General features: G+C 42.3%; 3 protein-coding genes across 6 annotated transcripts in view; all 3 read right to left on the bottom strand.

Moving 5' to 3' along the window:
- The window catches only part of LOC109895613 (rhotekin-like), a 91686-nt gene extending 67574 nt beyond the window's left edge, over positions 1-24112 (bottom strand). For 2 of the 3 annotated variants that reach the window (XM_031830437.1, XM_020489459.2), the window contains exon 1: positions 22795-23782. In XM_031830437.1, coding sequence (XP_031686297.1) covers positions 22795-22890 — 96 coding nt within the window. In that variant the 5' untranslated portion in view covers positions 22891-23782. Of the gene's footprint in view, positions 1-22794 lie in introns of all 3 variants that reach the window. The other variant, XM_020489458.2, reaches the window with a different exon arrangement.
- Positions 24113-69008: 44896 nt separating this feature from the next.
- Positions 69009-74183, bottom strand: LOC109895614 (survival motor neuron protein 1). Of its 2 annotated transcripts, none has more exons than XM_031830435.1 (9): positions 74048-74183; positions 71514-71585; positions 71145-71264; positions 70873-71064; positions 70530-70697; positions 70223-70297; positions 69939-70046; positions 69449-69526; positions 69009-69246 (listed from the first exon to the last, which is right to left on the bottom strand). In XM_031830435.1, the coding sequence occupies exons 1-8, from the start codon at positions 74093-74095 to the stop codon at positions 69473-69475; spliced, it is 837 nt and encodes a 278-aa protein (XP_031686295.1). In that variant the 5' UTR covers positions 74096-74183; the 3' UTR covers positions 69009-69246; positions 69449-69472. The 2 variants fall into 2 exon arrangements, with proteins under 2 accessions (XP_031686295.1, XP_020345050.1); XM_020489461.2 differs by having other exon boundaries at positions 69009-69161; positions 74048-74182.
- Positions 74184-79453: 5270 nt separating this feature from the next.
- On the bottom strand, positions 79454-143496 carry LOC109895616 (drebrin-like protein). Its single transcript, XM_020489462.2, has 16 exons — positions 143156-143496; positions 96790-96845; positions 95591-95703; positions 94798-94872; positions 86605-86742; positions 86207-86284; positions 84981-85132; positions 84758-84812; positions 84539-84613; positions 84075-84183; positions 83370-83894; positions 82971-83240; positions 82700-82798; positions 82307-82434; positions 82029-82080; positions 79454-81926 (listed from the first exon to the last, which is right to left on the bottom strand). Exons 1-16 carry the CDS (start codon positions 143239-143241, stop codon positions 81790-81792), a joined length of 2148 nt encoding a protein of 715 aa, XP_020345051.1. The 5' UTR covers positions 143242-143496; the 3' UTR covers positions 79454-81789.
- Between the last annotated feature and the right edge of the window lie 683 nt (positions 143497-144179).

Below are 144179 nucleotides of genomic sequence, written 5' to 3'. Positions count from 1 at the left end.
TTAATGATGAGGTGTAGAAAGGATAGGACGGAACAAGAGTGGGTCTGTTTTGGCTTTGCTTCTACACAAATAAACTCACGCATAACCCATCTCCACATCTATTCTGTCAACAGAGCTCTTCACCTCCGGCTAAGGACTGAGGAGGAGGCTGTCCTGTGACGGTTTGTTATGGTAACCTCTTCACTTTGAGTACTATGACGACTCCCACACACAGCTAAGAGCCAGGGGCAGCATGGTCAAACAGCCGTCGACAACGAGTCTACTGTAGCATCATCAACAACACAGAAGGATGCTTTTGGATTGCAAGTAGGATTAAAGACAGTTAACAACACGAGACAGAAGACCGTTTATAAAAAGCTTGAACCCTACCTCCCAGCGGTCTAAGGCTACAGACCCAGGTTCGATCCCGAGCTTTATCACAACCGGGAGTGATCTGGAGTCCCATGGGGGCGGCGCACAATTGGCCCAACATCGTCCGGGTTAGGGGAGGGTTTGGCCGGGGGGGGGCTTAACATGACTCATCGCGCACTAGCGACTTCTTGTGACGGGCCAGGCGCCGGCAGGCTGACCTCGGTCGTCAGTTGAACGGCGTTTCCTCCTCCGACACATTGGTGCGGCTGGCTTCCGGGTTAAGCGGCAAGTGTTAAGAGGCGCTATTTGGAGGGTCATGTTTCAGAGGACGCATATGACTCGACCTTTGCCTCACGTGCCCGTTGGGGAGTTGCAGTGATGAGACAAGATCGAAATGGGGAGAAAAAGAAAACAAACATTGTTACTCTGTGTGTGCGCACGCGTAGATAGGCCAGGACAACTGAGTTAGAGCAGTAAATATCTTGCAGTTAATAGGATTAGAGTTCCAGGAAGCAGTGGGCACGTGGCCAGAGAGGACAACCTATCAAGCGTTCCCTGCCTCACTTCCCTTTACCCTCGGAGCACTGAGGTACTGGAAAGCAGACTACACTGCCATACACACTAAATAACAACAACCAGACAAACCATGTATGGTCACACACACACACACACACGAAACCGATACATAAAACAAATAACTGCACACTGACAGCATACAGTAAGTGATAAAATGGAGAGTCTAACCAAAAGGACCACGAATGAGTTGTGGTCCTCAAATGACACCATACTACGTCAATACTGAATAAATGGTTACGCTTGATGTGCTCAAATCCCAACAACAGAGGACCTAAGTTGCACACCAAATGGAACCCTATACAGGGCACTACATTTGATCAGGGCCCTATGGAGCCCTAGTGCACTATAAAAGAAATAGGGTGCCATTTGGGACGCAAATCATAGTCTGATGCCTTGCATTCCACTGCGGGCAATTCCATTGGTCTGCCTAAACTCTGTGTCCCACTGAGACCTCTTCCTTCCTATTTACTCTCTCACTGGCAAAAATGCTTTCCAAACAAACAACCATCTCTCTTCCTATCTAAGCAGTTAGTCCCTAGAGTTCCCTTCCTTCCTTCCTCGTCATACACATCAAGAGCCAAGTCTCTGTCTTAGCTCTCTCCGTCCTGCTTTCTGTCCATCCATCCATCCATCGTTCTCCAACGCTCTGTGCTTGTGCAACTTTTGATGGATTTAGTCTTTGATAGTCAATTTTATTAATGAGACATGACGTGGCCTATTTCCTTCCTAGTGGCAAGGGCACATTTCAGTCAGGAAAAGTAAAAAAATAAAAATAAACACTCATTGTGAGTGTACGAACAGTAAACCGCTTGGACTGGAAGAAGTGAATGACATTTTACATAATAACACACTGTATCTCATATTATTCAACTATTGTAGTACATGGAATCCTAAATGGCTCCTTCTAGATTCTCTCAGCAACAGGCATTAGACAGCAGTGGTCAACAACTGTGGATTCAAGGGGGCTTAAATTCAGACTAAGTGTCCCTGACACATTATCTAAGGAACACGACCGGTGACCTGACACACTGACCAATGACACTTTGAGAGGGTCTTGGCTGAGCAGGGGTTAACAAGGGGTCTTTGTGACAGACAAGTGTCCTGCTCAGCCAATGGGGACTGAGCTGTGTGCTTCCCAGAGCCAATGAAAAAGGCCTGCTGCGCTCCTTCCTCTGCCCCGCTGCTTCTTTCCTCCAGCACTACAGTAAACGGGCTTAACCTTTGTCTCTCAGTGACGAAGAGATTAGACGCCCATACGGTTCCCCTGCTGGAGGAAGGCTATGGCAATCTGCTTCTTCACACAAGGAAGACTTTTGTGCAGTGCTTTGTGGGGTACTTTTCCTCTCCTCTGCTGTACATTCTGCACATCTCTCACGTCTCCCTCTGACCCACCCTCTCCAATTTCCTATTTTCTCCATCTCCCTCTTCCCCTCCCTCTCCAGCCGAGTGTTAACCGGGCTGTCGTCCATCGGCAGCCCAAAAGCAGCTAATTTAATTTGAAAATGAAAATTGTCCAGGAGCCAAATTGGGGAGATTCCAATCGCTTTTTCACAGCTTTTAGAGGTATGATCCACAAGAGAGAAGGAGAGCGAGAAAGAGAGAAAATGTGCCTGCATGCAGCAGGTGCAGGATAAGAGTTTCACAACACAACAGGCAGACAGGCAGCCTTATGGGAAGCAGTCCCAGAGTCAAAGTCAGCCAACTTAAAAAAGGGCACCGTTTCAACACCCCAGGCCCCCACTCCTTCTGTGACCCTGTGCTAGTGACCCCTAATCACGAGCTGGTGGGTAAGGGGTAGCGTGACATCACCCTGTCTGAGGGTTTGTTCCACTGACATCATCGTCCGGAGGCAGAGGGGAGAACAGGCTGTCCAGGCCTTTCAGTACCTCTCTCAGCAACAGAGGCCCCTTTCAACAGCCAGCCCGGACAACCTCAGTCCAGTCCAGTCCTGCCAGCCCAGAGCCTCTGACAGTCTCAGGTCCCACAGTCTTCTCTGGGGAATTTACACCAATAGGTATTCACACAGCCATCAACAGGAATCAACCAGACCCTCCAGTATAACCTTAATCCTTTACACTTGTGGGAATTGTCCTATATGGATAATGCTACATTTAAAATGTTTCTTACAGAAGAAATATGCAATGCATAAGCATGGTAGCAATTTAAAGGCAACAGTTTGGAGAATATGGGAAAATGAATTAGTCCAAAGTTGATGACAACAGTTCACCTGACACAATACTGAATCCAAACATGTTATGAAAACGTGGGGAAGGTGCAACATAAGACAACAAAAAAATGACAAGGGTTTGTGTGACAACGTCCGATGGCCCATGTCTAGACTTTACAGTTCATGCAGCTTTAGTATTCTGATCAGAGAGTTCTGATCATGCAGCTTTAGTATTCTGATCATAGAGTTCTGATCATGCAGCTTTAGTATTCTGATCAGAGAGTTCTGATCATGCAGCTTTAGTATTCTGATCATAGAGTTCTGAACTCGTCCTGCGTCTACCATTTGTGCTCATTCATATAAATAAATATATAAATAAAAAGTATGCATTCTACAAACTGTGGAATTGGCCAAATATGATCACACAGCAACAACAGTAGCTAACTACTGTAGCTAACAAGCCAGCAAACCTCTGTAGATAGCCAGCAAGCAACACAAAAAATTATTGCAAACAGGTTAGAAAAACTCTAGCCAAACAAAAAAAAAAAAAAAAATGATTATAAATATTACGCTAGGAACGCATTTCCTCCAACATTATAATGAAAAGGTGCCTCTCGGGTTTTCTGGAGACTTGTGGGAGGAGTGCTGATGACGTCGCCCACTGTATGCACTTTTCGGTAGCCTGATTGCGTCCAGATTGAGAAGAGATCCACATACGATGCATCCCTGACCACGTCCCTGAAGTGGTCCGTCTAGACCAGTCTTTTCAATGTGATCTTCGCATGTAAGTATCAAAATGTAGAGACAATCTCCAAAAGTGTGGACTGTTCCCAATTCATTTCAATGCACTTGTATGACTCAAAGAAGAGTTCTCAACTATAAAGGTGCTTTTATTAGCTCTCCTAGGTGAGCCGTTGAGGAACTAGAGCAAGCACACTTGTAGTTTTTTTTGTTTGTTTGGAACCCAACCCTGCATCCATCCCCGCCGTCACACAATGTCTTTACGCAATCCAAAAACGCCCCATTATAGATCGCAATCTGGGTAAGGTGGGCAACATTTGAAAGTTTGTTCTATTGCTAACATGACTAGCTAAATTATAAAATACGATCTTACAGTGTTATGCATTCACAGGGCAATTCAGAGAATCCGAATTATCCGAGTGCATAGAAAGGAGTATTGTGCATTCAGGTACGTGTGCCGCAACGAAAAAAATGTGAATCGCCTTACGTGTACGTGTGTTCGGCTTGCTTGTATGACATCAAAGCGGTATTTATTATAATCCTCAATGTCACATCTTTCAAAATACATAGTCTTCTTAATTTACAGCATTTCCCCTCACTCGGACAGCCACAAATGTGCAAAAGTTGCCCAAGTAGCGGGAGGGAAGAGGCAATGTCGTCACGTGCAGTGCTCAAGTTCAAAACGTCCGTCAGCCAGACCCATACAGCGCTGTGATGCACAGAACCTGAGCTCTGACGTCATTTATAGCATGTTACTGTATAGTCTCTGCGTTCCAATTTAGGCGCTTACCAGTGCTAAAAAATGTAATTTTCAACCCATATATGGGTACAAGTATAAAGGGTTAAGAGAGACTCACCAAGTCTTCTACAACTGCAATAGTCTGAGAACCACAGAGAGCAGTGTACTATTTTTGCTATGACCTAGGGAAATTGTGCTGAGACATGTATACATCTACCAGGTATGTAATTAATTGAACAGTACCAATACAAAAGTTGAAATACATATTTTTTATGCAGCAGCAAGAGGTCAACGTTTGAGTGTGAATTTACTGGCCAGTGAAAAAGGACATGGATGTTAAAAGCCACATACTTCGGCTGGTTGACGCCCAACTGAGAGCCAAAAAGGGAATCAAATTCAAAGCATCTGAAGTTAACACCCACAATGTACACGCCAATGAAATCATTTGGCAAGTTTAGCATCTTCCCGCTTAGCTTACTTATTTTAATCTATCCTCACGACTGAAGACCTGAGCGATGAGCTTCTTTTTTTGTACTATGCCTGTGTAATTTACTACAAACACAAAAGGTTTGGACACACCTACTCATTCAAAAGGTTTTTCTTTATTTTTACTATTTTCTACATTGTAGAATAATAGTGAATACATCAAAATTATGAAATAACACACATGGAATCATGTAGTAACCAAAAGTGTTAAACACAGCAAAATATACACTGCTCAAAAAAATAAAGGGAACACTAAAATAACACATCCTAGATCTGAATGAATGACATATTCTTATTAAATAATTTTCTTTACATAGTTGAATGTGCTGACAACAAAATCACACAAAAATTGTCAATGGAAATCAAATTTATCAACCCATGGAGGTCTGGATTTGGAGTCACACTCAAAATTAAAGTGGAAAACCACACTAAAGGCTGATCCAACTTTGATGTAATGTCCTTAAAACAAGTCAAAATGAGGCTCAGTAGTGTGTGTGGCCTCCACGTGCCTGTATGAACTCCCTACAATGCCTGGGCATGCTCCTGATGAGGTGGCGGATGGTCTCCTGAGGGATCTCCTCCCAGACCTGGACTAAAGCATCCGCCAACTCCTGGACAGTCTGTGGTGCAACGTGGAGTTGGTGGATGGAGCGAGACATGATGTCCCAGATGTGCTCAATTGGATTCAGGTCTGGGGAACGGGCAGGCCAGTCCATAGCATCAATGCCTTCCTCTTACAGGAACTGCTGACACACTCCAGCCACATGAGGTCTAGCATTGTCTTGCATTAGGAGGAACCCAGGGCCAACCGCACCAGCATATGTTCTCACAAGGGGTCTGAGGATCTCATCTCGGTACCTAATGGCAGTCAGGCTACCTCTGGCGAGCACATGGCCCCCCAAAGAAATGCCACCCCACACCATGACTGACCCACCGACAAACAGGTCATGCTGGAGGATGTTGCCGTGGAGAACGTTCTGCTGCCTGCGTCTCCAGACTGTCACATGTGCTCAGTGTGAACCTGCTTTCATCTGTGAAGAGCACAGGGCGCCAGTGGGGAATTTGCCAATCTTGGTGTTCTCTGGCAAATGCCAAACCTCCTGCACGGTGTTGGGCTGTAAGCACAACCCCCACCTGTGGATGTCGGGCCCTTATACCACCCTCATGGAGTCTGCTCAAACGGTCAGAAACAGACACATGCACATTTGTGGCCTGCTGGAGGTCATTTTGCAGGGCTCTGGCAGTGCTCCTCCTGCTCCTCCTTGCACAAAGGCGGAGGTAGCGGTCCTGCTGCTGGGTTGTTGCCCTCCTATGGCCTCCTCCACGTCTCCTGATGTACTGGCCTGTCTCCTGGTAGCGCCTCCATGCTCTGGACACTACGCTGACAGACACAGCAAGCCTTTCCACAGCTCGCATTGATGTTCCATCCTGGATGAGCTGCACTACCCGAGCCAGTTGTGTGGGTTGTAGACTCCGTCTCATGCTACCACTAGAGTGAAAGCACCGCCAGCATTCAAAAGTGACCAAAACATCAGCCAGGAAGCATAGGAACTGAGAATTGGTCTGTGTTCACCACCTGCAGAACCATTCCTTTATTGGGGGTGTCTTGCTAATTGCCTATCATTTCCACCTGTTGTCTATTCCATTTGCACAACAGCATGTGAAATCTATTGTCAATCAGTGTTGCTTCCTAAGTGGACAGTTTGATTTCACAGAAGTGTGATTGACTTGGAGTTACATTGTGTTGTTTAAGTGTTCCCTTAATTTTTTTGAGCAGTGTATTTTCCGGATCGACTGACATTCATGTCTTAAATCCACAGTAAAACGAGACATATAAACGACAACCTGAAAGGCCGCTCAGCAAGGAAGAAGCCACTGCTCCAAAACCGCCATAAAAAAGCCAGACTACGGTTTGCAACTGCACATGGGGACAAAGATCGTACTTTTTGGGAACATGTCCTCTGGTCTGATGAAACAAAAATAGAACTGTTTGGCCATAATGACCATCATTATGTTTGGAGGAAAAAGGGGGAGGCGTGCAAGCCCGAAGAACACCATCACAACCGTGAAGCACGGGGGTGGCAGCATCATGTTGTGGGAGTGCTTTGCTGCAGGAGAGACTGGTGCACTTCACAAAATAGATGGCATCATGAGGTAGGAAAATATATTGTGGATATATTGAAGCAACTTCAAGACATCAGTCAGGAAGATAAAGCTTGTTCGCAAATGGGTCTTCCAAATGGACAATGACCCCATACTTCCAAAGTTATGGCAAGATGGCCTAAGGGCAACAAAGTCAAGATATTGGAGTGGCGATGACTAAGCCCCGACCTCATCCTATAGAAGATTTGTGGGCAGAACTGAAAAAGTGTGCGTGAGCAAGGAAGCCTACAATCCTGACTCAGTTACACCAGCTCTGTCAGGAGGAATGGGCCAAAATTCACCCAACTTATTGTGGGAAGCTTGTGGAAGGCTACCTGAAATGTTTGACCCAAGTTAAACAATTTAAAGGCAATGCTACCACGTGCATGTAAACTTCTGACCCACTGGGAATGTGATGAAAGAAATAAAAGCTGAAATAAATCACTCTACTATTATTCTGACATTTCACATTAAGTGGTGATCCAAACTGACCTAAGACTGGGATTTTTTACGAGACTTAAATGTCAGGAATTGTGGAAAAACTGAGTTTAAATGTACTTGGCTAAGGTGTATGTAAACTTCTGACTTCAACTGTATGTATGTATGTATGTCACAAGCTAAATATTAAAGAGCCCTAGATTTCGGCCACTTGGGGCTCAGTGACTGGTAGGGTTTAGAGTCATTTATGAGCATTGACAGCTTTTCTCTTCTTCCGAGCCTCAGAACTGTAGTGAGCACACACACACCCTGGCCGTGACTCCACTCTCCGAGGGGGTCTCAGCGGGAGTTAGGATTAGGGAGCATCACTGCCTGGTATGGCAACTTCTCGGCCTCGGACCTAAAGGCACTACAGAGGGTAGTGGGTACAGCCCAGAAAATCATTGGGGCCAAGCGTCCCGCCATCCAGGACCTCTATACCAGGCGGTGTCAGAGGAAGGACCTAAAAATTGTCAAAGGCTCCAGCCACCCTAGTCATAGACTGTTCTCTCTGCTACCGCACGGCAAGCGGTACCGGAGCACCACGTTAAGGTCCAAAAGGCTTCTGAACAGCTTCTACCCCCAAGCCATAAGACTCCTGAACAGCTAATCAAAAGGGTTACCCAGACCCCTCTTTTACACTGCTGCTACTCTGTTTATCTATGCATGATCACTTTAACTCTACCTACATTTACATATTACCTCACTTACCTTCACTAACCTGTGCCTCCGCACATTGACTCTGTACCGGTGACTCTGTACCGGTACCCCCTGTATATAGCCTCGCTATTGTTATTTTACTGCTGCTCTTTAATTATTTGTTACGTTTATTTTTTACTTTACACATTTTTCTTCTTAACTTCTTAAAGCATTGTTGGTTGAGGGCTTGTAGTAAGTAAGCATTTCACCTGCTGTATTCGGTACATGTGACAAACACAATTTGATTTGATCATGCAGTCTGATAATGTCTAAAACAATTATAGCCCAACATTTGTATCACAACTAAAGTTACATAAATAACTCAACTAAGCATATAGGACGACAGGTTTCTTTGTTAACCACTCAACACAAAATAGCCGTGTGTACACATGTCACGTCTACTCCCGTTCTCCTTCTCCAGCGCTCGATGTCGCCGGTCTCCTAACCATCGGTCCTGGCAACCCATCTTTACTCACACCTGGCAACCTTCCTAACACACACCTGCGCCTCATCATTAGGCACACCTGGACATCATCACCTCCCTGATTACTTCACCCTTTATCTAGCACTCGGTAGTTATCACCCACCAGGCAGATACCAAATAGGGCTAAAAGACCATATTATGGCAAGAACAGTTCAAATAAGCAAAGAGAAATGACAGTCCATTATTACTTTAAGATATGAAGGTCAGTCAATACGGAACATTTCAATTACTTTGAACGTTTCTTCAAGTGCAGTCGCAAAAACCATCAAACACTATGATGAAACTGGCTCTCATGAGGACCGCCACAGGAAAGGAAGACCCAGAGTTACCTCTGCTGCAGAGGATAAGTTCATTAGAGAGTTACAGGCCTCAGAATTTGCAGACCAAATAAGTGATTCACAGAGTTCAAGAAACAGACAAAATCAATTGTTCAGAGCCAACAAGTGCTCAGCAAATGTGGGGACTCCTTCAAGACTGTTGGAAAAGCATTCCAGGTGAAGCTGGTTGCGAGAATGCCAAGAGTGTACAAAGCTGGCATCAAGGCAAAGGGTGGCTACTTTGAAGAATCTAAAATATATTGTTGAACACTTTTTTTGGTTAAATGTGTTATTTCAGTTTGTCTTCACTATTATTCCACAGTGTAGAAAATAGTAAAAAAAATACAAATTAAAACTAGAATGAGTAGGTGTGTCCAAACCTTTCACTGATACTGTACTTTGCCCACTCCACGATCAGCTGGCGCAACTGGGGACGTCGAAGGATAAGGTCCTTCACGTTCTTCAACGTCTAGATCTTCTCAAGGGGCGTCTCCCCCAACGAGCGGAAAATCCTCTACCATGAGTCGACCTAGCACCCCAGCCCATTCAGCAGTCTGTCCAGGTCAGCGATGCCCATTTGTCCCTTACAGATAAATGACGGAATTCCATCCAGCTCTAGTGGATTAAGGTGCCGCAGGGAATTTTATTGACCAGGCCTTTGCCTCCTCCCTGAAGACGACATCATACCCGTTCTCCTCTCTGTTTCTGGTTCAAGCACTGGATAACCGACAACTGGGATCTGGCACAGTCACACACACCACTATCACCGTTGGACCCCTGCACCAAGAAAGCCTCCCCTTCCTTATCATCCAGGCACCCATAGAAAAATGTTGTCCTCAGCTTCACATGGCTCCAGAGCCATGACCCCAACATCTCCTGGCTGAGGATGGAGATTACAGCCTGGGCACCCGGAAGACCTGCTTTCCCTAACCCTGTTCCACGTCGGTTGAGAGTCCTGTGGTTACCATTCAGGCCAACATCCCAGAGGTTTACCAGGATCTCCGGGAGATTTTCTCCAAGGGTCGTGCCTCCCCTCTCCCTCATCGTCCCTGGCACTGTGCCATCGACCTGCTAAGAGACAATGCGCCTCCGCATCTACCCCGTTGGTGGCTGAAGCCGAGGCGATGGAGGAGTACATTCATCCGCCCATCCACCTCCCCTGTATCGGCAGGTTTCTTCTGTGTGGCCAAGGAGGAGGGGAGGGGGTCTTCATCCGTGTATTGACTCCAGAGGTCTCAATGCCATCCTCACCAAGTGCTGCTACCTGCTTCTCCAAATTAAGCCGTTTTATCCCTCTCTCTGGTCTCCCTACCACTCTCCAGGGTCGCTGAGGTCACCGTTTCAGCAGGTCTTCCGGCACTATGGCCTTCCGGAGGACATGGTCGGAGACTGTGGTCCCCAATTCACGTTGCATGTATGGAGAGCCTTCATGGAGAACCTGGGGGGGGTCACGGTCAGCCTGACATCCGGGGTACCAGCCTCAGTCCAACAGGCAGGTGGAGAGGACCAACCAGGAGCTGGGGAGGTTCCTGAGAAGTTACTGCCAGGACCAGCAGAGGGAGTGGACCCAGTTCCTTCCCTGGGCAGAGCACGCACAGAACTCACTTCATCACTCCTCCACCAGGTTGTCTCCCTTCCAGTGCGTCCTGGGGTACCAGCCGTCCCTGGCCCCGTGGAACCCGAGCCAGCCCGAAGCCCCTGTGGTGGATGAGTGGTCCCGGCACGCAGAGGATGTTTGGGAAGCTGCCCACGTGAGGCTCCAACATGCATTCTGTCACCAGAAGGAGAAGGCTGACTACCACCGCAGTGAGGCACCAGTTTTCCTTCCTGGTGATCGCGTCTGGCTCTCCACCAAGAACCTCCCGCCTGCCCTGTCGGAAGCTGAGCCCCCAGTTTGTGGGACCATTCAAAGTCCTCCGAAGGGGATGAGGTAACTTATTGGGAAGCGGTAACTACCGGCTCTCACCCTCTTTTCACTTCTCTCTCCTCAGGCCGGTGGTTCTTGGTCCCCTGGCTGATGCCTTCCCCAATGTATACATTCCCACACAGAGACACACAGATAGAAATACACAAATAATAACATGGGCATGGATTTCTGTTCTATGCCAAAATTCACTTATATAATCACAAAAGATAAAAACATTCATGTGCATATGTACAAATACTGTAATCAAAGTACACAAACAGAATAACCACATATGTAAATGACATGTACAAATAGAAAAGCAAACATCTAAGAACAAAAAAAAAAGATTTTTTCACACACAAGCAGTACATGTATATACATTCAAAGATCGCCACCATCTGTAAAAACAATATCCACAGCCAGCTGCATCTCCAGAGTAACTTGAGTTTATAGCTTGTGTTTTAAATTTCACCGCTTGGGCAATCCAGTTACTTATGAGGTTGTTGACACTATAAAAGTGTGGTTTTTCAGTTAGCTTTTTTTTGGAGGGATTGAATGTACAACTTTCTACTCAGTGCCAATTTGAATCAGGTTGATTTGATTTGCTCTGGCACTGTATTGATGTATATCTTATCATGCCATAGTGCTAGGTTTGTGTGAGGTGTGCTAGGCTAGGAAGAAAATAGAGAAAGAAGAGTGAAAGCAAGGTCATGGTAGAGATTTTCCAAAGGAGTGTGGATGAGAAGAGGAAATTACACTTGTTAGAGAGTGCATGGGAAGGCCAGAGCAGAACAGAACATTCTTCGAGTGGAAGGAGAGAGTGGGCAGCAGGGCAAAAGAGGGGAGAGAAAGAGGGGTTGGAGAGGCTGGGTCGGGCCCAGCTACTGTTGCTGGGCTGGCGGTCTCCTCCTGCACCCTCCTGGCTAGTGTTGATCAAAGGAAGCTGGCTCAAGCCGAGGCATTTCACCGGTTCCTGCACACAGAGTGCCCATTGAGGAGGCCTGCTCCTAGTCCTAACCAAACCAGGACCCAAGCTGGGGCCAGTGGAGGGCTGGGTGACCATACAATGCCCCCTTTTTCCCCACCACCTCCCCCATGCACACTCCCTCTCCACAACTGCAGGGAATATTGGTGGCACAGTTACAAAGAGACAGATGCAAAGACAGAGTCCCATTTACGATAGAACCCAGAGAGATCAGGATGAGGATACAGATATGTAGTGTCCCTCACCGAAATAACATGATTCTGTAGAAAGGCTTACTGACATAGCTACTACTCTTCAAAAACATACATGGGAGGAGTGGAGTGACCCGTTGTGTAGGAATGTTTTGGCCTCATGCAGGACTGTATATTCAGCTACTCAACAGGCCTATCTGGGTTGGCTTGCACACCTTCTCTGTGGAAGGCAGGTCTGCGATCAGTTAGGCTACTTCAACAACCTTACTGCTGAACCAACAGTGGGAGAGGAGACCCTGGATCTCCCTGCTGACTCAATGAATGGGTGGAAGGACCCTTGCAGTACCTTTGAATGTACACAATTTCTTCTGGTCATCTGTGCCTTAAACAAGTAAATGAACTAAATCAGAATTGACCTAAGTATGTGATGGCAGCCTGTCTGAAGTAGGCAGTAGGTACTCAGGCAGTTTAACTTGTTCCAGTCACCTTTCAAGACCCAGAGCAGGGCAGTGGAACTAAAACTGACTCTGGCCATGGCTAGTTTAGGGTTGTGCGAAAGGTCAAACTAGACCGCCCTGGCAGCATCCAATCATTGACCCTGTGGAGGTCATGGCCGGGGGGTCAGAAGCTCGGTTACCATGGCAAAAAGCGTGCCAGGATCAGCAGCACATTACTCAAGCAGTGATGGCATTCACATCTGCCTTGTTAGTCTACATTACTGTACCAGGTACAATAAGGAGCCTACATTCCTTTCACGACCACACATTCAACCCAAAAATATTATATAAATAAATTGGGTCTTCAATCCCTTTGATGCTTTTGTTGCTCACAACAGTTGTCAGTATCGTCACTGTGGATATAAAATAAGCCATGCCAGTGTTGTTGTTCAGCCTGGGTAGGGCTGGCTGGGTCTTACTGGGGTGTTACTTGTTGGGTTAACTAATCCTGAGCAGATGATCTGTGATCTGTCTAATCACTCGCCAATCAGAGGCAGCAGCGCGCCGGCGGCGTCAGGAGCAACAAGAGGGGAGGGGTTCAGCAGCCCGGTAGCATCCTGCCATGCTCCAGTCTGGACCCCTGCTGAGTGGGGAAGGGCACCCCCGGTGTGAGAGCTGGGTGTAGGATCACGCACACACACACACAGAATATGCGAGTGGAGTCGGAAATCCCGCTCATCGCTCACATCCTTTCCAACCACTCTGCTAAAAAAATGCTTCGTGCTTACAGGCAGAAAAATAAAACTGCCTCCAAATTAGCTCAATTTATTTATTTTTTTAAATCACAATTTAACCAACAACCATCTTTTTTTTAATGACTTACCACTTGGTTTTGAAGTATTGAAACCAAACCATATGATTTGAATTAAAGTATTTTAATAAACATGAAAAAGTATTGTAAGAAGCTCTTATCATTTCAAAAATAGGCCACGTTATCTTAAACATCATATAAACTCTACATACACAAAAGTACATGGACACCCCTTCAAATAGGGGATTCAGCTATTTCAGCCATACGCGTTGCAGACAGGTGTATAAAATTGAGCACACATCCATGCAATCTCCATAGACACACATTGTCAGTAGAATAGTGTATAATGTATAGTGTCAACTATAAAGTCTGATAGAGGATGAATAATGGTCTGTGGCTGTTTTTTCATGGTTTGGGCTAGGTTCCTTAGTTCCAGTGAAGGGAAATCTTAAAGCTATAGCATACAATGACATTCTAGACAATGTTTACAACTTTGTGACAACAGTTTGGGGGAAGACCCTTTCCTGTTTCAGCATGACAATGCCCCTGTGCACAAAGCGAGGTCCATGCAGAAATGGTTTGTCGAAAGCGTGGAAGAACTTGACTGGCCTGCACCAAGCCCTGATCTCAACCCCATCGAACACCTTTGGGATGAATTGAAACGCCAACTGCAAGCCAGCCTAATCGCCCAACATCAGTGCCCGACTCGCTAATGCTCCTGTGGCTGAATGGAAGCAAATCCCTACAGCAATGTTCCAACATCTAGTGGTGTGGGGGCTGTTACAGCAGCAGGGGGGGGGACCAATTGATATTAATGCTCATGATTTTGGAATGAGATGTTTGACGATCAGATGTCCACATACCTTTGGTCATGTAGTGTAGGTCAGGAGCCAGACAGTCTAAAGAAAGCAAAATGATTTATTTAAGCTATAACCTATAAAGATATACATTGTGAAGCATTTGCGAGTGCGACACACAGGGAGTCAGGGACATTAAGCTCTCAACATTTAAACAACGTTTTGTTGTAAATCATTGTTAGTCTATAAATTGTGCATATACGCCGTGACTTAGAATGAAAGACAAATTAAACAGTGCCTTTGAATTTTTTTTTTGAAACGAGTCTGTAGCTTCAGGCTCATGTGATGGTGCCTGGAGAGCGCTTGCCGAGCCACTGGAGATGCTAAACACCCTTTTGGCCACTCTTGCCAGGCTGGTCAGGGATGCAGAGTTGTTTTTCTAAAAGTAGGCCTAAAGGTTTAGGCAAAATAACCCAATCAAAACAGAAAGCTCCTTGAAAGTTGGATAATGCCAGGAATATTGGGCTAAAAACAATTATGGCCTATTGTACACTTGTACACTTCAACTATGACAGACAAAATTAGGGGGGGAAACAAATCCAGAAAATCACATTGTAGGATTTTTAATGAATTTATTAGCAAATTATGGTGGAAAATAAGTAGTTGCTCATCTACAAACAAGCAAGATTTCTGGCTCTCACAGACCTGTAACTTCTTCTTTAAGAGGCTCCAATGTCCTCCACTCGTTACCTGTATTAATGGCACCTGTTTGAACTTGTTATCAGTATAAAAGACACCTGTCCACAACCTCAGTCAGTCACACTCCAAACTCCACTATGGCCAAGACCAAAGAGCTGTCAAAGGACACCAGAAACTAAATTGTAGACCTGCACCAGGCTGGGAAGACTGAATCTGCAATAGGTAAGCAGCTTGGTTTGAAGAAATCAACTGTGGGAGCAATTATTAGGAAATAGAAGACATACAACACCACTGATAATCTCCCTCGATCTGGGGCTCCACACAAGATCTCACCCCGTGGGGTCAAAATTATCACAAGAACGGTGAGCAAAAATCCCAGAACCACACGGGGGGACCTAGTGAATGACCTGCAGAGAGCTGGGACCAAAGTAACAAAGCCTACCATCAGTAACACACTACGTCGCCAGGGACTCAAATCCTGCAGTGCCAGACGTGTCCCCCTGCTTAAGCCAGTACATGTCCAGGCCAGTCTGAAATTTGCTAGAGAGCATTTGGATGATCCAGAAGGAGAATGGGAGAATGTCTTATGGTCAGATGAAACCAAAATATAACTTTTTGGTAAAAACTCAACTTGTCGTGTTTGGAGGACAAAGAATGCTGAGTTGCATCCAAAGAACACCATACCTACTGTGAAGCATGGGGGTGGAAACATCATGCTTTGGGGCTGTTTTTCTGCAAAGGGACCAGGACGACTGATCCGTGTAATAGGAAAGAATGAATGGGGCCATGTATCGTGAGATTTTGAGTGAAAACCTCCTTCCATCAGCAAGGGCATTGAAGATGAAACGTGGCTGGGTCTTTCAGCATGACAATGATCCCAAACACACTGCCCGGGCAACAAAGGAGTGGCTTCGTGAGAAGCATTTCAAGGTCCTGGAGTGGCCTAGCCAGTCTCCAGATCTCAACCCCATAGAAAATCTTTGGAGGGAGTTGAAAGTCCGTGTTGCCCAGCAACAGCCCCAAAACATCACTGCTCTAGAGGAGATCTGCATGGAGGAATGGGCCAAAATACCAGCAAGTGTGTGAAAACCTTGTGAAGACTTACAGAAAATGTTTGACCTCTGCCAACAAAGGGTATATAACAAAGTATTGAGATACATGTTATTGACCAAATACTTATTTTCCACCATAATTTGCAAATAAATTCATTAAAAAAATCCTACAATGTGATTATCTGGATTGTTTTTTCTCATTTTGTCTGTCATAGTTGAAGTGTACCTATGATGAAAATTACAGGCCTCTCATCTTTTTAAGTGGGAGAACTTGCACAATTGGTGGCTGACTAAATACTTTTTTGCCCCACTGTAAGTACTTTGCTACAATGACACACTTAACTACCCACCTCGTTCCTTTCTTTTAGCATAGGCAACTAGTAAGTACACCATCATGCTTTCGGGATACATGTCTTTTCAGATTCCACAATGTTCTTCAGCTGTGGACACTATATCACCGCATTCCCTTGCTTGCTCCTCATCTTTTGCACCGGTGTGTTTTATCTGTTTCTTCATGAAAATATTGTGCCACCTCCATGACAGTAGCAAGGGGCTATAGCAGCACACAAGTAGACAACAAATGCATGCTGGGCCAGGCATGCCCTGAGCTCATTAAGTGAGCGCTACTGAAGCAAAATTGGTAGCGGCCAAGAAGGCCAAGGCTACAGCCTTGGGGAATCTCGCTCCGAGCTCCAGTAAAATTGAGCACGCTCCTCTCCTCACTCCGGTGGTAAGAAACACATTATTGTTACTGTAGCTTCATCAATACATGACCAATGCACATTGGTACACAATCTTAGACCGCCCTCTGGGCCACTCTCCAGAACACACAGCCTCCAGACTAATTATAGCCATGGGAGAGTGTGGCCATCTAGGGCCCTCCCTTCTGCCTGTGACCTCTCAGTAAGCGGACAGGGAGCATGGGACATGTAGGACAGACCCTGGAGAGCACTACTTAGTCACTCAGACATGAGGCATATCTACTATATAGGTCAATAATATACAGTTAAGTGTGTAAGTAGTGTATGTGCGTGTGCTCGTGCATGTGCCCATCCAGGCTGTGCTATGACATTATGCTGACCCTCTATTGGGAACCACGCATTTCACTGGACTGTTTCCTATTCCCATCAGCAGCGTGGGCTCGGAATTCCTGCATTCCAGAGACAAAAGTGTTTCACAGCGCTGTCACTGATGAGGCGTTTTACTGTGGCCCTAATGGGCGTCGTAACGGAGGTGAGCGGCAGCCATGAAATAAAGGGAAACAAGAAACACAGCTCAAAGAGGAGCCAAGAATGTGGTCACGACTATTCAAAAAGGGATGTGTTAAAACCTGAAGAAACGGGAAAGTTAGGAGGAGTAGAAGAAAGTCTTTCTAGATGACTGAAAACAAACCAAGGAGTTAGGGACCAGTGTTTCCGCTAGGATTGTTTTGTTCAGCAGCAGTGACATTTTGTCATGGGGCTGAGAGAAAATGTCTTTGAGACCTAACAATCATCAAAATAAAAATGATTGATTAAAAAGCAAACTATAAATAAATAAAATACACACATATATATATATACACACAAAGTCGTAAGTTTACATAGCCAAATACATTTCTACTCAGTTTCCACAATTCCTGACATTTAAGTCTAGTAAAAATTCCCAGTCTTAGGTCAGTTAGGATCACCACTTAAAATTAAGAATGTAAAATAGAATAATAGTAGAGAAAATTGTTTTTTTCAGCTTTTATTTCTTTCATCACATTCCCAGTGGGTCAGAAGTTTACATGCACTCAATTAGCACGTGGTAGCATTGCCTTTAAATTGTTTAACTTGGGTCGAAAGTTGGGTGAATTTTGTCCCATTCCTCCTGACAGAGCTGGTGTAACTGAGTCAGGTTTGTAGGCCTCCTTGCGCACACACACTAAGTCCTGCCCACAAAACCTTCTATAGGGTTGAGGTCAGGGCTTTGTGCCACTCCAATACCTAGACGTTGTTGTCCTTAGGCCATTTTGCCATAACTTTGAAAGTATGCTTGGGGTCATTGTCCATTTGGAAGACACATCAGCGACCAAGATTTAACTTCCTGACTGACTGAGGTCTTGCTATGTTGCTTCAATATATCCACACAATTTTCTTCCCTCATGATGCCATCTATTTTGTGAAGTTCACCAGTCCCTCCTGCAGCAAAGCACACCCACAACATGATGCTGCCACCCCCGTGCATCACAGTTGTGATGGTGTTCTTCGGCTTGCAAGCATGACCCTTTACCTCCAAACATAACGATGGTCAAACAGTTCTATTTTTGTTTCATCGGACCAGATGACATTTTTCCAAAAAGTACGATCTTTGTCCCCATGTGCAGTTGCAAACCGTAGTCTGGCTTTTTATGGCGATTTTGGAGCAGTGGCTTCTTCCTTGCTGAGTGGCCTTTCAGGTTGTCGATATAGGACTTGTTTTACAGTGGATATAGATACCTTTGTACCCGTTTCCTCCAGCATCTTCACAAGGTCCTCTGCTGTTGTTCTGGGATTGATTTGCACTTTTCGCACCAAGGTACGTTCATCTCTAGGAGACAAAACGCATCTCCTTCCTGAGCGGTATGATGGCTGCGTGATCCCATGGTGTTTATACTTGTGTACTATTGTTTGTACAGATAAACGTGGTACCTTGAGGCATTTGGAAATTGCTCCCAAGGATGAACCAGACTTGTGGAGGTCTACAATTTTTTTTCTGAAGTCTTGGCTGATTTCTTTTGATTTTCCCATGATGTCAAGCAAAAAGGCACTGAGTTTGAAGGTAGGCCTTGAAATACATCCACAGGTACACCTCCAATTGACTCAAATGATGTCAATTAGCCTATCAGAAGCTTCTAAAGCCATGACATCAGTTTCTGTAATTTGCAAGCTGTTTAAAGGCACAGTCAACTTAGTGTATGTACACTTCTGACCCACTGGAATTGTGATACAGTGAATTATAAGTTTAATAATCTGTCTGTAAACAATTGTTGGAAAAATTACTTGTGTCTTGCACAAAGTAGATGTCCTAACCGTCTTGCCAAAACTATAGTTTGTTAACAAGAAATTTGTGGAGTGGTTGAAAAACGAGTTTTAATGACTCCAACCTAAGTGTATGTTAACTTCCGACTTCAACTGTATACTCTACACTACCATTCAAAAGTTTGGGGTCACTTAGAAATGACCTTGTTTTTGAAAGGAAACCAAATGTTTTGTCCAGTAAAATAACATCAAATTGATCAGAAATACAGTGTAGACATTAGTTATTTACAACATTAACACTGTTGCTGGAAACAGTTGATTTTTTATGGAATATCTACATTATTAGCAACCATCACTCCTGTGTTCCAATTGCACATTGTGTTAGCTAATACAAGTTAATCATTTTGAAAGGCTAATTGATCATTAGAAAACCCATTTGCAATTATGTTAGCACAGCTGAAAACTGTTGTCCTGATTAAAGAAGCAATACAACTGGCCTTCATTAGACTAGTTGAGTATCTGGAGCATCAGTATTTGTGGGTTTGATTACAGGCATGAGTGATGGTTGCTGATAATGGGCCTCCGTACACCTATGTAGATAAATCTGCCGTTTCTAGCTACAATAGTCATTTACAACATTAACCTTTCTAGCGCAGGCGTTCCGCTAGCGACCCGCTTTGACAACAGCCAGTGAAATTGGAGAGAGCAAAATTCAAACTACAGGATTAAATATTTATAACTTTCATAAAATCACAAGTGTAGTACATCAAAATAAAGCTTAACTTCTTGTTAATCCAGCCGCTGTGTCAGATTTTTAAAAAGGCTTTATGGCGAAAGCACACCATGCGATTATCTGAGGCAGAGCCCCGCATACAAAAGCATGAAAAACATATTTCAACCAGGCAGTTGCGCCACGAAAGTCAGAAATAGCGATAAAATAAATGCCTTATCTTTGATGATCTTCTGTTGGCACTCCAAAAGGTCCCAGATACATCACAAATGGTCCTCTTGTTCGATAATGTCCTTTATATCCATAAAAACTCAGTTTAGCTAGTACGTAAATAAATTGAAAAATTTAAGATGGAGAATCGTTAGTCTTTACTGGAGAAAAATACCAAAGAACGCGCTCTCATCCACACGCATGGAAACACTACAGTCAAAAATGGGAGCCACCTAGAAAAACTACAATCTCTGGCTCATTATTTTTTTAAACAGCTTGAAACTCTTTCTAAAGACTGTTGACATCTTGTGGAAGCCCTAGGATCTGCAATCTGGGAGGACTTTACCTTATAATAAAAATGTGTGCAAAGCTGCCAAGGCAAAGAGTAGCTGCTTTGAAGAATCAAAAATATATTTTTATTTGTTTAACACTTTTTTGGTTACTATATGATTCCATATGTGTTATTTCATAGTTTTGATGTCTTCACCATTATTCTACAATGGCCCTCACTAAATGAATAGAAGGGAAATACTGAGAGACTATAATTCTGCGAGTGGTGCACTGACACTTGTTTGTTGTCTGGAATGCTGGCTCTGCTGCTTCCTCGCCAGGGTTATTCTATGTAACCAAATGAGCTCAGAACAGCTGCCCCTCTATGAGCAAACAGATGTCTTACCTGTAGAACTCACGTTTGCACACTGGACAGGCACAGTCCTCCCAGTCAGCAACAGTGACAACAAATGGGAAGTTGGCAGTGTTTTTAGACCATAGCAATTGGATCATCCACAGCACTCTTCTAAATGACCTTTAGGGCAAAAGACAAATTATGCTACAGCTGAATGGAGGCCTCTCTGCAGCAGACAGAGAAGTCGTCATCCTGGAGCTCCAGTGGGTTGCACAGCCCCATCACATACAAAGAATTGCTGTTCCAGCAACCCACACAGGCAGGGAAGGAGAGGAAGGGGGGGGGGGGGGGGGGGCAATGAAGAGAAACAAGCCTGTCCAAGCAATACTGTTTACTGAGATATTACACACAGACTGACAACCCAGTTAGGATCTCTTCGTTGAGAGAGTATCTGCCACCGTTCTCTGCCAGCATAGGACACAGATTCAGCATGTACATTGACTGGCTGCTTCCAGTTTGTCAGTAAACAAGGCAGTGTCTTAAAGCAAGCTCTTTCATAGAGTATAATTGAATGGTTTGAGACTGACTGACATTTGGTGGCTGGAATAAAAAAGGTTACAACTCATGAGAGTGTCAATGATGATTCTGTAATATCTGAGCGGTTGATTAGGTTAGGGGTTCAACAGGGAGGCAGAGAACGCCAGGGGGAAAGACAGCGTTCTAAACTCTGTTCTGGTTAGGGATACTATAGCTCCCGAGTGGCGCAGCGATCTAAGGCACTGCATCTCAGTGCTCGAGGCGTCACTACAGACCCTGGTTTGATCCCGGACTGTACCACAACCGGCCGTGTTCGAGAGTCCGATTTGGCCCAGCATTGTCCGGGTTAGGGGAAGGTTTGGCCAGGGTAGGCAGTCATTGTAAAAAAAAATATATATACTTAACTGACTTGCTTAGTTAAATGAAAAACACACAGTGGAGACGCATCTAGTTTCTGTCTAAATGCCAGAGAGCTAGCTGGTGCAACCTGCTAGCTGGTGTCTTTATTCTAGAGAGAGGAGCCAGCTCCACTGAGTATATGTATGGGGTCTGAAAAGGGTGTGTGTGTGTGTGTGTGTGTGTGTATGCGTGCATCCATTAGACATTCATTGCTCTATTTACCAAGCCAAGTTGCCCATCATGTGCCCATTAGACAGCCACATGGACCACCTGGCTGTCTGTTTGGAACAGATGAACTAAGACACTGGAAGTGAGCTGCCAACCTGTGCGAATGGTGATATGACTGTCCAACACAGTGCCCAGCAGTGGCAGAGGCTGGCACTAGCATTGTCACTTAGATAACACGCCCCCAACACCCTAACACACAACAGCTGCAGAGCCAACATAGTTTTACAACAGAGCAGCCAAAAGCCCAAGAAATTAAGCATTAAAATGTCCTTTTGACATATTTCCCATATCACCATGCGTCTCCTGCCTCTCTCCCAAGACTAAGACATTGAGATGCTCTAGCTATTTCCTCCGCTTGTCAAAGGAACAGAGATGTGGACTATGTTATGCATAGTGTTCACATCAATGACACCACACGTTGTTAGGCATTGATATAAGTATTGCATCATTATTTCTTCCTCCCTCTGACACACACACACACTTTTGCCCCTTTGGGGACTTGCGAGTCCCACATGTGCAGCTGGAGACAATCTTAGTTATTCTCCAACCCGACTTTTCTTACTGTAGATGGCGTGTTTTCTATTTTCTCTCACAGAGCTAGCTCGGCCATAAGGAGACCACAACGGAGTATGCATAACCCTTTTGTCAGAGACATTCTTCAGCCACACCCGCTCAACTTTTAACATTACCTGTAAAAAAAAGCAGTGAACTCACTCAGTAAACCGGCTCACGCAGTTGTAACAGCTCAGGGGGAAGTGAGAGCCTGTACACCTTACCTGGTTCCTGCCACATCATACACTCAGACGGCGTGCCAAACAGCTTTACAGCTCTCCCCGAATTTTGACACCCTATGATTTGTACACTTAAGCTTGAAAATGTCACTTCACTGACATGCACTGCAAAGATATGACATGGCAAAACTGCACATTGAATGGCCGGTGAAAGAAGAGAGGATATCAGACAAAGCCAGTGAGAGAGTCTGGAGGGACTTAATGATGACTGACAGAGCTTCCATAAGGTACATTACCTGTAAACTGAGGGCGATCTGTCGGATGTACATCATGTTCAGGTCCTCCAAAATGCGCAGTTTGTCTTCCATGTCTGCGTATCTGTCCATTGGCATCCCACGAAGTAGTATCCACAAATTGAGGTAGCATATGCTTGAAAATGTTCACTTCCACCCCTCAAATTAAACTTAATTTGTTGCAAATTAAAAGCGTTTATGGGAGCTGAGAACTCAAATTCCTCATGAAAAAATGCCAAGAACGCTCATGGTAGCAGATGAAAACAAACATGAAGAGACAGTATTGTAGATCCGTTTCGATAATTTGCTGGTAGATAAAGTACAGGTGGCGCGTTACGCACAAGTCTCCAAAAACAATGCGCAAAATAGCATACACCGTAACCTTTTCGTCTTCTGAAGTATATCCAGACCAGTTTCGCTGTGTTAAAACTTCCAAAGTCCACAATACACTGACTTCTCCGAACGCAAGAAGAGACGTGTGCGAGAGCCCTAACAGCATACAGTAACACTGTTCATAAAACATACAGCTAGTCCGTGTATATTCTTGACTACCTTTTTTTTTTTTTCAAGCAACAAAGGGCTTCTCAAACACCCACAGTGAACACCCCTCCTTGGCAGTATGGGAAAGAATGGTCCTTTTTTTAAATGCAATTCTTCTCTTTGTGTCTTTGCGTCCTGATTGAGAGTGCTGTCTGTCGGCTGTGATAAGACCTCTCCACAAAAGGGCATTGCCTCCGCGGGAGCGAACATCACAACAACTCAAATGTGCGCAGTACTTGCCACGGTAGCCGAGGGACGTTACGCTAAATTAACCCATACAATGCTCCTCTCGCAACCGAGCATTAAATATAAAATAAAAATACAAAGTACGTGAAGGGGAGAATATTGTTGTCTCCATGCCCTTAAACAATAAATTATAGGTCTACGAAATAGCAGACAAACGGGCATTTAAAAAGGAATTGTAGCGGGTCAGAAAGCATTGATCTATTCAGACACTTGATAACAAATGACGAAATTAAAACTGTACCAGACAGCGCATTATCACGGTTTGAAAAGATGCCTAACCTAACAGCAAATTAAAGATTAACCCCGAAAACCTCGGCCCCACAAAGCAAAACGCTGACAACGGAATGAGACCAGAACACAATCTGAATTAATACACCGGACAAAAAAATAAATGCAATATTTAAAGTGCTGGTTTCATGAGCTGAAATAAAATATCCATGAATTGTTCCATACCCACATAAAAAGCTTATTTCTGAAAAACGTTGTGCACAAATTTGTTTATATCCCTGTTAGTGAGCATTTTTCATTTGCCAAGATAATCCATCCACTTGACAGGTGCATATCAAGAAGCTGGTTAAACAGCACGATCACTACATAGGTGCACCTTGTGCTGGGGACAATAAAATGTGCAGTTTTGTCACACAACACAATAAAACAGATGTCTCAAGTATTGAGGGAGCATGGACTGTCCACCAGAGCTGTTAATTTATATACCATAAACCGCCTCCAACATAATTTTAGAGAATATGGCAGTAAGTCCAACCAGCCTCACAACCGCAGACCACGTGTATGGCGTTGTGTGGAAGAGCAGTTTGCTGATATGAACATTGTGAACAGAGTGCCTGATGGTGGCGGTGGGGTAATGGTATGGGCAGGCAGGCATAAGCTAGGGACAACAATCACAATTGCATTTGATCAATGGCAATTTGAATGCACAGATACCGTGACGAGATTCCAAGGCCCATTGTCATGCCATTCATCCGCCGCCATCACCTCACGTTTCAGCATGATAATGCACAGCCCCATGTCGCAAGGTTCTGTATACAATTCCTGGAAGCTGAAAATGTCCCAGTTCTTCTAATGGATAGAGTTCTCCAATTTAAGTAAAACCAAAAATAAGCGACTATCAGTATAGAATTCTGAAAACTATTCGGCCTATTATTGTTTTTAAAACTCTGAAAATAGGCTACAATTTAGAGCTTGCAATCAAAGGGAGGATATTCCTAAGTTGTAGCCTAATAAAGATGCTAAGCCTATATGTTTTCAACAAAAAATGCTGTTTTTCCAAGCATCGCTGAATTTATCAACAGTAGGCTAAACAGTTAAACTTTCCAACGTTGTCTCAGTTGACACAGCCAAATGTTGGTCCCCACTCTTCAACTCTCAAAGCACTGGCTCTCTAACTTGCCATTTCTAGTTATTTATTGTATTGTGTGTTTCCTCTTCACCAGTGGCTCTTCAGAGTCCTGAGACAGAGACAATCCCAAAGCTAAGCGTTCTAGTGTCTATTTCATGCCAAAGGTTCCTCTCGCTTTCCTCTTAGAAACTTCTGGGTTTAAAAGATGCACACACCAGGGATCTTAAGCACGACAAATGTGTAGCATATTGCACAATCAGATTTGTAACATTTTACAGGAATTGCAAAACTTGTGTGACATCATATGAAATTGCAGAATTCCTAACATACCACATAAAAAAAGAAAATGAACAAAGCCCTCCCCACACAGAGCACAGGAACAGGACAAGGGAGAGAAGTAGCTCACCGAGTCATTTCCCCCAAGAAAAGCCTCCGTCCTGAAGTTTGAATTACCCAACTAATCGGCCTCAGACACTGGGTTAGCCTGCACACAGTAAGAAAATAGACGCATTGTTCTAGTGGAGGTGTAAAGACAAATAATGGAGGGGAATGCTCTCTGGGATGGTGTTCAGTGTTTATGAAAACAGTCTGACTGGTTCAGAGATTCAGAGGTTCAGCCTCCCCAAACTCCAGCAGTCCCCTCTGAAAGTCTCTGACATGTGGAACAGGACGGGGAAAATCCCCTGTGAGATAGCTGGCTGATGTCCTCGCACATTGTTGAGACAGATGGTGATAGCTTGATTTTGTTCAAACTTGCAGACATACCAGCTGTCCCTCACACACTGAATGTCATCCTCCATTTAAAACAAACTGAAGGGCTTCAGGCAGGAGGCCACAGGTGAACAATCAGCTTAGACTTGCAAGAGGTCAGCTCACACCATTAATAGGGGGCTTGTCACTCATTCTAACAGTCACTGGAAGGTGGTCTGGAAGAAATGGATCATTTAAGATCCTATATAAATAGATACACAATAAACACAAGACACTCTATTTAGTATGATATGTTACGTTTGGTATGGTTACATAAGACAGATTGGACTGTCTTATGAATTATACGAAATGCTCTGAGACCAGGTTGGACTGTCATTGGACTGAACAATGCACTAGAGTTCCAGTGTAAACACATCCACAACTACCTATTAGGTCAGCTACAATAGACTGAAGGTAGAGCCAGGGGAACTACCAAAATACTTAAATTATAGATTGCGGGACGGTTTTGGTAGTTGTCTTTTAGTTGTCTTTTTTATATGTATATATATGTATATACAGTGCCTTGCGAAAGTATTCAGCCCCCTTGAACTTTGCAACCTTTTGCCACATTTCAGGCTTCAAACATAAAGATATAAAACTGTATTTTTTTGTGAAGAATCAACAACAAGTGGGACACAATCATGAAGTGGAACGACATTTATTGGATATTTCAAACTTTTTTAACAAATCAAAAACTGAAAAATTGGGTGTGCAAAATTATTCAGCCCCCTTAAGTTAATACTTTGTAGCACCACCTTTTGCTGCGATTACAGCTGTAAGTCGCTTGGGGTATGTCTCTATCAGACTGAAATTTTTTCCCATTCCTCATTGCAAAACAGCTCGAGCTCAGTGAGGTTGGATGGAGAGCATTTGTGAACAGCAGTTTTCAGTTCTTTCCACAGATTCTCGATTGGATTCAGGTCTGGACTTTGACTTGGCCATTCTAACACCTGGATATGTTTATTTTTGAACCATTCCATTGTAGATTTTGCTTTATGTTTTGGATCATTGTCTTGTTGGAAGACAAATCTCCGTCCCAGTCTCAGGTCTTTTGCAGACTCCATCAGGTTTTCTTCCAGAATGGTCCTGTATTTGGCTCCATCCATCTTCCCATCAATTTTAACCATCTTCCCTGTCCCTGCTGAAGAAAAGCAGTCCCAAACCATGATGCTGCCACCACCATGTTTGACAGTGGGGATGGTGTATTCAGGGTGATGCGCTGTGTTGCTTTTACGCCAAACATAACGTTTTGCATTGTTGCCAAAAAGTTCCATTTTGGTTTCATCTGACCAGAGCACCTTCTTCCACATGTTTGGTGTGTCTCCCAGGTGGCTTGTGGCAAACTTTAAACAACACTTTTTATGGATATCTTTAAGAAATAGCTTTCTTCTTGCCACTCTTCCATAAAGGCCAGATTTGTGCAATATACGACTGATTGTTGTCCTATGGACAGAGTCTCCCACCTCAGCTGTAGATCTCTGCAGTTCATCCAGAGTGATCATGGGCCTCTTGGCTGCATCTCTGATCAGTCTTCTCCTTGTATGAGCTGAAAGTTTAGAGGGACTGCCAGGTCTTGGTAGATTTGCAGTGGTCTGATACTCCTTCCATTTCAATATTATCGCTTGCACAGTGCTCCTTGGGATGTTTAAAGCTTGGGAAATCTTTAAACTTCTTCACAACAGTATCTCGGACCTGCCTGGTGTGTTCCTTGTTCTTCATGATGCTCTCTGCGCTTTTAACGGACCTCTGAGACTATCACAGTGCAGGTGCATTTATACGGAGACTTGATTACACACAGGTGGATTGTATTTATCATCATTAGTCATTTAGGTCAACATTGGATCATTCAGAGATCCTCACTGAACTTCTGGAGAGAGTTTGCTGCACTGAAAGTAAAGGGGCTGAATAATTTTGCACGCCCAATTTTTCTGTTTTTGATTTGTTAAAAAGGTTTGAAATATCCAATAAATGTCGTTCCACTTCATGATTGTGTCCCACTTGCTGTTGATTCTTCACAAAAAAATAGTTTTTTTTATCTTTATGTTTGAAGCCTGAAATGTGGCAAAAGGTCGCAAAGTTCAAGGGGGCCGAATACTTTCGCAAGGCACTGTATATGTGTGTGTGTGTGTGTGTGTGTATATATATATATATATATATGTGTGTGTGTATATATGTGTATATATATATATATATATATATGTGTGTGTGTATATATATATATATATATATATATATATATATATATATATGTGTGTGTGAACGTGTCTCAAGTAATCATGGTATGAAATTATTATATATTATGAAAATAACAAACCTCTTTATGGGCTTAGTTGTAGAATTGTACAAATTATCGTAATTATGTTCCAGACCCCGACGAGCCGCTCCAGCCAAAATCGTCCCGCGGCTGAATCTTGTTGCCTACCCCTGACCTAAATGATAGAGTGCGCTAGGGGGCGGCTAGTTGAAATACAGTGTTATAATTATACCTGGACACACCAGTGACGCCACAGAGCTCAGGTATTTAGGGAGTGCAAATTAGCTGGTGGCGTAGTGCTGACTGTAGTGTCGCCCGATATGCTAATCAGCTAACGGGAGGTGTGTGTGAAGTCACTCCATTACCCAATCAGGCATTAGCGTAAGGCCTTATCCTGGAATAATGTGATTCTAGGGCTATGAGGCAGTGAGATATATAGACTCTGCTTTGTTGAGGTAGTAGGCCAACACAGAGCCAAGAACCTATCTAGAATTGTGGCAGTAGAACCATTCTGTTTCTTCTTTATAGAACCCTTCTATTATACCTGCATCTACGTTCCCCATCTTTGATCAAATAGGAGAACATGTGGAAAATATGATGACAATGTCCCAGGGTGGGATGGGCAGGGAAAGAGAGAGGGAGAGACAGTCTGTGCTTTTCTTTCAAAAGCAAGGAAATTTCTAAGTGACCCCAAACTTTTGACCGGTAGTGTAAGTATTCAGACCCTTTACACAGTACTTTGTTGAAGCACCTTTGCAGCGATAACAGCCTCCAGTCTTCTTGAGTATGACGCTACAAGATTTGCACACCTGTATTTGGGTAGTTTTTTGTTCTTCTCTGCAGATCCTCTCAAGCTCTGTCAGGTTGGATGGGGAGCGTCGCTGCACAGCTATTTTCATGTCTCTCCAGAGATGTTCGATCGGGTTCAAGTCTGGGCTCTGGTTGGGCCCCTTAAGGACATTCAGAAAATTGTCCCGAAGCCACTCGTGTTGTCTTGGCTATGTGCTTAAAGTCGTTGTCCTGTTGGAAGGTGAACCTTCGACCCAGTCTGAGGTCCTGAGTGCTCTGGAGAAGGTTTTCATCAAGGATCTCTGTACTTTGCTTTGTTAATCTTTTTCATGATCCTGACTAGTGTCCCAGTCCCTGCTGCTGAAAAACATCCCCACAGCATGATGCTGCCACCAACATGCTTCACCGGAGGGATGGTGCCAGGTTTCCTACAGACTTGACACTTGGCAGCCTCCAGTATTTATGCTGCAGTAGTTTATGTGTCGGGGGGCTAGGGTCAGTTTGTTATATCTGGAGTACCTCTCCTGTCCTATTCGGTGTCCTGTGTGAATCTAAGTGTGCATTCTCTAATTCTCTCTTTCTCTCTTTCTCTCTTTCTCTCTCGGAGGACCTGAGCCCTAGGACCATGCCCCAGGACTACCTGACATGATGACTCCTTGCTGTCCCCAGTCCACCTGGCCGTGCTGCTGCTCCAGTTTCAACTGACCTGAGCCCTAGGACCATGCCCCAGGACTACCTGACATGATGACTCCTTGCTGTCCCCAGTCCACCTGGCCGTGCTGCTGCTCCAGTTTCAACTGTTCTGCCTTATTATTATTTGACCATGCTGGTCATTTATGAACATTTGAACATCTTGGCCATGTTCTGTTATAATCTCCACCCGGCACAGCCAGAAGAGGACTGGCCACCCCACATAGCCTGGTTCCTCTCTAGGTTTCTTCCTAGGTTTTGGCCTTTCTAGGGAGTTTTTCCTAGCCACCGTGCTTCTACACCTGTTTGGGGTTTTAGGCTGGGTTTCTGTACAGCACTTTGAGATATCAGCTGATGTACGAAGGGCTATATAAATACATTTGATTTGATTTGGCATTCAGGCCAAAAAAAATTCAATCTTGGTTTCATCAGACCAGAGAATCTTGTTTCGCATGGTCTGATAGTCTTTAGGTGCATCTTGGAAAACTCCAAGCGGGCTGTCATGTGCCTTTTACTGGGGAGTGGCTTCCGTCTGGCCACACTCCCATAAAGATCTGATCAATTCAATCAATTGAATTTACCACAGGTGGACTCCATTCAAGTTGTAGAAAGCTCTCACGGATGATCAATGGAAACAGGATGGACCTGAGCTCAATTTCGTGTCTCATAGCAAAGGGTCTGAATACTTATGTAAATAAGTTAAGTTTTATTTTATTTTATACATTTGCTAAAAACCTGTTTTTCTCTTTGTCATTATGGGGTATTGTATGTAGATTGATGAGGAGAAAATGTAATTTAAACCATTTCAGAATAAGGCCATGGATTTTCAAGTCAAAATGGTAACTAGGCCACTTAGGAACATTCAATGTCATCTTGGTAAGCAACTCCAGTGTATATTTGGCCTTGTGTTTTAGGTTATTGTCCTGCTGAAAGGTGAATTTGTCTCCCAATGTCTGTTGGAAAGCAGACTGAACCAGGTTTTTGCCTGTGGTTAGCTCTATTTTGTTTCTTTTTAACCTAAAAAAAAACTCCCTAGTCCTTGCCGGTGACAAGCATACCCATAACATGATGCGGCCACCACCTTGCTTGAAAATATGAAGAGTGGTACTCAGTGGTGTGTTTAGTTGGATTTGCCCCAAACATAACAATTTGTATTCAGGACAAAAAGTACATTTCTTTGGCAATTGTTTGGCAATTTTACTTTAATGCATTATTGAATTCAGGATGCATTTTTTTAAATATTTGTATTCTGTTCAGGCTTCCTTTTTTCACACTGTAATTTAGGTTAGTATTGTGGAGTAACTACAATGTTGTTGATCCATCCTCAGTTCTCCTATCACAGCCATTCAACTCTAATTTTTAAAGTCACCATTTGCCTCATGGTGAAATCCCTGAAAGGTTTCCTTCCTCTCCGGCAACTGAGTTAGGAAGGACGCCTGTATCTTGTAGTGACTGGGTGTTTATACACCATCCAAAGTGTAATTAATAACTTTACCATGCTTAAAGAGATACTCAATGTCTGCTTACATTTTTTTTTACCCATCTACCAATAAGGTGCCCTTCTTTGAGAGGCATTACAAAACCTGCCTGATCTTTGTGGTTGAATCTGTATTTGAAATGAACTGCTCGACTGAGAGACCTTAGTCGACATTAGTGTTGGGTACAGAGATGAGGCAGTCATTCAAAAATCATGATAAACACTATTGCACACAGTGTGAGTCCATACAACTTATTATGAGACTTAAACACACTATTACTCCTGAACCTATTTAGGCCATAACAAAGGGGTTGAACACTCATTGACCCACCTATTGCACCTTCACAAAAAACAAGGTCATGCCTAAAGGACAAACAGACTCGTGAACATAATGCCTAGCTGTGTATTGCAGCTTTCCATGTTATCTGTTGTCTGTAGCTTGTGAGGTGTGAAAATACTTTGTTGCTTTTATGTATTTTTGCTTTGTAGATTTATGTGCTGCGTGTTGCTTGTCCTATGTTGCTCTGCGTGTTGCTTGTCCTATGTTGCTCTGCGTGTTGCTTGTCCTATGTTGCTCTGCGTGTTGCTTGTCCTATGTTGCTCTGCGTGTTGCTTGTCCTATGTTGCTCTGCGTGTTGCTTGTCCTATGTTGCTCTGCGTGTTGCTTGTCCTATGTTGCTCTGCGTGTTGCTTGTCCTATGTTGCTCTGCGTGTGCTCACTGCTCTTTGTTTGTCTGTATTGTTATTTGAATTGTTTTCAATAACCTACCCAGGGACTGAGGTTTAAATTGTATTAGTTATACTGAATACTGCACTGTTGGGTATGGCTTGCACGTTTGTTAAGTATTTCACTGTACTTGTGCACGTGACAAATACAACTCGAGAAACCATTTCACACAGGTATGGGGCACCGTCTGCTGTGATTCAGTGTGTTGTTGTTCTGGTGAGAGTCCGTCGGCAGGCTTATCAACGCAACACACCCATTTCACCTGATTAGCTGTAAAACCAGACTGCAGTCATACAGAAGACCCCTGGAGGAAAACACACACACACACACAGACAGACAGATGCCAGAGCACATTCAGTCGGGTCGGATTCGTTCTCTGTTCTCTTCCCGTACGTGACTTCATAGCAGACTTGAATACTGTAGACATGTGACATTGTTTTCTCTCATCAGTGTGCGGTTAGAGTGAGTACAGTGAGCCACACACTTGGAGAGGTACTGGGGAGTACACACACAAACAGCTATATATAGTCCCAAATAAGGTTTATTTGGCTTGTAACCATAGCGGATACCTTTTGGTGCTTACATCTAACCTTTTTTTATAACCCGAGCTGACAAGGTACAAGTTGTCAGCTCTGTTGTTCTGCCCCTGAACAGGCAGTTAACCCACTGTTCCTAGACGAGTTAACCGACTGTTCCTAGACCAGTTAACCCACTGTTCCTAGGCCGTCATTGAACATAAGAATTTCTTCTTAACTGACTTGCCTAGTTAAATAAAGGTCAAATAAAAAAGAAAGAAAGAAAGAACCATGCACATATGGTTCTAAACTGAACCTTTATGGTGCTATAAAGAACCATTAATAAAAACGTCTATATAGCACCAAAAAAGGGTTCTGCTATGGTAAAGAACCATAGAGTTTTTTTATTCTGGTTTGCCAGTTTGCCATTCTGGTTTGCCAAAATTCCAGAGGTGTTATTATTGTTTTAATTGACAAGTTGAATTAGGTGTGCTAACTCTGGAATTGCTGGGGTTCCCTGAGGAGATAATTCAGAACCACTGATTTAGTCAACTGCTCTCAATTCACAGAAGGCCATACGTGAGTCTTTCACAAGACACCTTCACTGGGCATAGTCGTATTTAATTTTATTTAACATGTAATCGCATAAAACAACAGATTAGAGAAACTGAAAGGACACTCCCCACTGGGCTTAGATGTCAGTTCAACGTCTAGTTTAGAAGTGAATTCAACGTAAAATCAACATAAAATGTCACCATGACATTTGACTCAGGTTAAAAGTTTGGTGAAAAAAAGACAAAATTCCTTTATGTTGATGACTTTTTGCAAATCCAATCAGTTTTCCACATTGATCCAACGTAAACGCTGACATTTTTGTTGTTGTTGAAATTACATGGAAATAACGTTGATTCAACCAGTTTCGCCCAGTGGGTCTCACACGCGGTTGCCCAAAAAGAACCGTGAGCAAACCACGCCGCAAAATATTCTAATGAGCCACTGCCCCACATTTTAATTATCACCAAAAGAGAAAAAAACACTTTTCTGAACTGCAAAGAACTATTGAAGGGCTCAAAGGATTCTTTGAGTCATTATGGTTCCACATAGAACCATCTAACTTCCCAAAGACCCCTTGAGGAATACTCTTAGTGTGTAGTTGTAGCCTATGTCCTGTTTTCCCAGCATCAGTAACATAAGGAGAGTAACATAGCAGCAACATTCTTGGCTGAGAACTAGGAGAGAAATAGAGAAAAACACACACACACACACACACACACACACACACACACACACACACACACACACACACACACACACACACACACACACACACACACACACACACACACACACAGCTTGCACCACTGAGCTAAAAGGCTGCACATATTCACTGACACAGGCATTTCCTCTACACTCATCTCTCTGGAGACACTTCAACACCACGTCAGCTGGAGCTTGACGGAGCGTTCTGGCAGTCTCCCAGCAACTCCCCTTAGCCTCTGCACAATCACATACACTATATGGTATGATCTCATCACTCTGCACCTCAATTAAATCTTTATGAGCACATTAGCCAATTCAACTTTATTGATTTCCATCTTCTTCAGCCTTCAACACCATAGTACCCTCCAAACTCATCATTAAGCTCAGGGGCCCTGGGACTGAACCCCAACTGGGTCCTGGACTTCCTGACAGGCTGCCACCAGGTGGTGAAGGTAGGAAACAACACCTCCACCCACAAGGGTGCGTGTTCAGGCTCCTCCTGTACTCCCTGTTCACACATGACTGCGTGGCCACACTGAGTGGCCTCCATCTCAATCAAGTCTGCAGATGACACAACAGTAGTAGGCCTGATTACCAACAATGACGAGACAGCCCACATGGAGGAAGTGAGGACCCTGGCGGAGTGTTCCCAGGACAATAACCTCTCCCCCAACGCCAACAAAACAAAATAACTGATCGTGGACTTCAACTAGTCTAAAGAACGCCAGTTTTATTGCTTCTTTAATCAGAACAGTTTTCAGCTGCGCTAACATAATCGCATAAGGGTTTTCTAATGATTTTAAGCCTTTTAAAATGATAAACTTGGATTAGCTAACACAACGTACCATTGGAACACAGGAATGATGGTTGCCGATAATGGGCCTCTTTTTAACCTCGTACAGAGGTTAAAAATCAGCCGTTTCCAACTACAATAGTCATTTACAACATTAACAATGTCTACACTGTATTTCTGATCAATTTGATGTTATTTTAATGGACAAAAAAATTTGGTTTTCTTTAAAAAACAAGGACATTTCTAAGTGACTCTAAACTTTTGAATGGTAGTGTATATATATATATATATATGTCCTCCGGACTACAACATTGCTCATCCTAATATTTATATATTTATTAATTCCACTTCTACTTTTAGATGTGTGTATTGTTGTGAATTGTTAGATATTACGGCACTGTTGGAGCTAGGAACACAAGCATTTTGCTACACCCACAACAGCATCTGCTAAATATGTGTATGCAACCAATAAAATGTGATTTGATTTTCATGAAGGTATCATCTATATTGGGACAATTCATTGTTTTGGCTCTTTTTGATAAAACTGGAATTCAATGGCTCATCATTTGGTCTCTAGTGACTAATTTTGATGGATACTAAGAGAGATGTATCCTAGATTGGCATGTATACACATGATACATTCCTTAGTTACAAAGACAATAGTTAGGCTGAATGAGAAGTTTTTGCTGTGCGCTACATCAGGACATCATACAATGGAGCAATGGCTCCCTCTACAGGAAAAACTGCAAACAGCGCATTCCCTTTCCATACTGGTGCTGGTGTGAAACTCTCATTTCACAATGAAGTGAACTCTTAGCATACACAGAGGCTGTAAGTAGTAAGTGAATCCACAACAAACCATGAATCAATGTGTTAGTCCAAACAAAGCAATCAAGAATTGACAAGTTGATTGAGGGCGGAGAGGCTGAGCACAGCACTGCTGAAAGACAGTGTTCAGTGGCTCCTTTTTGGTCTTGTTTCCTTCAGGAAGGGAAAGACAACCACAGCAGAGGAATGCCACATACTTATTACTGGCACTACCACAGACCTCTGACTGTCACTAACTGCCTCCGAGGCCACTGTCAGTGTTCCCACGGAGGCAGTAGGCCTGGGAAAGGGGTCAGTGCACTGGGAAAATATCCTATCTGTAGCTATTACCTGAAGAGGGGTGGAAATGAATGAGCAATGGGCATTAAGTTAACAATAAAGAGACAGAAACTCAATAGCAACTACGGGCTAAAAGGGTATCCAAAGACAACTGAAAATAGACAGTTAGGTACATGCATTGGTGCGCAAACCAGTGGTGGAAAAAGTACCTAATTGTCAGACTTGAGTAAAAGTAATGATACCTTCATAGAAATTTACTCAAGTAAAAGTGAGTCACCCAGTAAAATACCACTTGAGTAAAAGTCTAAAAGTATTTGGTTTTCAACATACTTAAGTATCAAAGTAGATATAATTACTCAAATATACCTAAGTATCAAAAGCACAAGTTAAATCTTTTCAAGTTCCTTATATTAAGCAAACCAGGCAACACCATTTTCTTTTGTGTTTTTTCATTTACAGGTAGCCAGGGCCAAGGGGCACACTCCAACACTCAGACATCATTTACAAAAGGGATGTTCTCTTGGTAAGTGTGTGAATTTACCATTTTTCTGTCCTGTTAAGCTTTCAAAATGTAACAAGTACTTTATGGAGTTAAAAACACAATTGGCTTTAGGAATGTAGTGAAGGAAAAGTTGTCAAAAAAAAAAAAATAGTAAAAATCACTTATGTAGTACTAAAAAGTGTTTTATTTTATTTATTTTATTTCACAAGGTAGGGCAGTTGAGAACAAGTTCTCATTTACAACTGCGACCTGGCCAAGACAAAGCAAAGCCGTGCGACAAAAACAACCACACAGGGTTACACATAAACAAACACAAAAAAGAACAATATATTCGGTGCCTTGCGAAAGTATTCGGCCCCCTTGAACTTTACGACCTTTTGCCACATTTCAGGCTTCAAACATAAAGATATAAAACTGTATTTTTTTTGTGAAGAATCAACAACAAGTGGGACACAATCATGAAGTGGAACGACATTTATTGGATATTTCAAACTTTTTTAACAAATCAAAAACTGAAAAATTGGGCGTGCAAAATTATTCAGCCCCCTTAAGTTAATACTTTGTAGCGCCACCTTTTGCTGCGATTACAGCTGTAAGTCGCTTGGGGTATGTCTCTATCAGTTTTGCACATCGAGAGACTGAATTTTTTCCCATTCCTCCTTGCAAAACAGCTCGAGCTCAGTGAGGTTGGATGGAGAGCATTTGTGAACAGCAGTTTTCAGTTCTTTCCACAGATTCTCGATTGGATTCAGGTCTGGACTTGTATATATATATTTTTTTATCCATGTACAGTGTGTGCAAATGTAGAAGAGTAGGGAGGTAGGCAATAAATAGGCCCAAGTAGGGAAAATAATTACAATTGAGCATTAATACTGGAGTGATAGATGTGCAGATGATGATGTGCAAGTAGAGATACTGGGGTGCAAAAGAGCAAGTGGGTAAGTAATACTATGGGGATGAGGTAGTCGGGGGGGCTATTTACAGATTGGCTGTGTACAGGTACAGTGATCGGTAAGCTGCTCAGACAGCTGATGTTTAAAGTTAGAGACGGCGATATAAGACTCCAGCTTCAGAGATGGAAAAATGCTTATTGAAATGAGCGATCATCGTAGATCTATCGGTGGTGACAGTGTTTCCTACCCTCAGTGCAGTGGGCAGCTGGGAGGAGGTGTTCTTATTCTCCATGGACTTTACAGTGTCCCACATTTTAAAAAGCCAATTTCACAATAGCGAGTGACATCACTGTTTTCTGTTTTGGCCCCCCCTGACCTCCTACGGGGGTTAAAACATCCCACACACTGCCTGGAGGAGCACAGTTCTAAACACAACACTGACTTCAATCAGTCACCCACCTACACACACACACACACACACACACACACACACAACTATAAATCTGCCCCAAGCATACAGTGCCTTCAGAAAGTATTCATACCCCTTGACATATTCCACATTTTGTTGTGATACAGCCTGAATTCAAAATTGATTAAATATATTTTTTTCCACAATACTACATAATGACAAAGTGAAAACATGTTTTGGGAATGTTTTATACATTTATTGAAAATGAAATACACAAATATTTAATTTCCATAACTATACACAGCAGGGGTTGGTACCAGTTCAGGGGACACAACCAAAAACGGAAAAGAAGGAACAGAAATGGACCCGGAAACTAAAGTGATCCATATTGTTCCGGAACAGAACCATTATTTTAAGAGCATGGGAACCAGTTCATAACGTTCTTTTATGTTCCAGGAAACAACAAAAAACGCAACAAAGCGCCTATGCAAAGCACTCACTGTGTCACTCGGAAACATATTCCAGTGTCTGCCTGCAAGCTTAAAATCTTTGCCAGCGTGTGTAGGCTACCCCCCCCCCCCCCCCCCCCCCCCCCCCCGATAGTATCACTATCGTGCTTCAGAAGATAGGGAGAGAGATTAGCTACAGAAGAATAGATTCACTTTTTCAATGCTAGTCAAGGATACTATTGGCCTGTTATCACATTTCACGTTGGATTTATTAACTACAAAAAGCTAAGATGTGTTTTTAATTCTGGTGCTGCTCTGCACACACAAACATGCTAGTTGGCTAGCTCAAAGGACATTAAAAGCTCCTCCATAAAAGGCGCTCCTCCTAGGTATAATTCTGTGGACCTAATAAAGATAATGCATGTCATAAGATGCCCAGCACTTCAAACCTCCTTCTCAACCCTCTCTCTCCCTCTCCCCACATGTAAAATGCCAGTCACATCTTGTGCCATAGGCTACACTTGTCTGTTCATCACGCATGTTAACAACTAGCTTGCCTGCTTTATCTGCACTGATTTAATGAGCTAATTTAATGAGCTAAATGTTTTTAAAAAACAGTTGATTTCACAGGTTAAAAAAGGAACAGAAAGGAACGATATAAACTGGTAATATTTTTTAGGGCAGAACTGCTTCAGAACTTTATTTTGCTGGTCTGAAAAGTGGAGCGGAACGAATAAAATAGTGGTTCTGTTATTCTGTTATTGACTGTACGTTTTACGTTTGTTTATTCCATGTGTAACTCTGTGTTGTTGTTTGTGTCGCACTGCTTTGCTTTATCTTGGCCAGGTCACAGTTGTAAATTAGAATTTGTTCTCAACTGGCCTATCTGGTTAAATAAAGGTGAATTAAAAAAAAACGAATGTAAATACCCATAACATGATGCAACCACCACTGCACTTGAAAATATGAAGAGTGATACTCAGTAATGTGTTGTTATCCCCAAAGATAACACTTTGTATTTAGGACTAAAAGCTCATTGCTTTGCCACATTTTTTGCAGTATTACTTTAGTGCCTTGTTGCAAACAGGATGCATGTTTTGGAATATTTACATTATGTACAGGCTTTCTTCTTTTCATTCTGTCAATAAAGTTAGTATAAAGGAGTAACTACAATGTTGATCCATCCTCAGTTCTATCACAGCCATTAAACTCTGTAACTGTTTTAAAGTCACCATTGGCCTCATGGTGAAATCCCTGAGCGGTTTCCTTCCTCTCTGGCAACTGAGTTAGGAAAGATGCCTATACCTTTGTAGTGACTGGGTGTATTTATACACCTTCCAAAGTATAATTAATAACTTTACCATGCTCAAATGGATATTCAATGTCTGCTTTTTTCATGTTTACCCATCTACCAATAGGTGCCCTTATTTGCTAGGCATTAAAAAACCTCCCTGGTATTTGTGGTTGAATCTGTGTTTGAAATTCACTGCTCGACTGAGGGGCCTTACAGATAATTGTATGTGTCGGGTATAGAGATGAAGTAGTCATTCAAAATTCATGTTAACACTATTATTGCACACAGAGTCCATGCAATGTATTAGGTGACTTGTTCAGAAAATGTTAACTCCTGAAATTATTTAAAGGCGTTGACTACTTATTGACTAAAGACATTTCAGCTTTTCATTTTCAATTCATTTGTAAAGATTTCTAAAAACATAATTCCACTTTGACATTACGGGGGTATTGTGTGTCGGCCAGTGACACAAAATCTCAATTGAATCCATTTTAAATTCAGTCTGTAACAACAAAATGTGGAAAAAGTCAAAGGGGTGTGAATCATTTCTGAAGGCACCGTGTACAACCACACACAGGGAGCGAGTACACTTGGACAGGTTTCTCTATGAGGGGGGCCCAGGCTCCCTCCTCTCACAATGGTCAGGTGCTGATGTGATGTTTGTGGGAGAGAGCGAGATGAACAGATCCTTTGTCCAAAGGCGAGGAGAGGGGGGTGGAGAGAAGAGGTGATATAAGTGACTGACATGGACTGGGCTCTGGTTCCCCTGTTCCAGAGGCTTGGGTAGCATCCTAAATGGCACCTTATTCTATATACACTAAGTGCAGAAAACATTAAGAAAACCTGCTCTTTCCATGACAGACCGACCAGGTGAAAGCTATGATCCCTTATTGATGTCATTTGTTAAATCCACTTCAAAATCAGTGTAGATGAAGGGGAGGGGACATGTTAAAGACGGATTTTTTAACTTAGAGACAAGGATTGTGTATGTGCGCCATTCAGGGAGTGAATGTGTGAAGAACTGCAACCTTGCTAGATTTTTTCATGCTCAACAGATGTATGAAGAATGGTCCACCACCCAAAGGACATCCAGCCAACTTGACACATCTGTGGGAAGCATTGGAGTCAACACATGGGCCAGCGTCCCTGTAGAATGCTTTCAATACGTGGGGGGGGGGGGGGACATAGCAACACAAAGAGAATACAACCATGTGTAATGGATTCTTGGATTGAATTTTTTTTAACCTTCATTTAACTAGGCAAGTCAGTTAGGAACAAATTCTTATTTACAATGACGACCTAGGAACAGTGGGTTAGGTGCCTTGTTCAGGGGCAGAACGACAGATTTTTACCTTGTCAGCTCGGGGATTTGATCTAGCAACCTTTTAGTTACTGGCCCAATGCTATAACCACTAGGCTACCTGCCGCCCCAATAATAATAATAATCATTGGTTAATGACACAATGATAACTCTAAGGAATGACTTTGCTCAACAAAAGAACATAACCAAACACTCCCACACAAAGTCAATATTCTTTGTGATGCCAGGGAAGTAACCATATGTGAGGCACAAACAAATACTGTATTTAGTGGCTCCCGACATCCTAGTATATTCAACAAAAAGAAACTGGTGAAAAAAAAACTGTCAAGAATTGCCATGTCATCCCCGACTAGACCAGTGTCAGTCAGTCGGTCTCTCTGGCAAGACAATAGAGGGCTTTAGAGGCTTAGAAAAACAGTGGCGACGGTGTTTCTACCTGGCTAGCGTGGAAATAAACCACGGGGGGAAAGTGTCCTCCATTTGCTATTTAAGTGCATAGATGACGTATTTCTTCCCCCGCTGACCCTGTTTTGATACAGGTGCATGATAACGATCTATTCTAAATCAAAAACTCATTTCACACACATACGATTTAGTATATGTAAAGACACGATTAAATAAAGAATAGTCTGATGGGTGACAATATCAGCCTATTACTTATAAGAAACAATGCCTTTTTTTGTGACTTTTTCGAATCACAGTCACACACCTCATGTAGCCTTGCCTATAGGCCTAAATGTTTTAATAAGGTTTGTAATCACAACTAAAGCGGCCAAATAACTTCTTACAATGAAGCACATTAATCCTGGTAAACTGGTGAACTAAGCACATGAATGTTGCGTTGAGCAGCTCTTATGTACATGCTCATCAGGAACAAGGACATTAAACCTGAAAAAATGCCAGACATTCCATCTCTACCATCCAGGCATACTCCTGTGCACGCGTGCCTGTGAGTGTGCATGTGTGCGTTTAAGAGGCAGACGCACAACCATGTATTTTCCTATCCTTCTCTCAACTGGGCTAGTTAGACAAAGGAGTTCTCAATACCAGGAAATCAGGACATTAGAATACCGCGTAGAAACTATGAAAACAACACATTTTCATAAACTAGTCCCGATGATCCAAAAACACACTGTGGCTCATTGATACACAAAATGTCTCTCAAGGGGTTGGGACAGAGACAGTCAATTTAGAAGAAAATGGAGTTGAGTATGACTATCTGAATTTGTGTCAAATAACAAGACACATCCTTGAAGGGAGTGCTGAACATGTTGAACAGCAGCCACCTGCGAAGTGGCGTAACCTCTATGTTATTTTATTTTCAGTCTATACAGGACTCTATGGAGCAGTTTCCCAGACACAGAATAAGCCTTGCACTAAAAGTCATTTTCAATGGAGTTTTATTTTTAGTCCAGGACTAGGCTTAATCTTTGTCAAGTAAACTGGCCCTATAACTATGCCGGTGCCATTTTGATTTGTCAGATGACTTGACAAATCCATTTGAATTCGACAATTGTACATCTTAGTCATTTAGCAGACACTCTTATCTAGGGCAATTTACAGTAGCAATTAGGGATAAGTGACTTGCTCGACGGCACAGACAGATTTTTCACCTAGTCGGCTCGGGGATTCGTATCAAAAACATTTTGGTTACTGGCCCAACGCTCTTAAACACTGCGCTACCTGCCTCTAAGAAGTGACAGAATCCCTTCTGATTTAAAGAAAACTTTCCATGCAGGTTTGCCCGTGGAAGAAGTGGTCATGAAGTGACTTTTTGAACCTGAAAGTCAAAACATTCAGGAGACGGAGGTGCTCAAAGTTGACCCATTATTTCATACCCCACCCTACCATGAGACATCCATGTCTTCATCACTGGAAAATATAAAATGGTTCAATTTGATTTAAAAGCACACAAAGCACACACAGAGGGTTGTCAAACTATTTCATAAAAACGTTTTTTAATACAAATGACATTTAACCTTTAACGTCAATTTCCTAAAAACGCATAACCTCAGATATTTTTCATATTCTCATATGTTATAGCTTAGACTCCACTTTACATCTAATGTTTTTGTGTTGTGCCCATTTCAGACACAACATGTTCTTGAATACAGGGTGAGAGTCAAGCCTAGAAATGGAATTACTAGAATGGACCTATCCCTTCAGACCACTACAATTTAGTAAGTACACCATTAAAATCAACATTTAAAAATGTTTCTTCTAATTACTACAATAACGATGTCCGATGGGCCACCCACCGTCGAATGTAAACTTAAATGGTAGTCTATTCTAGTATCTATATTTCTATGATTTAAATAGGTTTCCTGTGGAGGATTTACAGAATCATTGTAACTTCTTGGATATAGGGGGCGCTCTTTTAATTTATGGATAAAAAAACGTGCCCGTTTTAAGCGCAATACTTTGTCACGATAAGATGCTAGACTATGCATATAATTGGCAGCTTTGGGAAGAAAACACTAAGGTTTCCAAAACTGCAAAGATATTATCTGTGAGTGCCACAGAACTCATGCTACAGGCGAAACCAAGATGAAACTTCAACCAGGAAATGGGCAGAATTTTTGAAGCTCTGTTTTCCATTGTCTCCTTATATGGCTGTGAATGCGCCGGGAATGAGCCTGCCGTTTCTATCGTTTCTCCAAGGTGTCTGCAGCATTGTGACGTATTTGTAGGCATATCATTGGAAGATTGGCCATAAGAGACTACATTTACCAGGGGTCCGCCCGGTGTCCTTTGTCTAAATTGGTGCGTAATCTACAAGCTGCACGCAGTCATCCAGTGATTGAGAGGAGAGAGGAGGCTTTCAACGAACGATATATCATGAAGAGATATGTGAAAAACACCTTGAGGATTGATTCTAAACAACGTTTACCATGTTTCAGTCGATATTATGGAGTTAATTTGGAAAAAAGTTCGGCGTTTTGAAGACTGAATTTTCTTTTTTTTTTGGTAGCCAAACGTGACGCACCAAACGGAGCAATTTCTCCTTAAACAAATCATCTTTCAGGAAAAACTGAGCATTTGCTATCTAACTGAGAGTCTCCTCAATGAAAACATCTGAAGTTCTTCAAAGGTAATGATTTTATTTGAATGATTTTCTGTTTTTTGTGAAAATGTTGCCTGCTAATGATAACGCTAAATGCTACGCTAGCTGGGCTAGCTGTTACACAAATGCTTGTTTTGCTATGGTTGAGAAGCATATTTTGAAAATCTGAGATGACAGTGTTGTTAACAAAAGGCTAAGCTTGAGAGCTAGCATATTAATTTCATTTCATTTGCGATTTTCATGAATAGTTAACGTTGCGTTATGGTAATGAGCTTGAGGCTGTATTCACGATCCCGGATCTGGGATGGCTCAACGCAAGAAGTTAAACAGATATTCCCATTCAAGTCAACATTGTCTGATCTGTGGACCTCCAACCATCTTTTTGGTACTATTTGAAAATCTAAATTTCCATTTTATTCCCATTAGTACATTTATCAGCCAAAACATGTCACTCACCCTGTACTCAAGAGCATGTTGTGTCTCAACCCATGGCGGGCACAACACAAAAACCTCAGATGATGTAAAATAGAGTCTAAGCTACAACATATGTGAATACCGTAAACTTCAAGTAACAGTGTTCATTTGCTTAAATCACTGAACACAACAGGCGCTTATTTGAGACAGACATCTATTTCCTTAATGCTGCACTGCCGGAACTAGAAGCACAAGCATTTCGCTACACCTGCAATAACACCTGCTAAACACGTGTATGACCAGAACCAAAATAAAAGAAATGGAGAAATCATCAGATGGACAATTATCAGCAAAAGATGGTATGGTTTTGGGTACTTCTTTTCAGAATGTAACTGTGGGGGGAAATACTGCTATAGGTGATGGAAATTTGGTGAGCAACAATGCTCACAACTTGCGCCCATCCAGTCCCAGGCTCAGGCCGTTACTTTACGACCCCGGCACTCCAGGCAAGTCCCAGAGGAAAAATATGAGAGAGCAAGAGGGTATGTCACTTCTTGAAATGCAAAACAATATTGTTGTGCTTTTGACAGCAAAGATGTGTGAAATGGCAAATGGCTTGGAGGTCATGGTTAGGGAGAATACGATGAAAATTGAGGCCCTAAAAAAATCTGTGGACTTTATCTACGGAGAAGTTGAAACCTTCAAAAGTGACATAAAGAACGTGGAAAATGAAAAGAAGGAGATTGAACTCGAGCAAAAGGTGAATGAGGCGGAGAGATACCAGCGCAGGTGGAACCTGAGGCTCCATGGAATTCCAGAGCAGGCGGTTGAGGACATCAATTGCAGAGTTGTTGACATCTGTGGAGCTGTCATTCCCAAATCAAAAGCCAAACTTCAGGAAAATGTAGACATCGTCCATCATTTGGGAAGACTCAAGGATCAAGACAAGAGACCGAGGACAAACATCATCCGGTTCACCAACAGATCTACACAGGATCTTCTTTGGAGGCGGCGAAGAATTCTGAATTCCTCATCAAGTCAAAATTGAGGGTCACGGAGGTTCTGACCTCATCAGACAAAGTGACAAGAGAAAAAATGTGGCTGATGGTGGCTGCAGCTCGAAAGGCAGGGAAAACTTTATTGTCAAGAGGGATCATCGACGGGAAAGAAATGTGGACAAACCAGAACATTTGAGAGAGAGACAGAGCGTAACTCGGACAGAACTGCCTAAACACTGCCTAATTTCCAGCCATAAAGAAGTATTTTATTGTAAAGTATTTACACAAATGCTTCAATAAGAAAAGGCTGACATGAAAACTGGTAAACGAAACACTAACCATGGGTGAATAACTGCTTATTGTAAGGTCTACACAATGACTCCACCTTGTGGGAGTAAGAATAAATTGGTAACTTTTTTTGTTTGTTTTTTGTTGGAGAGGTTAATAATGGGATGTAGATCCTTTTGAGTTACATTTCCTTAGGAAAAGTTTATATTAGCATAACAAGGTTGTTGGTTGAAGTTTGTCTTTATCTCTTTGTTCAATTAATGTCAGGGGTATTCGTAATTTACTCAAAGGCTATTTTCCTGTGTTGCATATGGTTTAATGCAGACTTTTACTTTCTACAAGAGACTCATGCTTGTTCTTGTGATCTAGCTTTTTCGGAAAATCAACGGGGTAACAATATCTGGTTATCACATGGCAAGAAATTGCTGAACTTAAAAGATTGAGGGAAGATAAACTTGTTAAGGAAAAACTTTCTCTAATCTCTATGGAGGACCTTGATGAAGAAGGAAACGGTCAGTTATTTTCTTTACAACGAGAAGTGGACCGAATGTATGAAGAGAGAGCAAAAGGGGCACTTGTAAGATCAAGAATGAGATGGTTGGAGGAAGGTGAAAAAAAAACACAAAAAAGTGACTTAAACTCAGTATGTAATCACAAGATGTGATCAGATATCTTGGAATGAAAGATCAGAAGGAAAAGGGCCAACTTAAATGTCTCTCCTATTGTAGAGAAAATTGGAAAGAGATTTAACTCCTGGTTATTAAGAGATCTTTCTTTATCTGCACGTGTATTTTTGTCAAAAGCTGAAGGTTAGATTAGATTATACCTCCAATTTCCTTGGAAATTCCTCTGTCAAGTAACTAAAATGGTTGATACTGAATTATTTAACTTCATATGGAGGAATGAACCTCATTATTTAAGAAAAGCGGTAATATGTAGCACCCAAAGTGAGGGAGGGTTGAGTGCTCTGAATTTTAAAACCTCTAATATAATCTTTAAAATCAAATATAAACAAAACGATTTAAAAATATTGCATTTGGAATATAATCCATCATTTAATATTCCAACAGATTGGTGGTCTAGAATTCTTACGCAACTTCGATGTGGGTAAGATCCCGATTAAGCTTGCTAACTTTTATAAACAAGTACTTCTAAGTGGGAACCTTATGTACAGACATCATTTTTCCCCACATAGGTATACAATCTGGAATAATAAAGACATAAAATACAAAAACAAGTCTTTGTTTTTCCAGAACTGGTTTGACAACAGCATTATCTGGGTTAAAAATGATTGAATAATGATGGACAATTATATGATTGTTTATTTTTCATGGAAAATTCTTTATCCATAAAATGGAGTGGGCGGAGAAAGAATGGAAATATTGTTTTGAAATTGATTAAATAAAAAATAAAAATAAATGCAATACAATGCAATAAAGCTTTTTGACAAATTGAAAATGTATCTCGATATATGTACTCTTGTTTGTATATTTCTGTTTTTGTATTTGTTTTGCTGATAATAATAATAATAATTTTTAAAAAGTTTTTAAAAATTAAGCATGTTCCAGTGTTCTAGTCATGAATGAAGCAGGTAGAGTAGGTACCTTGTGGTTATGTGAAATTACAATATTTCTTGCAATATCGACACAATTGTGATTCATGATTAATGCACAGACCAACACTACCACCACATTGGGTCTGGACTGCGAGGGACCGCCGCCGCTGACAAACCAATCTGCATTTATCACATCCATCGTCCATAACAAACAGGGCTGGCAGGGGTATTCAGGGTGTGCAACTTTTATTTTCTCTTAAATAAATAAAATACAATTTAAGCAAAGATTAGATCTTTACAGAAAACGTGTTGTGATTGGAGCTCTGGACTTGCTATGCTGCATTTCTTTTTACAGAAATAGCAGAGATGTGCTTCAGATTAAATATGTTTTCTTTTCCGTGCCTTGTAGCCTACTACTGAATATGGTGCAAATGTATGCTCAGATATGTCACCATGTGAAGAAGCACAATGATTTTCGATGCCTTGAACAAGTAAAATAATTTGGGCACTGGACATTGGTCATGAGTTAGATTTAGTACATTTTCAATCAGACATATGATGATGAATATTACTTATCGTGTAAGGATATCTATTGAAATTGGAGAAATACGAATCCATAAATGATCAGTGTCATAAAGTTCCCTGGGGGGAGGATCATATCCCCCCCCTTCTCTCTCCCTCCACAGTTTATGACAGTCGTAAAAACTCTGCTTCTGGGTCTGTAGTATTGAGATTGGAATGTGTGACTGTGGGACACAGAGAGAGACTTGGTCAAACTTCTAATCCCCAAAATGTGAGAATTAAACAGTATTTCTACTTTTGAGAATGTGGGAATGGTCCGTGGACACTGTCATGACGAGTGTGTTTCATTTGCTCACCTCATGAAGGACAGGAAACACACATAACTGTATCTCCTAAAGTGTACATTTCCCAGCTGTCAGGTTGACATCTAAATTAAACATGAAACCTTTTGTGAAAAGATGTAATGTGATGTTAACCTTCTAAATGTGTGTATGGATTTTCATATAAAGATTAACTAGTCAGTGGCCACACCCCCGTAAACCCAAACATCACCATTGGGCGTCATAGAACTGCCCCTTTTTCCACAGAGTATAAAACCCACTTTATACAAAATGTACATTAAGTCAGAGAACGCCGGGACAGAGTCCCCACGTTGGAATGGCTACAATTCTATAAACCACGGAGACCATACAGATGTAGTTTTGGCTACATGGCTAGAAATGGTTCAACTCTGAGACAATCGATTCACTACAGAATAAGAGCAAATCTTAGACTTATAATTACTTGTCTGAGCTAGAAATGATATAAATCTAGAATGAGAATACAGACAACCGCCGAAGCATCTATTCTTTGAGAACATTTCCGAATGGTACTCTGAAGTATACATTCTAACCACCTACAACCACGAAGGACATTGTGACCTCTGGGGAAGTTAACCAGAGACTCTCTGATGAACTGACTCTCCAGCAGATGGACAGGCGATTCCAAGAAAGACGACAACAATGACATACGGTCGTAAATATATACATTGCAAGTATTCTCGAATGAGCGTCCGTTCATGTGCAAAGGATTAGCATTTCAATGAATATAATTATACTGTGTGTAGTGAATAAATTTTGTCTTTCCCGCTCTCTCTCAGTCCCCACCCCATTCTTTTGTCTTCCAAGCCATGATATTGGCTTCGTCTGCTAGGTTCTTTTCTATCATTGTTAGCAACTAATATATACTATTTGTTTGTTATGTATTTCTGTGAATGTTTAGTTAGTAAATAAATAATTAAGCCAATTTGTATATTTCTGATTCATTATGGAAACTAGGTTTCGTGCAGATAATCAATAACTTTACGACATTTAGAATGAGACTAACGAAGGTAACAATTTATAATCATTAATAGAAGACGAATTGATTTATATTTGGAAATTATATCTCTAACTCTAAACATTTTCCCGTGGTGCCCCGACTTCCTAGTTAATTCATGGTAACATGATGAGTTTAATCACATTATAATTAAACCTAGAGAATTGATTTGATAATATACAGTCTTCACATTTAATGATAATCCAGACACGACATCAGGTAATGACTACATATATGATACATTTCTGAACGTATATGGATTCGTTCATGCCAAGGTATAAAGGCTTAGATATGTCAGCATGTTGACACATACCATTTCTGAAGTTAAAATATTCTACAAATATGTAAGCAATGCACTTGCATCAGGGGCATATCTTGAAGGCATCTCACCCCAGATATCTCCCTGGACTCATACAGTAGCAGGTAGATTTCTGCGGTCCGGATAGCATGTAGAAATCTGTCCAATTACGGGGAATATCCTAGCTCCATATATTAAATTAAGGACATGTGTATCTGGAGCATGTCTACTTCTTATATCGAATAAAATGTCAGATATCCGCATATACTGTGGATAAAGATATCCCCTGATATTTACCCTTTTCGCCCAGTGCTTAATTTCAGAGAGACAGCCTGAGAGGAGGGCAAAGCCCTCCTGTCATCTCTAATATACCCCTGTCACTGCTGACACATGCATTATGCCAGGGAAAACTAAGAGGGGTCCTTTGGCCTTCTGGACCCCCTCAAGGCCCTTAAGGCCCTAAGCCTGGCATTTTTTTATCCAGACAAGAGTCTTGTTTTGGGCCTGAGCACTCAGTGATAGATAACCCATTGTTCTCCAGGCCCTGTGCTGCCTTGAGAAGAGCACAGGGGAAGTTTTTGTATTCCTTGATACGACTCCCCGTGTTCATGACTCAAGGTGCTTCCTCTCCATGGGCAACAGTGCCAGCGTTGCCCTAGCAACAACCTCACATGGGTCACAGAGGTAAGCAAGCCCAGCATTGGTATGAATCGGAGTTTACCGAGTAAGTGAGTGACTAAGTGAGAGAGAGAGAGAGAGAGAGAGAGAGAGAGAGAGAGAGAGAGAGAGAGAGAGAGAGAGAGAGAGAGAGAGAGAGAGAGAGAGAGAGAGAGAGAGAGAGAGAGAGAGAGAGAGAGAGAGAGAGAGAGAGAGAGAGAGAGAGAGAGAGAGAGAGAGAGAGAGAGAGAGAGAGAGAGAGAGAGAGAGAGAGAGAGAGAGAGAGAGAGAGAGAGAGAGAAAAAGACATAAGACATAAGACAGTGAACCGTGTAGGATATGGGGCCCAAGTTTATATGCTTTTGCACAGGCAGGCTAAAATAAATAATATGGAAAACAATATTTCGTAGTTTACAGTCATGTAATCTCTGCCAAACCACATTAAACGTTTTAACAGTGCTTCCATGCTGGGAATAGTGCAAGTCTGGGAACAGTGAAAGTCTACGCAAGGTCTCAACAAAACCTCTGGAGCAGAATTGAAGTGAGCGTTGCAAAATGTAGAGCGAAACAACTTTGTGACGAAAATGAACAGGGAAGTAGTTTATTGTGGTGTCGAGCCTGGAGGAACCACTTCCACAGCACCACAGGCCCGGCCAGACCAAACTGGCACATTTCAAAAAGAGAGACATCCTTCCTTCCTTGACATTCCCACTGATTAGAGATGGTAGGATTGGTGAATGCGATAGGATTGTACTAACCTTGCTCTCACTCACTCACTCATCCACTCACTTATAGATCATTTATAACTTTCAGGAAGGAAGGAATGAAGGATGCATTTTTATATTGGAACGGGGCCCATGGCTCTCTACGCTCCATAGCAGCAGCACGATCCAGGCTCAGACCCCAGCCCTGCCACATGCTCCGGGTGGCTGCCTGACACTGGGATAGAGTGGGTGGATGGCTGGGTCTGGGTGTGCCCATCACACAACATCACATGATCCAACCACTTCCTGAACCAAAGCATAGCTGCTGGTGGTCATGGTGGTCAGGTGGGTCGTCTCTGAAATGAAACCGTAGGGCTGAGTTTTTACTCTTAGCGTTCAATTTCTCTCCTACTATGCACATTGTCTTTCGCTGCCACAGCAAAACAACAGACTGAGTAGCATACAGTTAGGATGGAGTTTTGTGAGGGGTGATTGAAAAGGCAGATGTCAACTCCCACAGAGAGAGGAGCTGAACTAAAGGGAATACACCATGTGGCGCACACAGACAGACACCGACACACGCATATGGAAAACCAGACAGGCTGCCATCTGTGCTGATGGAGCAGTACTCTCAGGTAGGGTCAGGACAATACCAGTATCGCGATACTCGTTAGTATCGTGGCAAGGGGAAAAAAACATCATTATGTTGTCATCCAGAGTCACATGTATTTATTTTCCAAGATATAGCACACAATAGTTTACCGACAGCAGGTTGGCAGGTTTAAAAGGTTTAAAAGGACCAAAGAGTTTGGTCTGCTTCATGTTTTAATTTTTTTCTATGGAAAACGATTGTGATGCTGGTATCGTCACAGCCCTACTCTCAGGGCCTGGTAGCAGTCAGACTTGCTGTAGATCCATCCATCAATAACCCGAGAGAGATAGCAACCAGGAAGACCCACAGGGATACTGCTATACTGGATTTAGCAGATGTGAACATACCCATTCAGGAATGCGCACAGCTGTATAGATTCATCTACACACACACCAGGTTATACCATCCAATAACAGGACAACGACGCTAAGCCAAGTGAACCCATGAGTGGCTTCGGGACAAGTCTCTGAATGTCCTTGAGTGGACCAGCCAGAGACCTGACATGAACCCAATCGAACATCTCTGGATAGACCTGAAAATAGCTGTGGAGCAACGCTCCCCGTCCAACCTGACAGAGTATGAGAGGATCTGCAGAGAAGAATGAGAGAAACTCCCCAAATACATGTGTGCCAAGCATGTAGCGTCATGCCCAAGAAGAGTCAAGGCTGTAATCGCTGCCAAAGGTGCTTCAACAAAGTCATGTGTAAAGGGTCTGAATACTTATGTAAATGTGATTTCAGTTTTTTATTTTCAATACATTTGTAAACATTTCAAAAACCTGTTTTTGCTTTGTCATTATGGCATATTGTGTGTAGATTGATGATGGGAAAAAATCAATATAATCAATTTTAGAATAAGACTGTAGCGTAACAAAATGTGGAAAAAGTCAAGGGGTCTGAATACTTTACAATGTGCTGTACATACTGTACCAGTCAAAGTTTGGACACACCTACTCATTCAAGGGTTTTTCTTTATTTGTACTATTTTCTACATTGTAGAAAAATAGTGAAGACATCAAAACTATAAAATAACACACATGGAATCATGTAGTAAGCAAAAAAGTATTAAACAAATCAAAATATATGTTAGATTCTTCAAAGTAGCGACCCTTTGCCTTGATGACAACTTTGCACACTCTTGGCATTATCTCAACCCGGTGCACCTGGAATGCTTTTCCAACAGTCTTGAAGGAGTTCCCACATTTGCTGAGCACCTGCTGGCTGCTTTTCCTTCACTCTACTGTCCAACTCATCCCAAACCATCTCAATTGGGTTGAGGTCGGGTGATTGTGGAGGCCAGGTCATCTGATGCAGCACTCCATCACTCTCCTTCTTGGTCAAATAGCCCTTACACAGCCTGGAAGTGTATTGGGTCATTGTCCTGTTGAAAAACAAATTATATTCCCACTAAGCGCAATCCAGATACAGAATGCTGTGGTAGCCATGCTGGGTAATAGTGCCTTGAATTCTAAATAAATCACTGTGTCACCAGCAAAGCACTCCCAAACCATCAAACCTCCTCCATGCTACATGGTGGGAACCACACTTGCGGAGATCATCCGTTCACCTTCACTGAGTCTCACAAAGACACGGCGGTTGGAACCAAAAATCTCAAATTTGGATTTATCAGACCAAAGGATAGATTTCCACCGGTCTAAATGTCCCTTGCTCATGTTTCTTGGCCCAAGCAAGTCTCTTGGTATTATTGGTGTCCTTTAGTAGTCGTTTCTTTGCAGCAATTTGACCATGAAGGCCTGATTCACGTAGTCTCCTCTGAACCGTTGATGTTGAGATGTGTCTGTTACTTGAACTCTGTGAAGCATTGATTTGGGCTGAAATTTCTGAGGCTGGTAACTCAAATTAACTTATCCTCTGCAGCAGAGCTAACTTTGGGGCTTCCTTTCCTGCAGAGGACCTCATGAGAGCCAGTTTCATCATAGCGCTTGATGTTTTTTGTGACTGCACTTGAAGAAACTTTCAAAGTTCTTGAAATTTTCCGGATTGACTGACCTTCATGTCTTAAACTAATGATGGACTGTCGTTTCTCTTTGCTTATTTGAGCTGTTCTTACCATTATATAGATTTGGTATTTTACCAAATAGGGCTATCTTCTGTATACCACCCCTACCTTGTCGCTAAACAACTGATTGGCTCAAACGCATTAAGAAGGAAGGAAATTTCACAAATGAACTTTTAGCAAGGCACACCTGTTAATTGAAATGCATTCCAGGTGACTACCTCATGAAGCTGGTTGAGAGAATGCCAAGAGTGTGCAAAGCTTAACACTATGATTCCATATGTGCTATTTCATACTATTTCATAGTTTTGATGTCTTCACTATTATCCTACAATGTAGAATATAGTAAAAATTAAGAAAAACCCTGGAATAAGTAGATGTGTTCAAATTTTCTACTGGTAGTGTATATGAAAATCAATGTGAGTTTTTGGTTTCGGAATTACAAGGCACAAAGCAATTATTCTTAAACTTACCCAAGGCAAATCATTTCTCCAAAACTAAATAAAAGTGTTGATATTATTTGGCGGTGGTCTTTACTTCAACATGTGTTTTGATATTTAAGTTCTTTGTTGTGCACATCACAGACAAACTAAAATGGTCCACCCACACAGACAGCGTGGTTCAACCTCAGGAGGCTGAAGAGATTTTGCTTGTCACCTAAAACACTCAAACTTTAACAGATGCACAAATGAGAGCATCCTGTCGGGCTGTATCATCGCCTGGACCGGCAACTGCACCGCCCACAACCGTAAGGCTCTCCAGAGGATAGTGCTGCACAACGCATCACCAGGGGCAAACTACCTGCCCTCCAGGTCACCTACACCACTCGATGTCACAGGAAGTCAAAAAAGATCATCAAGGACAATCACCCGAGCCATTGCCTGTTCACCCCGCTATCATCCAGAAGGCGAGGTCAGTACAGGTGCATCAAAGCATGGACCGAGAGACTGAAAAACAGCTTCTATCTCAAGGCCATCAGACTGTTAAACAGCCATCACTAACACAGAGAGGTTTCTGTCAACATACAGACTCAAATCTCTGGCCACTTTAATAAATTGACTTAATAAATGTATCACTAGTCACTTTAAATAACGGCACTTTAATGTTTACATATCCTACATTACTCATCTCATATGTATATACTGTATTCTATACCATCCACTGCCTCTTGCCTATGCCGCACAGCCATCGCTCATCCATATATTTAAATGTACACATTCTTATTCACCCCTTACATTTGTGTGTATAAGGTAGTTGTTGTGAATTTGTTAGATTACTTGTTCGATATTCCTGCGCTGTCGGAACTAGAAGCACAAGCATTTCGCTACACTCGCATTAACACCTGCTAACCATGTGTATGTGTGTCATGGTTCTCTTCATCTGAAGGAGAGGCGGACCAAAGCGCAGCGTGGTGGTTATTCATATTCTTTAATTGATAAAGAAACTACACATGAGATAACTAACAAAAACAACAAATGTGAGAAAACCTAAAACCGTCCCATCTGGTGCAAACACAAAGACAGGAACAATCACCCACAAACACACAGTGAAACCCAGGCTACCTAAGTATGATTCTCAATCAGAGACAACTAATGACACCTGCCTCTGATTGAGAACCATACTAGGCCGAAACATAGAAATACCCAAATGATAGAAAAACAAACATAGACTGCCCACCCAACTCACGCCCTGACCATACTAAATAAATACAAAACAAAGGAAATAAAGGTCAGAACGTGACAATGTGACCAATACAATTTGATTTGATGTGTTTCTAATACCCTTTAAGACTTTTTCTGGTAGATGTTTTCTAAAGACCCCTTTTCCATCTTTTCGACCAGAAATCCAGTTGGTTACTTATGCCTTATTTGTAAGATGTAAAATGGTTGAAAAATGTATCTCTGCCTTCATTTCCCCAAAATATAGACTCTTAGCTTTCATTTGACATACAATCTGATATGTTCCTATGGACTTCATGCTGGTGCTCATTTGTCCTTTTTACAAGGAAATGACCCAGGGCAAGTAACAAATCAATACAATCTTCGTGTGCCATTTATTAGACTTCCTGTGACTTCCTGTGAATTATAAACAACCGAGAGAGAGAGAGAGAGAGAGAGAGAGAGAGAGAGAGAGAGAGAGAGAGAGAGAGAGAGAGAGAGAGAGAGAGAGAGAGAGAGAGAGAGAGAGAGAGAGAGAGAGAGAGAGAGAGAGAGAGAGAGAGAGAGAGAGAGAGAGAGAGAGAGAGAGAGAGAGAGAGAGAGATATATATATATAGATAATTTGACGGGACACATTCACCTGCAAACACCTGCAAAACCAGAGCAAGTTACCGGTAGCCCATGCCAAGAGTCCAAAAAGAAATCACATTTGATGATGGAACTGCTCAGCTCACCCACAAACAGTATGTGTGTGTGTGTGTGTGAGATACTTTCCATCAAAACACTGGTAATAACGTAGACTGTGTGTAAACATAATGAGGAGGTTAGAATGAAACCCTTTTAAGCCCGTCTGCTCCCCAAATAACAGTGGATAAGTGAGTGCAGATGTTGTAATGGACTGAGCAGTTAAAGCCTTTTTAAATTGTTTACATTTTAGTCATTTAGTAGACACTCTTATCCAGAGGAATTTACAGTTGTGAGTGAAAACATTTTCTTCCCATACTAGTCCCCCATGGGAATCAAACCCACAACCCTGGCGTCACAAGCAGCATTCTCTACCAACTGAGCCACACGGGACCACTTGATACAAGCCTCTACAGTTGACCATAATGGATTGTAAAAAACATATAATGCAGATTAATAAATGCTTGCATTGTAGTCAGAAGGTAGATTTCCACAAAATGTTCATGTACCAAATAAAAATCTAAAGTTCAATGTGTTTCCATTGCATTTTCAACTCTACTGGTAGTTTTTGCCCCAAAACTAGCCAACAGCTGGCAGATACAATGCAGGAAGGCTGTAGGCTAGTCTACATAATGACATTATTATGGACAGACTAAGAGAGTGAGAATATTTGTATTTGTCCAATGGCAGTCAAGAATTTATTGGAAAGGAGCATCAAGATCATTGTGCACTTTCAGTACCCTGTGAAGTTATTTCATATGTAGCCTTATAAACAGTATGGTTTCCGAGTCTTAGTGGGAGGACCACATACCATATCATCACGTGACTCCAAATTTACTTCGATACGATGGTTATTCTATTAAAAAATCCAGATAAAGGGCACGCGTTTCAACCGCGATTTATTGCATAATTAATTTTACAGACAAAAAAATCCAACCATTTTTCATACGGTAATACTTGACACCAGAGAGGACAATTTTTTTTTATGGCCTTATTTCTGCATATTGGATGACTCTCATTCATATTCCATTCACCCAGTTCAATAGAATAGCGATTGCACAGTGGGGTTTAGGCTACTACATGGTACTCAAATTTTCCCCATACCCATCCTGACGTTGCTACCACGAAGCCTATGTCTGAAAGTTTACAACGTAGGTGCACAAATGTCGAGAGACAAATTTTAGGCAACAGACAGTGACACATGGAAAGATGTTGACATTCAATACCGCCTTGCACACTCTTGCCTGCATCTAGCTGATATAGTGTGTAATCATTAGCACAACAGTTGCAAACAAGAGTTTATATTGGACAAATTCAGGCATGGTCATCCCCGTTTTGTTCTGTTTGCTTGTGTTTAATAAACGTTTATCAACAGAATCGGCGGAATGAATACACCCCCGATTACGTGGGCTGAATTGCTGCAAAGAAACTACTACTAAAGGACACCAATAAGAAGAAGATACTTGCTTGGGCCAAGAAACATGGTGGAAATCTGTCCTTTGGTCTGATGAGTCCAAATTTGAGATTTTTGGTTCCAACCACCGTGTCTTTGTGAGACGCAGAGTAGGTGAATGGATGATCTCATGTGTCGTTCCCACCGTGAAACATGGAGGAGGTGGGGTGATGGTGTGGGGGTACTTTGTTGGTGACACTGTCTGTGATTTATTTAGAATTCAAGGCACACTTATCCAGCATGGCTACCACAGCATTCTGCAGCGATACGCCATCCCATCTGGTTCGTGCTTAATGGGACTTTTTTTTCTCCAACAGGACAATGACCCAAAACACACCTCCAGGCTGTGTAAGGGCTATTTGACCAAGAAGGAGAGTGATGGAGGGCTGCATCAGATGACCCGGCCTCCACCATCACCCAACCTTAACCAAATGTAAATGGTTTGGGATGAGTTGGACCGCAGAGTGTTGGAAAAGTATTCCAGGTGAAGCTGGTTGAGAGAATGTCAAGAGTGTGCAAAGCTGTCATCAAGGCAAAGGGTGGCTACTTTTAAGAATTTCAAATATATTTTGATTTGTTTAACACTTTTTTGGTTACTACATGATTCCATATGTGTTATTTCATAGTTTTTATGTCTTCACTGTTATAGTTGCTCACTTGGCTCTCCCAACCTTCTTTCTATTCTGATTAGAGCCAGTTTGCACTGTTCTATGAAGGAAGTAGTACACAGCATTGTACGAGATCTTCAGTTTTTTGTAAATTCCTCGCATGGAATAGCCTTCATTTCTCAGAACAAGAATAGACTGACGAGTTTCAATAGAAAGGTATTTGTTTCTGGCCATTTGGAGCCTGTAATCAAACCCACAAATGCTGATGCTCCATATACTCATCTAGTCTAAAGAAGGCCAGTTTTATTGCTTCTTTAATCAGAACAACAGTTTTCAGCTGTGCTAAGATAATTGCAAAAGTTTTTTCTAATAATCAATTAGCCTTTTAAAATTATAAACTTGGATTAGCTAACAACGTGCCATTGGAACACAGCAGTGATGGTTGCTGATAACGGGCCTCTGTACACCTATGTAGATATTCCATAAAAAATCTGCCGTTTCCAGCTACAATAGTCATTTACAATATTAACAATGTCTACACAATTTCTGATCAATTTTATGTTATTTTAAACGACAACAAAATGTGCTTTTCTTTCAAAAACAAGGACATTTCTAAGTGACCCCAAACTTTTGAACGGTGGTGTACCTGTACACAATGTTCCCTCAAATATTTTGGGGAATTAAACAAATGTTAGGTCTTGTGAGCAGAAACGTTTGTATTTTATGTAATTTTGTACAACTTCCAGCACGTGTTTACAGTGAACACTGAGGCTGTACCCTTACAGTTTTAGACGGTAGCCAACAGGCTATTGTGGCTATTTGTGACCAACCGCCTCAATTTTGTCTTATGTAGCAACATTTGAAATTGTTTTTAACATTGGATAAAAGTAGAGACTGAGGTAGAAAATTGTATATCACACACATCAGTTGAGGATCAATGGTAAAGTAATTATGCTTTGAAAGTTGATACATTTGTAACCCCACTTTTGAGAAAATGGCACTTGAATATTTTAGTACCCCTACTGGAGAGCTCTTCTTTGTCTACACCCATTCAGCATCGTGCACACCCTCTTAAGCCGTAGCCCCACCCATCTCTTTAAGGATTTACATGTGAGGCCATGTGCTAAACAAAGTGAGTAGTTTAGTAAACAACCAAAGATTTCAAGACTAAAAGTAGCAGCCTACAATAAGGAAAACTCCAGGTAAAAATACACTTTGTCTTTGGCCTATTTCCTAATCTGACTTTGGTGCAGGTCATGTTGTTCTTCACATTACCTTTGCTGGTAAACACACAGTATATCAAATAAAATATGTTTATTTGTCACATGTACAGGATACAGAAGGTGTAAACGGTACAGTGAAAAGGTTACTTGCATAGTTGCAATATCAAAAACAAATATTGTATCATTATTAGATTACTCTTACCCAACACACTTGACTAAATTGATGGGTCATGTGAAGGAAATGCTATAAGCACCCACTAGCCACATCTAGCCGGTGAATGGGTCACTATTGTCTAGACATGTACACATGTTCATGAAATACAATAGATGACCGTAATCACCCCTAGACACACCTGGCCAACATGATGGGTCATGTAATCATCTGATGAAGTGGAGTCTTTTGTTTAGACATGCAGTTAGCTAGCTAAACAATGAACCGGAATAATCCCAACTCATACTACTACCAATACAAACATTGCCATAGTTGTAGTATGAATCTGCTGGTAGCTAAAGGTAACCAACTAGGTTCAATGTTAGCTAGCTAACATTAGGCTATAATTAGCAATGCAAATTAATTTCTGATTTTAATAATATTACTACACAGATCATACACTTAACGTTAGCTAGCGAGCCAGCAAGCTAACGTATGCCAGCTATCTAACAGTATGCTTTAACTTGCAATGACAACGACTTTCTGACAAAATGATAAACAAATTATATCTGAAAATGTAACCAGACTCTTACCCGTATACATGGGTGAACGCGTCACGGCAGAATGAAACCAATCCAAACTCATCTCCAAGCATGTCCAGCCCATCCGTTATCTCAGCCAATCATGGCTAGCGGCAAGATTCATGTCTTTTTCCATGGCTTGTAATTTAACTATTTTATTTGTATTTACGGATGGAATACACGTTTGTTATTAAGGCCCATGAAAGTTCACGTTCCAGAAAGCATTTCTGCAACAAAAAACAAAAAAAATTGTAAAAATGTTTTTTCTGTTCAAATGCCTCCTCACCTGTGACGTAGTGACATGCGATGTACACCTAGTTTACTGATACGAGTAACATTTGAGCATAATGTTGGCCTACCAACATGCCAATGAAGCAAATCCCATAACATTTTCACTTGGAAATAGCTTTTTATTTCTATGATATAGCCTATATGTGGTGTTCAATTCAGGCTGACATTGCATGAGACTTTTAAAATGTTTTTACATGATGAAGGGCTTGAAATTCATAATTTTTTACTTGGTCTGTAACACCATGGGCCAAATAGGTGACTGTAAATTGCATTGTACTTTACAAAATAAAATGAATTATTGTTACCATATTGAGAATTAGACAATGTAGGCTACCCCTCAACCTATTGGCTTATTTGCATATTCAAGTCTGTCTCAAAATACCACACTGTCCCTTCCAAATATCTCTGTCACCCCAGCGTGAGTTGTTTTATGCACATGATGTTAGAAGGCACTCACTTTTCAAAATGTGATTGTTATGCAATAGTACAGTTAACACTCACTGCCTGCTAATTATCTATAAGCAGGTTCATCTTGTCAATTTCAAATTATTTTCTAACAAGTGTTATTTTCTAACAACAGTTTGAATTGAGGTGTGTTCCACCTCATTATTTCACATTGAAGTTTCTCATTTCACTGTTGTGGACAATTTATGTTTGAGGCTTCACTGAGCCAGACAAACTGTGTTTGTGCAGAACTGGCACATTTTCTGGCTGACGCTCACATTGCCTTCATTGTTGTTTACCTTACAAATAATAACTTGGGACATGTGTGAATTCTTATCAAAATAAGTGCCTTATTTTCTGTATATCTTGTTGTCTCTGTAACATACTGTATGTATGTATGTATGTATGTATGTATGTATGTATGTATGTATGTATGTATGTATGTATGTATGTATGTATGGAGCATAATGTATTTACAGTTTTCTTCAAATGTACTGGTGACAAATAATGCATTCCGATTATATAATGCATTCCAACACCTATGATGTGTGTAAAATACTTTTTGGAAGGTTGTACTGATTATGATGAGCTAATGCTAAGCTATTTGCCAGCTATGTGTGGCGCCATGTTCGTTGACATTATACAATGCATTCTGGGTGTCACGTAAACATCTGTCAGACCAAAGATGTTATAATGAGGAGAAGGAATGGTTCACTCATCTTTCGAGTAAACTTCTGGAAGTGAATGATCATAGATGTCACACCCCCTTCAACATGCAAACTGCAAACAGACCAAACTCATATTGTCATCTTTGGTTGATGTGAAAAAACAAACATGGTGGTGCGCACAAACTACCCATTGGCAGATTTACTTTCGATATTTAGAAAGTGTTTTACTCAATTATTTAGATCACTGGTGAGGTCACCTGTGATGTGATGCATTGTAAATAGTAGCTAATCGTATTATGGTTCCTGTCAGCTAAATACTACCGCTTGTGTTTAGGTCACTCTTTCCTCAGGTGGCACTAGGACTGATGTAGCCTACATTTCCCGGTTTGGATGATTGTGTTATGCTATCGCTATTTCTGTGAATGTCTGAACATACAGCTTGAAATGTAGCCTACTTGTTTTGTGCTCTTGTAGAAAGCAATAACTCCCCATTGCTGACCTATACTTATCTATAACTGGGCTAATAACACATTAGCTAGAAAGGAATATTAACAAATGTTCACACGCGCTGCTCTGATCTGAAAAGCACATTCCCTACGGGTGATTGAAAGGCCCCTCATGAGCTACTACCCCTGCCAATAGAATTTTACTCCGTTGCCCTCTGCCTACAACAAAATCATAGACTCAATCTTGCAACATTATAGTTTTTTTGTTTTGTAGCATTGGAAAGGGTCTGATGAAATGTTGATTCTATCACCGGAAAAAAACATTGATCTATACAGTGCAAACTAATGAGGTGAACTCAGTGAAGTTACATTTCTTGCATCTCTGCGCAGCTTGGAAGTTCTTCTGTGCGGCAGTCCTGGTGGAGGGGCATTCACTTTTAAGTGAAGGAAGGGAGGTAGGGGGAGAGGGAGTTTCTTCAACCAAACCAATCTACACCCATCTATCCACTCTCTCCCCCCACATCTCTCCATACAAGTGTCATCTGTCAACTTTCACAAAAAAAACATCTATTTAAACATTGAATTAAAATGATTTAATCAAAAAAGCAGTTGAACAAAAGTGAGAAAATGTAGGATGAGGGGGTGCCAAAAACAAAGAAATTTCACCTAATGTATCCTGGAGAGAAGGAGAGAGCATGGGGCAGTTGGGGGATCATTCAAATTCGGTGACAGGAAAGGAAAGGAAAGGATGGTCTCAGCTGAGGTCCAAGCATTCTGATATGTTCTGTCAGGTTGTACCTCAAACAGACATGCAGGTGCCATCAACCAGCCTACATACCATCTGCGAGTGAACTGTGAGGATGGTCAAGACAGAGAGAATAATCACTATTGAGCATTCCATTTAAAAATAGTGTAAAACTGTTCTAGAGTCATATTGTTTCAGCACTGTAGGGTACAGCAGGGTTAGAGAGTTATGTTGACTTATAGTCATGGAGACAGGCTTATCGCTTCTCATCATGGTGTTGTAGGAGGCAGTAGTGCAGGACCTTGAAAGCATGATGTCCACTGGATAGGGAATGAAAACTGTGTGAATGGTCCTCTGAGTGAGTGAGTGAGTGAGTGAGTGAGTGAGTGAGTGAGTGAGTGAGTGAGTGAGTGAGTGAGTGAGTGAGTGAGTGAGTGAGTGAGTGGCTAATGTAACTCATGAAATTCATGATGATCTGATACCATACTGTGCCCTTCCCCTGCGGGAACACACACACACACACACACACAATCACTGACTATAGCTTAATTGGATATGGTTGCATGTGTAAGCATTATGTGTAAGCAGCTATGCAAAGTGCCAGATCGGTAAAAGTGCCAGATCGGTAAAAGTACCAGATAGTAACTGCAGTTCATTGTTAATCAGTCTATAAGCACCATCATCCACCCAGAAGGTCTAGCTAAGTTAGCTACAGAAAGTAATGGAGAAACCTCTTCAGATGGGAGCTCTGACCAGGGAGCTTCATCTTGTAGCATGTTGAGGGACTAACTTACTTCCACTAGCTAACATGACTATAGCCAGTAGCCAGGTAGGGCTAGCTAACCAGCCAGCCTGCTAGCTAAACAGTAGCCAGCTTGCTAGCTAGCTAGTGCAAGCCAACTTCGTTCAGTTGTTGAGTTTGTTCTATTGGCATGCTAATTTCATGATAAGGTCTACATCTTAGCTAACATGAGTATTTTTTATCTTCCTGTCACACTCACACAGTCTAATCCATTATTTGTGCTGCCAACCTAGGCTGTAAACACCCCTCCCAAGCCCTGTGAATATTCTATGAGTCTCCAGGTATGAACAAAACAAAAAACAAAATGGCAAATTTGAATAAAATGTGTTATTTGTTTGTTATTCCATGTCCAATTTTAACACAATTAATGAGAAAACAAGTTGATTTTCGTTTTTCAAATTCAGAAACTCAAAACGAAAATCTATCTGTTTTCCATTTGTCCACTTTGTCTTCTGAATCAAATAACCAATGACGAGACAATACACGGACCCCTACCATTAAATTGTTGCACATGTCAATGAAAGAAAAATACACTAGGCATTAGCAGCTACAATGTATCACGGATTTGGGGACAACTTTGTACCTGCCATTGCCCAGCACAACACGTTTCTCATCGTGATTGCAGCGCAATCATAGTGCGGATACAGAGCGCAACGACCAAATGACAGTAAACAAGACCCTACGTTCGTCCTCGATAACAATAACCTCAATTTACCTGTAAAGTGTCCAAGAAAACACTCCGTCTGAACTTCCCTCGCCGTATCTCCATTTCAAGGGCTGAACCACGGGCAATCGTGGCTCTTGTTGTTTGAGTTCGGCAAAACATTGCAAGCTTGCGGGTTATAAATCAAAAGACTTCTTGCTGTATGAAACCTCCTGTTGGTAGCGCGCTGGTGCGGAGATCCTTTTGGAAGTAGCTTATCCAGGTGCGCAACTACATCAACATTTCTCGAAAGGACACAATTATGTTTAGGCTACGCTCAACTATTTTTCAACTACAAATAACAAACTATTCATAGAGGAATACTTACAGACTCCTTGCATAATTACCAGAAAATTCTAAATTCCCTGGTGTGCCCACTGTGTGTGACTGTGGTGCCCGACATAACTTTTGGACTATCCCTGTTGAGACCTCTACCGGTGATGTCTTGTTTAGCGCTGCATGTAGGCAGGGATTCTGCCTTGTTCTGCTGGACCCGGTTTCCCGGTAAAGATGGAACTAAGGCTTACGAGTGTTTTAAAAACCTATAGGGTCGACATTAAACAATAAAACAATCCACATCAAAATCCTTCTGTTTAAATTAGAGATCGCCTATACAAAAAAAACAAAGGCCTGAGTCTTAATCCCCCACATCCACCTATGTAACTCATCTGCTGTGGAAAGTGGCAGAGATACAGTCCTGTTAATACGACCAGAGGACATCCCGAAAATCGGTATTCTCACGAAAACCGAAAGGTTTGGGCCCCACAGGACTGTATCTCTGTCACTTTCCACAGCAGATGTTACATAGGCGGATGTGGTCGATTGAGACTGAAGTCAGTACCACCGATGAGCCAACTTCTGTCTGTAGTATACAAAAGGTTTGGGTAGCCAGTACCGGTATCCAAAATGTAAAAAAATATATATATCGATTTCCTGAGCTTTCTTATATATTCTAGATATAGGACAGACACTTCAAAACATTATACTGTCTGATTTGCTATTTATGAATGCGTTATTAAATGTGTTTCTATGGACTATAGCAGTAAAGGCCAAATTTAAATATTTTATATTTTTTTCATATCTCTTTGGCGGATACCTACATGGGTCCTAAACTTCAAAATCAAATAGGAAAATTATCCATGGTATGACCAATTTAAAACAATTCCATATGTTAGCTTAGTTAGTAGAAGGCTACACATTTTAGGCTACACATCATGAAATATATAGAGTCAAAAATTACTGCCATTAGCCAAATAGGAAAATAAAACTCAATTGAGTAAACATGAAATGTATTTCAATGTCATAGAAATATAGGCTTATGTAACCTATACTGTAGGTAGGCTATTTATCTTTTAATGTAGTTGATAAGGGAATGTATATGTTTAAAGTAATTACTAAAGGATTCCACCCTGAAATCATATAATTGTATGAAATGTGTTAGTGAGTTCAGATCAGTCTGATTCTCTGTGCTCTGAGTCGGAGCAGCTTGGAGGTAGGCTATACCTCCCAAAACGGTTGAAAAGTACATGTCTCCCATTTATAACACTGCACTAATCAATCAAATCTTCTCCCAGTAAAGTGTAACCTGTGTGTTGGCTTGTTTACGTCTCTGTCTCCTACCCTGTTCCCTTTAACTCTGCTCCTGTTCTCCAGGAGCCAGGGGGTTCTGCCCAACACCCAGACGTGGATCCACCTGATGTCCTCCATTACCAACCACCCTCCAACTTTTCATTACATCATCTACAGCTACTGTTATTGTCATGTTGTCATTACCTGCTAAGAACGTTTTCTTGCTCTATCATACTGGGCACATAATATGTGAGTATACACAGATTAACTAAAAACACTCAGAACAAAGAGAGCAGCAGTGCTTGGACTTTGCAGTCTCCCTCTTCAAGTCCCCCTTCCGAGACTGACTTCCTGTTGAGAATAAGTGGCAGGCAGAACCTCCCACCCACACAGCAACCACTCTATATTCCACACACCAGAATTCAGTATTTTAGTCTGATTGTCGTGTGAATGTACAACAAATCTGTGAAAATAAATTAATGACAACTGTACCAACAAACAAAAATCAAAGTTTAGATATTAAAATCTTAAAGCATGGCCAGGTTGGTTTTCACAGCTGTTTCACGAAGGTGTTTCATTATTGTAAGTTGTACAGTATCCTTTGATGGTATTTATTAGTTCCTCATTGTGCATTGCTGTATCCTAGTACCCACAATAGATATATTTAACCACGTGTGTGTACTAATGAGCTATGCAAGATAGAACAAAATGAATCATAATATAGGACTAGTGAAATGATATAATTTCAGTGTAGATAAGGGAAGGGCAGGTGAAAATGAAAACATGACATCCAGCTAAGACAGTGTATGAATCGAACGGATTTGCATATGAATGGAGTGGACATTAGCTGACTTTGTGATCTCTAAGTGAAGTATTTTAATGTGTCAAGCAGATGACACATTTTCTTTGCTCGAAATGGATTTCATATTGTAATGGTAACAAGGTACCCAAAAGTAGTTCGAAGTAAAGTTCTCCTTTTATTAGCCAAACAAAACAAGTTTAAACAGCAAAATTGTCGAGGACGAGGGAATCAACCTTGTTTGCATACCAAGGATGAAAATAACGTAATTTAGGCTGTAATGAGATACAAAATTAGAATCGTTAGGTCGTCACACCATTGATATGGCAACGAACGCTAATAGTTTATCAAATCCCATTGTGACGCGGGGGGACACACACTTTTTGTCTGGGGGACCTTATTTGGCATGACAGCCCCCTGGAGGTCAGGGCCTCTGGGCAAGTGCCCTGCATGCCTAGTCGGTAATTCAGCCATGATTATTACACTCATTGAATGCAAGGGAAGCCAGCAAGCATTTGGCCTCCCTGATAAAAAAAGTATAAAATAATAGCCAATCAGAGTTGAGCTAAACTGAGTGAGCTCAACTGTGAATGGTCCTGGCACACCCAAATAAAAGGTCAAGGGAAGCCAGTTTGGATTTGGCTTCACACCAATCACATCAAAAGCAAAACGTAATTGTCAGACACAACTTGAATTGTTTAATCTCGTTGTGTCGATGTCATCCGGTGGCTAGCCAGCTAGCTAAAATTTCCCATTTCCTAAATTAGCCATGAATGGAGATAGGGATTTGGACTTGTGGTTTTACTTAATTCTCTGCACTGGCCAATGATTATAAAGGTGATTCTGATCCAAACATAAATTCATACATTGTGCCCCTGGCCTGAGACGAAAGAAGTTCAATATGTAGCTAGATGTAGTAGGCTAATGTTAACTAGCTGGCTCATTGTTGCCCATGAAAGGAAGTTAGGCTAGCGAGCAAGTATGTTAGCCTACCTGGCTAACATCGTCCTGGCTTACCGAGGACAACAAAAACTCAAAGCGTGTACTGTATGACAGAGTTATAGACCGTTTAGGCAACATGAAAGAGGAGGATGGCATTGGCGTTTCTCTATAAGTAGGTCTAGGGTGCGTGAACATGTTTTTTCTACTTGCACATACACACATAAAGAGAGATATCAGAACCATGGACATTCACATCATATTTATCTCATGTTGATTGGACAAAATCGTTTTTGGTATCTTTTAGTTGTCACAGTATTACACTAAGCATAGGTGATATGATGATTTTGAAATGTTGAAGTTGAAATCATGCTAGAATAGTGGAGGCAGCTCCTGTTTTCTTTGCAACTTGTGGTAACTCTCCAAGGTTCTAAATCAATAGTTGTTTAGTAGTCCGAAAATGTCAGAAACATTAACTTGCTTGACCATGCTGTAGGTCATGTAACTGTTTGTTACATGCAATATGTGTTGTGGACTTCATTGGACAGAGATTACTCTCCTGTTAGTGATGAAACAAAGGTGTGGTTGAATTTATTCTGCCTTTATTTTGTCTTAGCCTTAGGCCTATATTTCATGGTGGCAAACAGGTTATAGAGAAAACAACACAATTATCACAACACAGGTAGTAATAGTTTTTATTTGTGTCTTGGCTTCCCCAGTGATTTTACACATGCACTGTTACTGGTCACTGATCTTATCGTGTGCTTCGCGGTGTGAGCTTCCTGTTTGATGCTTGCTGTTCCCCCTTCTAAGATGTTTTTGATCATGTGGTTTCTCTGCAGGGGCTTAGTAACAATAGTTTTGATTTTCTCTTGAGACCAAGAAATAAATGCAATCTGGATTAAGCTGTCCAACTCTTTCTGAATTCACCCTACTGCTTTCCACTTAAGCATAATTTATTCACATCACGTTACTAGAATATTTAAGTTGTTGTGTATGTTACATCTTTTTTATTTGATGACTTTATTATTTAACTCCAAGTGCGGTCTGACAAAAATCACAATTTTAGTAGTTTTCCTGCACAGCCAAAAAGTACATGGAATCAGTCATTTCAAGCCACATTTCAAACCACCTTCGTAGCTTTTCCAAGCTGAGGCAGACCCTCTGAGCTCCTTGCTGAGGCAGACCCCTTGAATTGCTCATTGTCAGGAAAGGGGCATACATACAGCTATCCTATGCCTCTCGGCCCACATCCGGGAATCAAGACGCTGTCCAACCCTAGCTCCCACCATGACATTGGCCCAACTCAGATTGCCCTTAGTCTGGCTTTCTAACTCTACCTCTGTTCTCTGATGGGCAATTCTCAATGCAACGGTCTCCTCCTATCTCTATCACACACACACACACACACACACACACACACACACAGTAAACAGCAGTGAGTGCTGAGAGTCATACACCGTGGCAAACGTTGTCACAGCGGGTACAAAATGTCAGTGATAGAACACATGCAAAAAGACAATCACATAGCTGTGAGCAAAGCCTAGAGAACAGCTGGGTCATGATGGCATAGTCTAAAATCGAAGACAATAGTCCTCTCTCATCTCAACCTGGAAACAGCTTTCTTACCGGGAAGATTCAGGTAGGTCCCTCCCAGTTTCATCCCGTTTGCTTCCTAGTGAATACACAGCAGCTTTAGAAGCTTCTCTTATCAGGGAACGAGGAAGACAGTTGTGAAACAAAAAGATGGATATGAGTGTCTTATTATAGATTATGGTCGGTATATGTTTATGAGATGTTGCTGGCCAACATTGAAAACAGGTGGCAAAACATCACTCACAAATGGACCTTTAGTTGATCAATTGACATGACATAATGATGTCATGCTTTGGTGTAAGCAGGAACTTTGAAACAATTGCTGTAACATTACTTCTTCAGTGTGTACAGGACTACCCTCCCATCTACTGGGGAGGAACTGTTACTGCAGTAGCGTAGCCTAGTGGTTAGAGCGTTGGACTAGTAACCGCAAGGTTGCAAGTTTGAATCCTTGAGCCGAAAAGGTAAAAATCTGCCCCTGAATTGTCATTGAAAATAAGAATTTGTTCTTAACTGACTTGCCTAGTTAAATAAAGGTCAAAACCATCAAGGTGATTGTACCAAAGCTGATCTATCATGCTGACAAGATAGTTGAATGCCAACTCGCAAAATGGGAAAACATGTCCTCAAAGATGGAAGCAGGAGGCGAGATCAGGACCATTCTAGCCAATGACAGGGCAGATGCGCACGTGGAAATACAGGCACAACGAAGGTGTTTTTCTCAAAGTTAACAGAATGCCACGCACATCTGCCCATATCAGTACAAAATGTATATTAGATCAAATAAGCCTCACGTAATTTGACACTCTCACATAAACCTCCATACAAAAAAGGGCGTGATCTCACGTGGACAATTGTTTTAGGTCAATTCAGCTCGCTTTGCCTCCTCTCTGATTGCGAGATCAACTAATTGAATACTCACATGTATTAAACAAAATAAAGGTAACATGTAACAGCAAATTTTGAGCTAAGAGCCTTTATTTGGGTTTATTTACAAAGAATACAAAACTTAACCCTGAAACACATGGAGGCTTTGAAACAAGAGTTCATTCACACATGTTACAATTCATTCACAGCACTCCAGTCCTCTGCATCTGGGATGGAGACAAACACCTAGGACCCGCAGCAGAACACAAAGGTCATTATTTTTGTGGCGGGATTAACACATACGTTTTGAAGATATTAGTTGACAGTTTGTCTGAAATGGCAAGAAAATTATCATTATATTCTTTCCACAAAGTGGCAATCGATACATCAGAGGCTCATGCAAGTCGGTCAAGAAAGATTTCAATGGAATCCTTTCCGAGCAGGTAATGGCTACAACACAAGTATTTTTTTTAAACACTAAAGGAAGTCAGTTTAGTAAAAGACAAAAAAACTGCTAATTATAATTTATTTACCAGGTAAGGACGAAGTCCCCCTTTTCACTTGTGGTGAGCCTTCTTTCCAGCAGCTTCTTTGCGGCCTTGCTTTAACCCCTATAACGGAAAAGAAAAGAAGCAACTTAGACACAGACTTCCTTTTGCGTCGGAAAACCCATTTACACCTGGTATTGAACTAAAAATGTATTTCCGATCAATCTTCACGCGATCCATGGAACCATGCTCCAGATTCGTCAGGTTTTCACATGCACAAGTACAGTGAAATGCTTTTCTTGCAAGCATTAACCCCAAAAATGCAGTAATGAATAACAATGTAATACTAAAAATAACAAAAAAGGGTAGAACAAAAACAAACCAGAGTTATAAAATAAGAACAGAACGTGTATCCATGTAGATGCCGCTATGCGTATTATTAGATAGTGAATTATTCAACTTAAACATCAGTAATAAGCAATTCCTGTCTCATCTACAGCATGCAAGACATGATGCGGATGGCATGCAACTGTACCAGGTAGTATCCGGTGTGGTATCCACTCATGTACCAGGCGATCAGCATACTTCCCAAGGCCTCATCGTCCTCTCCGTCTGGACTCATGGGGGGAGGGGGAGGGATCATCTGACAAGAGACAAAACAACCATGTTCAGACTGGTGCATCTTTCAGAATGTTGCATGAAGAAATGTACCAGCGACACTGCTCAATAAGCGCCATATGATATGAGAATAGAGTCTGATCTCTACGGCCAACATTTCAAATGCCAGAGAATATTTCTGTGCTCTAGAATCTACCTTACCGGTGGCCCAGAGGGCATCATGGAAGGCCATCCCGGAGGGGCAGGCCCGGAGGCCCCAGGTCGCCTAGAGTCTCCCTGTAGACAGAACAACACTCTAAAAATATGCACACTCCATTGTCAAATAAAGGATTTATTCCATCCACACATACAAGATGCCATGTTTCAAATGCCACCTCTGCTTGTTTAAGCAACTTCCAAATGAAAGTTAAAGCAAAAGTTCACCAAAATATTTCGGGGCTTTTTCGATTGTTAAGAAGTAATGCACGGATGAACAGTGACTGACAACCTACAATTAGGATCTACTTACCATTCTGAAGCCAGGCATGGGAGGGGGACCTGGGGGAAAGCCAGGGAAACCTGGACCCCACATTGGAGGTACTTTGGGGGATTTGGACTTGGGTTTAGAGCGTGGCACATGACTGTGAGGGGCGGACGACCGATCGCTCTCCTTTGTAGAAGACTCTGCTTCTTTAACCTGCATTACAGAAAGAGAAATAAGAACACTCCAAAAGATGTCCCCATTCAAAAGTAATTGAAGTCTGACTTCTATGCCTACTGCTGAGTTCCACTAGGCTAACCGTCCATTCTCTTCAGTAGTTACAAAACCAATCATACACTTAGGGACACCTTCACAAACATCCTTAACGTACCTTGTCGGGGGCTTCCTCCTCTACCTCGGAGCTCTCGGTCAGAAGGTCTCGGAGGTTCAGCTCCTCCTCGTTCCCATAGTCTGTGAACACAACTATACAGGTGCCCCGCTTCTCATCTATGGAGGAGATAGTGGCAGCGTAGAGCTTGCCGTCTTCAGACCAGTAGGCACAGCAGGGCTCGCCGACTCTCCACTGCAACACAGTAGTCGTTGTACATCTGTTAGGTTAGACCCTTTCATTTAAAAGTACTTGTATTATCGCGCAGTGCCTACCTCTTTATCGGAAGGAGCACTACTTCTCTTTCTGCTGCGGTTCTTTTTGTGGTTTTTCCGTTTCTTTCCGGGGTTGTCTTTCTTTGGGATTGTGGTGTCCTCCTCCCCCTTCAGGGCAGTCTGACAGTCAGGACCAATGGTTACAAAAAGGTATCAAAACGTGAGCATGACGTCAGAGGGGGATAACAGGACATTTTCACTGAAGCTTTTCTGAGATGCTACTCCAGGAAACATGTTTGCCTGCCATAATGCACAAACTGTAGCTGTAATGACCTGATACTGATGCATGTTTCTCAACCCAATTGTCAATCCATGTGAGGAAAATAAGAACACAGTCAACAGAACGCTATAATAACACTGTGGGGGCACCTTGAATGATGCAACTGCTTTGTCGTAGGCCTTTATCAGTGCAGTGTCATCCCAAATGTCAGAATCGTCACTCTGGGAGAAGAAAAATACAATTAGAGGAACAAATCAATCCTCTGAGAGACTTAGAGTAAGCACATTATTTATAATGAGTGTTACAATGGAGAAAACTGTTGTGGGTTCGCAGAGTACCGTGGACAACAGTAGGGGTGGAAAGATCTTTATAGTAAAAGCACTGCATGAATATATCATCGTATTTGCAGGTTCAAGAAAAAAATAGCCTTTTATAAACATTTCATGCAATTCTCCACCATGTTACATATTAGCAGCATCTTTTTTTAATATCACACAAATCACCCAAATTACAGGCTAAGAATGGACAGAGATATAGGCTTGCGTGTTCATCTTATATTTCTCCAATGCCAAATCAGTGTGTCTTGTTTGCAACGAAACTGTCCCTGTTTGCAAATAGTTCAATCTGAGAAGTCATTAAGAATCTGAGTATGGTACATTCAAAAGTTAGGCCTACCAGACAGAGTAGGCCTACTGACGCAGAAAAATGGGAACTTTAACTACTGGCTACTCCTTTACCGTGGTTTAACCTAACGAGAAAAGGTGTCAAGTGTTTCCCTAAAAGCTCTCTTTAATCAATTGGTAGTGACCAAATTAAATGACTTCCCAAGCAAAGCCTATTTTTAGTTTCCTCAGCCATAAAAGGTTGTATCTCAGCCTCTGAATGTCAAAGAAACAAAACAATGATATTCCCATATGCATCAGAGTCACGTCTTTCCCCGGCTGGTCTCATAGACTAAACGTAACACAGTGAATGTAAATCAGGGATACTCAAATTAGCGTGATATGTTACGGTTGGTATGGTTACATAAGTTAGAAGGTTCCTTAATGTAAAACCCACTCAAACCCACTCATTCCTTTAATTTAGGGTGTTGAATAACACTAACACTTTTTTTTGCGAACAAATGTTTCAATTTGACATTATAATATGGTTGGTAGCAAAACAGAAAATCATGGTGGAAATCTGTTACAGCTCAAGTCAACTAGAAAATCTACAATGCAATGCTCTCTCCATGGGCATGTAACGTAGCTAATTACATGACCTATTTCTTAAATAGGATGAAATAGGCTCCAACACAAAGCCCTCTTGTTGTTAGTAAAGTATAATTAAAATGAAGATGGTTGAAATGAATTTAGCCTACTCAAATTTGCTTACTTGCAGCACCATGAGCTGTCCATTTCAGATTGATTGTGCCGCGATGCTGTTTGAAGTTTCAGCACCACAATGTAAGTTACTTACATCTGGCTTATTGTGAGGTCATTAACGCAGAAAAATACATTTTTAATTTTACCTTTATTTAACTAGGCAAGTCAATGAAGGCCTAGGAACAGTGGGTTAACTGCCTGTTCAGGGGCAGAACGACAGATTGGGTAATAATAGGTAATAAACATATTGCTTTTAATACAAAACTATTATGGTAGTAGCAAGCTATCAAAGCTGAACCCCGGTCCTCCATCTCATCACTACGCTCTCTTTCTCAAACTGAACAGAACATAGATAGTGAATAGGCCTAATGACATTTGTTGGGGGGGGGGGGGGCCTTTGACTCTCCTCCTGAATTACCACCAATTGTTAGGCAGCACACAAAAAGTATTTGATCAGCAAGAGCAGATTTGAATATCAGGATTGGAATATAGACAGCAGTGTAATGCAGCCCAGTTGTATTTACACCATCCCAACAGCTATCTTATAAATATAATTGTGCGCTGTGCTTCTCCGAGCCTATAGATAATTTAATTGAGACCACACTAAATAGCCTATGAAATCGCACTTGAAATCGTGCCCCGCGGAGAATCAGAGATGAGGGGCAGCATCTGGCACACATCGATATATAGCCTAATAAGCAACTAATTCGAAAACACTGAGAAATATTGAAATGTAACAAATTATAAATAACACGACCCTCCCCTTGACTGAAATTGAAAAAGCATGACCCTGCCCCATTTTCCTCCAGGTAACCATTCTGTACATTTCGATCCATCCCTTACATTATGCTTTCTACTTGATAGCCAAGATTCCATCTAGGTTGTCGTGATGCACTGCTCAATATTCATAGCTGCATAATAAATGTGTCATAACTAGATGGCCAAGCTAACTAGCAGGTAATTGCTAGATTGTAAAATATATCCAATGCTATGTGACCTTCCTGGTTCCCGCTAACTACATTTGGAATTGGCCATCAGTCTTTTTAGTGACTGGTGCTGGCATATCAACTGGCAATCTGACTTGTTACCACTACCACTAACACTAACAAGATTATGAAAATTAACCCTACATCTGTGCTGCTAACACTAAAACTCCGGTGTTATACCGAGTAGCTCGCTATCTATCTAGCTAGGTGGCTAACTTAGTTGGTATCTAGCGAATCTGCAACCATTAGCTTAAATTCAACAATAGCTACTAGTTAGCAAGCCAATCTACGCAGTTATCTACTTACTGAGTAACTATATAAATTATAACTTACTTGTCCAGCTCCACGAGCAAAAAGCATATCTTTACACCCATTTGCCATGAATACGCAGAAATGTGGCTGCTCTCACAGCTTTGATTGTTGGGTTTTCACTGAAGCGTAGTAACGTGCCTCGCTGACGTTCCTAAATAATGATGACGTTAAAAAGTTGCGACAAAAAAATTTGGCACGTTGGCTTGGCAACGAATTTACGTCCCTCTGTCCACAAACACTATTGTTCACATTTTCTGGCAAGTCGTGATTTTTTCGGCAAATAAAATGATAGATCCAGCTTTAAGTTCGTTGGGTGATCAGGTTGTCTTGGTTGCGCCCAGCTACGCGTCTACAATGTAACGACCCCGTTACAATACTAAAAAATGACATTCTTAAACCTCCCCTGTACCTATGTTTGTCCTCTGTTGATGCGCGCCTTTGTTTTGCCTAAATCCATACGTTTTAATAAAACGTTAATCAATTACAACCGCTGACAGATTACCTGTTGATATTCAATTTCCACATGTGCATTCACGCTCCGTTGCCATCTTAGAGCAACAGCATTTTGGAAATAGTCGATGGTTGTATTTGATTAACGTTTTATATATATATTATACATATATATATATATATATATATATATATATATAAAGTGAATTTCAGCATTAAAGAAAGGCACACAACAACAGAGGAAAAAACATGTTTTAAGTATTGACGCATAGCGAGTCAGAAGTTAATTAAAAAAATTAGCCGAGGTACTTGGCTTGGTGTATGCTTACTATAGTTTGATCATGCTTGAAATGTATATGTTATTTTGTTCTTGTTCTGTTTCAATTCAGACTTAAAATTGAGAAGAGCATCTCAGACGATGCTACTGAGTTTGAGGCTATTTCAGAAAAAGGTAAGCAAAGCCACTCGATCCACAGTGCCTGAAAGCTAATTAAATCTGTCATGTTACACAGCAGTGTTGTAATCTTCATTGCATTTTCTTTACGGATTTGAACACACAGAGGGGTATCTTCAAACACATAATACTCCAGTGAGTTGACTATTCTAATCTAATGTGTATAATTGTACTAGAAACATACATGGCTATGGGTGATTACAACAGCCTTGTTTTTTTCTCTTTACTGCTGATTAGAATGACTGCAACACACTTAAACACATATTGCGCTTCATCTTAACCTCAGATATGACCATTTTGTCTCAGTACACAGGGTCAGTGTGGAGGGATGAAATCTATAGTACCTTTTCGTAATGTAGACCTTATGTCTGAATACCTAATATGTTACCAATTGTATAGCCTTGTTTATTTATCAGTGTATATTTTAATAATGAACCAGGATTGAATATGTAACATCACATGGGGCCCAAGGAATAGTTAGTTTTATTCTACCTGTTCACCAAATCTAAATTGTAACACAATCTGTTCAATAAACCTAGCAGCGACCATGCAAGGGGTAGACAGTGTTCACACAGATATATTACTTGATCCAGCGTGTACTCAAACAAAAAGTATAAAACCTGTGATTTTTTTGGCAAATCTGACTACTACTATCTGAAAAACATTATGCACTTGACCCCCAAAAATGGTGACAGTTGATGTGAAGTGAACAGAAGCTGTATTTAAAGGATCTCCACCTGTCATCTGTGTGTCCACCTTTAGTAATGCCAGATTACTATTTGATTAGGTGCACTATGGTAGTTATTAGTTATCAGGGTCATTTGTGTGCTGCAGAGTTAGTCTGGCCAAAGATGGATTTTTCAGAAGACAATTTCAGCTTACTTAACAGTGTTCTATCAGGGAATGATCTCACACTTCCTGTATAGTGAAAAGGTCTTCAAACAGCAGGCTAAGATAACGACCAATCTCACTTTATTGCATCAGTTAAAACATTTCTTACGTGCAATGATTTGTAGTCACACTTTAATCAAATTAGGCTATAACTTTTAGGCATAATGAAGGGCTTCAAAACACCTTTATAGGTTTAGCAAATCATTATAGGCAAACATCATGTGGCATAAAGTCTGACAAGTCCTTGTTGGTTTTATGCAGAGTCACATGTTAAAATTGTTTTCACAGACTAGGAATAACTGCTTGTTTTTACAAAGCCTTGTACAGGTACTGAAGTTAGGGCCATTGTACAGTAGGGGGCAATATTATAGATGCTAATCACAGATTTGAGATATCTAGAAATGTATAGGGAAACATTACCTACAGTTGAAGTCGGAAGTTTACATACACATAGGTTAGAGTCATTAAATCTCGTTTTTCATCCACTCCACAAATTTCTTGTAAACAAACTATAGTTTTGGCAAGTCGGTTAGGACATCTACTTTGTGCATGTGTAACAGTATAACTTTAAACCATCCCCTCGCCCATACCCGGGCTCAAACCTCTGCACACATCAACAACAGTCACCCTCGAAGCATCGTTACCCATCGCTCCACAAAAGCCGCAGCCCTTGCAGAGCAAGGGGAACTATTACTTCAAGGTCTCAGAGCAAGTGACGTCACCGATTGAAATGCTATTTAGCGCGCACCACCGCTAACTAAGCTAGCTGTTTCACATCCGTTACACATGACACAAGCCATTTGTACAACAATTGTTTACAGACAGATTATTTCACTTATAATTCACTGTATCACAATTCCAGTGGGTCAGAAGTTTACATACACTAAGTTGACTGTGCCTTTAAACAGCTTGGAAAGTTCCAGAAAATGATGTCATGGTTTTAGAAGCTTCTGATAGGCTAATTGACATAATTTGAGTCAATTGGAGGTGTACCTGTGGATGTATTTCAAGGCCTACCTTCAAACTCAGTGCCTCTTTACTTGACAAGCCCGGGCCTGATCCGACATAACAGACATTGAATGAGCCCGAATTCTAAAAAAGGCCAGATTTCTAGTTAACTCGGCTATATTGATTTAAACTGGTGTTGAGAACATCACAGTGGAGGAATAATGGTTTTGGGCTGTTTTTCATGGTTTGGGCTAGGCCCCTTAGTTCCAGTGAAGGGAAATCTTAACGCTACAGCATACAATGACATTCTAGACGATTCTGTGCTTCCAACTGTGTGGCAACAGTTTGGGGAAGGCCCTTTTCTGTTTCAGCATGACAATGCCCCCATGCACAAAGCGAGGTCCATACAGAAATGTTTTTTTGAGATCGGTGTGGAAGAACTTGACTGGCTGCACAGAGGCCTGACCTCAACCCCATCGAACACCTTTGAGATGAATTGGAATACCGACTGGGAGCTAGGCCTAATCGCCCAACATCAGTGCCAAGCTCACTAATGCTCTTGTGGCTGTATGGAATTAAATCCCAGCAGCAAAGTTCCAACATCTAGTGGAAAGCCTTCCCAGAAGAGTGGAGGCTGTTATAGCAGCAGAGGAGGGACCAACTACATATTAATGCCCATAATTTTGGAATGAGATGTTCGACGAGCAGGTGTCCACATACTTTTGGACATGTAGTATATATTAGCTGATCAAAACATTTTGCTATTATGTTATACAAGTCTCTTTGCACTTCACTTGTGTAGTAAGTAGCCTGTCCTACTCATGACCAAAAGCCTGTGACTTGTCTGATAATCAATCAATGTGATTTTGTTTCACTGAATCGGTCTATATATTTGGTTAATTGATTTCTGGCTGGACAAGTGGAAGTGGTTGCTCATTTGTTCTTTTGCTCATCTATCACTGATCTGAAACATTTACCATGCAATTATGTAGCCTAAATCAACTGTAACCTATTATCTATTGACTCACGTAGTAGCTTTATAGCCTTATATACAGTAGAGCCTAGGATATTTTCCTATTGTTCCTAGCCCACTCAAATCCTGAAAATTCCTAACTTTATTCTGTAATCCATAGGTTGCATTATCAAAGCACGTCTCACCTATGCATGTGATAATACGGCTATAACATGTCCCCCGCTTCTCTGCGCTGTCTCGTATTGCTGCCCATATGAGAGCTTCGGTAGAGAATTCAACATTTTTCTTTAAACAGAGTTGGTCCCCGTTAAGATATCTTGATATTTAAACAATTCCCTCTCTTCATCTCACCGTTATTCATGAGCCGATCTGCTATCTGTATAATCATTAACTCGATTTTGCCAAATAGGAGATCATCTGTCATTTGTTGGAGGTTATCTAGCAAGTTTAGCAATTTGGGTCATTTGACTTTTGTTTGACTGCCATTACAAAGTTGATATGGAGACAGTAAAATGCCACTCTTAAATGTGCAGTTTTGTCACACCACACAATGCCACAGACGTCTCAAATTTTTACAGAGCGCTCAATTGGCATGCTGACTGCAGGAATGTCCAACAGAGCTGTTGCCAGAGAATTTAATGTTAATTTCTTTACCATAAGCCACCTCCAACATTGGTTTAGAGAATTTGGCAGTGCATCCAACCAGCACAACCGCAGACCACGTGTTACCACGCCAGCCCAGGACCTCTACACCCGGCTTCTTCCCCTGCGGGATTGCCTGAGACCAGTCACCTGGACAACTGATGAAACTGAGGCGTATTTCTGTCTGTAATAAAACCCTTTTGTGAGGAAAAGCTCATTCTGATTGGCTAGGCCTGGTTCCCAAGTGGGTGGCCCTATGCCCTCCCAGGCCCACCCATGGCTGATGTAAAATCCATAGATTAGGGCCTAATTATTTGATTTAAATTGACTGATTTCCTTATATGACCTGTAACTCAGTAAAATCTTTGAAATTTTTGCATATTGTGTTTATATTTTTGTTCAGTATAAATATCTGTTTTCGAGCAGTATAATCTTTACATAGTGGTGCAGCCATGCTGGAAATGTGACACAGCAAAATTTTATTTTGGGAGAATCCTGGAATAGTGACCACATCTTGGTTTTAAATGCTTTAAAATGAGCACTTCTGATTTTTGAAGTATTTCCAGGCACATTTAGGATAAATATAAATTATTCCCGGTATTGAAACTATTAATTCTTAGTGTGAACCTAAAAGGTTTAGGATTCAGCCCAATGAGATGAAACTGTTAGTATGAGGTTGCCGTCCATGACTCTAAGTTGCGTGAATGAGAGCTTTAAAAAGTGCTCTTTTTTATTTATTAAAGTGTTGATTTTCACCCATCATCCATATGTTTAATCCGTGACACTTCTGTGACCTTCCTAACAATTTCTCGCTCTCAACGATTCAGAGGAAAAAAGAGATGCGTAGAAGTAGTTAAATATTAAGGTCGCCATCCCTGCATAATTTACGACAAAGATTAATGAGGGAGAGTACATATGAAGCCATTTACAGTCTTACACAGAGGTAGAGACAGAGTGTACAAGCAGTGCACAGAATCTTGGAACATAATGGCTTCAATCGTAAAGCTCAGCATTCTACTACTTGCTTTCCTGAAGAAAACCATCCATGCAGACCAAGAATTCAATGAGATTGTGGCAGAAGGTGATGTTTATTCCCGTTTCACTGGCGAGTCATTTCCACTGATTGGCAACCGTTTGATTTTCACGTATAAAACTAAAGAAAGCATGTTGCTGTGGACCATTTCTAAAACCTTCATCTGAGAATTTCATGCTGGCTGCTGGTTTAAAGGGATCGACTAAAATTATCTACCAGGAGATTACAGATCCATGATCTCACTCAGTCAGACTCTGGGTGGTACAAGCTTGAGCGCAGGGGACCTAGTTGGTCATTGCAGCACACAATACCGCTCACCGTTTGCAGGGCTTTAAACCACTACTGCCTGTTCATACAGGAGACATTAAACCTGCAGTGTAAGGGTGCAAGAGGTGGGGATAACATGACAGTTTGAGAGTACCAGGCAGGTTTTTGGCCAATGGGCAGATCCCGGGCAAACCTTAAGGAGGACGTAGGTAGCCTGGTGCAGCTGGCTGAGAAAAGCACCTCTCTCCACATCCCTAACCTTACCATAGACAACTTTGTGTTTACAGTTGCCTGGTATGGGAGGGACTGATGTGTTCACAGATTTGTGTTAGGGAACTCCTCCCTATTTATTTCCTCATTGATGCTCAACCACACAGGGCATCATGAGCGTCGTGTGAATATGGAGTCGTTTATGACAGTGACAGAGGTGAGTTCAAGCAAGGTTCCCAAACATTTGGGAACTTTTTCCCCTGTTGAACCCACCTCAGTTCAAAGGTTCAATTATGTTCTGTTGGTTTGCCCCAAGTCTGAGCCCATCAGAGTTCTTATCAGACTGAGAAAAAGGTTGCTCCCATCTGGAACTCTAATTCTACTGAGTCTGACAGGGTTGTGTGGTACAGAAAAGACTGCTCAGGTGGACGGCGTCATTTTGGACACAGAATATGGACTAATAATGCCTAAAGATTTGGATGGCCGAATGAGTGTCTCACCCTCACTTCTCTGGTCCTGTGAGGAAAGTTTAAAGGTGTAAATTGACCAATAATCAAGTAAATGTGGACTGTACATTAGCCTCTCTCAAACATGCGAGGCTAATGTACAGTATGTTACCTGGTAAAAAGACAACTCTGCAAAATGATTTATATGTACATAGCCATTATATTTCTCAGAATATATTAAAAAAAAAAATTCTCATGAATATGTGCAAGTGTTTTACGTTTAAAAAAAAAATTGTACTAAGCTGATTATTATGGGGGAAAAATACAAAATTGATGTTTTTGTTCAGTTCTATTAAATTAAATTATAATTCTTGTTCCAACACAACTTCTAGGTTTCTGTGATTACAACGTAACTTGTAGTAGTATTTCCCTGTTGGTTGTTTAAAAAACAAAACAGTATGATATGCATTATGTAAAGTTACTTCCTGCTTCACGTTTCATGCTTTGTATGCTGTTTTTCATGAATAAAGAAATACCTTTAAAATAGTATTTTGTATTTTAATGTAGGAACAAAAACTAATGAGACCTGTAATATATATATATGAGCTAGAGTTTAAGAGTATCATGAGTTCATAAATGGTATAGGCTACTATTTGTAAATGTGGAGTAAATGCAGGGAACACAAACCATACACACTTGTAGAATGACAAAGCAAAATAAACCAAAATGCATGTCACTATACATTCTTATGTACAAGAGAGGTGTATTAAGACTTAATGACTTTTAAAAAAAACTCTCGCTTCAAAGAGACAGTTTGATTTACAAGTAGCATTTTTCATTTATGTGAAATTAGCACAACGCTATCAATTAGTATCAGATAGGAATACCATGCTGCTTGGATAAAATAAAAAAAGTGTAGATAAAACACAGATTATGCACACATAAAATAACACCGATACAGGAACAAGAAAGACAGTCCCTTACAACATGGAAAACGCTGTTAAATGTACCAAGGGAACGACACATCCACATAGACAGTATGCTAATAGTAACAACAATCACCAGAATATTAGGTTGTAATAAGAGGGACTGATTGAGCCTGCAGACATCCCATCTGGTGCTCCCTCTCTTTCCCAGTCCTCCTCCTTGTGGAGTGAAGGATGGGAGAGGGGGGGGGGGGGATCTTGCTAGTCCACAACTGTGTGTTTCGGCCAGCTAGGAGTCTGCCAGTGGTTAGAACAGGAGACACTGGCTTCCCCCACAACACAGCCGAGTCGGAAGGGGAATGAAATTATCGCATGGAATCCAATGGAAGTTGTTCAATGTGTCTATTGAAGTTAAGGGGTTTATGTATGCAGCATGTATACTTTGGTGATTTCACTGTATGGGGAATGAGTGTTCAGTCCCTGAGTGTGTGTGTGTGTGTGTGTGTCTGTGGTGTGTGTGTGTCTAGATGGTCTCCACGTAATTGGCTGGGAAGAGTCCCAGGCGTCCATCTTTACTGAAGCCACGCCACCAGACCTTGTCCACCGTTTCCACAGCACTTATGATGTCACCTGGCTCAAAAGAGATCTCTGATTCGTCCTCTGTGGAAAAAAAGAGAAAGCAAGGTTTAACACACTCAGAGAGCATCATAGAGGGGATAGGTGTGTATGTGGTCCATGGTATGAGTTACACCTGGAACTGACCTGCTTGGTAGTCATAGAGAGCTCGAACACACATCTGTCTGTCTGGTGAAATCTGAAAGAAACAGCGAGAAAAACTATCACAAATGGCCCCAGCCTGGGAAAAATGTCATTTTTCCTATTGTAGAGCCCTCTCTTGGTTCTCATCGACATGGCATTCATATTAAATGAGTCATTCTTCAATCCTGTTTCTGGGCTGAACTTGAAGCACAGTAGTAAATATGATTGCATAGCAGGGGACCGAGGCCATATTACTTTGTTGATTGTGTTACATTCCGTACATCTTTTCCATTCTCTGAAATCTCCTGGTCCTCAATCTCTTCAACAAAGTCCTCCTCAATTTCATCATCGAAACAAACAGCCAACTCCGGAGTATCTTGGTCCCTTTCAGATGGACTCATGGATCGTTCTGGAAAAGAGGAATCATGAGAGGGGTTGGATTCTCATTCCCTACTAAACAAGCAAATGTGTAGTATTTCAAACCCCTTCATGATCTTAAAAATCCATGAGGAAGAGGATTTCTGGAAAAGGATAGGAAATTGTAACATAGCATACCGGTATGTCTATTCCACGTTATCTCATCAATATAAAGGTTCATTCAGTTTGAGAGCAAATTGGGCAATGTAGGCTAGCGTAGAGTAGAGATAACTAAATGGCTGAGTGTGGTTACATACCTGTACCATTGTGTTCCACCAACTCCCCCTCATCTCTCACCCCATTGGTGGATGGGACCACAACCTCTTGTGTGATTGGCTGAAGAATAACCTCTGCATCTGAACATAACAAGACATGGGTTAGATTGTGTTAGCTGTGTCAGACACTCTTTGCACAACATTCTTATACATACAACTCCTCACTCTTCTTCTCTTTTAATTGTTGTATTTGACCTTTTTGAATTTGTATAACAGGACAGGCCTGTACAAGATATAAAACAATGTACTTTACCTGTGACAGCTGGCTCCTCATCCTCTTCTGAAAGCTCCACCAGCACTGGCTTAGTAGAGGCCTGGACGTCATCTGATTGGTCCTCCTTCTCTTGTTCCTCTGCCACAGGCTCCTGCACCGCTAAAGAGTCTGAATCTGGTGCTGAGCCCTCCTCTCCCTCCTCCATGTTTGGGCATGGCTCTGTATTCCCAACACTGGGCTCAGGCTCTGTCTGTTCTTCCTCATCTTCATCTTCCTCCACCAGTATGGCTTGTACGGCTGTGTACTGCTCTGGATTGGAGATAATGAACCATTGTGGTTTTAAGTACAGTCATGCCAAACTGACAACACAAATCTATAACGGCTTGACAGACACCGTTGGTCATTCTACAGTAGGCTGTGTGTATGATGAGGACCTACCTGTTGACTGCAGTGGACTCTCTGGCAGGGGGACAGTGGGAGGCTGTGGTGCTGGGGCAGGCTCCAGGGAGACTGGTGGAGAGGGGGAGCACTCAGGCTGGGACTGGGGAGGGGTATCTGGGGGAAATGGTGGCAGAACCTGAGCCTGGTTCTGGTTCTCTGGAATGGTGGGGGTCAGGGTGGCTAGGAAGCCTGGAGAGGCTGGGGGGGCAGAGGGCTGGGTTGGAGGCTGAGACTGGGGGCTGGGTGATGGGAGGGTAGGCCGGGCTGAGACAGCAGGGGCGGAGTGGAGGGGTGATGTGGGAGGGGACACCAGGGGGGCGCGGGGGCTCTGGGGAGAGGTGATTGGGCGGAAGCTGGTGCTGGGTGGAGACATGGTGCGGTGGAAGGGGGAGGAGGGGACACGGGAGAAGGGTGAAACCAATGTTGGACTGCGGGGGGAGGTCGGAGTGGGGCCGTCCCATTTCCCAAAGATGAATGCTGTGTCGGTCAGGCTGCGCTGGTACCGCCTTAATGGAGGTTTGCCTTTGTGGAGAGAGAGAGGGAGGGAAGAAAGACCCAAATTAAGAAATGCACTGCAACAAGACCGATAATGGTTGTTTAGGTTCATGCACGATTGACTGACTGGCTTCATAATCACACACTGCGTAGACAAGCCACACCTTGGTTTGCCAATGCTTATTAACAGACACACAGTGAATTTACCTGTACGGGGGGAGCCGGGGCTGGATGGGCTTTGGGACGATGATGATGACAGCTGTCTGAAGAACTCTCTGGGGTTCATGGAGCGCTGTGATACCAGCACTGCTGCCTCCTACGGGTAGGAAGAGGAATCACACCACACTGTTTTACCCAAATGATGTAAAGGAAACTACAGCCAGGTCTCAATAGTCTAAAGCCATCTCCTCTCCTCCTTCTTCTTCTCCTCCTTTCCTTTCCTTCATCTGCACTGGTGTGAAAGAAGTGGACAGGTTCCCATGATAGGCCATATTCCTTTTGACCTATCCTGTGTTTTCAGATCAGTGCAGATAAAGGACAGGAGACAAGGAGAGGAAGCCACTTCAGAGCGTTTGAACACACCATATGACATGAACAAGAGGTGAGGTGTTTAGGGAAGAGTAGTAAGGGAGTTTATTGGGATTAGAGAGGTCAGTAAGAGAGACACTCACTGCTGCTTTCTCGATGGACTCGCTGCGTCTCAAGCGAGCTCTCATGTCCTCCTCATGCTCTCTCTGCTGCAGCTCCTGTCACACACCAACAGAGAGGTCAGAGTTCAGACACACAGGCACAGAGTTCAGCGTAAAGATGCATGCAAAAACACAGAGTTCAGAAACACCTAGAGGTCGAGTCACCCAATAACTTTCTCACTCATTCGTTCTTTCTCTCACCCATCTTGATTTCTCCTGCTTCCTCACTTCTGCCTCCAGCTGGGCCTGCATTCTCCTGGGAGATACAGAGACATCAGAAACCTCAGAATATTAGCCTTAAGTAGCCTTTACTTTGACAACACATTCAAATACCTGATAGTGACACAAGAGAATACCCTTGAGATTGTGTTAGTAAGTCTTGAGTCAGTGTGTGTGTGTGTGTGTGTGTGCCCAACTTCCTGACCTCTGCCCTTCGATCATCTGTAGTTTCTCGTTCATTTTCCTCTCCCTCTCGTCAGCCTCTTTCCGTTCCTTCAGCACTCTCTCTTTCTCCCAACGGCGTCTCTCCTCCACTGCTCGCTTCCGCTCTTCCTCCTTCCTCTCTTCCTCCTCACGCTGAGAGAGAGCGAGAGAGAAAGAGGAAGATGGAACACAATAGATGAAGATTTATTACAGTTGACAATGTGAACATTAAAGATGTGAAGTGATGTGAACATTAAAGATGTGAAGTGATGTGAACATTAAAGATGTGACGTGATGTGAACATTAAAGATGTGACGTGAACATTAAAGATGTGAAGTGATGTAAACATTAAAGATGTGAAGTGATGTAAACATTAAAGATGTGAAGTGATGTAAACATTAAAGATGTGAAGTGATGTAAACATTAAAGATGTGAAGTGATGTAAACATTAAAGATGTGATGTGATGTAAACATTAAAGATGTGATGTGAACATTAAAGATGTGATGTGAACATTAAAGATGTGACGTGATGTAAACATTAAAGATGTGATGTGATGTAAACATTAAAGATGTGAAGTGATGTAAACATTAAAGATGTGAAGTGATGTAAACATTAAAGATGTGAAGTGATGTAAACATTAAAGATGTGAAGTGATGTAAACATTAAAGATGTGATGTGAACATTAAAGATGTGATGTGAACATTAAAGATGTGACGTGATGTAAACATTAAAGATGTGATGTGAACATTAAAGATGTGATGAACATTAAAGATGTGATGTGAATATGAAATATGTGACGTGAACATTAAAGATGTGACGTGAACATTAAAGATGTGACGTGAACATTAAAGATGTGATGTGAACATTAAAGATGTGATGTAAACATTAAAGATGTGACGTGATGTAAACATTAAATATGTGACGTGATGTAAACATTAAATATGTGACGTGATGTAAACATTAAATATGTGACGTGATGTGAACATTAAAGATGTGACGTGAACATTAAAGATGTGACGTGAACATTAAAGATGTGACGTGAACATTAAAGATGTGACGTGAACATTAAAGATGTGACGTGAACATTAAAGATGTGATGTGAACATTAAAGATGTGATGTGAACATTAAAGAGGACAACTACTTTTCTCCTGTTGCATTGACAAATTACTAGAAAAACTGTCTAAAACTATGAGGGTAACTGTGACTACGTTTCTGTGTAGGCTACCTCTGCACGTGCCCAGAAGGAGTCTCTGTTGGCCCGTCTCATCTCCATGGCAGCGTTAGTCTTCCTGTAGTTAGTGCCCTATCAACAGAGAGCGGCAGATGCAGAGGAAAGAGAGTGTGACTGGAGAACAACACCGTATGTACATATATCAAACCCAGTTTGTAACTCATGCTATTTGCATAAGTTTGGTTGTTTGTAACTGATAATTGCTAAAGTATGAAAAAATGTTCAAAACATACAGTAGGTATAGAGGAAGTACAATGCATGACAGAGATTCAAACTGAGAGAATCTAACTGTGTGGGATCCTCCTCCATGTAAAAGCACAGTTCCGGGTTTTGTCCAGGTGTTAAGCGCCCCCTCCTGTGGACAGAGATGGTATTGCAGGAGGAGCACTCACCACTGTCTCCTCCTTGTCCTTGGACCGACTGCTTCTTCTGACATGCTCTGTCTGGGGACGGACTTTACTGAGCTCAGTGCCTATCTTCTCCTCTGTGACATCCTCAGTACTCTCAGCACTGATAAACACATGAGCCTCCTGCAAAAAAAAAAAAAAAAGACAAGAAGAGAGAAAGGAGAGAGAGAAAGGAGAGAGAGAAAGGAGAGAGAGAAAGAGAGAGAAAGAAAGGAGAGGAAGAAGAGAGTTGCTGTTAATCTTTGTTACACAGTGCCATGACACTTGCTCCAAAGCGTGTAAGCATGACAGCTCGAGTCCCTTCAATAATCTGAGGTCCTGAACATCCTTTCAGTATTTTAGGTGAACATTCCAAGGAAGGACTTCAGCTGTCCAGCAAATTGGTGCATTTTTTTGGCCTGCACACATCAACTTTTCCACAGACACTTGATGTCACTTGATCCTTTCCAGAACTTTTGGGAACAAGAATGTCATTTTTATTGGCTGCTATGATCTACGGTATCAAACGTGTGAAACTTCAAACTCCAATACAATTCTGCTACAGCATTCCAGACGAGGGAAAGAGAAGGGGATATTTCCCCTCCTTTTTCATGTACCCACTGACCCTGTGAATACATATGTGCACAGACGCACAAACACCCAAACTCGCATGCACGCACACACACACTCTCTCTCCGAAAGTAGTTATTTGAAAGCTTTCCCCCCTCAGTGGTTCCTCTTGGCTGTGGCCTTTGGGCTGTAGCTAAACTATACAGTTGTGTATCAGCTTGTATCTAGTATCTGCCTTACACTAGAGAAGACAATAAGGAATCTATTGGTTTGGAAGAGATAGATGGGGGGTGGGGGTGGAAACAGGAAAGAGTGTAGTGGAGAGGAATGGAGAATTCACAGAGAGCACAAGGAAAGTGAAATGAGGTGAGGGGAGAGTGGAGAGAGCAGAGAGGATGCAGAGATTTCAACAATGACAAATGACCACAGAACAGTACACTGTGTTCCACTGCTAAACTGTCACTGTACTGATACACTTCAGATAGGCCTGTGTGTGTGTACGTGGGTACGTGTGTGTGCTTGCACCCAATTCTGTGTGTGTGTTGAGAAATATTAAAACACCCTCACAGGCCCAGGCCCAACTCTAAATCACACACACATGCACACACGCAGTGCGAGGTGCCACTGAGGGAGGATGGAGGGAGTTGTGGATGGTGAAGAGGATTTAAATGATCTCCTCTGTCTCTCCTAACTGTCTGCTATTATGCTTCAGACGATAGGCCTCTCCCTAATACTGTCTAACACGGCTAAGAGCGTGCTCATTAACCTTACACACACACACAGCTGCTACTCCTCCTCCCCTCTTTTCCCCTGTCCTCTCCCACACACCCACCCCTGTCCTTCCTTCCCCTGTACCTTCCTCCTCCTGTCTTGTTCCCTTCATTCTCATTTTCTCCTGAATAGCCCCCCCCCCTCCCGCCCAAACTCCTTCCACTGTCGCGTCATTTAGCTGATGCTCTTATCCAGAGCGACTTACAGGAGCAATTATAGTAAGTGCCTTGCTCAAGGACACATCGGCAGATTTTTCAACTAGTCGGCTCGGGTACTTTAACCAGCGACCTTTCGGTTACTGGCCAAAGGCCTACTGGTCTGTACAACATGATAGAATGTACACAGTCCACAATGCAGACGTCCTGCTCAATGCTAATCAATTACTCTCGTCGAGCAACAATGAGCCCATTTGCAAAAAGACTCCCACACTTAACTTCGGCATCACCAACTGATACAATAATATTGTTTCACATTAGGATACACATTCAGACACCGCTTGTGATTCGCCGTCTCTCACACGTCCCTCTGTTGCTAGTTGAGACTTGCAGAGGTAGATGGAGAGAATGAGAGACCAGAGAATAGAAGTGCCACGGGGGCATTCTGACTGTCGAAGCACGTCCTAATCCCGACTATTCATTCTGAGGTTTTTGGGACAAACAAACAATAACCGAGTTCTCATTACTCACTCAATCATTAATCCTTCAAAATCGACACAAGGATTATTACTAAGCTTCAATACAGAGCAGGATCAGGCTTGCTGGTGGTCCTGCAGTGTATACTGCACTCGTGCCATTTCCACCACACCACACATGGGAAATAAGACAGAACGAGGGCCTAACTCACCAAAGCAGGAGGTTAGGTGAGCTTTGTACTCATCCAATAACGCAGTACCACTGTAGGACACAGGTCTCATGTGGTTTTAGAGACCCTACAAAAGGCGATAAGAGAGAATAGGTTGACAAATATGTGTAGCATCAATGAGAGGCGCAAAGTCTCCCAGAATGGGGTCATCAAATATTGAGGACAGTAGGACTGCAATGTGAAGGGCTGTAAAATGCCACACAGATGCTTTCGTATTTGTTTTATCGCTTTGGGGCACTTTTCACAAGTATGTGGTCAACTTTCACAACTCTTAGTACAAAACTCAAAAGATGATCGTCAAAAAAGGCAGTTGGTTCAAAACTCTACGCACATTTTCAATTCACTAAGAACAACACAAAATCACAGTCAGTTTTTCACCAAACCTAATCAGTGTTTCATCTATTTGTGTGGCAGATAGCCTAGCGTTTAGAGCATTGGGCCACTAACTGGAAGGTTACTGGATTGAATAACCAGGCCGACAAGGTGCGAAATCTGTCAAAATGTGCCCTTGAGCAAGACACTTAAACCCCAATTTGCTCCAGGGGTGCCGTACTACTATGGCTGACCCTGTAAAACAACACATTTGACTGCACCTATCTGGTGCATGTGGCGGTCATAACATTTTGTTGGCCTGGTTATTGTCATGCAAAAGTCTGCCAATTAATATAAAACACGTTTAGCATCTCCAATCCTCCACATGTTCAGGCCACTGATTCGCACCTTTGGAACATCTGCATGTAAAAAAAGTAGTATACATTCATTTAATATATCATCACAAATGAATTATGTATTTGTCAGGTCTAAAGAAACATGATATGAAGAAAATATGAGTTGGCCTATTTTAGGGCTATGTTATGTGGCTATGCTCCATGCCATAGGCTGTAGGCTTCTTCATTTAGCTGACAAGATATCCTTTTAAATCCCATACCATTATTTTACTTTATGATTTTATAGTAAGAAGAATATATACTGGACAAAAATAAAAAACGCAACATGTAACATGAAATAAAAGATCCCTGAAATGTTCCATACGCACGAAAAGATTAGATCTCCAAAATGCACAATTGTTTCCATCCCTGTTAGTGAGCATTTCTCCTTTACCAAAATAATCCATCCACCTGACAGGTGTGGAATATCAAGAAGCTGATTAAACAGCATGGTCATTACAGAGGTGCACCTTGTGCTGGGAACAATAAAAGGCCACTCTAAAATGCGCAGTTTCGCCACACAACACAATGCCACATATATCTCAAGTTTTTGGGGAGCGTGCAATTGGCATGCTGACTGCAGAAATGTCCACCAGAGCGGTTGCCAGAGAATTGAATAATAATTTCTCCACCAACATCATTTTAGAGAATTTGGCAGTTTGTCCAACCAGTCTCACAATTGCAGACCACGTGTAACCATGCCAGCCCAGCACCACATCCAGCTTCTTCCCTTGTGGGATTGTCTAAAACCAGCAACCCAGAAAGCTGATGAAATTGAGGAGTATTTCTGTCTGCAATAAAGCCCTTTGGTGGTGAAAAACTCATTCTGATTGGCTGGGCCTGGCTCCCCAGTGGGTGGCCCTACCTCCCCAGTGGGTGGCCCTACCTCCCCAGTGGGTGGCCCTACCTCCCCAGTGGGTGCGCATGTTGCATTTATATTTTTGTTCAGTATAATTTAACTGAAATGTTTTTAATATATATATATATATTTTCCCCATTATGGAGCGAGTGTGCATATGAAGTGGCTATGTTGAGTGTAAAAGTGATCATTTGAAACAGGTCCTATATGGTAGATGTAGAGTTATTTGGCAACTTTAATTGTGAATAATACAAACCTTAGAATGTCTTAGAAAACAAAACATATAAATCGGTTGCATGGTGCGACTATAGGCTATTGATGATTTGAGAAAGTAGCCATGCCTCCGGCTGCACAGTTATTCTCTCATCAAGTGATCAATATATTCACCCATCAGACACTTCTCAATTTCATCTCGTCTTTACTAATATCACAAATTAGTTTTGATTTAGAATGACCCATTATCAAATGGGCAGGAACAGGGGCAAAAATACATGTCATCTGAGTGCTTTCCCACACGTTTTGTAGGCGAATTCGCTTTTATGGCTGAGCAGTGCTTAACACGAGCAGCTGAGAAATACATACAAGAACACGTATTTCACTCCAAGCATGAACCACTGCTTGCGGAGCATGCTCTCGCTGCCGACAGGTGATATCCCGCACAAACATGTTGCCCATGGGCTCTCCAACCTTGTTCATGCAGCTACCCAGTGCTTGATTTGGGAAGCTAAGTGAAATCTGTTCGGGAACATCGATAGTAGTTTTTTTTCAACAAAATATTGTCACGGCCCCTCCTCTGCAGTGCAGGGGCGGTTCCTCCTGCAGGCAGAGGAGGGTCGTTAGTGATGGAGTCACCTGGGCTCAAAGTATTTAAACTGTTTCTCTCTCTCTGCTCCTCCAGGTATGATCCTGTTTTGTTTGTTCCTTTGTAGTTTTGCATAGTTTTCACTCAGTCATTCACACACACAGATTCATGCATCCCTGCACTTTACATACACCTTACTTTCACACCTCATTCCCTTTTCTTTGTTTAAAGTTAATAGTTTTGGTTTATAATAAAGAACCTTTTTGATTGGCCTATACCTGTTGTTCGCGTCCCCTCATTTTTGCCACAGGCTATGAGCCAGCCTGTGACAATATAGTTCACTAAACTGTTGACAGCCCGTCTGCGCGCACGAGAAAGGAATAAAGTAGAGATAGGAGATGGAAACGCATGGCGGTGAGATATTCTGTATGGCTAAAGGTAATGTGTCACCCAATTAAATATGGAAATATAAAAACATGACCTATTGCTAGGCTATTCAAAATCAAATGCACACATTTTTGGCTAACTAAACCAATCTATTAAAACAACAGCATCACCTAGGGCTATACGTTCTCTCCGGGACTCATGGATATACATTTTGAAGGGTACAGTAGCACAAGGTAAGCAGTCCTTCCAGTATGCATAATAATACAGTACACACTCAAAGGCGATTACTCAAATTTGTTAATATTGGGAGTATAGGCTAGACCTATTAAGTGCCAAAGACAATCTTAAATCAGTTTGATGTGTAATATGCGGTAGGCTGAGTATTGTATAACAGCACAATCATACTTTTAATTACGTTTTTTATTTTTTATAAACCTATGCATAATCTCTAATATTCATGTGGGTGTTTTGAATTAATCATCTTCGAAAGCTACTGTGTTACGCTTTGTAGACATCCACAACAACCATGTTTTACAGTTTCAACCTGCTGTTTATCTTCTTTCTTGGTTACTCCATTACCTTTTCACTGGTACTGTGTATATATACACACACACACACACACACACGTTTCACATTGCAATACATGTTCATATGAAGTGATTGCCTTCCACAATGCTCACAGTACTTTTAATATGATTCTTTTCTGTTAAAAATACATTTTACTATTACCTTAATCCGACTGCTCTTAACTGACAATCACTAAAACGTTTGGTAAACTTATAGATTTGACATGTAAACCTGTTTGTCTACTACAGATTTGGTGAACTACATTATGAAAATGTATGTCTGTATTGTAAAAACATTTAAGTATGATATATCCTCGAATGTACTTCTATGACTAATATGATTAAAATAAAATCTGATAGACAATATTAGAGCTGTACTGTATGTAACAAATCAAATCTCAATGTATTGGTCGTGTACAACGATTAGCAGATGGTACAGCAGGTGTAGCGAAATGCTTGTGTTTCTAGCTTCTACAGTGCAGTAATACAATACCAATACCAATAAGCAAATATTCCAGAAGGTTCAAAACAATAAATAAATAGACCCCTATTAAAACAAGGATCTAAAATTAAATTGCTGGGGTTTTTTTTAATGGGGGGTGTCACACCCTGACCTTAGAGATCCCCGTTTATTCTCTAAAGTTTGGTTAGGTCAGGGTGTGACTAGGGTGGGTACTCTAGTTTTTGTATATCTATGTTTTCTTTTTCTTCGTTGGCCTAGTATGGTTCCCAATCAGAGGCAGCCGTCTATCGTTGTCTCTGATTGGGGATCATACTTAGGCAGCCCTTTTTCCCACCTTCAGTTGTGGGATCTTGTCTTTTTTTGGCTGCATGTATTTTTGCACGACGAAGCTTTTCGTTCGTTGTATTGTTTATAGTTTTTTTTTGCTGGCTCACATTTCAATAAAATAGGATGAATTCAAATCACGCTGCGCCTTAGTCTACCCTTAACGACAAACGTTACAGGGGGGTTTCACACTGCTTTACTAAAACGTCAGTGGCCAATACAGTACTGTAATACCGTAATATATGCCATTTATGTAACAGTCCACACATTTTGGTATGTGTTCCCAATGAGGATAGAACCCACAACTCTGGTGTAACAAGTGCCATGTTCTTATGAGCTCAGCCACGTACAGGACCACTACAATACATAAGTACAATGCAATACTAGAAAATACAATACACAATTTATTCACCACAGACTTGTGAAAATAACACCAAAGCGACAATTAAAAATGGTAATATGACATTAGTGCAGTCAAAATGCCATATTGTATCTGACGAAGAGAGAGTGTGTGTGTGTGCATGTGTGTATGTGTGTGTTTGGTTAGGGATCCTTCTCCTCCCACACTTCAGAGGGCTATTCCTACACAAATATGTGGGCTGTCGACTACAGTGTGTCACCATTAGTATTTTATCAAGGAATGACCCACAGTGCAACCCAGGGGCCAAGAACACATATAGAAACACACACATTCATATTACATAATAAACAAACACACACACAGTCTTGTATATCTGAGACTGGGGGGGTCACAGAGGTGCCTGGCCAAATACCTAATTGAGTGTTAAAAAAAAGAGACGAAAACTAACATCAAACATTCCAGGGATGCTTCTGGAGTTGACCGGGTGATGCCTTAATATGGAAACTAGTTCAAATGGGGTCTGACTATAGGCTGAATGGACGACCCATAAACTTCTCTGCAGTTAGATGGAAATGTTAAATAAACACCGTTTTAGGGGCACACATGGAGGGACACAGCAGACAGAGCTGCCAGCATCTGGCCACTTAACACACACTGTGGCGCACGCACACACGCAGACACCACACACACACGCATACACATCCGCTCACACACACTCCTCCTTCTCCCTGTATTCCCCCATTCCTTTCTCCGTTTCCTGCCAGGCTCTGTCACCACCAACCAGTAAGTGGTTGTTTGTGTTGTGCCTGTCGGTAGCCCATCTCCCCATCTTGGTGGCACCAGGAACAATAGGGTCAGGAAGAGTGGACCCCAGCCTGGGTATGGGCCCAGCCCACAACTGGACCAGACCAACCTATGCAGTAGGAAGTGCTCTGAGGACAGGAAGACATACAACAATGGAAGGTAAACTACTGTGTGTAAATATAGAGCGTGTGTGTGTGTGTGTGTGTGTATCTATGTTTGTATGTGTGAGAGACAGAGGGAAGTTGTGTGTGTGTGTGTGTGGGGGAGGGTTTTGTGTGTGTGCCTGCTGGTGCATATTTACTGATGTATGCGTGTGCACATAATGCACGTGCTGGTGTGGGTTTGATGTGTGTGTGTGACAACTTGACTCTTCATTCCCTCGGGCCTGGTCAGGCGAGTTCCACCCTTCCCACACTAGCATCATCCAGCTCTCTCTGTATCGCCTTGACAGTTACTACCGGAGCCCGTTTACCCATTATTCATCGTTAGAGAAACAGAGTGAAGAGACAAAACAGCCACCCACGGAGAGCTACATTCCACAACGGTACCGACACAGGATTGTAGGAGATGGATAGAGAAAGTGAGTGAAAGAGAGAAATCTGTATCATGCCTCTCCTGAATGCTATCAAATGCTGCAGCTGCAATAAGGCCCCTCAAACTGGCTGCATGACCAACAGACAAACTGGTAGCGCAGGGCAGGGATAGGAGTGGTGTGGGACCGTACCTTGAAGAAGGCCTTGATAGCGGGCACATGGCTGGCACATTCCGTCCTGCGGTATTCATCCACGTTTGGCCCGACCTGGAGACAAACACAGGAAACACACAGGGGTTGTTGAGCTCTTTTTAACCCAAGCCTCTGTTCACTATCAGAAAGTCTAGTTTCAGTCTTTTGTCATTAGGTACCTGCATGTACACCATTTGACAATGTTAGGGAGTAAGCATAACTTTATTAGCAAGTTACACATCTTATACGAGATAATTAAGGTACACTGACATTTTTTGAGGTACACAATTTTCAGATGTGTGTGTTTTGCTGCCTGACCGGTTACAGATGCACCCCTGACCCACACCACAACATTCCACAAGGTCGCCATAGAGACGGGACCAGCGAAGCACATTGTGAACATTCTAAGCATCTGCTCCCCTGCTTGTGTGTGTGTGCTCATCGGTCAAAATATTTGGTCTCAGTCAGAAGATAGGCCTGGCGTCCCGAGTCCGCAAGTTCACTGACACATGACACACGTTGACCCCTAACCAACGGGCCAAACATATCCAACAGTAGCTAGAACCAGTGGGAGACGACAGCTTGAAACAGCTTGCCTATAACCTGATACAGGGTCAGATATTTTTTCATCCTCCTAATGGTTAAGGTTAGGTTTGAGGGTAGATAATCTGATCTGTGGTTATGGGCAACTTCTACCTCAAGCATCATGTCATTGGAGTTCATCAGGTAACATACTGTATGGCATGTCCATACGACTGTATGAGAGGGCCATGCTGTAGTGGATGACACTCACCCAGCAGATCATGGCGACCCGAGGGCCTCCTGTCTCGGCTGAGCCAGCCCTGCAGAGCCCATACAAAGGCCTGGCTATGTGGAACTTCCCTGACAACTCCACCACTCCACCCGCTGTAGGACAGACAGGGGGGAGAGAGAGAGAAAGAGAGAGGAGAGAGAGAGCTTAATAAACACCACCAACTTTCCGTCTTTATCATTTAAAGGGGAAAAAGTCACAAAAAACAATGAAGTGGAAAGTTAGAACTGTCCAGTTAGCTTTAGTCATTTTCTGTCATTTCAGCAAGCCATGACACCCACCATCTCACATTGTTCTGAAATGGATTCTGTAGTGAGAAACAGGTAAGATTGACATTCCTGAAACATTATTTTATTGAAATATAATTTTATCTCAGATAAATTAAGCTAATTGACTGCACCCAAATGGGCTATTTTAATTTATAGGATTCAAATAACAATTAATAAATATATTACCCAACATCCAATTTGGACCAAAATTCTTGATGAGTAAGCCACCCACGGACTCCCCACACCCCGTGCCAATCCCACCCCAACAACCAACATACAGTATCAGCTATCTATGTTTGACAAGTAGTATGAAGCTGTGGCTTGGAGTATTGCTTCTCCATACTATGTAATGTATTCCCTGTGAATCTGGTGATTTTTCCCACCCCTTGTTCAGAGAAATGTGTAATTGATGTCCCTTGCATTATCTACCATAAAGTAATGTGAAAGTACCAGGTTCTGACAACTAGACACCGCTGTTACTGCTATACCACCACACTCTTTTATAAATGTTGCTGGTGTCATTAATTATTATTATTAAATACATTAACATTTCCTTTGAAACTTTGGGTAGAAAACCAATAGTTTCAGCTCATGATGAAAATAAATTGTGTGGTCATCCACACATTTCAAGCCAACCAGTTGTTAGGGTGGGATTGGCATGGGGTGTGGAGGGGGTCTGTGGGTGGCTATTGACACATTTTTGGGGATTCCTCATCTTACTCATTGCAAGGAAGAAGTTTGGTCCAAATCGGATTTTGGGTACTATATTTATTGTCTGAATCCTAAAAATCTAAATGGCCAATTTGGGTGCAATAAATTAGCTTCTCAGATATCAAATTATATTTCACCAAAATAATGTTTCAGGAATGCTAATCGTATCTGTTACTAACTACAGATGGAACTACCCTTTACCTCCAGAGTCAGCCAGTTTGAGGTTGTTGGTGACCCCATCGTAGGTAAATAGAGCCCTGTGGAGAGATAGAGAAAGACAGCTTAGGGACAGGAGCACAAACACACTACATCATCACAACCATGGATCCAGCGATTCAGTGAGCCAACATTTGGTTTGTTACAGCTTAGCACTAGTATCGCGTAGCAGGTAGCCTAGCAGTTAAAAGCATTGTGCCAGTAACAGAAAGGTCGCTGGTTTAAATCCCTGAGCCAAATACGTGAAAAATATGTTGATGTAAAGAGCAAGGCACTTAGAACCCTGCACAACTCGGCAGCTAGTGTAAAAGGCACTGCATCCAGTGGTGTAAAGTACTTAAGTAAAAATACTAGTACTACTTAAGTAGTTTTTTGGGGATATCTGTACTTTACTATTTATTTTACTACTTGTACTTTTACTTCACTACATTCCTTAAGAGAATAATGTACTTTTTACTCCATACATTTTCCTTGACACCCAAAAGTACTAGTTACATTTTGAATGCTTAGCAGGACAGAAAAATAGTCCAATTCACACACTTATCAACAGAACATCCCTGGTCATCCCTACGGCCTCTGATCTGGAAGACTCACTAAACACACATGCTTAATTTGGAAATGATGTCTGAGTGTTGGAGTGTGCCCCTGGCTTTTCATAAAGAAAAGAAAAAACAAGAAAATGGTGCCACCTGGTTCACTTAATAAGATATTTGAAATGATTTATACTTTTACTTTCGATACTTAAGTATATTTTAAACCAAATACTTTTAGACTTCTACTTAAGTAGAATTTCATTTCAACTTGAGTCATTTTCTATTAAGGTATCTAGACTTTTACTCAAGTATGACATTTGGGTACTTCTTCCACCACTGACTGCATCTCAGTGCTAGAGGTATCATTACAGACCCTGGTTTGATTCCAGGCTGTATCACAATCGGCGGTGATTGGGAGTCCCATAGAGCGGCACACAATTGGCCCATCGTCGTCCGGGTTAGGGTTGGGTCGGGGTAGGCCGTCATTGTAAACAAGAATTTGTTCTTAACTGACTTGCCTTGTTAAATAAAAGTAAATAAACCAAAATAAGCAGTTTGAAGAAGGTTGCTAAATATCTCTAGTGCAATTGCTAACTAGTGTTAGCGCAATGACTGGAAGTCTATGGGTATCTGCTAGCACCCAGATACCCATAGACTTCCAGTCAGTGTGCTAGATACACAAACTCCCAGTCATTGCGCTAACGCTAGTTAGCATTGGCTCATGAAAATTTCCCTAACATAATGGACATGCATACAAATGGTATCCACAAGTTCATCGGACTCTGGGGAGGTAGATAAAGGGCCTCATTGCCAAAATATCATTTTAAGTCGACAGTACACGCACACACGCTCATACGCACTCTCATATACGTGCACGTACAAACGCACGCATGCACACACACACACACACAGAGTTGGCATTGGTTGCGCATACTTTTGCCTAAATCCTAGCGAGCATTCCCAGAGAGTGATGCCTGTCCAAAATGTGCCAGCAGATGAGCTCTGTTCAAGCATGACTCTCTCCCTTTCCTCTCATTCCATCCCTCTCTCTTTCTTCTTCTCCATTATGCGTGTTCATTATTATTTTTTTACCCTTATTTGACCTTGTTGAAGGGCCCTGCGTAAGACAGTGAGGCACTTATTACACAACATCTGAACAATAGCACACAGTGACATTGTTCCCTCAGTCTCACCTGGAACCCATGTAAGCTATGCTCGGTGCACTGCAGGGTTTCCGTTCCACACAAGAAACCCTGGCCTGCTGCTCTCTGCTCACTCAAGTCACACACTCTCTCAAAAGAGGACGTTCGTACCGTAATGAGATCCCTGAAAATACGCAATACTACACACACACACACACACACACACACACACACGCACACGAGATGGCATATAGGCATAACAGTAGGTTCATTCACATGACCGAGGCTGGTAGCATAGCCAAACATAAGACTTTTGTTTGGCTGTCCCATCAGACCACTTCACCAGTATCATCATAATATAAAATATGTTTTGCTGTCCCATACACCTGATAGGTGCAGTGAAATGTGTTGTTTTACAGGGTGAGCATAGTAGTACAGCACACCTGGAGCAAATTAGGGTTAAGTGCCTTCCACTGAAAAATACTTACTTTCCACCATAATTTGCAAATAAATTCATAAAAAATCCTACAATGTGATTTTCTGGATTTTTCCCCCCTCATTTTGTCTGTCATAGTTGAAGTGTACCTATGATGAAAATTACAGGCCTCTCTCATCTTTTTAAGTGGGAGAACTTGCACAATTGGTGGCTGACTAAATACTTTTTTGCCCCACTGTATATAAATAAATACAAATAAGAGAGAGAGAGAATATGTGATCTCTATGCCCTACGAGCAAAACACCATGAACCATTCACCTCACTTTCAAGCCCATGAGAAACAGAGCAGAAACAGTTTACTGTTGAGACAGTGCCTGCCAACCTCTCTCCGACTCGGATTACTTTATGGAGTCATATATAGTGTAGAGCATGACAGGACAGGTAACATTGAATATCACATCATTTGTTCAAGTTTCTCCCATTGAGACGTTGATAGATTTCTTTTTTTTAAAGAGCCCTTTCAAATTTCACCAGTATCAGCACATTGACAAATTAGATTACATCACACATTTGACAGAGGCAATGACGTTTTGCTATATGAATCTCCTATACAAGGCATAATACAGTAGAGTACAGCAAAGTAGGGACCTCAACAAAGACAGAATAGAAGACGTTATAAGGAAGAGGTCACTGTGGCTAGTGCTGGCCAGAGGCAGGCCATTCTAAAAGACCCACACAGTAGCCCACATACACTGAGGACATTGATTGACCCTTAAACCTCACCTCTATAAAGACCTCAGCAGACAGGCTAACTGGGTAACCGTGTCTGAATTAGTGAATGATTGTGAAATCATTGTGCAAAATGAATAAGTCAGTGTGTGTGAGTGTGTGTGTGAGATGAGTGATGAGGTACAGTGTTGGGGAAATGGGATACAAAAGTAACATGTCACAAAAAGAACGATCTACAGTAATATATGACTTTTAGGAGTAACAGAGTAATTCAACGAGTTACTGTCTTCAAATATTGTTATATTATTACAGTTTAAGCAAATGTATCCATTACTTTCAGAATCATCTCTCTCAGCATGTTATGTGTTATATATATATATATATATATATATATATACACACACACACACACACACACACACACACACCACACAGTTGAAGTCGGAAGTTTATATACACTTAGGTTGCAGTCATTAAAACTTGTTTTCAACCCTCCACAAATTTCTTGTTAACAAACTATAGTTTACGCAATCTACTTTGTGCATGACAAGTAATTTTTCCAACAATTGGAAACAGACAGATTATTTCACTTTAATTCACTGTATCACAATTCCAGTGGGTCAGAAGTTTAAACACCAAGTTGACTGTGCCTTTAAACAGCTTGAAAAATTCCACAGAATGATGTCATGGCTTTCGAAGCTTCTGATAGGCTAATTGACATCATTAGTCAATTGGAGGTGTACCCGTGGATGCATTTCAAGGCCTACCTTCAAACTCAGTGCCTCTTTGCTTGACATTATGGGAAAATCAAAAGAAATCAGCCAAGACCTCAGAAAAACAAATTGTAGACTTCCACAAGTCTGGTTCATCCTTGTGAGCAATTTCCAAACGCCTGAAGGTACCACGTTCATCTGTACAAACAATAGTACGCAAGTATAAACACCATGGGACCTCACAGCCTTCATAAAGCTCAGGAAGGAAACGCGTTTTAGATTAACGTACTTTGGTGCGAAAAGTGCAAATCAATCCCAGAACAACAGCAAAGGACATTGTGAAGATGCTGGAGGAAACGGTTACAAAAGTATCTATATCCACTGTGAAACGAATCCTCTACCGACATAACCTGAAATGCCGCTCAGCAAGGAAGAAGCCACTGCTCCAAAACCGCTATTAAAAAGAAAGACAGGGTCATTTCTTTTTTTGCTGAGTTTATATATACACACTACCGTTCAAAAGTTTGGTGTCACTTAGAAATGTCCTTGATTTTGAAAGAAAAGTTCATTATTTGGCTATTAAAATAACATCAAATTGATCAGAAATACAGTGTAGACATTGTTAATGCTGTAAATGACTATTGTAGCTGGAAACGGCAGGTTTTTTTAATGGAATATCTGCATAGGCGTACAGAGGCCCATTATCAGCAACCATCACTCCTGTGTTCCAATGGCACATTGTGTTAGCTAATCCAAGTTTATACATTTTAAAAGGCTAATTGATCATTAGACAATATTTACCAAGTAGGCTAGAATAAAAAGTAAGAATGATGCTCCAGATACTCAACTAGTCTAAAATAGGCCCAGTTTTTTGCTTCTTTAAACAACGGTTTTCAGCTGTGCTCACATAACCCTTTTGCAATTTTCTAATGATCAATTAGCCTTTTAAAATGATAAACTTGGATTAGCCGTTTCCAGCTACAATAGTAATTTACAACATTAGCAATGTCTACACTCTATTTCTGATCAATTCAATGTCATTTTAAATCTTTCAAAAACAAGGACATTTCTAAGTGACCCCAAACTTTTGAAAGGTAGAGTATGTATATAAAACATGTTTAAATTATTATTTGGTTTGGGGCACCTCCGCCTTGCAGGTGTCTGCGGAGGTGTGTGGTATGCCACTGCTTATAACTGTAACAAATAATATCCAGCTCAGACCTCCAGCTATGCATTTGGTTTGCTAACCTGCTAGCTAAGTGGCTAGATGTCAAGGGCAAGCTTCTTGGTTACAGCAGAGAAGTTCAATCCCCTCAAGAGCCCTGTTGCCTTGTACGGTGCATTTGGATAGTAATCAGACCCCTATACTTTATCAAAATGGTGTTACGTTACAGCCTAATTCTAAAATGGATTTAAATAAAAATTCCCCCTCAATCTACAAACAGTGACCCATAATGACAAAGCAAAAACAGGTATTTAGACATTTTAGCAAATATATTCAAAATCAAACACTGAAATATCACATTTATGTAAGTATTCAGACCCTTTACTCAGTACTTTGTTGAAGCACCGTTGGCAGCGATTACAGCCTTGAGTAGTCTTGGGTATGAAACTACAAACTTGGTACACACCTGTATTTGGGGAGTTTCTCCCATTCTTCTCTGCAGATCCTCTCAAACTCTATCACGTTGGATGGAGAGTGTCGCTACCCAGGTATTTTCAGGTCTCTCCAGAGATGTTCAGTCGGGTTCAAGTCCGGGCTCTGGATCGGCCACTCGACATTCAGAGACTGAAGCCACTCCTGCGTTGTCTTGGCTGTGTGCTTTGGGTCGTGGTCCTGTTGGAAGGTGAACCATTGCCCCAGTCTGAGGTCCTGAGAGCTGTGGAGTAGGTTTTCATCAAGGATCTCTCTGTAATTTGCTCCATTCATCTTTCCCTCTATCCTGGGTAGTCTTCCAGTCCCTGCTGCTGAAAAAACATCCCCACAGAACGATGCTGCCACCACCATGCTTCACCATAGGGATGGTGCCAGGTTTCCTCTAGACCAAAGAGTTCAATCTTGGTTTCTTCAGACCAGGGAATCTTGTTTCTCGTGATCTGAGAGTCCTTTAGGTGCCTTTTGGCAAACTCCAAGCGGGCTGTCAAGTGCCTTTTTCTGAGAAATGGCTTTCATCTGGCCACTCTACCATCCAGGCCTGATTCGTGGAGTGCTGCATAGATGGTTGTCCTTCTGGAAGGTTCTCCCATCTCCACAGAGGAACTCTGGAGCTCTGTCAGAGTGATCATCGAATTCTTGGTCACCTCCCTGACCAAGGTCCTTCTCCCCCGATTGCTCAGTTTGGCCGGGCGGCCAGCTCTAGGAAGAGTCTTGGTGGTTCCAAACGTCTTCCATTTAAGAATGATGGAGGCCACTGTGCTCTTGGGGACCTTCAATGCTGCAGACATTTTTGGTACCCTTCAACACAAGCCTGTCTTTGAGCTGTACAGACAATTCCTTCAACCTTATGGCTTGGTTTTTGCTCTGACATGCATTGTTAACTGTGGGACCTTTTGTAGACGGGTGTGTGCCTTTCCAAATCATGTCCAATCAATTGAATTGAAGGATGATCAATTGTAACAGGATGCAACTGAGCTCAATTTTGATTCTCATAGAAAAGGGTCTGAACACCTTTTTTCTTTCTAAAAACCTTGTTTTCGCTTTGTCATTATGGGGTATTGTGTGTAGATTGATGATACTGTTTTTTAATCAACTTTAGAATAAGGCTGTAACATAAGAAAATGTGGGAAAAGTCTAGGGGTCTGCAGACTTTCCAAATGCACTGAATCTCACTCCATATATATCCCTGGACTCATTTAGAAGCAGCTAGATTTCGGAGGTCCGGATTGGATGCATGTAGGAACTGTCCCATTACAGAGAATATCCTAGTTCCATACAAGAAATTAAGGAAATGCGTATCTGGAACATTTTTGTTCAGAATTGATAAAGATATCCCATGATATTGACCCTAACAGCCGCTGGATGAACAGACCGTAACAGCTTCTGGTTTGTCAGCATTTTGAACTTGCAAACTCGGAGATGTTTGTTCAGGGCACAGATGTCTAGAATGAGGTGTAAATCCCTGTCCCATTCCGGAACCAGGAAATAGCGACTGTACCAGCCGAACAGGGCATCCGGGAAAATCGCCATTGGTAACCCCAAGCTTCCTCAGGAATGCTTACACGTCTTTCCAGGGAGTTTGCATGCAGCATATGGCAATGCACACATGGACTGGTTTGAGCGAGGGCCGCCTGAGCGTGTGAATATCTCTCAAGAGAAATAGTATAACCACACGACTGGGGGCATGATCTCGACCTCGAACCCGGCTTAGCCATTGTCATCTCGGTTGCTTTCTTAGCCATCTTACTCATTGCTCCAGCAAATTGAAGAATAACTAAGTGTTTGTGATTAGGAAACTTGTGAGAACAAATACAAAAACTTCAGCACATAATGTCAAGGGGGTGAGCACGCTCTACCACTATGGGATAGTTTAGTTGGCGCAACGTAAGACAGTCTCGTTTTCCAATTGTTTGTTTTTGTACCACGAATCGTTCCTATTCAAACCGAGGTGAAGAACGTAATAATTGATAGAGTGAATCCAAGCCTCGCGCTTATTCGCCTGCGGAAGGTGGGGCTTCCAGCGAGGCGCAGATTTCATTGGCCTCGTCAGGCGTGATTGTAGATCATTCAACCAAAGTTGCGAGAGTGCGACTCCCAATAGTATGATGTACCGAAGTTGACTGACTGAAAAGGAAACCCCTGTTAGTGTTTGCAGTGTGCTGGCTCAGCGTGTGACAAGGCAGACTGACACAGCTCTCTCTGGGGGTTGCGGTGGGAACATGACCATACACAACACATTCAGTAGCCTGACTTAGATTCAGCTCATCTCTACCAAGCACAACCACCACAAAAGCCATGCACTCATCCATTGTGTCTGTCTGACTGAGCCTTGTGTCGGTCTGTCTAGCTTCATCATATGAGTGACCTAAGTCTCTGTTTCCCACTTGAGATCAATGTGAATAACTTTGGTGGAAGCCATGCCCTTGGCTGCTCCACTCTGATTAGTGCAAGAGGCATTCCCAAAGGTCAGAGGTCACCGTCTGCAACAGGGTCTGGTTCAAAGGTCACAGAGGCACGGAAGGAATTGTGATTGCATGCACAAATTCTCAACCCACAGGGAGTTAGCTGGCTGTGAGGGTCCACAGTGTTTAACAGGCTTGCTTTGTTAAGGTCTGTGGGAGTCAGGCTCTCACATATAGAGATGCAAATTCAGGCCACAGACATGCTTCCCAGATCAAAACGCCACAAGTGAATAAACAGATTTAACGATACAATCAATGTTGTACTTCACGTCGATAATAGGGTGTGGCTAAATAATACAGTGGATTCAACACATTTTTGCCATGGTGCTGAGAGAAAATGTTGCCGTTTTAAAGCTAATATCCTGCTATTCTACACTTTTTGCCATTGGGGCAGGGGAAGAAATATGGGATAGCTAATAGGATCCAGAGCAAGTTAGAGCTCTCTGTCTCTCTCTTGCTCGTTCTCTCCCCCTCTCTGGATTTACATGAGTAAAATACGTCTAGTGGGATCTCTCACACAAAATCAGATTTGCAACTTCCCTGGATGTGGTGTGGCCAAAGCCACAGTCCTACTTCATGTGTGGGTGCAGCTGTTAGCATACCGTAAATACCATCGTATATAGAGAAACAAAATAACGACCGCAATTCAATACAGGAGCTTCTCATCTAAACCATATTGCACATAGTGTTGCACACTTGATTAATGCAATGATTCACAAATGTGTGGGTATTTTAAAAGCCTTTAGTTTAAAATTTTGCTAACAGAGGGAAAAAAAAATACTGTCTGCTAGCATTAAGGTTTTTCTCGCAGGGACACGTGGGGTGGAAGAGCCGTCATCTTTACACTGTACCAAAGATAGATCAATTGAGCTTGTTCACTCAGGCCGTTTACCATATAAAAGTGTTCATTTAGGTCTACTTAACCATAGACTCCAATGCAATGCAATATCAGCTGGGTCTGGTCTACTTCGTTAATTCACTTTTCATTGAACAAGAAACAAAATGGGGGGGAAAAAACAGCGAGTGGGGTGTCTCACTTCCTTTTCAATGTCTGACTGTTCCACTCAGGGTTTGTGGTGTAGATGTCTCCCACACTACATCCGAAGGTAGTGTGAGAGACATCTCTTAAAGAGAGTGATCTGATTCTAGATGCGCCTCTTTACACGACGTACTGCGTCTCTCCTGGACCTAGTTGGTGTCGTCTACGCCGTGTAATGTAAAGGTGTCCTGTCTTTCTCTTCACACATGTGGGTTTCCTGCGTGTACAGGCTGATTGGAATAACAGACCAAGCTCTGTACAGCAGCCCACTTCTACGCCAGCCAACTATGAGCTCAGACAGAGAGGGAGGGATAGAAGAAGAAAAAAAGAGAAGGGAGGTAGACAGCGAAAAAGGGGGATGTTGGGAAGGAGAAAGAAGGAGGGGGGGGGGGGGACCATTACCAAGGTGGGCAGTGGAGACAAAGTGAGGATAGGGAGAACAAAAGAGAAGGATTTGAAAGGAAGAGAGAAGAGAACGAGAAAGATGCTGTCATAACTAGGAACTTTGTCAAATATTTTTGTGGAAGCAATTAACAATGGTAATTACATTATTGGAGCCGACCAAGCTAACCTCAATGCAGTCATAAACAAAAAGGCGAAGATTGAGCATGCACGTCGTCTTTTGCACACACACAAAGTGATTTCAATGGGTCTTTCTCTATTCTGATTGTTTTATACTGTTCAATTCAACCAAAAATAATTTTCTGCATTTTAAGCAATTTCTGCATTTCCTGCACTCATTCGAGATCCTTTCCACACTACCACGGCTACATTGAATGTTTTCTCTTAGCTACTTCATGTAGGCCTGATTACCAACAATGATGAGACAGCCTACAGGGAGGAGGTAAGGGCCCTGGCGGAGTGGTGCCTGGAAAATAACCTCTCCCTCAACGTCAACAAAATGAAGGAGATGATCGTGGACTTCAGGTCACAGAAGAGAGAGCACGCCCCTCTCCCCATCCACATGAAGGTGAAAATCTTCAAGTTCCTCGGCGTATACATCACTGACAATCTGAAATGGTCCACCCACGCAGACAGGGGCCTCGTCAACCTCAGGAGGCTGAATAAATTCGACTTGGCCCCTAAGACCCTCAAACTTTTACAGATGCACAATTGAAAGCATCCTGTCAGGCTGTATCACCACCTGGAATGGCAACTGCACCTCCCGCAAGCACAGGGCTCTCCAGAGGGTGGTGTGGTCTGCCTAACGCGTCACCAGGGGGCACACTGCCTACCCTCCAGGACACCTACAGCACCCGATGTCACAGGAAGGCCAAAAAGATCATCAAGGACATCAACCACCCTAGCCGAGGAATGTACACTTCACTATCATCCAGAAGACAAGGTCAGTGCATCACAGCTGGGACCGAGAGAGAGAAAAACAGCTTCTATCTCAAGGCCATCAGACTGTTAAATAGCCATCACTAGCCGGCTACCACCCGGTTAGTCAACATTGCACCTAGAAGCTGCTGCCCTACAGTATGTACATTGACATGGCATCACTAGTCACTTTAATAATGTTTACATACTGCTTTACTCATTTCATACAGTTGAAGTCGGAAGTTTACATACACTTAGGTTGGAGTCATTATAACTCGTTTTTCCACTCCACAAATGTCTTGTTAACAAACTTTAATTTTGGCAAGTCGGTTAAGACATCTACTTTGTGCATGACACAAGTACATTTGCCAACAATTGTTTACAGGCAGATTATTTCACTTATAATTCACTGTATCACAATTCCAGTGGGTCAGAAGTTCACATACACTAAGTTGACTGTGCCTTTAAACAGCTGGGAAAGTTCCAGAAAATGATGTCATGGATTTAGAAGCTTCTGATAGGCTAATTGACATCATTTGAGTCAATTGGAGGTGTACCTGTGGATGTATTTCAAGGCCTACCTTCAAACTCAATGCCTCTTTGCTTTACCTTCATTGTAGAAGGTAAAGTAAAAACCCATACTGGTCCGTGCATCAATTCCGGTACATCGTAAAACACTGTATACCGCCCAGCCCTAACACACACACAGGGAGAGAAAGAGAATGCCAGTAACCTCACCAATCGTTTATTTTGGACAGCAGCAGAGCCTGTAGTACCTCCAAACACGCTCTGCTCGACGAGTTCAAAGATGAACATGACATAAGCAGATGGTGCAGTACAGAGGAGAGGGCTAAGATTTTACTTAAAGACACACTCCAGGGGTTTTTGAGCGTTTCCTGCGGAAAAGTGATATCCCAAGTATAAATACAATAAAAGTACACACACTAAAGGGTCATTTGAAAACATTTTGAGCAGAATATATATAAAAAAAATTGACACGACTGCAAACTTCAAGGAGTAGAGCATGCATGGACTGAGGCTGATGGGAATTCGTGATGTCATCGGCCTCCCCCCTTGCTTGAGGAACAATGGAGGAAAAGACCCCCCCCCACCACATGTGCTTTGTCATGACATACCTGGTAAATCAGCTGTTAAATGAGGTGAAAAGACTGGAATGTCACTTAATAGTCAGGCTTTTACCATTCCCTAGTCCCTCTCAGCCATTTTACTGTCTGTGTGTGTGTGTGTGTGTGTGTGTGTGTGTACGCACGCACGCGCGCGACACACCACACTGAACAAAGGTATCTTCCTGTTCCGAACTCTAAACAGACTTGGATCCTAATGTACACTGTATTACCGTCTTTCCGCCAGTGGCTTATTGTCAGATCATTCCAGAATGTTTTGTGAAGTTTCTAAAATTCACATTTACATCCTTTACTTGAATGATGAGAACAGCAACCCCATGTCTTGCAAAATACTGCCGTTGTACAACAAACAGGTACATAACCCCCCAAAAAACAACCGTCATTAAAAAACATTTTTATCACCACCCTTTTTTTTGGTCTCACTCTCTACCCATCCTACACAAAAATGGCATATCTTTCCACTCTAACTCCCTTGTTTCCACGCTTTCCAGCCTACACCTCGCCTACAAAACAACAGTAACATCCCTAGTCACAGACAACCCCTCCATTGAAGACAGTGGAGAGTTGAGAGATTTGTAGGGTGCATACTCGGGTACATGATACAACTTCCTGTAGACACAGAGATAGTGGGGACCAGATGGTTCGGTTTCATGCCAAGATATACTACTTAGAGCAAACTCTTAACGGGATATCTAGGGGAAGCCATCTTGTTTTTATGGTATATCTGTGCTCTGGGTATGATAGAACGTCAGTCAAGAGCGCTCCATCCTTTTCCCCCAAAAGGTATCTCTTTGGTGATAACTATGGAGAGAGAGAATGAGAGGTTGTGTTGTGTCCTCCCAATCTTTTCAACCCCTACTTTCCTCTGTTCTTCTTTTCGTTGCTATCTATTGGTCTCTTCTCCCCCCCCCCCCCCCCCCGTTATTAATTTTTCCTCCTACATCTTCCCCTTCATGTTCATTTTCTCTTTCCTCCCACCATTCTTCCTCTCCCTCTTGGCTCCGTGTCGGAGTTGTGACCTGGGCTCAGGCTTCTATTTATAGCCATTAGCCAGTCAGTCAAGTCTGTGTGTCTGACTGTGTGTTGGAGTGGAGACAGACTGGAGCTGTGTGGAAGAACACGGAGACATCGCTCAGCTCAGTACTCGTTTCCTCTCTCCAAACACGGACAAAACCAGCCAGACCAGACCAGGCTTGGTGCCAGCACAGTGAACCTGTCGGTCAATGCCTCCGTCTGGGTGGAACGGCTGTACAGTATACAGGGGTAGCTATGGGCTGCTTCTGTTTCTCCTCCGTGTGAGGTGATGGGGTATCAGAATAAACATCCTGACCGACTTACCTGATGCGTTGGAGCGCCATGGGGCGGACACATTCCTCTAACAGTGGGTCGGGCGCAGACAAAAATACGTCTTAAAGACTTAAGTGCACTGTGAGCAGTGGAGGGAAAAAAAAAAAGTGGGGAAGAAAATATCAAATGCCTTCGTAAAAAAAAAGATATTCACTTGGACAATATTGCACTGAATGTGTCCACGTGGACACCATAACAACCAAGCCCTTTTCCCAATAGAGCTTCCGACATTGACCGAAGACCATCACAATAAGAAAGGCCGTTCGCTTCAGTAAGCGCTGACAGGTGGAAGTCAGGTCAGGAGATTTAGACTGTGGCTGAGTCACGGTGTTCATGAAAACCTCTCTGAGCTCATCGAAACCCAATAGGGGAAATGACCTGTGCATAGAGAGATGGAGAGATGAAGGGGGAGAGATAAAAAAAAGGGGGTAGAGAGCCCCGCTCCAGCTATAGTGAGTACAGTCATTCAGGTACACCGCAGACAGGGACGGACAGACACACACAGACAGAGATCCCCTCACAGAGCCAGCAGCCGTCCAATATAATGAGAGCTGGTTGGGGAATGCATGAGGAGGTACACACAGGGGGACAGGCACACAGGGACAAACGGGGGAATAAAGGAACACATACTGTAGCCAAGAAAGGAGCAGGCCAAACTGCCTCAGGCCAACACATTGTAATTGTCCTTTATTGTCATCTCAGCTGCTGGTTAGCATTTAGCATGCTAGTCTAACCCCTACAGAGTGGAGATGGACGACCAGGGAGGCCCACAGGAGATGTCGCTGTACTTGTTGGGAAGAGAATAAAAACGCAGCTGAGGTGCCATTTCCAGTGCCCGTAGTGTCAGAGAATGTGTTTGTCCATTAGTATTATACTCAAGTCTCATTCTGCTTCAGACAATAAACATGTTTTAATTGACTGCATTTTAACTGACTGTAAGTAAACTTCAAGCCGAGGAATGTTAGTTTGCCCAAACTATATACCCAAATTGTATGTGTATAACATGAATTCCACACGGGTTGTTCTTTAGTAAAGTCCCTTGTCCTTCCCTTGTCCTGGAAGAAGTTGTGTGTCGTCATAGAGGTTTCACTATAGAGACAACTTGGCACAGATATGACCTACACTGTAGGCATGTTACTGCCTGGCACAGTACAATGCCAAAGTCCCAATCAGCACAGTTTAAAAGTGGCCAAACACTCTGGTAGACTCTGAGACCGCTCTACTGGTCTGCTGCACACAAGCCATTTACATATAAATATCTAGTGTTGTATTTATCATTTGTATCATTGGGATATGATGTGCTTCATGTTTGGATTGAATATGACAGACGCCAAAGACAAGTCCCTATTGTTGCTCTGAACTTTTGACTTTTGAACACATTTCCTAATTCGTTGGGAAAAAATTTAATAATCATAACTCCACAGTTGAAATGGTGTGTGTTTCCTGCATATTTCCCACTGGTTGTAAATGCATACAGAGAGAACAGAAGGGGGACCTTGTGCCGCCCAATACGTGAGAGAGCAGTGGCTGCTGGGATCTGGCTGGGCGAAGAAGGACTCCCCCGAGTAGCCATTACAGGCCAGCAGAGCTATTTGCGGAGAAGGAAAAGGAACGATAGAAATACGAGAGAGGCTCCGTCAAGGGTAGAGAAGGAGGGAATGCAAAAGCAGGAGAGAGAGGCAATTGAGGAGAAAAGAAAGAAAACAGACCTGAAATGGAGAGAGAGGCAAGAGAGTGTCAAAAAGACATGCATGGGAAGGGAAAAGAGAGAAAAAGTTTCAAATAAAGAGAAAGGAATGGCTAGGGAGTGGGAGAGAGGGAAAGGGAGAGAGGGTTAGAGGGAGAGCAGATGGAATGTTGAGGGGAGGAATGGAAATGTCTGCCTTCAGCAAAAACCTAGAGCCAGAGAGCTTTAAAAAAATGACAAACCAAATAAACAAATAAATATATATATCTCTCTGCCAAGGATCTGCGAGACGTAACAGCTGTACTGAACCAGATTAGAAAAGAGGCTGGGGGGGGGGGGGGGGTCCCCTATCATGCCTCTGCTTTTTGACTGTCAGATCATCTAAATCTGGCTCAAAATATCACCTCTAATCACAAATGAAACCAAGATTATCAGGAAGAGTTGAGCTCTAGTTAAACCTGGACCAAACCGGTGAGTGGAGCATTCACTGTAAGGGCATGGACATGGCGCTCTGTCTGAAGGGAGTGGAGTCGAGCGTTGAGAGGACAACAGAAAGTCTGCTGTTACAGGGGGTGGCTACTAATCCCAAGATAACCTTATAGCTTCTAATTGTGTAAGTGTGTCACAGAACAGTCATTACTTAGTTACCACAGTCCTCACTCTGTAACCTCATCTATACGGTGTGTGTGAGTGTAATAAGAAATGGCCATGTGGAGGGCATGCAGTTTATCAGTATATTCCAGTCCGCCTCGAAAGCAACACCAGAAATATATTTCCTTGAAAGCATATAGGTCTTTTTCATGTTAAGGGGAAGTCGTCTAGGCCTCCCCTGGTGTCGTTATCAGTGTGTTAACGGAAGGTGATGACAGAGAGGGACCAGACCAGCTCCCATTTACACACACATGGCATGGCTATATGGAATCAATCAACACTAAAGTGACCACTATAGAGGGAATTCACTATACTGAATAACGAGCTATCATTTGGCAATTAGAATATCTCGATTTTTTGGGTGAAAAGCCTATGGATGTTGATATGAATTCACGGTCTACCGCATTCAATGGATCTAGAGTAAGATCCCTGAGTTCTACTGTTGAGTGTACAAATGTTCACACTAAATTCAAGAAAGCGCGTTTCCTGTGTGTACAGTACACCGATGCAGCCCTATTCTCCAGGCATTGATGATAAGAGTGTACTATTGTGTGCCCATACAGGGGTGTGTTGCTAAGAAGAGGGTGTGAAGGGGTGCCTTGACAGGGGTGCGTTAAGGCAAAGGGGGGCTAGACTACACACTGGGAGGGCTTAATGCTAAGGAGGTCTGGGAATTCAAACAAGCACTAAAGGCATAGGTTGAGAGGGGTGCATAGTGCATACAGGGGGTTGCATGCTGCTGTTTACACACAGGGAAGGCTATATGGGGTGGTCGCGGGATAGGGATAGGGTATGTGTGTTCAGAGGGGGGTACTGGTCCCGCTCTCTACAGATGATGGGACAGCTGAGGGGGACAGGTGAGGAAGGGGGGTGACTGATGGCCCAACCTGGTCTCAGAGCATTTCGTATTATTCTGTACGTAAATCAGTGTCATTCCATTTAGTATGATATGAGTTCATTTGTGGATGTCCATCACCCATTTCGTATAATACGTATGAATTACAATTCTTATTATTTGTTATGAATTTCCAAAACGTACAATATGTTACGAACTTGCAAAAAGTATAATAATATGTTATGAATTTACCAAATGTATGACATGTTTACGAATTCTAGCTAGCTGGCTAGTATTAGATAGGCAGGAGTTAGTGTTAAGGTTAACTTCAGGAGTGAAAAATTGCTAATTAGCTGAAATGCTAAAGTTATTTGTCAATGTCAAGATTCAAACTCACAACCTTTGGGTTGCTGGACGTTCACGTTGTACCCATCCACCCTGACTAACCTCCCTACTTTCGTTTTTGCTTTAAGTAACCATTCCATATTAATTTGAGTGTCCCGCATTTACATTTACTATGTTACGTCTAGTCTATGTGACCAGGCTGGATGGCCAGATGGGCCCCTCTAAATTAGCACTCCTCTGGGACAGCTCTGGCATTTCCTGCCCAGGCAGTCACACACACTCACGATTGCACGCACACGCCACATACTTCCCTATTACGCACAACGTTAAGAGCGAAATATACCGAAGCAAGAATCATTCCCTCACCCACAAAGTAGCACCTCTACTTCTCGCTTTCACAAAACCTCTCCTGCTCTGTTTTTGCTGCTCTTCTCTGTAGCGTACAGTTTCATCTCTTTCATCCTTTACTCTCCTCTTACTTACTCCTCCAATCTTTCCTCTACTACTCTATCACTCTGCTCATCTCCAACCTCTCACATTCTCCTCCTTTCTCCCCTCTATCTCTTCTGCTTCTTTTCGTAAAACACTGTCCTCTGCATTTCTTCACACAATGCCTCTTCTTCTCTTACTCTGTGCTCCTCATCTCTACCACTTCATCTCCCACTCTCCATGTCCCTCACTCCCCCTCTTCCCTTCTACTCACACAATCAACAACCTTGGACCTCCCGGCAAGGGTGATGAGCATGACAATGGTGCCCTGGAACTATTGTTCCAGTGTGAAGCCATGGCTACCACAGAAGCACACAACTAGCTCGCTAGCCTTCAAACTGTTATGGAATCACTGTCTGTTTTGTTACCACTCCAGCTCTAAATTAGTATGTTAGCATACTTAGCTTTGACGCTACTTAACACGTCAGACTGCTTGGAGCTGAGTGAAGGAAAGGAAAGGAGAGAGAGAGAGGGGGGGGGGGGTGAGGAAGAGGGTGAAGTAGAGGGATGTGCCTGATGATTTTATAACAGTAATTATTGAACATTATAACCCCGTTGAACATTGTGGAGAGATTTATTGCTGTCAAACGGTGCTAGGGCTGGTTTGGCACATGCACAAAGAACACTCCAGTCAAGCCAAACCAACACAAAACAAGACGGAGACCCTCCCAAGTTCCAGCATGCCTGGCCTCGGTTAGAATCCCTCGCATCACTCCTGTCAGTCTTCACCCTGGCTCATCATTTATCAAACAATGTTATGTAATGTGGTCTACCTCATTGACACGATCAAGAGATGCGTGTGCTGCCTCATGCAGCAACTGTCTAAACAAAAGGTAGAATTTGAGTTGAGCAGTGATCAACTTTTCGGGTCATATCTGGACTGTTATCATATTCGCTTAGAGTCAGAACAGTTGAAATGTCTCCAGAAGATGACCCTCTTCCAGAGCTCTGGCTGAGGCAAAGACTTTAGTAAGAGCATCATTTCCATAACCTCTTAGTTCCTCTGACATGAGCCATCTGTGTGGGAGCAGAACTGGAGAGCACAGTGGAGACGCTACAACAGAGTACATTGTGTTTCTGTCGCCTGGCCTCCACACTTAGCCTCAGCCCAGGCAGCAGCCCAGGCAGCAGCAGCAGAGTGGAATGGCACAGTCTGCTTTATGGCAGCGTACAGTGTTTCCAGTCCCACAAGAGAGGTGGATTGAGGCCCAATAGGGGGTATGGGAATTAATACAATGTGTGTGTGTGTGTGAGGCTGTGTGCATGTTGACTATCTTATGGGGTGGCAGGGTAGCCTAGTGGTTAGACTGTTGGACTAGTAACCGGAAGGTTGCAAGTTCAAACCCCCGAGCTGGCAAGGTACAAATCTGTCATTCTGCCCCTGAACAGGCTGTTCCTAGGCCATCATTGAAAATAAGAATTTGCTCTTAAGGTATAGGGGGCAGCATTTTCACTTTTGGATAAATAGCGTGCCCAATTTCAACTTCCTGCTACTCATGCCAAGAATATAAGATATGCATATTATTAGTATATTTGGATAGAAAACACTCTGAAGTTTCTAAAACTGTTTGAAGCATGTCTGTGAGTATAACAGAACTTATGTAGCAGTCAAAACCCCGAGGACTAACCGTTCAGGCTTTTTATTTTTAGGTATCTGTCTGTTCAGTGGGTTATCATTGGCAAACAATATTTCTTAGGAACTTGATTTCAGTTCCTACCGCTTCCACTGGATGTCACCAGTCTTTGGAATTTGGTTGAGGTTATTCATTTGTGCAATGAAGAAGTACGGCCATCTAGGAACTGCATAACACTTAAGAGTTGCGCAAGACTTGAAAAGTAGCTTGGTTTGTTGTCTTCCTGTATTGAACACAGATAGACCAGTCTTCAATTTGATTATTAACGTTTAAAAATACCTAAAGTTTATAGGCAACTTTTGAAATATTTTGTAGTGACGTTGCGCATTTTGGAAGCATTTTTTTTTTCTTGATCAAACGCGCCAAATAAAATGGACATTTTGGATATATATGGACGAATTAATCGAACAAAAGGACCAATTTATTTCTGTGTTTTGTGTAGCGCCTGCAGGGTTGAAATATGCTACCCTCTTTGTTTACTGTTGTTCTATCATCAGATAATAGCTTATTATGCTTTTTCCGAAAAGCCTTTTTAAAATCTGACATGTTGGCTGGATTCACAACGAGTGTAGCTTTAATTGAGTATCTTACATGTGTGATTTAATGAAAGTTTGATTTTTATATAATTTTCTTTGAATTTGCCGCGCTGCATTTTCCCTGGCTATTGGCCAAGTGGGATGCAAGCATCAACCATAAGAAGTTAATAAAGTGACTAGTGATACAATTATTTAACTTCTTCGATATAGGGGGCGCTCTTTGAATTTTTGGATAAAAAAAAACGTTCCCGTTTTAAACAAGATATTTTTTCACAAAAAGACTATGCATATAATTGACAGCTTTGGAAAGAAAACACTGACGTTTCCAAAACTGCAAAGATAATATCTGTGAGTGCCACAGAACTGATGCTACAGGCGAAACCAAGATGAAATTTCAAAACAGGAAGTGCCCCAGATTCTGAAGGCGCTGTGTTCCAATGTCTCCTTATATGGCTGTGAATGCGCCACTTTCTGTCATTTCCCCAAGGTGTCTGCAGCATTGTGACGTATTTGTAGGCATATCATTGGAAGATTGACCATTTTACACTACATCTACCAGGTGCCCGCTTGGTGTCCTGAGATGACAGTCTTGTTAACAAAAAGGCTAAGCTTGTGAGTGAGTATATTTCTTTCATTTCATTTGCGATTTTCATGAATAGTTAACGTTGCGTTATGGTAATGAGCTTGAGGCTATGATTACGCTCCCGGATACGGGATTGCTCGACGCAAGAAGTTAAGTGGCCAATGATTTCAAGTCTGTATGTAGGCAGCAACCTCTGTGTTAGTGATGGCTGTTTAACAGTCTGATGGCCTTGAGATAACTGACCACGCCTTCTGGATGGTAGCGGGGTGAATAAGCGGTGGCTCGGGTGGTGGTTGTCCTTGATGATCTTTTTGGCCTTCCTGTGACATCAGGTGCTGCAGGTGTCCTGGAGGGCAGGTAGTTTTCCCACGGTGATGCGTTGTGCAGACCTCACTACTCTTTGGAGATCCCTGCGGTTGTGGGCCGTACCAGGCGGTGATACAGCCTGACAGGATGCTCTCAATTGTGACACAGCCCAACAGGATGCTCTCATCTGTAAAAGTTTGAGGTTTTTAGGTGACAAGCCAAATTTCTTCAGCCTGCTGGAGGTTGAAGAGGCGCTGTTGCGCCTTCTTTCACCACACTGTCTGTGTGGGTGGACCATTTCAGTTTTTCGTGATGTGTACGCCGAGGGGGAAAAAAAATCCCCTTTGTGCATGTGCATAACTAAAGATAAATCCGATAAACTCTCCTGAGTGATGAAAGTTGGACAGAGGATCTCAAAATCTCTGAGCAAGAAACACTTGGACGAACATCAAAAAACTGTGAGGCTATTTTCAATTGTGCTGTTATTATGTGCCAGATGTCAAGACTACAAACCATTATAAAAATGGCCCATTTGCGAGATTGACTTGTCATTTCAATAGGCATAGGCTACAGACTCAAATCTGGGTTTACGATTGGAATTCAACATCCGAGCTAATTTATTTAATGCGCTCTAATTTATTTAATGCGCTCTAGTCCGCCCAAAGTTGTTTTCTAGTGTTTTGTCTCCATTATTTCTTGATGTGCATCAGTTCTAGCGTATTAAAATGTTTTACGAAAAACTGTTGGAAATATGTGTCTACATAATGACAATCTAAATAACTTTTTACCAGTTGTAGGTAGGCTATCAAAGTGCACGTGTGCTGCTCTCTCTCTCCTCTCGCTCACGTGCCTCAGCCAAAAACTGTAGTGCCCCCCCCCCCACCCTCCATCACTCAGCAGCAGGTCACAGTGAAATATATATTATTTAAAGAGAAACGCCATGGCGGCCGCAGTGAAACTTAGAAATAACCCAAAAACCCCGCAACCCGCGACCAATACATTTTCACCCGCGACATCGTCTTCAAAGTAGCCCAATTTAGCTGGAAAACCGCAAACATGGCAACACTGGCTGCATGAGCTCTGATAGGTTGGAGGACGTCCTCCGGGAAGTTGTCATAATAACAAATTATTGTGTAAGTGTCACACCCTGACCTTCGAGAGTCTGTTTATTTCTCTATTTGGTTAGGTCAGGGTGTGATTTGGGTGGGCATTCTAGTTTGTCTATTTCTTTGTTGGCCTAGTATGGTTCCCAATCAGAGGCAGCTGTTTATCGTGGTCTCCGTTTGGGGATCATACTTAGGCAGCCCTTTTTCCCACCTTCAGTTGTGGGATCTTGTGTGTAGTTGCCTTCTGCGCTGCATAGAGCTTTACATTCGTTTTTGCATTTTGTTGTTTTTGGTATCTTTGAAAATAAAAGTAATGTGTACGCCTACGACGCTGCACCTTGGTCTCCTTCCGACAGCAAATGTGACAGTAAGTCTGTGGAAGGAAGTGAGAACCATGAGCCTCCTAGATTTCACTATTTTCGTTTTATAAAATTCACTGAGGATGGTCCTCCCCTGAGGAGCCTCCACTGGTGTAAATTGTTAAAAGTAGTCCTTGTGCAGCCTCCCGGGTGGCGCAGTGGTTAAGGGCGCTGTACTGCAGCGCCCGCTGTGCCACCAGAGACCCTAGGTTCGCGCCCAGGCTCGAACCAGCCGTAACCAGCCGCGACCGGGAGGTCAGTGGGGCGACACACAATTGGCCTAGTGTCGTCCGGGTTAGGGAGGGCTTGGCTGGTAGGGATATCCTTGTCTCATCGTGCACCAGTGACTCCTGTGGCGGGCCGGGCGCAGTGCGCAGTGCGCGCTAACCAAAAATTTGGATACCACGAAATTGGGGAGAAGGGGTAAAATTAAATATATATATATTTTTTTTTTTAAGTAGTCCTTGTGCATAGAGTTGTATGGTTTGTTAAACTTTGAAATAGTCTTTGTCTAGCATATATTTTAAGTGAATAATCTCAGCGCAATATCATTACCGTAGAATTGCCCATATATTCTGTAGTTTGAAAACACACACACACACAGTTTGTATAAGAGTCATGTCTCATCATGCCAGACCTGAGATTACCCGACAGCCTCCACAACAACCCTACACACATAAACAGTGTTTAAGAGAGCAGTAGGCAGTTGTTTAAAGATTAACATCACTTCAGTTTCAAAGCTGACTTAAACAAGGGAGCCATGCCCTTTACAGCAACCCCCATCACTAGCATCATCATCAATCAACCTGCCACACACATATCTGGATGCCACCCTGCTAGGCCATCACCTGGGAAAGTGATGCCTAGAGAAAGAAAATAGAGAAATAATAAAAAGGTTACCATAAATACACAATAAATAACAATCATTTGGCTACATACACAGGGTACCAGTACCAAATCGATGTGCAGGGGTACAAGGTAATTGAAGTAGATATGTACATATAACTAGGAATAAAGTGACTAGGCAACAGCATAGATAATAAACAGTAGCAGCAGCGGATGTGATTGTGCAAAGTTAGAGCTGTGCACCTAACCTGCATACGGGATCCCCATCTCTTCCTGAATGTGTATTGATCAAGCCCCCATTCTCTTTAACCTCTATCCCACACTCCACCCAAACGTAAACACATCCGGTACTTTAAAAAGCCCTCACCCCCCACCACTTATGATCATTAGAGTGATAACTAACTACACAGGGAGTGAGGTCTGGGTCCCTGCCCATAAGGACAAATGTTGTCACGATACAATAATTTTGACACAAAAATTGTACAAAAACGATACCACTGCAAAAAAAATACAAGGAGTAGTCACAGAGTAATCTCTGGGTATCTTTTGAGTTTTGTTGTACTTTGTGTGAAGTTCTAGCATGAATATAATGGTAGGCTGACTCACGTTAGCTGATGGAGTGGTGGGACTTGACGTCTGTGTTTAAAATAAGAGAAACCAATAATGTATAAGGACAGACGCCGGGGGACAAGAAGCAGGTACAGGGAGTGAACATTTTATGAATAACGGACATGAAGCAGAACAGGAACAGAATACGGACAGCGTCTGGACGGGAAACAAAAATGCTGATACAGAGAACACACGGGGAAGCAGACAGAAATAGGGAAGGCAGTCAACACATTAAAGGAATCCAGGTGAGTCCAATGATGCGCTGCTGTGCGTGATGGTGACCGGTGATGAAGCGCAGATGTGCGTAATGATGGTGACAGGTGTGTGTAATGAAGGCGGTCTCGCGCCCTCGAGCTCCAGAGAGGGAGAGCGGGAGCAGGTGTGACAGTAGGGGCGCCACCCGGCATCCCACCTGGGCGAGCCTGACGGGCCGGCCAAAGCATGGGCGCTGGACAACCTGGCTGGGGCGTAGAAGCCCGATGAACCGGCAGAGGCGTGGGAGCCTGGCGAGCCGGCTCAGGCGTGGGAGCCTGACGATCTGGCTGAGGCATGACAGCCCTACGATCCCGCTGAGGCGAGGAGCCCGACGAACCGGCTGAGGCGTGGGATCCTGATGGCCGGCTGAAGCATGACTTGGGGTGGGCACCTGTCGAGCCAGCAAAAAGGTGTGTTGACGAGCTGACTGAGGCACCCCAGTTCCCTTGGCGATGGCACCCGGACCCGACTTCACCAAATAAAAAAAATAAAAAAATAAAAACTCCCTGATGCTTCCTTAGTGGCATCAGCATTCTGTAATGACAGACGCAAGGGAAGAGAAGCAGGTACAGGGTGTGAACATTTAATGAATAACGGGCTTGAAACAGAACAGGAACAGAATACGGACAGCGTCTGGACATGGGAAACGGAAACGACAACAACGCTGATACAGGGAACACACGGGGAATCAGACAGAAATAGGGAAGACAGTCAACACATTAAAGGAACAAAGTCCAGGTGAGTCCAATGATGCACTGCTGCGCGTGATGGTGACCGGTAATGAAGTGCAGGTGCACGTAACAATGGTGACATAATGAAGGCAGTCTGGCGCCCTCGAGGCGTGACAAATGAGATGCAGAAACGTAGCCTAAAACCCTTCTACAAAACTACACATGAGACTCAAGAGCAAACAAAATAATTGTGCAAATTAATGTAAAGGGTTTTAAAATGTAACTTGATACATATCAATATATATTTCAAAGTTCATTTTAAGATATCTCACATTTCGAAATAAGACGTTGCCCCTTTAAGATTGAATCTGATCTCCAGGATCCATTTCACCGTGGGAATCTGGTGTGTAACTGTGAATAAGCATAGCTAGAGAAACTCCATGGATACGTGTGTGTTTGTGTGCGTGTGCCTACGGACAGCGTCTGTCCGTGTGTGTGTGTGTGAGAGAGAGAGTCTGCAGCTGCGATAAGCAGCAACGACACTAGAAGATCTATGTGGCTCAGACATTGGGATAACTCTAAATAGCAGCCAGAAAGATAATGGATGTTTAGGTTCACGCATGTTTGACTGTGACCAGCGTCATAATCACACACTGCATAAGAACACACCTTGGCTTCTCAGTACCACACACACACACACACTGCAGTCACTCGCCCACACACATGCACGCACGCACAAACACACACAGTCGTTCCCCCCCCCCAGACACAGGTGTGTCCTCCACCAGGTAACCTTAAGACACCAGCACCCTAAAGGTCTCCCTTTATCATGCACCGACGGAAGGCCTCCCAAACACAAACACCTGGGATAAAAATCACCAAAACCATTTAAAATCAACAGGTAATTCCTCTCACACAAGATTGAAGGCCTTAATGTGACAGATAGGACAGGGAGGGGGGGGGGCTCAGTGGGTTGTTTGATGACTTAGATAAATATAATGCATTACAGCATTACATTCCCAAAGACTAATCCACCAGATTGGGATACACGGAATAACAAGGTATTCTAATTCAAACAGGTTAAGCAACATCATAGGGAAATAATATGGCAGAAAAAGGGAGGAAGAGAAGTGAGAATTGGAGGGCTGGGGACTTGTTCATTCAGGCCTTTCATGAAACTATAAGAAGTCGTACATAACATGCACTACTCGTTATATATCCAAAGACTGCATTTTGAGGTTTCTCCCTACTATGTACATGGTATGTGTGCCATCCTCTCGAAATTCCTACACTGTCAGATCCTTGAGGAGTTGTCCTTGCCTGTTGCTAACAAGATGTCATTTAAACAACATCTTCCTTGGAATAGGGAATGAGTGAGTGTGTCACGCCGGATTCAAACCAAAGAGTGTGTGAAAACTATGGCTGGCACAATTACAGTTTAACTGTGTAACCAATGGTTATGGTTGAAGACAGTCATGAAAATCATTTCCATGGTTATGTAATGTTCATCCAAATTATGTTGACTGATGTGGCTCATGCAATGGAATGTATTATTTGTAATGTCAGTTGAGTTGAATCAACAAATCACATCACAGTGGGTACACTTTAACTTCCTACTTTGTTCCTATGGGTACATTCACAATTGCCACCAGTCCGCCTGTTATGCCATAATTGACTTGAATGGGGATGCCCGTTCTATTCATTCTATTTCTATGGCAGCACATGCAGTTAGGAGCGGAGAAGAGAACATGTGCTATTTGAATGGCTATTACAGAGACCACAGTCATTTGGCTGGCCAATTACCATCTTCCAAATTTCCCAAGACCGTCACAGCCTTAGTGAGAACACCAAAGCCAAGAAATTATAGAAAACACTAAAACACAGATGGTCTTCGGTCAGCCTGTGACCCTTTTAACACAATATAATAACACATTCTACCAAATCATTGTGTCATGACTGTCCACGAGAATCCAAATAGGTCAGATCAGGTTTGCAATGAATAACTTCAACCAGACCCAGTCTCCCCCTAGGGGGAAGGAAAGAACTAGTCGGGATTAACAACTCACACCCTGTTGTAAATCAAGGGAGAAGATTCACCAAAGGAATGTGCATGTCTCAGACTTTTTCCGGCTGAAACTCTAACACATTCAAAAGCGAATACTGGGACAATATTTCTAACATAGAATATGGGGAATGGTGGTGAGGTGATCCACTCCAGAGGTGATCTATAGACCACTAATGTCATTTTGTGATGTCGTAAAAAAAATATATATATATATATATATATACTTTAACTACATATATGAAGTTTCCATACTCTGCGTTATGCATGTAATATGAAAAATGATTAAAGTAATTTTGTTAAGAGAGGGAAGCTATAAGAGAGAAGCTATAAGAGATAAGTTTACTTTGCACAGTGAGTAGTTACCGCCCGGAGTGAGGTCAGAGAGTGTGCCAGCCTGCCACCCCTTTCCAGCAAACTGTATGAATGGTGGGTTAAGAAAAAAACACGTTTAAAAGTGGTTTGACCTTTGAATCTCAACACGAGTTGGAGACAATAAACTCACCTCCAGGACAAATCACTGGTACTGCTGATTAGCTGTCCTAACTAAGTAAAGTATCTTCGAAAACTAATTTAGGTAGGACCATCCTGTTACTCTGCTCAAACCATTGATACGGCTGGCTAGCCTATCTTCAAAGAAGCATCTAACAAGAGCGAATGGAAGGAAAATAAATGATGTTGTTCTGTTCAGGACTACACAACAAGTCACTGGATACCGGAGCCCTACAAAAGGAGGACAAGTGGAATACTTGTTGGAACCATTTTGGACAATCAGAGCCTTACAAGCATGCCGTGAACAGGCCCAACCCACTTTCCAAGGCTGCCCTGTCCACCGAGAGATCCCCGGCAAACCCAGGCATTTCACGTAAATACAGTCATGATTTCTTATTCAAAGCAGGCGGCGGTTTGTATGCAAAGTATATGGTTACTGTACGTGAAAGTAGTTTCCGAATGTACCAATGTTAAGTGTCACTGTCCCGCTCTCTCTCTCCATCTCTTCATTAACTGAATCATAAGTAAGGCCCAGGTTCTTGCAGATGCAAGGAGGTTACGACCGTTAAGAATAATTATATGATACGAGGTTATGATTAGTACGTTGACTGTTTATAGATGTGATAAGTAAAGACCTTTCAGAATTTCATTCTGGAGATGGTAACTCTTTAAAGAACTGCTCTCGTGGTGCCCCAGATCCTAATGAGATAATTGTTACATGATTCATTTAATTGGGTAACAATTAAACATAGTTAGTTAGATAAATAACAGTTTTCAGATTAATGCTTAAATCAAGTCATGACAATTGCAACTGCTCACAAACTTCTCAGTTTAGCTTTGGAAGCGAACCCATCTCACTTCTCTTTTGAAAACACTATCACAAAAAAATGTAAAAGGTTGAATTGTTACTTTGGGCCGTTTGGGAAGTTATCGAATGTGTACCGTATCGCCATCCAAATCAGCAGTGGTTAGATCTTCGCAACTAGTCAAAACCAACTAATTGTGAAAATGCTCCCCCACCCACGCCCATCCACAGTCAACACATAGTCTGCCAAGAGCAAGTGGGAAGAACAAGGTGTGTTTGACAGTGTTCAAAGTCACCAGAGCCCACAGATGGTTAGATACAGCCCACACCCAAAGGTGATGAATAGGGGTCGCGCCCCCATTGAGCTCTAAATGAATTCCATGTGATAATGTGCAAACCAAGAGCTGTACACTTTCAGTTTGATGAAACATTCGTAGAGCATCACTCTGAAGTGAATTGCTTATGTTCCTATCCGTTTTCATTTGGTCTACTTAGGGTTGAAAAGGAGGGTATATTACAGGAAACCTAAGTTTACCAGTAAACTACCAGAATGTTGGTTTTTTTCAAGGATTTTATGTAACCTATCACAAGACATCTAGTGGCCCTTTTGGGTACTTCAGATGATCAGGTTATTATAATAATCTGTGGCTTTATCACATAATTGAATGAGACTATAAAACAAATTATAGAATGACAAATCTGTAAAACATCATCTTGAATATAAACCATATATTTAGTGAATACCATTTGGTGATTAATATGAGCGTTTCAGCATGAAATATCCTTCATATATATATATATATTTGTTTTTACAAAGATGTATTTATTTTACTATGTCAATATGTACAGTGCATTCAGAAAGTTCACACCCCTTGATTTTTTTCCCACATTTTGTTGTGTTATAGCCTGAATTGAAAATGTTTTAAATTGAGATTGTCACTGACCTAGACACAATACCCCATAATGTCAAAGTGGAATTTACTTTTTAGAATGTTGTTTTTCAAATTAATTTACAAAAAAATCAAAGCTGACATGTCTTGAGCACAATAAGTATTCAACCCCTTTGTTATGGAAAGCGTAAATAAGGGCAGGAGTAACAAAGAAAACTGTGTGATATAACATGTTTTAATGACTAACCCATCTCTGCACCAAACACAATTATCGGTAAGGTCCCTCAGTCGAGAAGTGAATTTAAAAGCACAGATTCAACCACAAAGACCAGGGAGGTTTTCCAATGCCACGCAAAGGAAGGCACCTATTGGTAGATAGGTGAAAATTTTAAAAAGCAGACACTGAATATCCCTTTGAGCATGGTGAAATAATCAATTACACTTTGGATGATGTATCAATACACCCAGTCACTACAAAGATAGAGGCGTCCTTCCTAACTCAGTTGCTGGAGGGGAAGGAAACCGCTCAGGGATTTCCCCACGAGGCCAATGGTGATTTTAAAACAGTTAGAGTTTAATGTCTGTGATAGGAAAAATGTTGGATGGATCAACAATAGAGCTATCCAACTAAAGAAAATATTGCTTGACCAAGAGTCATCTGTTCTTTCAACCAATCCATTTTACCATATACAGTGCCTTCGGAAAGTATTCAGACCCTTTGACTTTTCCACATTTTGTTATGTTACAGACATATTCTAAAATTGTTTAAATTGTATTTTTCCCAATCTACACACATTACCCAATAATGAAAAAGAAAAAGGTTTTTTAGAACATTTCGCACATTTATAAAAAACATCTAAAACTGAAATATCACATTTACATAAGTATTCAGACCCTTTACTCAGTACTTTGTTTGGCAATGATTACAGTAACGATTCTTCTTGGGTATTACGCTACAAGCTTGGCACACCTGTATTTGTGGACTTTCATTCTTCTCGGCAGTTCATCTCAAGCTCTGTCAGGTTGGGTTGGGGAGCATTGCTGCACAGCTATTTTCTGGTCTCTCCCAGAGATGTACGATCGGCTTCAAGTCCGGGTTCTGGCTTGGCCACTCAAGGATGTTCAAGATGGTGCCAACATACATGGCAGCTCTGCTTCTAGCTCCTAAGCAACTTTGCAGTATTTCATTTTTTGTGGTGTTATTTCTTAGATTATCAGCCCAGAAAGTTGTTTTTGTGTTATTACATACAGCCGCAAATAACTATTGGATATCAGAGCGGCGGTAACTCACCATCATTACAACCAGGAATACAACTTTCCCGAATTTGATCCTTTGTTCGTACGCCAGAGGCTGCTCCAAGACGCCATCGGCGGAGAAGAGGTATTCGGAGTGGACTTCTAGTCTGACTCAGGAGGCGTGCCATTCACTGCTTCTGAGAATATTACTCACTAATGTTCAATCTCTGGACAATAAAGTAGACAAGCTCAGGGTGAGGATCTCCTTGCAGAGAGACCTCAGGGACTGTAACATACTCTGTTTAATGGAATCATGGCTCTCTCCAGATATACTGGATAGACAGGAATAAAGAACTCTCCGGGAAGAAGAAAGGCGGTGGTGTATGTTTCATGATTAACGACTCATGGTGTGATTGTGATAATGTACAGAAACTCAAGTCCTTTTGTTCACCCGACCTAGAATGCCTCACAATCAAATGTTGACCGTATTACCTCCCAAGAGAATTCTCTTTGATTAGTCACAGCCGTGCATATTCCCACTCAAGCCGATACCACGACAGCCTTCAAGGAACTACACTGGACGTTGCGCAAACTGGAAACCACATATCCGGAGGCCGCATTTATTGTATCTGGGGATTTTAACAATGCAAATTTGAGGAAAACGCTAATGAAGTTCTATCAACACATTGACTGTAGTAATCGTGCTGCTAAAATACTTGACCACTGCTACTCCCCCTTCCGGGATGCCTACAAGGCCCTCTCCCACCCTCCCTTCGGCAAATCAGATCACGACGCCATCCTGCTCCTCCCTTCCTATAGGCAGAAACTCAAGTAGGAAGCACCCGTGCTAAGGTCTATTCAACGCTGGTCTGACCAATCATAATCCATGCTTCAAGCTTCTTTTGATCACGCGGACTGGGATATATTCCGGGTAGCCTCTGAAAATACCATTACAAAGGCAAAACCAGCCAAGTCGCGGACACAGACATCTGGCTCCTAGACAAGCTAAATACCTTCTTCGCCCGCTTTGAGGATAACACAGTGCCACTGACGAGGGCCACTCCCAAGGACTGTGGGCTCTCGTTGTCCATGGCTGACGTGAGTAAGACATCTAAGCGTGTTAACCCCGGCCCAGGTGGCATCCCTAGCCACGTCCTCAGAGCATGTGCAGAACAGTTGGCTGGAACTGTTTATGGACATATTCAAACCCTACCTATCCCAGTCTGCTGTCCCCACTTGGTTCAAGATGTCCACCATTGTTCCTGTACGCAAGAAAGCAAAAGTAACTGAAGTAAATGAATATCGCCCCATAGCACTCACTTCTGTCATCATAAAGTGCTTTGAGAGACTAGTTAAGGATAATTTCACCATTACCTTACCTGACAACCTAGACCCACTTCAATTTGCATACCTCCCCAATAGATCCACAGACGATGTAATCGCCATCGCACTGCACACTGCCCTATTTCATCTGGACAAGAGGAATATCTATGTAAGAATGTTGTTCATTGACTACAGCTCAGCCTTCAACACCATAGTACCCTCCAAGCTCATCATTACGTTTGTGGCCCTGGGTCTGAACACCGCCCTGTGCAACTGGGTCCTGGACTTCCTGGCAGGCCGCCCCCAGGTGGTGAAGGTAGGAAATAACACCTCCACTTCGAGGATCCTCAACAAAGGGGACCTACAATGGGGTGCATGCTCAGCTCCCTCCTGTACTCCTTGTTCACCCATGACTGCGTGGCCACGCATGCCTCCAACACGCCTCCAAAACAGTACTAGGCCTGATTACCAACAATGATGAGACAGCCTACAGGGAGGAGGTGAGGGCCCTGGTGGAGTGGTGCCAGAAAAATAACCTCTCCCTCAACGTCAACAAAATGAAGGAGCTGATCATGGACTTCAGGAAACAGCAGAGGGAGCACCCCCTATCCACATTGACGGGAATCCACAGTAGAGAAGGTGAAAAGCTTCAAGTTCCTTGGAGTACACATCACTGACAATCTGAAATGGTCCACCCACACAGACAGTGTGGTGAAGAAGACGGAACAGCGCCTCTTCATCCTCGGGCTGAAGAAATTCAGGCTTGGCCCCTAAGACCCTCAGAAACGTTTACAGATGCACAATTAAGAGCATCCTATTGGGCTGTATCACCACCTGGTACGGCAACTGCAGGGCTCTCCAGAGGGTAGTGCAGTCTGCCCAACGCATCACCAGGGGCACACTGCCTACCCTCCAGGACACCTACAGCACCCGATATCACAGGAAGGTCAAAAAGATCATCAAGGAAATCAACCTGGCCTTTTCACCCCGCTACCATCCAGAAGGCGAGGTCAGTACAGGTGCATCAAAACTGGGACCCGAGAGACTTTAAAATAGCTTCTATTTCAAGGCCATCAGACTGTTAAATAGCCATCACTAGCTGGCTACCACCCGGTTACTCAACCCTGCACCTTAAAGGCTGCTGCCCTATATACATAGACACGGGATCACTGGTCACTTTCAATTGGTTTACATTCTGCTTTACTCATTTAATATGTATATAATATTATATTCTACTGTATTTTAGTCAATGCCACTCCGACATTGCTCGTCCTAATATTTATATATTTCTTAATTCCATTATTTTCCATTTAGATGTGTGTCTATTGAATTGTTAGATAGTATTTGCATTGTTTGAGCTAGGAACACAAGCATTTCTCTACACCCTCAATAACATCTGCTAAATATGTGTATGTGACCAATCAAATTTGATTGATTTGAGACTTGTCCCGAAGCCACTCCTGCGTTGTACTTTGCGTGAAATTTGCGTGAAATTTGCTCCACCCTCAACTTCCGGACTTGTTTTCCGTCTTGTTGTGCTGTTTGTTGCTCCTTGGCTATCTGACAAACTTTTTGGTTCTGACTTTGAATACATTTACCTACGTCTTAGTTTTTTCCTCATGCTACTTTTTTCATTCAACTTTTTTACCCTGGACGATTTATCTGGACATGGTTCTACAGGACCTCCACCACCTGAAAAAGCTAAGTAGTAACATTAACACTATACCATCGAATTGCAGTCGCTGTACTCATAATATAAAGGAGAACTATCACCTTATGGTGAGGATAGCCGTGTTGCAAGCACAGCTTCAGACGCAATCGTTAGGCAAGGGTAATTTAAGCGTAGTAGGAAAGGATGAAACAGCGTTTGTGCCACCAGTAAGTCCAGATAGTAGTATAAATCCCCCCGCACAGTCCCCGCAGCCAGACAATTTCCTCAAGGCTTCTGGAAAGAAATGCTGTTGGCATGCTCAACCGGTCTCGCTCATTCAGCTGACAAACTTTCAACCGGTTCTTCCCATTAAAGCAGAGGCCGAGTCCTCTCAGGTCTCTCCTCCACCCGTTACGGGGTCTGAGCTGCCGAAGCCTCCCACCATTAGCTCTGACAAATTGAAAACCCTAATCATTGGCGACACCATTACCCACAATATTAGACTTAAAAAGAATCATCCAGCAATCATACACTGTTTACCAGGGGGCAGGGCTACCGATGTAATGGCTAATCTGAAGATGGTGCTGGCTGAGGCTAAAACTGGCGAGTGAAGAGAGTATAGGGATATTGTTACCCACGTCAGCACCAACGATGTTAGGATGAAACAGTCAGAGGTCACCAAGCGCAACATAGCTTCAACGTGTAAATCAGCTAGAAAGATGTGTCGGCATCGAGTAATTGTCTCTGGCCCCTTCCCAGTTTGGGGGAGTGATGAGTTCTACAGCAGAGTCTCATAACTCAATCACTGGTTGAAAACTGTTTTCTGCCCCTCCCAAAAGAGAGAATTTGTAGATCATTGGACCTCTCTGGGACTCCCCCACAAACAGGACCAAGCCTGGCCTACTGAGGAGTGACAGACTCCATCCTAGCTGGAAGGGTGCTCTCATGTTCTCTATGAACATAGACATGGCTCTAACTCCTTTAGCTCCACAATGAGACAGCAGGCTATCTGGCCTGCACCCTGTTAGCCAGCCTTCCAGCTTAGTGGAGTCTGCCAATAGCACAGTCAGTGTAGTCAGCTCAGCTATCCCCATTCACTCGATGTGAATGGCTTGACTGAGACATGGCTCAAGCCTGATGAATTTACTGTGTTAAATGAAGCCTCACCTCCTGGTTACACTAGTGACCATATACTCCGCAAAAGGTGGAGGTGTTGCTAACATTTATGACAGCAAATTTCAATTTACAATACTTTTTTTCACTGCATTTTGGTCTTTTGAACTTCTAGTCATGAAATCTATGCAGCCTACTCAATCACTTTTTTTATAGCTACTGTTTACAGGCCTCCTGATCCGTATACAGCATTCCTCATGGAGTTCCCTGAATTCCTATTGGACCTTGTGGTTATGGCAGATAATATTCACATTTTTGGTGACTTTAATATTCACATGGAAAAGTCCACAGACCCACTCCAAAAGGCTTTCGGAGCCATCATTGACTCAGTGGGTTTTGTCCAACATGTCTCCGGACCTACTCAATGCCACAGTCATACCCTGGATCTAGTTTTGTCCCATGGAATGGATCTAAATGTTTTTCCTCATAATCCTGGACAATTGCAACAAATAATCTGCTCAGACCCCAACCAAGGATCATCAAAAGCTGTGCTATAAATTCTCGGACAACCCAAAGATTCCTGGATGCCCTTACAGAGTCCCTCCACCTACCCAAGGACGTCGGAGTACAAAAATCGGTTAACCACCTAACTGATGATCTAAACGTAACCTTACGTAATACCCTAGATGCAGTTACACCCCTAAAAACAAAACAAATTTGTTACAAGAAATTTGCTCCCTGGTATACAGAAAATATCCGAGCCCTGAAGCAATCTTCCAGAAAATTGGAACGGAAATATCGCTCCACCAAACTAAAAGTCTTCCGACTAGCTTGAAAAGACAGTAACGTGCAATACCAAAGAGCCCTCACTGCTGCCCGATCATCCTATTTTTCCAACCAAATTAAGGAGAATAAGAACAATCCAAAGTGTATTTTTGACACTGTCGCAAAGCTAACTAAAAATAAGTATTCAACAAGAGAGGATAGCTTTCACTTCAGCAGTGATAAATTCATGAACTTGTTCAATGAAGAGATCATGATCCTTAGAAAGCAAATGACGGATTCTACTTTGAATCTGCAATTTCTCCAAAGCTCATTTTTTACGAGTCTGCACAGAACTGCCAGCATCAATGGAGACACTCACGTTTTTTAATCCTGTATCTCGTCACACATTCATGAAAATAGTTATGGCCTCTAAACCGTCAAGCTGCATACTGGACCCTATTCCAACTAAACTACTGAAAGAGCAGGAAGTATCCTGTGCTTGGCCCTCCTATGTTGAACATATAAATGGATCCCTATCCACCGGATGTGTACCAAACTCACTAAAAGTGTCAGTAATAAAGCCTCTCTTGAAAAAGCCAAACCTTGACCCGGAAAAAGTATTTTATTTTTCTAAAATCAGCCTATATCGAATCTCCCATCTCCCCCCCAAAAAGCTGTTATGCAGAAACTCACTGCCTTCCTGAAGACAAATAATGTATATGAAATGCTTCAGTCTGGTTTTAGACCCCATCATAGCACTGAGACAGCACTCATGAAGGTGGTAAATTACCTTTAAATGGCGTCAGACCAAGGCTCTCCGTCCTAGTGCTCTTAGACCTTAGTGCTACTTTTGACACCATCGAGCACCGCGTTCTTTTGGAGAGATTAGAAACCCTAATTGGTCTACACCAGGGGTGGGCAATTCCAGTCCTCAAGGGCCTGATTGGTATCCCAGTTTTGCCCCAGCCCCAGCTAGCACACCTGACTCCAATAATCACATAATCATGATCTTCAGTTTAGAATGCAATTTGATTAAAATCACCTGTGTTTGCTAGGGATGGAAAAGAAGTGTGACACCAATAAGGCCCTCGAGGACTGGAGTAGCCCACCCCTGGTCTACACAGAGAAGTTCTTGCCTGGTTTAGATCTTATCTGTCGGAACAATATCAGTTTGTCTCTGTGGATGGTTCGTCCGCTGACAAATCAATTGTACGTTTTGGCGTTCCTCAAGGTTCCGTTTTAGGACCACTATTGTTTTCACTATATATTCTACCTCTTGGTGATGTCATTTGGAAACACAATGCAACTTTCACTTCTATGAGGACGACACACAGCTGTACATTTCGATGAAACATGGTGAAGTCTCACAATTGTCTAACCTGGAAGCCTGTGTTTCAAACGAAAGGAAGTGGAATGGCCGGCAAATGTTTTACTTTTAAAAACTCGGACAAAACAGAGATGCTAGTTCTAGGTCCCAAGAAACAAAGATATCTGCTGTTAGATCTATCTATTAATCTTGATGGTTGTACAGTCGTGTCAAATATAAAACTGTGAAGGACCTCAGCGATACTCTGGACCCTGATCTCTCTTTTGATATCAAGAATATTTCAAGGACAGCTTTTTATCCATATTTGTAACTATTTGTCAAAATAATTATGCAGAAAAACTAATCCATGCTTTAGACAATTCTAGATTAGACTACTGCAATGCTCTACTCTCTGACTACCCCGATAAAGCACTAAATAAACTTCAGCTAGTGCTAAACACTGCTGCTAGAATCCTGACTAGAACCAAAACATTTGATCATATTACTTCTCTCTACATTGGCTTCCTGTTAAGGCTAGGGCTGTTTTCTAGGATTTACTGCCAACCTATAAAGCATGACATGGGCTTGCTCCTACCCATCTCTCCTATTTGGTCCAATCGTACATTCCTAAACGTACGCTACAGTCACAAGACGCAGGCCTTCTTATTGTCCTTTCAAATTCAGGTAGTGCTTTCTCCTGTAGAGCTACATTTTTATGGAATGGTCTGCCTATCGATGTGAGAGATGCAGAATTGGTATCATTGAGTGTAGTCTGGCCCAGGGGTGCGAACGTGAATGGCAAGGCACTGGCCGGTTCCCCTCTCTCCACTGGGATTCTCTGCCTCTGACCCTATTACTGTGGATGAGTCACTGGCTGACTAGTGCTGTTCCAGCCGTCCCTAGGAGGGGTGCGTCACTTGAGTCACAAACGTGATCTTCCTGTCTGGTTTTGCGCCTGTTTGGGATCGTGCGTTGGAGATCTTTGTGGGCTATACTCAGACTTGTCTCCGTGTAGTAAGTTGGTGGTCTGTTGATATCCCTCTAGTGGTATCGGGACTGTGCTTTAGCAAAGTGGGTGGGATTATATCCTGCCTGGTTGGCCCTGTCCGGGGGTATCGTCGGATGGGGCAACAATGTCCCCTGACTACCCCCGACTCCAGTATATATGCTGTAGTCTATGTGCTGGGGGGCTAGGGTCAGTCTGTTATATCTGGTGTAATTCTCCTGTTTTATATGGTGTCCTGTGTGAATTTAAGTATGTTCCCTCTAATTATCTCTCTCTCCCTTCTCTCCCCTCCCTGAGGACCTGAGCCCTAGGATCATGCATCAGGAATACCTGGCTTGATGACTCCTGGCTTTCCCCAGTCCACCTGATTGTGCTGCTACTCCAGTTTCAACTGTTCTGCCTGCGGCTAGGGAACACAGACCTATTCCCCCGGACATGCTACCCTGTCCCGGACCAGCTGTTTTTTTTACTTTCTCTCCCTCTACCGCACCTGCTGTCTCAACCACTGAATGCTCGGCTATGAAAATCCAGCTGACATTTACTCCTGAGGTACTGACCTGTTGCAACCTCTACAACCACTGATTATTATTTGGCCCTGCTGGTAATCTATGAACATCTCAAATACCAATCTGGCCTTAAATGGCCATGAACACTTGTAATCTCCACCCGGCACAGCAAGAAGAGGACTGGCCACCCCTCAGAGCCTAGGTACTCTAGTTTTTTTTCTAGGTTCCTGCCTTTCTAGGGAGTATTTCCTAGCTACCATGCTTCTACATCTGCATTGCTGGCTGTTTGGGGTTTTAGGCTGGGTTTCTGTTTAGCACTTTATGACATCTAGGGGATTTATAAAATACATGTGTTTGATTGATGATGATGATTCTGCCACCACCATGCTTCACCGTAGGGACGGTGCCAGGTTTCCTCCAGACGTGACACTTGGCATTCAGGCCAAAGAGTTCAATCTTGGTTTCATCAGACCAGAGAATCTTGTTTCTCATGGTCGGAGAGTCCTTTAGGTGCCTTTTGGCAAACTCATAGCGGGCTGTCATGTGCCTTTTACTGAGGAGAGGCTTCCGTCTGGCCACTCTACCATAAAGGCCTAATTGGGGGGAGCGCTGCGGAGATGGTTGTACTTCTGGAAGGTTCTCCCATCTCTACAGAGGAATTCTAGAGCTCTGTCAGAATAACCATTGGGTTCTTGGTCAAGGCCCTTCTCCCCCGATTGCTCAGTTTTGCCAGGCGGCCAGCTCCAGGAAAAGTCTTGGTGGTTCCAAACTTCTTCCATTTAAGAATAATGGAGGGCACAGGGACCTTCAATGCTGCAGAAATGTTTTGGTACCCTTCCCCAGATCTGTGCCTCGACACAATCCTGTCTCGGAGCTCTACGGACAATTCCTTCGACCTCATGGCTTGGTTTTTGCTTTGACATGCACTGTCAACTGTGGGACCTTATCTAGACAGGTGTGTGCCTTTACAAATCATGTCCAATCGATTGAATTTACCACAGATGGACTCCAATCAAGTTGTAGAAACATCAAGGATGTTCAGTGGAAACAGGATGCGCTTGAGCTCCATTTGGAGTCTAATAGCAAAGGGTCTGAATACTTACGTAAATAAGGTATTTCTGTTTTTTGCTAAATTTTTCGAAAAACCTGTTTTCGCTTTGTCATTATGGGGTATTGTGTGTATATTGCTGAGGAAATTGTTTTATTTAATCCATTTTAGAATAAGGTAACGTAACAAAATCTGGAAAAAGTCAAGGGGTCTGAATATTTTCCAAAAGCACTATTACTAGAGGGAGTCTGACTGCAATTGATTTGATTGCTGCGCTGTGTTAAAAAAATGACAGCAAGTGACTGTGACTAGCAGCTGTTGTCTCTCTTTCCTCCATTTTGCAGCAACCACTACAGAACTTCAACTGTGTTAATCGTGCAGTCCATGTTGCTGAAGCTGCAGCATGTACAGTGCCTTGCGAAAGTATTCGGGCCCCCTTGAACCTTGCAACCTTTTGCCACATTTCAGGCTTCAAACATAAAGATATAAAACTGTATTTTTTTGTGAAGAATCAACAAGAAGTGGGACACAATCATGAAGTGGAACGACATTTATTGGATATTTCAAACTTTTTTAACAAATCAAAAACTGAAAAATTGGGCGTGCCCCCTTAAGTTAATACTTTGTAGCGCCACCTTTTGCTGCGATTACAGCTGTAAGTCGCTTGGGGTATGTCTCTATCAGTTTTGCACATCGAGAGACTGAATTTGTTTTCCCATTCCTCCTTGCAAAACAGCTCGAGCTCAGTGAGGTTGGATGGAGAGCATTTGTGAACAGCAGTTTTCAGTTCTTTCCAGAGATTCTCGATTGGATTCAGGTCTGGACTTTGACTTGGCCATTCTAACACCTGGATATGTTCATTTTTGAACCATTCCATTGTAGATTTTGCTTTATGTTTTGGATCATTGTCTTGTTGGAAGACAAATCTCTGTCCCAGTCTCAGGTCTTTTGCAGACTCCATCAGGTTTTCTTCCAGAATGGTCCTGTATTTGGCTCCATCCATCTTCCCATCAATTTTAACCATCTTCCCTGTCCCTGCTGAAGAAAAGCAGGCCCAAACCATGATGCTGCCACCACCATGTTTGACAGTGTGGATGGTGTGTTCAGGGTGATGAGCTGTGTTGCTTTTACGCCAAACATAACGTTTTGCATTGTTGCCAAAAAGTTCAATTTTGGTTTCATCTGACCAGAGCACCTTCTTCCACATGTTTGGTGTGTCTCCCAGGTGGCTTGTGGCAAACTTTAAATCACACTTTTTATGGATATCTTTAAGAAATGGCTTTCTTCTTGCCACTCTTCCATAAAGGCCAGATTTGTGCAATATACGACTGATTGTTGTCCTATGGACAGAGTCTCCCACCTCAGCTGTAGATCTCTGCAGTTCATCCAGAGTGATCATGGGCCTCTTGGCTGCATCTCTGATCAGTCTTCTCCTTGTATGAGCTGAAAGTTTAGATGGACGGCCAGGTCTTGGTAGATTTGCAGTGGTCTGATACTCCTTCCATTTCAATATTATCGCTTGCACAGTGCTCCTTGGGATGTTTAAAGCTTGGGAAATCTTTTTGTATCCAAAACCGGCTTTAAACTTCTTCACAACAGTATCTCGGACCTGCCTGATGTGTTCCTTGTTCTTCATGATGCTCTCTGCGCTTTTAACGGACCTCTGAGACTATCACAGTGCAGGTGCATTTATGCGGAGACTTGATTACACACAGGTGGATTGTATTTATCATCATTAGTCATTTAGGTCAACATTGGATCATTCAGAGATCCTCACTGAACTTCTGGAGAGTTTGCTGCACTGAAAGTAAAGGGGCTGAATAATTTTGCACGCCCAATTTTTCAGTTTTTGATTTGTTAAAAAAGTTTGAAATATCCAATAAATGTCGTTCCACTTCATGATTGTGTCCCACTTCATGATTGTGTCCCACTTCTTGTTGATTCTTCAAAGAAATACAGTTTTATATCTTTATGTTTGAAGCCTGAAATGTGGCAAAAGGTTGCAAAGTTCAAGGGGGCCGAATACTTTCGCAAGGCACTGTAATTACAGCCATTTCTTACTGAAGTTCTGTTACCGAAATCCCTCATTTGTTTAGGAAAAACATCCCTATTCCCTCAACCCTTGCTCTCTTCACACTACACATGTATGCATCGCATGTAAGTGACCAATAGGGCCTGACCTATAGCATATTATAATCACAAACCAACTCTGAACATGTGACAGCAAAACGGATGCAGAGGACATGACAAATAAACTTGAAATGGGGGAATGTTTACTTGTTGCTCAGGAGGTAAAGGAGAAGTCAGATGTGAGGAATTAATTTGACTAGTTGTGGAAAATCCTGGAGATCAAGAAAAAGCAGGTAAGGCGCAAGCCTTGCGTGTGTCACGCCTGCTTCCGCTCTCCCTCCCTGGCACTCAAGGCCCTGCATTACACACACCTGCTTCCCTCGTTACGCGCATCAGCGATTCATTGCACTCACCTGGACTCAAATCGCCGTGTTATTACCTCCCCTTTATCTGTCTGTTCCCTAGCTCTGTTCCCCGCGTCTGCATTAATGTTTATATGTCTTGTATACCCAGTTAGGATGCTCTTCCTGTCTTGTTCATGTCTGTGCTAAATTAAATGTTCAACTCTCCGTACCTGCCCTCTCATCTCCAGTGTCTGTTCTTACAGCGTGCATATTATATGTGCCAAACAGGTGCTGTTAGATTACAATATCATTTTTCTGACCATCTGGAACAATGTACACAACACTAAATAAACGATAAGCGTACCAGAGAGTCTGTTGCAATGTTTAGTTAAAAATAAATAATTGTAAAGCCTTTATTACAGCAAACACTAAAAACAAATTGCATTCATTCGTGAACGCAATTTCCGACATGGAACAGTTTATTTATCGTCTACGCTAATTATTCAAGGGTAGCTTTATTTTATTTTCAAAGGAAAATGCTTGATTGCATTTCAAATCATAAATGACTCATATGCTGTGTGATGACATGAATGAATGAATGAATGAATGAATGAATGAAATGATACAGTAGCCTATATATGTTTTGAAATATATGTTTAAGTTACGGTATTAAAACTAAACAGTATGTACTCTTTGGCTTAGAGCACGATGGTGGTTCTACAAGGCTGCTATACTAAGCCTACTAATGATAACAATATTACTTATTATAAATGATGATCATCATCATAATAATAATAATATTAACAAGGAGATCAAGAAAAAGGAGGGTTATTATTATACGTTTTATTTTTCTGACAATTTGGAAGAGAGTAAACAACACTAAATAACTTAAGTAATACCAGAGAGGCTGTTCTAATATATAGAAAAGTGTAAAGCCTTTATTACAGCATTGCAAAGATTAAAAACAGACGAATTTGTGAAATTGTTTATCCCACATGTGGTTGCGTGAGGCTTGGTGCTCACAGAATCAGTAGGCTATTGATCAAGCACTCAAACAGAAGCAGGATCTGTCTTATTTCTCTAGATATACAGTATATGGATGATTAACAGTATAAAGCCAGGCACATTTAACAATTAGGCTATTGATTATAGACCTATTGCCGTTTGCGCTCTCCTCACTTTTCTTAGAAAAGTATGGCAAGTGCTGTTTTCTTGTCTCCTAACTCGGCTGCGGCCTCCGCCGCATTCTTCTCAACATCAATATGCTGGTTAACTTTGCTATTATGCACATAGCGTCATGGTCTAAGAAAAGACGGCAATTCAGTGCACTGATATTTCAGAACCACGGTCAGCAACCGCGATCCAATGCGAGAGAAAGCAACATGAATAAAAATAATATTACCAATGTTTTTACATAATATAACCATATACAATTTTAGTAGCACGTATTAGTGATGGACTGTGCCATCCCCACGGCCTCCACAATGGATTAGTCCACTCAGACAGGCGCGAATCAGAGAATCATAAAAAATTCCAAAACATGTATCCTGTTTGTAATGAGGCACTAAAGTAATACAACAAAAAAAAAGGAAAATAAATGTACTTTTTGTCCTGAATACAAAGTGTTAAGTTTGGGGCAAATCCAACAAAACACAATCACAGAGTACCACTTTTTACACTCTTTACATTTACAAGCATGGTGGTGGCTGCATCGTGTTATGGATATGCTTGTCATCGGCAAGGACTGGGGAGTTTTTTAGGATAAAAATTACAGTAATAGAGCTAAGCACAGGCAAAATCTTAAAGGAAAAACTGGTACAGTCTGCTTTCCAACAGACACTGGGAGACAAACCTCACCTTTCAGCAGGACAATAACCTAAAAAACAAGGACAACTATACACTGGAGTTGCTTATAAAGACGACATTGAATGTTCCTGAGTGGCCTAGTTACAGTTTTGAAAATCTATGGTAAAACTTGAAAATGGCTATCAATCAATGATCAACAACCAACGTGACAGAGCTTGAAGAAATGTTTAAAGAATAAATGGGCAAACATTGTACAATCCAGGTATGCAAAGCTCTTAGAGACTTACCCAAAAACACTCAGCTGTAATCGCTGCCAAATGTGATTTGAACATGTATCGACTCAGGTGGTTGAATACTTATCTAAGCAAGATATATTAGCATTTAACTTTTAAAAAAAAAAAAATTAAAAAAAAATTCGGAAAATTCTTCATCCACTTTGACATTGTTGTGGATCGTTGACAAAAAAGGACAATTAAATAAATGTTATTCCCACTTTGTAACACGGATTGTGTCAATGATTGTGAATACTTTCTGAAGGCACTTTATTTGTCGTCAATGTTCTGAATAATTTTTAAAAAAGTTATTCAAGTATAAATGACCAAAGTTACGATAGATTGGCATAGATTTTCTGTTAATTATCTAAATGATTGAAGATGCTGGTAACTTTGGTAAATTACTGGTAGCTTTGCAACCCCAGTTACACTGGATTGGTACAACAATACGCTGTCTATTTGGTATTCCAACAACACTGCTGCCCATATATGCAGTCTGCCTTACAAGAGTACACCCAAAAACGTCGGCAGAGAAATCACATTTAGATCGTGAAATTCTGGCATAAACATTCCTCAAGTCTACACAGTGCCCAGTCCTTTTGGATGGAAAGTAAATTAGTGTGTCTGCCTTTGATCAGCATTAGGAGCATGGCTACTGACTGAGGTATTTTATGGAGTCATGAAAAGTGAGAAAGGGGAATTTTTCAGCCCTTAGTGTGCTGTTGCTAAAATAAGCTGTACTTTTATGAGGGTTACAATCAGAATGAAGAAGTATGTGAGTTAATAGTGTGCGTGAGACAGCTTACAACCATTTCCATTTGCAGCCTTGTACATTGCCATATATGTCTCTTTGGACTTACAATAAGTATCTGGTTTACAAAGTTACAGTAGTAGGGTGTATGTTCATGTCATTTTGACTACTGCTTCAGACACTGACACACACACACACACAACACACACCAGTTTGGAGGCTGTGTGTGAAACAGTCTAGAGTCCACAGTCATTAAAGGGAACAAGGAGAGACCTCCGGAGCTGTGTTGTTGAATAGGCAGCCCCTCTATTCTTAGGTGCCTTCCCATACAGAGGCTGGTTCCCCATTCACAACACAAGGTCATTAGATAATACACAGTGGGACCTCAAGACCAACACGGTGGGGGTGGGAGGGCCACGCTACAAAACAACCTTTTCCCCAACTCAAACTCCCCCTTCTCGGTCTCTCTACACACAACACACACACACGAAGGATGATGTCATTATTACGCCCCCTTCTCAATTCAGTCCAGTGTTATTCAGCCTTTCAGTGTGGGTTTCCTCTCTCTCTGTGTCTGTTATTAGAGACAGGGCATCAATATACGCTTCTACACCTGCATTGCTTGCTGTTTGGGGTTTTAGGCTGGGTTTCTGTACAGCACTTTGAGATATCAGCTGATGTAAGAAGGGCTTTAGAAATAAATTTGATTTGATTTGATAATGTGACCTACAGTCACAAGAAAAGGGCAACCAGTGAAGAACAAACACCATTGTACAACCCACATTTATTTTCCCTTTTGTACTTTAACTATTTGCACATCGCTACAACACTGTATATAGATAGACATAAGACATATGACATTTGAAATGTCTTTATTATTTTGGAACTTCTGTGAGTGGAATATTTACTGTTGATTTTTATTGTTCATGATCTACTTCACTTGCATTGGCAATGTTAACATATGTTTCCCATGCCAATAAAGCCCCTTGAATTGAATTGAGAGATATCTACTGAGTGTTTGGCCTCACTGGTCTCTCTCAGCTCCCAGCATGCTCTATTTTGGTGATGACAATAACTAATGCTGAGGGAGCACTATGGCCTATTGATTTACACTGATGCTCAGCTCAGGAATGAGTGAGAGACACAGAGACAGACCAGGTTGGAGAAACAGAAACAGAGAGGAGTGTGAAAACCAGCAAGACAAAGATTTGTAGTAATTGAGCAAACAATTAGGCTTGCGCCCTGCTACAATCCACTAAAGCTGAAGCCTGTATTTTGTTTTATTGTACCTTTAGTTAACTAGGCAAGTCAGTTTATGAACAAATTCTTATTTTTAATGGTGGCCTAGGAACAGTGGGTTAACTGCCTTGTTCAGGGGCGGAACGACAGATTATTACCTTGTCAGCTCGGGGATTCGATCTTGCAACCTTTCGGTTACAAGTCCAACACTCTAACCACTAGGCTACCTGCCGCCCCAATTTTAATCCCACTCTGTAACATAAAAAGTCAAGGGTTGTGAATACATGTGTCATCAGTAGGGTATGTGGACACAGCATAGTGATGGTAACAGCCCAGTTCCTGTGGGGATAGCTTGGCAGCCAATGACGGTATGTCTGCCATTCCTAGCCAAACGCTGTTTGGCTAAGTCACCATGACGACAGAGCTGCCAAGCCTCATTTCAAAAACTCTAGTCTGTGCTCAACTCTGTGGATGAAATCATCATGGAGTTGAGGTACTTGGCAATGACACAATGTACTCCTGCACGCGCGTACATTTCTCTGTCAACCTTCTCTTTGTCGGAGGGAGACTTTCTTAGTTCACTGTTTGAGAAAACATACTTACTCTGGTTGAGTGTGTCAAGAGGTTTCTGAATCAATAGAGCAATTCATGAATCATCAACGTATTTTCTATGACGATCAACATCATACGACCTATAACAGTTTGTTGAAAAACACAGCCACACAACCTCGGATGGGTGATAGATGGGTGGTAAACCACAAAGCGGAGCCCACAGATCATTATGACATCACCATGGCAACACATCTCCATTATCTTTAATTGTGTGGGATCACAGTCAACATAACAGAGAGATCACCCACATTCAGAAGTTCATCAAAGGAACATGGCACTAATTGGGCATAATTGAAGGTGTCCTAAATGTGTGTCTCTGAGCTATCCGCCACAGGGTTCAAACATGTGGGGATGCAGATTATTTTTTGTCTGCCTGCACTACAGACGCCTATATCGGTCGCTAATACAAGACTAGTAAAGGCCCAGTGCACTACTTTTGTGTTTGTTTATTTAATTCCGATTTTTCAGGGGGTGCTGATCACACCCTCAGCCCTCGAACTTCTCGGAGCTTTGTGTTCAAAGGGAAAAATGGGTCCATTAAAGTAGATTTGCAAATATTTGCCCACTAATAGAATTCAGGAGGGGAAATAAATAGGCTATGTATTCTCCATTACAATGCATGGTATTTTATGCGTCAATGCTGTTCGTGTTTGTCTCTGTCTGTGGGTGAGTGTACTGTTTAGTACCTCTCCGTGTTGAATTACAGTCTATCTCAAAGATCGCCATGTAGGCAGACACCCGAGCTGTGCGCTGAGCACAAAGAATAAAGTCAAAGAGCCCTGGGAGAATAGCCGAGTCACTCCACGCGAGGCCGGAAAAAGCGCAGGCCAGGTGCTAGAAGCAAGACGTGCACGCCACATAGGTAGCCAACAGTTTGGCACGAGCACTAACCTCCGTTGGTTGTATGGTAAGGACACTCTGCAGACTACCTGCACTAACGCCGCACTAACGCCTCAATAATACCTACAGTGAATTTTGCTCAAAATGGTACGCAGCATCACCTGGATGTGTGCAACAAAAGTTCAACATTCACCTTCCGTTAATATTTCTGGCAAGCTGTCAACGTATACAATGTGATGCATAGCCTACGTTCGATAAATCCAAAGTTGCGCCACACAGAACGCACGGCAACTGCCTCTGCACTGCAATGTTGCACGTCAAACGCAGCGTACAGTTCCATTGGAAATGCATGTTCTTCTGGTGTACCAGGGTGCAAAAAAACACTATCGGTGTGATCGAGGCGTAACTGTACCACCTGAGTTGCCCTGACTATCACTATCACTTCCTCTATGCCTAGCCTATATCTAGACCTAGAGCACCGTTTTATGTTATCATTTGACTACCTCCATAACCTTTCCACTCCTGGAACCAATTCAATCAAGTTTGAATTACACAACACCCTTTCTTCTTGTAAACGAGAAAACAAGATCCAAATGCTGGGACCGTAGCTCTGAATGAAACCGGATATTTATGTAACGAACTATCAAATAAGTATTTAGAAACTTCCTTATGGGAGTTTAAAATGCGACTAAAATCTAAATAGCTATGCTTGGTATACTCAACTTGAGCTTGCAACTATATTCAGGCACTTAAGAGCAAATAAGGATGTTTAGGCCTACCAGTTGGTTGATGAGCGGGGGTTGAGAATGTCCTCTTTGGCCGTGAGCAGTGACAGGCTATAGGTATCGAGGTTAATCGCTCGCATCGTGATGGTGAAGTTTTCTACAATCCACTTCCGAAGATTTCTTCACTTCGCAAGTCACACTAGAAACGTACTAGAAACTGAACACGGCCACACTGACGCGCTTTCACGGCCGGGAGAACGATTAGTAAGTAGGCTTATCTCATGCAAAGTAATGGAAGTTTCAAGTGGAGAAGAAGGTGACAGTCCGCCAGCAAGCTATGCAGGCTGCAAACACACACACTGGGCGGTTGAGGCTGTTGCAGACTTTCTGCAGTGAGATGGAAATACGTTTTCACTCAAAGCCCCACCTCCTCCTGACGAATGGGGGGGGGGGGGGAAGCTGAGTTACATTCTAGCTGGTCCTGGTCCAAACTTCAACTTCACACACCATTCTCTTCACCTCCATTCTGCACTTTAATAATAAGGTGGAATTGTGGAAAATATATATTTTTATAATTAAAGCTAGAATCCTTAAGTGAAACAATAGCAAAGCTGACACCACACCTCTGTTTTGGTATAAAGCAAAGGGATTGGCTTGGAGAAATGTAATCACTCTCAAATTCATAGACAGAGCTATGGATGCAAGGACTGACCATCCATGTTTTGAAGCTATACAGGGTTTGTTTACGTTCACATTGTTTACGAACATTGGAGTAAAACAAGCTGATATTTCTGGTGGGGTACAACAGTTGGACAAAGTTCATGAGGCATTTCTAAGTTCTATTCTTCAAGAATCAATCGGTATATACTGTATCATTAATTTATAGGTCCAAAATTGGAAGTAACTAAGGGTTCTAGCATTAACTTGCCTTAAAGAGACATTCTGAACTTTGCTGACTAGGGGTAAGTCATTTTTTTACCTCCCGTTTTGTGTCAATGTGTAGTTCATACTTGCATTATATATGAGCAGAATTACTGTCTTACCTCAACTAGCCACAAAATCTTGAGCTTGAAAGTGA

Source organism: Oncorhynchus kisutch, linkage group LG8 (genome assembly GCF_002021735.2).
Source record: "Oncorhynchus kisutch isolate 150728-3 linkage group LG8, Okis_V2, whole genome shotgun sequence".
NCBI classification, from domain to species: domain Eukaryota; kingdom Metazoa; phylum Chordata; class Actinopteri; order Salmoniformes; family Salmonidae; genus Oncorhynchus; species Oncorhynchus kisutch.
Note: the sequence above shows the minus strand (reverse complement) of the source record. Positions and strands in the feature narration are given on the sequence as shown.

Excerpts from the sequence above, each read along its gene's own strand:
- LOC109895614 (XM_031830435.1), bottom strand. The coding sequence starts at position 74,095 with ATGGCAAATGGGTGTAAAGATATGCTTTTTGCTCGTGGAGCTGGACAA. Across the intron at positions 70,298-70,529 it reads CCATGCCTGGCTTCAGAATG|GGAGACTCTAGGCGACCTGG; the intron begins GTAAGTAGATCC and ends TTCTGTCTACAG. Across the intron at positions 69,527-69,938 it reads ACCACACCGGATACTACCTG|GGGTTAAAGCAAGGCCGCAA; the intron begins GTACAGTTGCAT and ends TTTCCGTTATAG.
- LOC109895616 (XM_020489462.2), bottom strand. The coding sequence starts at position 143,241 with ATGCGAGCGATTAACCTCGATACCTATAGCCTGTCACTGCTCACGGCC. Across the intron at positions 94,873-95,590 it reads GGGTCGCCATGATCTGCTGG|GTCGGGCCAAACGTGGATGA; the intron begins GTGAGTGTCATC and ends GTTTGTCTCCAG. Across the intron at positions 84,184-84,538 it reads AGTCCATCGAGAAAGCAGCA|GAGGCAGCAGTGCTGGTATC; the intron begins GTGAGTGTCTCT and ends TCCTACCCGTAG.